The sequence below is a fragment of the Ranitomeya variabilis genome, chromosome 2 (assembly GCF_051348905.1).
Source record: "Ranitomeya variabilis isolate aRanVar5 chromosome 2, aRanVar5.hap1, whole genome shotgun sequence".
In the NCBI taxonomy this organism is placed as follows: Eukaryota; Metazoa; Chordata; class Amphibia; order Anura; family Dendrobatidae; genus Ranitomeya; species Ranitomeya variabilis.
Window position 1 is genome coordinate 489,262,132 of NC_135233.1, and position 113,309 is coordinate 489,375,440.

General features: G+C 44.8%; 1 protein-coding gene across 3 annotated transcripts; it reads left to right on the forward strand.

Moving 5' to 3' along the window:
- Nucleotides 1-3,716: 3,716 nt before the first annotated feature.
- On the forward strand, nucleotides 3,717-62,943 carry TOLLIP (toll interacting protein). 3 transcript variants are annotated; one of them, XM_077287903.1, is made up of 6 exons: nucleotides 3,717-3,870; nucleotides 47,397-47,546; nucleotides 49,182-49,364; nucleotides 51,100-51,252; nucleotides 52,653-52,740; nucleotides 57,279-62,943. In XM_077287903.1, the coding sequence occupies exons 1-6, from the start codon at nucleotides 3,838-3,840 to the stop codon at nucleotides 57,488-57,490; spliced, it is 819 nt and encodes a 272-aa protein (XP_077144018.1). In that variant the 5' UTR covers nucleotides 3,717-3,837; the 3' UTR covers nucleotides 57,491-62,943. The 3 variants fall into 3 exon arrangements, with proteins under 3 accessions (XP_077144018.1, XP_077144019.1, XP_077144020.1); XM_077287904.1 differs by lacking the exon at nucleotides 3,717-3,870 and adding an exon at nucleotides 13,180-13,232 and having other exon boundaries at nucleotides 57,279-57,985; XM_077287905.1 differs by lacking the exon at nucleotides 3,717-3,870 and adding an exon at nucleotides 39,623-39,760 and having other exon boundaries at nucleotides 57,279-57,985.
- Nucleotides 62,944-113,309: the final 50,366 nt, after the last annotated feature.

A 113,309-nucleotide genomic window follows, 5' to 3' on the forward strand; every position in this document is an offset into this window, starting at 1 on the left:
GAGCAGCTGACACAAGAAGATGGCGGAGCAGAATGGTATCGCCATTGGCTGCTCTGCACTGAAGAGGGTCCATGCTATGGAAGTACAGTTATATGAAAAAGTTTGGGAACCCCTATTAATCTTAAGCTTAATGTTTTATAAAAATTGGTTTTTTTTTTGCAACAGCTATTTCAGTTTCATGTATCTAATAACTGTTGGACACAGTAATGTTTCTGCCTTGAAATGAGGTTTATTGTACTAACAGAAAATGTGCAATCTGCATTCAAACAAAATTTAACAGGTGTATAAGTATGGGCACCTCACCAGAAAAGTGACATTAATATTTAGTAGATCCTCCTTTTGCAAAAACAACCTCTAGTCGCTTCCTGTAGCTTTTAATGAGTTCCTGGATCCTGGATGAAGGTATTTTTGACCATTCCTCTTTACTAAACAATTCCAGTTCAGTTAAGTTTGATGGTCGCCGAGCATGGACAGCCCTCTTCAAATGATCCCACAGATGTTCAATGATATTCAGGTCTGGGGACTGGGATGGCCATTCCAGAACAGTGTAATTGTTCCTCTGCATGAATGCCTGAGTAGATTTGGAGCGGTGTTTTGGATCATTGTCTTGCTGAAAGATCCATCCCCTGCGTAACTTTAACTTTGTCACTGATTCATGAACATTATTGTCAAGAATCTGCTGATACTGAGAGGAATGCATGCGTCCCTCAACTTTAACAAGATTCCCGGTTCCGGCATTGGCCACACAGCCCCAAAGCATGATGGAACCTCCACCAAATTTTACTGTGGGTAGCAAGTGTTTTTCTTGGAATGCTGTGTTTTTTTGCCGCCATGCATAACGCCTTTTTGTATGACCAAACAACTCAATCTTGGTTTCATCAGTCCACAGGACCTTCTTCCAAAAAGAAATTGGCTTCTCCAAATGTGCTTTTGCATACCTCAGCTGACTCTGTTTGTGGCGTGCTTGCAGAAATGGCTTCTTTCGCATCACTCTCCCATACAGCTTCTCCTTGTGCAAAGTGCGTTGTATAGTTGACCGATGCACAGTGACACCATCTGCAGCAAGTTGATGCTGCAGCTCTCTGGAGGTGGCCTGAGGATTGTCCTTGACTGATCTCACCATTCTTCTTCTCTGCCTTTCTGATGTTTTTCTTGGCCTGCCACTTCTGGCCTTAACAAGAACTGTACCTGTGTTCTTCCATTTCCTTACTATGTTCCTCACAGTGGAAATTGACAGGTTAAATCTCTGAGACAGCTTTTTGTATCCTTCCCCTGAACAACTATGTTGAATAATCTTTGTTTTCAGATCATTTGACAGTTGTTTTGAGGAGCCCCTGATGCCACTCTTCAGAGGAGATTCAAACAGGAGAACAACTTGCAAGTGGCCACTTTAAGTAGCTTTTCTTATGATTGCATACACCTGGCTATGAAGTTCAAAGCTCAATGAGGTTACAAAAACAAAAAAAGTGCTTTAGTAAGTCAGTAAAAAGTAGGTAGGAGTATTTAAAACAAGAAAATGATAAGGGTGCCCATACTTCTGCACCTGTCAAATTTTGTTTGAATGCAGATTGCACATTTTCTGTTAGTACAATAAACCTTATTTCAAGGCAGAAACATTACTGTGTCCAACAGTTATTAGATATATGAAACTGAAATAGCTGTTGGAAAAAAAACAATTTTTATAAAACATTAAGCTTAAGATTAATAGGGGTGCCCAAACTTTTTCATATAACTGTAAGTGCCTTATCACTTTACTGGATCATGAAAAGTGCAGATATTGTCATTTGCCCCCCAAGCCTGCCCAACCGCTGGTATAACGGTACATTAGTGTACTCCTACGTTACATCACAGACTCGGATATCACCAGAGTGCAGCGCGATTCCCGCGGGCACAGGAGATGGAGAAATGACTTTCTCCGTCTGCTCTGTACCTGTAATGTGAGAGCATTGGAGCACTGACCCTCGGATAACGATCACAGCAGAGCTGGAGGAGCCGAGTGTCATTAGTATATCGCATCCGATAGGCCTAAGCAGCTGGGAATGGCAGCTACTCATTAGTGAGGATGATGGTGGATGACTGTCGGCCAAACGATGCTTCAGCCGATCGCCATCTCAGCTGGCTCTCCCATACACAGGCCGAGCACTGCTATGTCTCTATGAGAAAGCTCCCATCTGACACGTCAACTGGCGGTTCATCTCGGGGAACGCAATGTGGTTGGCAGTCCGACATCACATATGCACGATGGACATCTATCCAGACCATCAGTCGGCCTGCACCCCCATACACATTTGTGTCTGCAGAACCTGTTGATATCAGGGGTTCCGCCCGACATAGGTCTAATTTGTATGGGGGCCTTACAGCTGGCTATACACATTCGATATTGATGGGTTTCGCCGCTGGTCTGGGGGTGCAGGCCATATTATGGTCGGGAGAGATGTCGGTCAGACATGTCCGATTTCAGGCTGAAGATCTCACTCTTCTCACTGAGATAAGCCGCCGACTCACAGGAGAACGGAGTGTGGGAGATCCGCCTGACATGGCTGAACAATCAGTTGGCCGACAGCCATCTAATGGCCATTTAATGTGTATGGGGGCTTTACACAAACAGATATCAGGCCAACTTCTCTCCAATCGCGCAGATGATGAAACTGGTCAGAGTTTTCCATTCACACCAGCAGATATTCTGGTCTTCATCAATTGTAAATGTCTTAAATGAAACCCTTCCTATTCCTTACAGTGGATTTATCTTGCAGAGGTCGGTTTACACCCTACAATCACTGCCAGATGTGTGAGGATGTTAGATCCATACTTGACAGATTGAATGGCCGTGTACACACATCAGTAGTGGTCTGATTGGACAGATATTGGTCCGGTATCTGCATTTATAAGGCCATCGATATGGGGCATCTGGTCGTACTTTCTGTGTATAATGAAAGATACCAACCCTTCATGGCCATGACACGGCCGGCAGCAGCGGTGCCCGACAGCCCACAGTGATCGCTTTCCCAGAGGAGTTTGTCATTTTGAATGGAATAATAGTTACTTTTCCATCAAATATGATAAAATCTGCCTGTTTCTCGGCTCGGTGCAGACGTGATCAGTACCATACGTGCAGTATGGCCACTTCATGGATGGATATTGTTGGCTGAATTTGCAGCTGTCCTTGAGATATTATCACTTTTAAATATAGCTTGTTGCCTAGGAGACCGACCACCTCTGCTCTCCACTTTGTAAGCACCACTCGGAAGGTAATGGAGCCATACTGGCCAGCTTCAAAACAAGTACTTACAGGCTCAATAGAAAACACCCTGCTAGCACCGTGTATGCTCTTTCTGCTGGATACCAGAGGTGGTCGGTCTCCAAGGCAACAAGCTGTAAACAAAAGTGTTAATATCTCCAAACCGGCTGAAAATTTTATCAAGCAGTCAATTGCAAAATTGTATTGTATTTACAAGCACTGTCCAATAATATCTATGTATGAAGAAGGTAACCATTAATGTAGGCACCACGCAAACACTGTCTCCATATTGCATGGCCACAAGCTGAGCAGGGATATGTATGTGAAGATAACTGTGCTCCAGCCTCACGATATCAGCATGTCACGATACGCAGGGCCCCACACGTACTCTCATGCCAGTCGCTGACAGAAGCCTCCCGGTGTCAGCAGTGGTGCCACTGTCCGTGCACATAAAGTTATTGCTGCGCCTCTACCGCTCCCGTTCTGCGCCTGCGCAGCATGGCTTGTCATGTGACCGTGTGGCAGACGGCGCAGGCATAACAGGAAGTGTCCGAGAGAGAAGCGGAGAGCCGAGTGGAGACAGCAGCCGCCCGAGAACCATGGCGACCAGTGTCAGCACGCAGCGGGGACCGGTGAGAGGACCTTATGACAGGGAAAGGCAGGCTGGAGGGATGTTACAGCCTGCGGAGGGCAGCAGCTGGGGGACTACAAGTCCCAGCATGCCTCCCATTACAGCCTGTGGTGCTTGTACTGTGGTTGTAGTTCTTTATTTCCTGGAGGAAAGGTGACTCATGGTGTAGTAAGGAGTTTCTGGTGACTGTGGTGACTACACGTCTGCGGCAGAGCCTCCATTCATTGCTGGCAGTGCTGCCCTGGGCGCAGTAGTCCCCATCATTGCCCCCCTGGGCGCAGTAGTCAGCATCATTGCCCCCCCTGGGCGCAGTAGTCAGCATCATTGCCCCCCCCTGGGCGCAGTAGTCAGCATCATTGCCCCCCCCTGGGCGCAGTAGTCCCCATCATTGCCCCCCCTGGGCGCAGTAGTCCCCATCATTGCCCCCCCTGGGCGCAGTAGTCCCCATCATTGCCCCCCCTGGGCGCAGTAGTCCCCATCATTGCCCCCCCTGGGCGCAGTAGTCCCCATCATTGCCCCCCCTGGGCGCAGTAGTCCCCATCATTGCCCCCCCTGGGCGCAGTAGTCCCCATCATTGCCCCCCCTGGGCGCAGTAGTCCCCATCATTGCCGCGTTAGTTCCCCAGATGAGTCCTCCCTCTTTCCATGTTATCACATCCCTCTCTGCGTGATGACATTTGCACGAGCGGCCTCATTGCTGCTCTTGCAATTCTGCGCATGTGAGACGCTAATTCACTGCGTCTCTGAAGATAGCTGTACGCTTTCCAGCTCCAGAGGTGCACTGTCCATGACTGGGAGTTCAGAAGATGGTTTCCAGACATACAGAGTGCGTGCCTCTGAAGTTGGGAAGCGTACACCTGGCTTCAGGGACACAGTGACTCTGCAGGAATGAGCGGTACACCTGCACAGAATTGCGTGAGTGGGGATTACTCCGCACGTGATAACTTTGAAAGAGGGCTGACTTGTGTAGAGAACTAATACCCAATCAACTAGTCAAAGCCTCATTAGCATAGGGAAGGCAAGGTCATAATTTTGTTGTTTTTTTTTTAAAGCCTTTGTTTAACTGAATGATGTTATACAGAGCTGGTTATGGAGACAGTGTAATCACAAATAGAAATAAAAAATATATCACTGCGCTACTTCATACATGTATAAAGACGATGACAGTGGAGGAGTAATTGGGAGGATACTAAATAGAGAAATGTACTGTGGTTGCGCCAAGGATACAGATCTGGTGAGGGTTACTCGGTTCAAAAAGGTGATGGTCCCAGAATTTAATGGGATGGGGTGGGATGGGGTATGTTCCCCCCTATATAGAGAAAGGGAGTGTTTTATTACCAACAAGTCTAGTAATGAGACTTCTATGTTCAATGAATTGTAATATGTGTCTGCAATTGTACTTACTGAAGTACCGTAAGGTAATGTGACCACTTGGAGATCGATATTGGTGGAAAGTTGGTAGTATAGTCCGTTCATACTGCGTGATTAGGCTGTTATTTAGAAGCAGATATGGTATCCTGCTAGGTTGCCCCTAGTTTAAGCACAATAGATATTCGTTGTAAAATTGTCTAATTGGGATATAGTGAGCTCAGTGATCAATAGTTTTAGCAGTGAGTGGATAATAGTGTTTAGTAACAGTACCCTTGTGTACCAAATCAGGGTTTAAGCGGTACTCACTGTGTTGATCCTTGATGTGAGTAATGTGCCTGTATCTGAAAGACTGACTGCTATGCTGCAGAATGCGACCGCAGTTTGTGTGCGGGAACCGCTGCACTGGGAGCCGGCAATAACCACAGGTGCCCCGGACGGAAGCACGCTGTGTTTGCGGCGGTAGTGGAGTGGACCGGGTTTCGGAGTGACGTCACCGACTAGGGAAAGGACAGGTGCGCAGAAAGAACAAGAAACCACCGCGTTTCGAGGGACAGCAGCCCTCTTCGTCAGGGTAGTTACTGTCTGTCTTGTCCTTATATAGGTGCAGGGTTGTCCTTCTCAATTGAGCATAGCTGCGGTCAGTCTAATAGGCTATGTGCACACGTTGCGGATTTTGCTGCGGATCCGCCGCTGTGGATTCGCAGCAGTTTTCCATGAGTTTACAGTACCATGTAAACCTATGGAAAATAAAATCCGCTGTGCACATGCTGCGGAATAAATCGCGTGGAAACGCTGCGTTGTTTATTCCGCAGTATCTCAATTCTTTGTGCGGATTCCGCAGCTCCTTAATAGGAATCCGCAGGTGAAATCCGCAGGTAAAACGCAGTGCTTTTTACCTGCGGATCGATCAAAACAGCTGCAGAAAAATCTGCAGACCTAAAAAATATGTGCACATACCCATATGGAGTGTTTGAAGTCCAATTAAGGATCAATGAAGGTGAATAATTGGATTGTTAAATGAGGTCCTTGTTTAAAATCGTATGGATGGATGGGGCAGTGTAAAAACAAGACTTTATTTCTTTGCAATTAAAAACATATAAAAACGTTTTACAACGTATTATAAAAAAGAGATCTGAATAAGAAGCTGTCATTAGATAGTATAAAAATGATACTAATACCATGTATATATTTACATTCGTAAAAATATAGGATGCTAAAGTGCATAGCCTGATTCATTTGGTTAATATCATGTGCATATATGCGGGGCTTTGGGAGGCTTTCTCTTGGGTCCCAGCACTATATTGCAGCATTAATAGAATATCAAGATCCAATCTTTTCCATTATATGATCTTGATATTCTATTAATGAGGTTGACATCCACCCATTCACCAAAGTCTTTTTCAGTGTCCATTATACCTAATGTTTTACAATTTAATATATAATTATACATTTTATTTCCTTGGCCCAAGTGCATAACCGTACATTTATCTACATTAAACGTCAGCTGCCATTGTAGCTTTCTTATGACGATCGACTTTCGGCTAACCTCCACAGAAGGGCTTGGAATACAGGGGTCGTTCAACAGGTCCCCAGCTGCCGTGGTATCTCATGGGTTCTCCGTTTTTTGGCTGCTGCAGCCAACAATCCAATGTGTATGGAAGTCTCCTGATTCTCCCCAGGCAGATGATGTTGGGGGTGGAGTGGGGATCAGAATTATTTAAATGCCCAGCTCTTTTGTTCTTCCAGGAGATAAGCCACAGAGATGTCTGATATCAGCTTACTCCTTTTCTCCATTAAAGCAGCCAAATTGAGCATGCATGTATATGGAGAATCTGTCTGCTGAGCAGACAGTGAGCCAACAACTGTCCTGACTATATGGACACCCTGAGACTCGTATTTGTGACCATATTATGAAGAGGAGGTGCTAGTAATCATCCGTTTATGCTTTTCAGCCAGCTGCTTGGCAAATTAACAACTTTCTTATCTTATGATTGCCTTAGCCTTCACATGACAAGTATGGCATTTCCTCTCTGATCATACATTAGCGGGTGTCCAGATTGTAGGACTCGGGATTTCTGCATAGGGAGGATCTAATACAAGAGGCATCTTCTAGTAATGTCTAATGCATGAATTCTCAAAATTGCTAAACCAAATGACCCCCTATGCAAATAAATCATAGAAAAGTGCATCCAAGGCTATGGTCATACACTTAGCAGCATCTCTTAACAAGTTTGGATTTGGGGCATTTTGTAACTCTAGTAGTTAGGACATTAGTCACACACTTAACATGTGCAAATAAAACCTTTTATTGTAAATTAAAAAAAACAAATGTATACTTTTCAAAATAGCCCATATGTTTTCTAAAAGTAGATACCTGGCACTTTGCTATAGTGCCACTCTGCACTTTTTACATAAAGCCACCTTCTTGCACTTTTATCACATTATGATATTTCATTACAAATTCCTGGAAGTTTTGGCTACAGGTTCGAGGCTGGAATATTACTAGATATTGAACATCTCCTAAAAATAATTTTGAGATGTGCAGAGTCCGCATGTACCACATATTCTTATAAAAACCAGAACTAGACACCCAAAACCTGGTTTTAAGCTGGAAAGTGAGAAAATGTAATTTCTGATGGAACTCTGTTGACCTTATCAGGGTCTTGTCATAAAGCTGATCTAGAGCTTTTAAAGGGCCTCTGTCGTCATAGAATGACTGTTCACACCAAGTACAGGCGCACGATGCTTCATGGCGGCCAATCATTTGTATGCACCTTCCTACCTGCTTGATTTCCATCTATCTCCTCCCTCCTGATTGGCCGCCATAATGCACCTAGCGCCAGTACTTGGTGTGAACAGTCATCCTGTGCTGACAGACCCTTTAATAGCGAGGCCTTAGGCTTTTACACAGCGGATTTGCCCATGTTTTTTGGTCCTGTCGGGCTTTTCTTATCCATTCACCCTCCACCTGCAAAACGAGATTCGGGCATGCCTCTGCCTCCAGTAGGTGTATACGCCCAAAAATGATATGCGTCAGAGCACACGTTAACTCTGTCAGCACCATAACCATTATAGTTTATTACTGTCTGTGTATACGCCTGAATGTCGTTTTGCAGGGGTCTGGATTCGAGCCCCAATGGGACCAACGAGCGAGGGCAAAAATGCTGTGTGAAAGGAGCTTTATTGCATACTTCCTTCACTACTTAAAGGGACTCTGTCAGCATAGAATCACTGTTCAAACGAAGTCTCGGTGCTTCACGTTGCTGTCAATCATTCATATACATCTACTAGTTTTCGCTCTATCTACACCCCCTCTTCTTCTGATTGACAGCTCTGGCTTCACGGGGCCAGAGAAGGGTTGAGATAGATGGAAACCAAGACAGTATATATAAATGACTGGCCCCGACGTGAAGCACTGAGCGACTGCACTTGGTTTGAACAGTCATTCTGTGTTGACTGAGTCCCTTTTAAAGCCTAAAAAAAGCCCTCCATGGGATAAGAGATCAATGACTGGTCCCAGTGGGATAGACCACTGGGACCCCTAAACTGAGGCTCCGCCAGCCTGCAGTCCCCCACAAATGGAGCAGAGGTGCACATGCTCGAACTCCATCCAGTTCATTGTCAGCAGCCTAGAATTTGCCTTGTATAGCTTTCTCCTTTCTGCAGTAGCCCCATGGACTGTAAATTATTATTATTATTATTTATTGTTATAGCGCCATTTATTCCATGGCGCTTTACAAGTGAGGAGGGGTATACATAATAAAAACAAATACAATAATCTTAAACAATACAAGTCATAACTGGTACAGGAGGAGTGAGGACCCTGCCCGCGAAGGCTCACAATCTACAAGGGATGGGTGAGAATACAGTAGGTGAGGATAGAGCTGATCGTGCAGCGGTTGGTTGATCGGTGGTTACTGCAGGTTGTAGGCTTGTCGGAAGAGGTGGGTCTTCAGATTCTTTTTGAAGATTCTGATGGTAGGCGAGAGTCTGATGTGTTGTGGTAGAAGGTTCCAGAGTAGGGGTGATACGCGAGAGAAATCTTGTATACGATTGTGGGAAGAGGAGATAAGAGGGGAGTAGAGAAGGAGATCTTGTGAGGATCGGAGGTTGCGTGTAGGTAAGTATCGGGAGACGAGGTCACAGATGTATGGAGGAGACAGGTTGTGGATGGCTTTGTATGTCATCGTTAGGGTTTTGTACTGGAGTCTCTGGGCAATGGGGAGCCAGTGAAGGGATTGACAGAGGGGAGAGGCCGGAGAATAGCGGGGGGACAGGTGGATTAGTCGGGCAGCAGAGTTTAGAATAGATTGGAGGGGTGCGAGAGTGTTCGAGGGGAGGCCACAGAGCAGGAGGTTGCAGTAGTCGAGGCGAGAGATGATGAGGGCATGGACTAGAGTTTTTGCAGATTCTTGGTTGAGGAATGAACGGATTCGTGAAATATTTTTGAGTTGAAGTCGGCAGGAAGTGGAAAGGGCTTGGATATGTGGTTTGAAGGAGAGATCAGCGTCAAGGATTACCCCGAGGCAGCGAGCTTGTGGGACTGGGGAGAGTGGGCAGCCATTTACTGTAATGGATAGGTTCGTTGGGGGGGTCGCGTGAGATGGGGGAAAGATGAGGAATTCTGTTTTGTCCATGTTAAGTTTGAGAAATCTAGCGGAGAAGAAGGATGAAATAGTGGACAGACATTGAGGGATTCTGGTTAGTAGGGAGGTGATATCTGGTCCAGAGATGTAGATCTGTGTGTCATCAGCATAGAGGTGATACTACCGTGTGATTCTATGAGCTGTCCCAGGCCAAAGGTGTAAATGGAGAAGAGCAGGGGCCCGAGGACTGAACCTTGTGGGACTCCGACAGATAGGGGGCGAGGTGAGGAGGTGGTGTGTGAGTGGGAGACGCTGAATGTCCGGTCTGTTGGGTATGAGGAGATCCAGGATAGGGCCAAGTCTGTGATGCCAAGGGATGAGAGCGTCTGTAATAATAGGGAATGGTCCACTGTGTCAAAGGCAGCCGACAGGTCGAAGAGGAGGATAACGGAGTAGTGTCGCTTGCTCTTGGCGATTAAGAGGTCATTGGTGACCTTAGTTAGGGCAGTTTCAGTGGAATGGTGTGACCGGAAGCCAGATTGTAAGCGGTCAAAGAGGGAGCAAGAAGAGAGATGGGAGGACAGTGGTGGAGCATCCGCACCAAAGCTTCTTAAAGATGGGGCTGCAATGCCCTGTTCTCAGGGTTGCAGAGTCTACATTTCCGGATCACTTGGCGAGGATGGGGAATGCCATGGTTTTAACCCTTTAAGTGATTCCTTGCCCAGACCTGGAAAATGCCCTTGATGGGGAGGTGCTTAATAGCACCTCATAAAAACAGTAGGCTTGGGTGCATGTATTTCTGGGTTTAGACCCTAAAGAAAAGAGCACCTGTACACTCAAAGAAAAACCGACATCAAATGAGAGTAGAATGGGCTTTATACGTACAAGCATGCTCATGTGTTTCTGTAAATTACGTGGAAATCAGTGCAGAAAGCCATACTCAACTCTCCTCTGGCTCTAGCCCTCGGCCCAGGGTTCATCCACGGGGCAGCTGAAATCAACGTGTGTGTTTTTTTTTTTTTGTTTTGTTTTGTTTTGTTCCCCCCCCCTCAGGCGTATTGGACGTGTGTGTAAAGGCCCCGTCTCACATAGCGAGATCGCTAGCGAGATCGCTGCTGAGTCACAAGTTTTGTGACGCAACAGCGACCTCAGTAGCGATCTCGCTATGTGTGACACGTACCAGCGATCAGGCCCCTGCTGCGAGATCGCTGGTCGTGTCGGAATGGCCTGGACCTTTTTTTGGTCGTTGAGGTCCCGCTGACATCGCTGAATCGGTGTGTGTGACAGCGATCCAGCGATGTCTTCACTGGTAACCAGGGTAAACATCGGGTTACTAAGCGCAGGGCCGCGCTTAGTAACCCGATGTTTACCCTGGTTACCAGCGTAAATGTAAAAAAAACAAACAGTACATACTCACCATCTGTTGCCCGTCAGGTCCCTTGGCGTCTGCTTCCTGCTCTGACTGAGTGCCGCCGTAAAGTGAGAGCACAGCGGTGACGTCACCGCTGCGCTCTGCTCTCACTGTACGGCGGCTCAGTCAGAGCAGGAAGCAGACGCCAAGGGACCTGACGGGCAACAGATGGTGAGTATGTACTGTTTGTTTTTTTTACATTTACGCTGGTAACCAGGGTAAACATCGGGTTACTAAGCGCGGCCCTGCGCTTAGTAACCCGATGTTTACCCTGGTTACCCGGGTGCTGCAGGGGGACTTCGGCATCGTTGAAGACAGTTTCAACGATGCCGAAGTCGTTCCCCTGATCGTTGGTCGCTGGAGAGAGCTGTCTGTGTGACAGCTCCCCAGCGACCACACAGCGACCACACAGCGACGCTGCAGCGATCAGCATCGTTGTCTGTATCGCTGCAGCGTCGCTGTGTGAGACGGGGCCTTAAAATTGCAGCGAGAAAAAAATCACACAGAATTCGGACCATGCGAGTGCTGTCTTGATTTTTACACACTGATGTCCTTTGAAAAGCCGGCAATTCATCTGCCGCATACAGTAAAATCACAGCGTGACAGGTTAGAATAGATATATACACATAGAATAGATATATAATGTCATACATACATATATGCCGGCAATTCGGCAGTCACGTAAAGTGAAATCACAGCAGGAGCTGACGCGATAGAGTAGATGGATTACGTACAGTATAACTATCTAGAATAGATAGTTGTACTGATGTCAGTCACATATACAATTAGTACAGTTTGTGCAGCTTACTGTACATGTATTTAATTAATAAGATTATTTTTGTGAAAAAAAAATGGCATGGGCTCCCGCATAATTTTCTTAACCAGCAGAGGGAAAACCGACGATTGGGGCAGATGTTTATAGCCTGGGAAGGGGGTAATACCCATGGAGCTTCCCAGACTATCAATATCAGCTCACAAATGTATACATAGCCTTTACTGGCTGTTAAAATGGGGGACCCCCAAAAAGTGACGAAGCGTCCCCCTATAATTAATAATGCAGACAGCTGCGGGCTGATATTAATAACACACACACACCCCTGCATATCTTGCGGCTTTTCGACAGCCGCAACACCTGCAGGGTGCCTGTTTGTCGGGCAATCGCCATAGCATATATGTTGCTGCTGTTGAACAGCCACGAGACATGCAGCCACAGTGACTCGAACATAGTATTCAAGCACACCGAAGATGCTTTATTGATGCATGAGCATGCTTGAATAACATTCTAGCTCATCACTAACCAGCATCCCTTCCTACGTCAGGCTTTTAAAAAGACTAGAAGACCCCTTTTCACATAGCTAAATGTGCTACTTGCTTTCAAAGGCTTGCTCAATAGGTCGCACCATTCAGGGGCAGCCATAGGTTTGTCAGAGGGCACTGATAAGTGTATTTCATATAAAATTAGAAATCAAAATGAGTTTCTATCCTTTCTCTTCTGTCATGAGTAAAGCCTGATTGTTGACCACTGCAGTGATTTTTGGGGATTAGACTAGTTTCACTATTAAGTTTTCAGTATTGATTTTTCTTATGCGCTTTAATCTGGTAGGTGCTTTGCCTAAAGCATCCATAGGTTACTGTTCAGATGCAGCTTCTGGTCTGGTCTTTGCTGACAGGCTCGGCTCCAGGGGTGACGTTTCAGTGATGGCACAGGTGACCACTTCAGTCAATCTCTTGGCTTATCGGTGATGTAATGTAGACAGGCACTGAGCCTAATGATTGACTGCAGCGGTCATGTCCTATATAGTTGTGGCCAAGCTGCATTGGTGACATCAACAGAGACCAGAGCAGTAGTAGAGAGTTGTCACTGGAGCAGGGGAGTTTGAGCATTGACTGAGTCCATTTTCAACTGTCGCAAACAAATAATCGTAAACTACTTTTATTTGCAGGAGAACAATATTAAGACTCTCTACACATGTCTTGGCTGAATCCATCGTTCTTGGTAGGTTCAGATGACGGTCTGATTTGTTTGGTGTCTTCGAGAGACTGACGTTCGGTAGAGATGTGGATCGCGCATGTGTGGTTTTGGACTGCCGATCACATTGTTCTCCCTGAGATAAGCCGCCGGCCGTGGTGACAGTTCGTGTCTTCATCATAAATACCATAAGAGTGCTCGGCCGAGCAAGCGCTCCTATGTATGGGAGAGTCTGTTAAGATGGCCGAACGATGCTTCGGAAAATCGCCAACGGCCATCTAATTTTTATGTCCAGCTTTAGATTTAGGGACCCGGTAGAATCTGAATGCGTAACTTGATTATTATTATTCTTTAAAACAATTTATAAATAAGGTAAACTCGATGCAGTAATATGATTTTTCAACAATAATTGTTCTGTTTTATAAATATTTTATTTTTTAATTAAAAAAAGAATAAAGTATGTAATGAGTAGAGTATAAGGGATGCAGAAATGCTTCTTAATGGGGTATCTGCCGTAGCTCAGAAATAAAATGTGAAAAGAAAAAAAAAAAATTAGCATGTGTCCTTGAAGAAGGCATTGTTGGCTCCATTTATTATAATATACCCAAGGATTAAGGGATTGTGATCTTGAAAGATAATTATGTTTAACAAACGAGGAGAGCTTTACGAGTGTCACTTTGAGAAACCTAGTAAAGAGGAGTTGACAGTCGCTGATGGCGGCATTTACTGTAAATGGCACAATCACAGGGTGCTGATGAGCCGGGAACCTGATGAAGGCTACCTTGGCTGCCATCTTAGGTCTCCGGTAAAGTCCAGCCTGTGACTGGGCTTCCTAGAAGAATATTATTTTCACTGTATACTGCAATTTTGAAGTGTTGCAGAATATAGAAAAGCAATCAGTTGATTGCAGGTTCATGTCCACTAGGGAAAATAAAAGACTAAAAAAAGTTAGAAAAATTTGGAATTGGCACCACCTTCCTTACATTGCCTATGCAGCATCAATAGTAAAAACATATAATGTTAAAAATAATAATAAAAAAAAAAAATCATTATATTCTCACCTTCCGGCGTCTGCGGCAGCCTTTCCCGCTCCTCATGATGCTCCGGTCCCAAGAATGCATTGCGGCAATGACCAGAGATGACGTAGTGGTCTCGCGACACCGCTACATCATCACGTGTTATTGCCGCAAGGCAGTACTGGGAACGGAGCGTTGCGAGGAGCATCTCTAAAGGCCTGGGCTGGATGCGGGGGCCGCCGGAAGGTGAGTATATAACTTTTTTTCCAGGACGTCCCTCCTGACAGCACCCAGGAGGACGTCCTCCTCCTCCTTGCTGGGACAGGAAACACACGAGAGTTCAAATATCCGGTACCTCCCACCGATCCTCAGTGTTTTTCCTGTCCCTGCACGGAGCGACACACGTAGAGAAGCAGCACATGCTTACCGAGCTCAGGGGGATCGAGCGGTTTTCCAATCCTTCCCCCTGTCAAGCAGCTCAGGGTCGAAACTCCCCGGAGGGGAGTCCCTCTACCCCAGAGGCCCGGAGTGGACGATACTCCGGGATTGAACCGCTCCTCCCGGTGGGGAGGCTCTCGGTTCAGGACGCAGCAGGATCCGGCCTCCGTTCTGCAGAGCACGCAGTCCCGGAGAGATTACAGACAGGCGAGGCTTCCGGGTGTAAGGTAGCCGAGTCACTTCCGGTATCGGCAGAGCCGGCGGAACGTCACTTCCGGTGGCGTTCGCTTCAGCGGGGAGGCAGACGCTCCATATGGGAGCACACTGTACAGAGCGGTCGCTACGTTCTTTGCATCCAGCATCTGCAGTGGCCACACCGTCTGCCAGGATCGGCTGCCAGGATCAACGATGGAAGATAGAATCGACGAGGAGAGGGTAAGACTGCCTGGAGCAGTACGACCTAAGCCCCGTAACCTCCTCATATTTCCCCGCCTATTACTCCCTATCTTACATTACCTAGGATAAGGGAAACTCCGCTGTTCCCACGGTTACAGTTAAAAGATCGGGAAAAGCTACTATGAAGAGCGCCAGATGTCCTTTATGTCATGCTAAGCTCCCAGAAGCCTATAACAAAACCCTCTGTGCCTCATGTACCTCCAAGGTCATGAAAGATGAGCAGACAACCCTGTTTTCCGAGATGAGATCCCTTATAAGGGAAGAGGTACAGGCCTCTATATCCAGCCTGTCGCAGTCTCGGCCCGCCAGTCCCATACCCGGTCGTAAGCGTCCCAGGCGGGAGGAAATACAGGGGGAACCTGATTATTCATCGGAGGAAGATTCCGAACTCAGGGATTCGCTCGCAGAGAAAGAAGGTGAAATAGTGGAGAATCAGGAATTAGCCAGGAAGTATCTATTTCAATCTGAAGAAACAGATGGACTCGTACATGCTGTTAGGAGTACTATGCAGATAGAAGATACATCTAAACCTCAGTCCAGACAGGACTTGATGTTCGGGGGTCTAGTGGCATGAAATTTGACTGTATTTCCTATAAGTGAGCATATCAAGGCCATGATCCTAGAGGAATGGAAGGAGGCCGAACGCCGTTTGGTACTATCCCGCGACTTTAAAAGTCGATTACCATTTGACTCTGAGGAAGCCAAGTTATGGGACGAGGTCCCTAAAATCGACGTCCCGGTTGCGAAGGTCACCAAGAAGACTGCTATACCCTTCGAGGACTCCTCTAGCCTTCGTGACCCAATGGACAGGAAGGCCGATATATTACTTAAGAGGGCTTGGGAATCTTCCGCAGCCCTGATCAAAACAAACATTGCAGCCACTTCTGTGGCAAGGTCAATGTACATATGGATGGGGCAGCTGGAAGAGCAGCTATCCAATAAGACACCTAGAGCAGATATACTAAATTCCCTTCCTTTAATGAAATCGGCAACGGCCTTCTTGTCAGATATGACAGCGGAATCAGTTAGATTTGCAGCTCGTAATAGTTCCTTATCTAATGCAGCTAGGCGAGCTGTGTGGTTGAGGTCATGGTCTGGCGACAACGCCTCTAAATCCAAACTCTGCTCTATTCCATTCTCGGGACAGAGAGTGTTTGGACCTACTTTAGACACTATCCTTGAATCAGCCAGTGATAAAAAGAAAGGATTTCCTGAGGACAAAAATAAGCGTCCTCAGTCCTTTCGGAGAGGCTTCTTCTTTCCCAAGAAACAGTTTGAGCCTAAAGGTCAGGGTCGGGCCAGTAGAGGATCCTTCAGAGGCTCCCGTGGACAGAGCTACAGGAACAGAGGTTCCTTCTTTAACCCTGCATACAAGAATAAATCATTATGACGCCACAGGCATCGGGGGGAGGCTTCGGAGGTTCGCAGAAAACTGGGCTCAGATCACTCAGAATCAGTGGGTTCTCAGCATTGTCTCCAGGGGATACAACATAGAACTCTACGCTCCTCCCCCAGAAAGGTATATTACACCAACTATCGTCACTGCAGATTCAGCCATTCTAAAAGACTTACAAAACATGCTCAGAACCGAAGTAATCATTCCGGTCCCTCACTCAGAGATAGGAACGGGTCACTACTCCTCCCTATTCACTATCTCACGGCCATCGGGCGACACTCGCACGATCATAAACTTAAAGCCGTTAAATGTCTGGGTGAGATACAAAAGGTTTCGCATGGAGTCTATCCGCTCAGCGATTCAGCTAATAAATCAGAACGCGGTCATGTGTACCATCGATCTAAAGAGGGCTTATTACCAGGTCCCAATACATCCCATGTCTCAAAACCTGCTAAGGTTCGCAGTAAAACTACCAACCCGGACCTGCCACTTCCAATTTCAGGGCCTTCCCTTCGGGCTGGCCTCTGCTCCTCGCATCTTTACAAAGCTTATATCAGAAATGGTGGCATTTCTGAGAAGACAAGGAGTCATAATAATCCCGTACCTGGACGATTTCCTTTTAGTAGCAGATTCAGTGGAGATCTTGGAAGTTCACAGAAATCAAACGATAGCAACGATGGAACACCTAGGCTGGGTAATAAACCGGCAGAAGTCCAGCCTTCTTCCAGACCAAAGAGTAACCTACCTAGGGGTGCTTTTGGACTCCAGTCGCAGAATATCCTGCTTACCGGAGGGCAAAAGAAGAATAATTCAAGATCGAGTCAAGTACCTACTGGAGCATCGAGCTTCTATAAGGATGGCTATGCAGGTCCTCGGCCTTATGACGGCTTGCATCCCATGTGTAAGGTGGGCTCAGGCACACTCAAGACGTCTGCAACGACAAATCCTGTCGGTATGGGATCGCCGGAAATCTTCACTAGAGGCTACATTGAGGCTGACGGGTCCAACTCGAAGATCCCTCCATTGGTGGACTCGCACAAAAAACCTAGAAGTGGGCGTTCTATGGATCTCCTCACCCTATGTAGTTATCACTACAGACGCCAGTGCATGGGGTTGGGGAGCTCATCTACAGGGCAGAATCTTGCAAGGCAAGTGGCCAGAAAGCATAAGGAACAGATCATCAAATTACAAAGAGCTGTACGCCGTATGGCAGGCGTTAAAACACAATCGCCCTTTCCTCCTAAACCGGCACGTAAGAATTTTCTCCGACAATGTAACGACAGTCTCATTCCTGAATCATCAAGGAGGACCAAGATATCAACCTCTGCAAGATTTAGCAGAAGAAATCTTCAGCTGGGCCGAAGACACTATACTCTCCCTAAGAGCTATCCACCTAGAAGGTTCTCAGAACATAGTAGCAGACTACTTAAGCAGACAAAAATTGTGTCCAACAGAGTGGGAACTGGACCAGAACATTTTTCGGCAACTATGCTTTCGTTGGGGAACTCCCAGCATCGACCTCTTCGCAAGCAGAAGGAACTCGAAGACTCCAAGATTCTTCTCCCTGAACCCATCGGATCTTCCAGAAGGGGTAGATGCTCTGAGTCAGAAATGGAACCATTCCCTCTCATACGCCTTCCCACCGTTGGCGTTAATTCCAGCTGTCCTTCGGAAGATCAAGGAGGATCAGACAACGGTCATCCTAGTAGTTCCGTATTGGCCAAAGAGGAGTTGGTTTCCAGTACTGGGAACACTAGCAATGGACAACCCAGTCATTCTGCCTGCCAGCGGAAGAGTCATCCACCAAGGTCCAGTCTATCATCCAGATCCAAGCAGACTCTGTCTTTCAGCCTGGATCCTGAGAGGATCATCCTGAAGTCCAAAGGCCTGTCAGACCAAGTCATATCTACTATACAAAGCAGCAGGAAACCGGTTACATCAGCCATATACCGGAAGATTTGGAAACGTTTTTGTTCAGAAAGTGGCAGGTCCGATGTTGTATCAGGCTCACCGAACATTCCTGTTATCTTGGACTTTCTGCAGAAAGGGTTCAACTCGGGGCTTCGACCTAGCACATTAAAAGTACAAGTGTCAGCGTTAAGTTCTTATCTAGACTACCCCTTAGCATCACACCCATGGATAATACGCTTTATTCGGGCCACCCAGAGAATGCGTCCCACCATCCGGCACTTGTCCCCAGCCTGGGACCTTAACCTTGTTCTTAGAGCACTATGTAAAGGTATTTACACTCCGGGTGATGATATGCCGATAGCTATTCGCACTCGGAAAATGGCCTTCTTGGTTGCGATCACCACGGCTAAAAAAATTGGAGAAATTCAGGCGCTATGTATCAGAGATCCCTACCTACAAATCAGGGAGGATAGCCTAATACTGAAATTAGACCCAGCTTTTGTACCAAAGGTAGCTTCCACAAAAAATAGGAACCAAGAAATAATTCTCCCTTCCTTTTGTAATAACCCCTCCAACGAGAAAGAAAGGGCTCTGCAATCTCTCGATGTTAGGCAAGGAGTGTTAGATTATTTACAGGCCACGAACTCCTGGCGTATAGATTCTAACCTTTTTATTTTATTTGGGGGAAAAAATAAGGGTAAGAAAGCCTCTATCGCCCGTTGGATTACTGCGGTAATCTCTCACGCCTATCAGTCCGAGGGTTTATCCCCTCCTCCAGGTTTAAAAGCCCATTCTACCCGGGGGGTGTCTGCCTCTTGGGCTGAGCGTGCGGGAGCTACCGTAGAGCAGATCTGTAAGGCCGCTTCTTGGGCCAGGACAGACACTTTCTGTAAACATTATAAGCTTGATGTTCTGTCTGGTCAGCACACGGCTTTTGGGAGGAAAGTCCTCCAAGCGGTAGTCCCACCCTAAGGAGATGATCTGGTACTTCTCCTGGGTGCTGTCAGGAGGGACGTCCTGGAAAATCGGTATTAGTCTTACCGGTAATTATGTTTCCAGGAGTCCATACTGACAGCACCGGTAGTTCCCTCCCATATCTATTATAAATTACATATATATATTCAGAGTTATGTTATATATATTCTGTGTATTGAGTTTCAAATATTAAAAATTTTATTTGCATCATTCCATGAGTTGGTCCTTGTTACAACACTGAGGATCGGTGGGAGGTACCGGATATTTGAACTCTCGTGTGTTTCCTGTCCCAGCAAGGAGGAGGAGGACGTCCTCCTGGGTGCTGTCAGTATGGACTCCTGGAAACATAATTACCGGTAAGACTAATACCGATTTTCTCTAGTCACCTTCCACGACGGCATATGGAGGTTGTCTCTTTGCCCTAATGGGGAACAGGAAACACAGAGGTTAAAAGGACCTCCCACTTGCCAGTGTCTTTCCTGTTCCCCATGGGACAGGGAGAGGTTTTCCATGTGCTGTAGTGTTCGGCGGCTACGGTACCTTCTCAGGCTCTGCCTGTATAGCCGGGCAGCAGACGGTCGCTCTCAGCCTCCCTCTTTTTGCTGCTCCCGTCGTCCTGCTTGCAGGTGCCTCGGGACCCCCTCCCGGCCTTCCCGCGCCCCCACGAGGGCAAAGCAGGCCTGGGTTCCCTGACCGGGCTCCTCCTGGAGCTGCCCGGCGTCCTCCTCCTCCATGCTGTCGGCTCGGCGTTCCGGAAGTGACGTCGGCGGCTCTCGCGCGTCACTTCCGGTTTCTCCATACACTAAGAAGCCGGTACTTCCGGGTTTCGCCGGCCGGCGTGTCGGACCTCACAGCTCCCTCACCTGGATCCTGGAGGGGGAGGGGGATTAATCGCTGGAGCAGGTACTAGGACGGCGTCCATAAAAGCCTGCTGAACCACCACTGAGGTAAGGCTATCTCCCCCAGTATGGATGGTTCTTCATGCCCCGTATCTGCGGAGCCCAGCGCCACCCCTGCCTCTGTGAGTGTTTGCAGGGATGGGATCCGGGAGGAGTGTAGCAGGGGTTAGAAGTCCTCACCCCTCTCTCCCTTTATATATTTCAGGGAGAAAAACCTGCCCCTAAAGGTGCCTATAGGAAGAAGTGCCCTATCTGTTCCACTAAATGTCCTCCTAACTGGGACAAGAAACTGTCAGTCATGTACTGACAGAATAATAAGAGCTGAGCAGCCATCACTGTTGGATGAGATTCGCTCACTAGTAAAACAGGAGGTACAATCTTCCCTGGCAGCTTTTACACCTCCACCTCCGCAGCCACAACCTCATTCCCCGGCTAAGAAGAGGAAGATTCAGGCTGTGGAATCCGACTCTGATTCGGACCTCTCTCATGCCTCATCTGTTGGCTGGGAGGATCCAGTATCGCCTAAAGCTGAGGTCAGGAAGTACCTTTTCTCCTCAGATTATATTGAGGATCTAGTCTCTGCTGTCCGTTATACCATGGGACTAGAAGAGGAACCTGTACCGCAGTCCATACAGGATCAGATGTTCGGTGGTCTTTCATCGGAGAGGAGAGTGGGCTTCCCAGTTCATGCTAATATTATCAGTATGATTAATCAAGAATGGGAACTACCTGAGAAGCGTCTCAGTACCCCTTCAGAAATGAAGCACAGATTTCTGCTTGAGGATGATCTTAAATTAGATATTCCCAAGGTCGATGTGCAGGTGGCTAGAGTCGCCAAGAGAACTGCACTCCCCTTTGAGGATTCTTCTCAATTGAAGGATCCCATGGATAGAAAGATCGAAAGTCTCCTCAGAAAATCATGGGAAACTTCTACATCTGTCCTTAAGGCTAACGTCGCCTCCACCTGTGTGGCTAGAGCCCTCTCCTGCTGGCTTGAGAAATTAGAAAATCACATATCTCAAGGTACCTCAAGAGGCGAGATATTGGATTCCCTTCCCATTCTGCATAAAGCTACAGGGTTTTTGGCGGACGCTTCTCTGGAATCTGTAAGAGTCGCCGCCAGATCCCTGGTACTTTCCAACTCTGCCAGAAGAGCTCTCTGGCTTAAGCTATGGAGTGGGGATATCACCTCTAAGCTCTGCGCCATACCCTTTAAAGGAGACTACGTCTTTGCTCCAGCCCTAGACGATATTCTCGATAAAGCCACCGACAAAAAGAAAGCGCTCCCTGAGCAAAAACAGCCTAGGAAACGTTTTTTTCGTGGCCCACAACCTCAGCCCTCTCAAGCAAGAGGCAAAGGAAAAACCGGCAGGTGGAGCTACGCAAAGGGTAGGGGAAAAAATATTTTTGTGCAGCAGCAGTCCCAACAGGACAAACAATGACTCCGACCCGGTGGGGGGAAGACTCTCGAAATACGTGGGTCAGTGGGAAGATATCACAAGCTCCCACTGGGTTCTCAATGTCATCAAGGAGGGCCTGTTAATAGAGTTAATTTCTCCCCCCCCCCCCCCCCCTCAGGGTCTAAAAGTCACTTCCCTTCCATCATCAAGGGACCGCAGCCTATTGTCCTTAGGTCTCAAAGATCTTATCAGATCAAATGTAATTTCCCCAGTCCCACAATCAGAGTGGGGAAAGGGACACTACTCCCGACTCTTCCTGGTCCCCAAACCTTCGGGAGACGTCCGGATTATTATAAACTTAAAGGGCCTGAATCAGCACGTGAAATATCGCAAGTTCAAGATGGAGTCTGTAAGATCTGCGATTCCTCTGATAGAACATCACTCGTTTATGGCTACCATCGACCTCAAGGATGCATATTTCCACATCCCTATTCACCCGAGACACAAAAAATATCTCAGGTTTGCGATACAGGGGAGTCATCGGGTGGAGCACTATCAGTTTGGAGTCCTTCCCTTCGGCATTTCATCAGCACCGAGGGTGTTCTCCAAGGTGATGGCAGAAGTAGTGTCATTCATCCGGAAACAGGGTGTTTGTATAGTGCCCTACCTGGACGATCTTCTGATAGTAGCTCCCACCCAGGTAACCCTGATATCCCATGTCTCTACCACCCTAGAGATTCTGAGATCCCTAGGTTGGATTCCGAACCTACAAAAATCTCATCTTCAACCTGCAAAAACCAGGAGATTTCTGGGAGTAATGCTGGACTCAGCAAGACAAATGTCCTTCCTCCCAGACGATCACAGATTTTCCTTAATAACAAAAATCAGGAAGTTCAAGGAGATGAGATCCCCTACTCTGCGAGAGGGAATGTCGCTGTTGGGCTCCATGACAGCCTGCATACAGTCGGTGGCTTGGGCTCAAGCTCACTCAAGGACTCTCCAAGCCCACATTCTGGACAATTGGGATGGTCGACCTGGCACTCTTACCAAGAGGATCCACACTCCGGGCAGGGTGAAAGCCTCTTTAACATGGTGGATGAATCCCAGGAACCTTCTGAAAGGAGTATGCTGGATTCAGTCCCCTCTAACCACCATCAAAACAGATGCCAGCAAGAGGGGCTGGGGAGCCATAGTAGACCATGTCCCCTATCAAGGCCAGTGGAGCCAGTCGATCACCGAGAAATCATCAAACTTCAGGGAGCTCAAAGCCGTGGAAGAGACCCTATTAGCGGCAAGTCATCAGATTTCGGGTCAACATGTACAGATATACTCGGACAACATGACCACGGTGGCCCATATCAGGCACCAGGGCAGTACAAGAACCCTCAGTCTAAAAAAGATCTCCGCTCGAATCTTTTCTTGGGCCGAAAAACACCTACTATCCCTGACGGCAATCCACCTGAAGGGTACTACAAATATTCAGGCGGACTACCTAAGCCGCCAGGAAATCCATCCTGGCGAGTGGAGCCTGGATCCTCAAACATTCAACATGTTGGTACACAGATGGGGTCATCCAGAAGTCGACCTCTTTGCCTCTCACCAGAACGCAAAAGTCGAAACCTTTTTTTCCTTGAACCCAAGAGGCAATCCCAGGGGGTTGGATGCTTTAACCCAAGATTGGCAGTTTCATCTAGCTTACGCTTTTCCGCCAATCCCAATCCTTGCCAAGGTTCTACGGAAGATACGCCTAGAAAGGACTCCAACTACCCTGATAGCTCCATTGTGGCCCAAAAAGGAGTTGGTTCAACTTAATTATCCAACTACAAGTGGAAGGACCAGTAATATTGCCGATAAAGCACGATCTTCTTTCTCAGGGTCCCATTCTCCACCCAGACCCTCAGAAGTGGAGCTTGGCGGCGTGGTTGCTGAAACCCAGGTTTTAAGAGCTAAAGGACTATCAATCCCTGTCATAGCTACTCTACAAAAATCGAGAAAACCGGTAACCAACGCCATCTACAATAAGATCTGGAAAAAGTTTTCTTCATTCTGTCTGCCTAACCTTCCAGACCCTCTCAAGCCTAATATACCCATCATATTGGACTTTTTACAAAAAGGCTTGGAAATAGGTCTCAGGCCCAGTACCCTCAAGGTCCAGGTCTCTGCACTTAGCTCGGTCTTTGATCAAGATTTAGCGAGTCATCGCTGGATTAAAAGGTTTATGACATCAGCTACTAGAATGAATCCTAGAAAACAGATCATAGTTCCCCCATGGGATCTCAATGTAGTTCTCCAAGGTCTGACAGGTCCACCCTTTGAACCACTATCTTCCTGTTCTCCACAAAACCTAGCCTATAAAGCTGTGTTTTTGGTAGCCATTACTTCAGCCAGAAGGATTGGTGAATTACAGGCCTTGTCTACACGAGAACCTTATCTTCTGGTAAGAGATGATTCAATTGTGCTTCGTCTTGATCCATCCTTTCTTCCGAAGGTTATCTCTGACTTTCATCGTTCTCAAGAGATTTTCCTACCAACCTTTTGCCACAATCCAGCAAACTTGGAAGAAAGAAGATTCAACACCTTGGATGTCCGGCGTATTCTTTTACAGTACTTGGACCACACCAGTACGTTCAGAATTGATCATAACCTATTTGTCCATCTCTCAGGACAAAACAAAGGGAAAAAAGTAGCCAAAAGTACCATCGCTACATGGATCAAGAAAGCTATAACGGAAGCCTACCTCGCTCAAAACAAATTGCCTCCAGTAGGGATCAAAGCCCATTCAACAAGATCTACATCGGTTTCCTGGGCAGAAAGAGCAGGCGCATCTCCGGAGCAGATTTGCAGGGCAGCAACGTGGTCTTCACTCCATACCTTCTCTAAGCATTACAGATTGGATGTATTGTCCAATAAGGACTTAGCCTTCGGCCGTAAAGTACTCCAGGCCGTTGTCCCTCCCTAGTGCCAAATTAGTTGGTATTCCTCCATATGCCGTCGTGGAAGGTGACTAGAGAAAATAGAATTATTCTTACCGTTAATTCGGTTTCTAGGAACCTTCCACGACGGCACTAATTTCCCACCCAATATATATTCCTGGATTAGTTCTGGGATTCTAAAGGTAAACCAGTGCTATGGTCTCAGTTGTAAGTCACTGGCAAGTGGGAGGTGGGAGGTCCTTTTAACCTCTGTGTTTCCTGTTCCCCATTAGGGCAAAGAGACAACCTCCATATGCCGTCGTGGAAGGTTCCTAGAAACCGAATTAACGGTAAGAATAATTCTATTTTTTTTATTTTAATTCTTTTTTGTAACAGGGATATGGTGCCCTCATTGCTGCGTGGGCTGTGCTGTATGCTGCGTGGGCTGTGAGACTCTTTCGCCCGGGGCCCTCATTAACTTGGAGCGGCCCTGGCTTCACTGACTGGTCGTGCCCGGCCGGCTGCAAACAATCAGCGACAGGCGCAGTCCACCCGTGAATTGGCTCGGGATTTGAACCACGCTTCGCTGTGTATTCAGTGTATTATTCTAAAATCTTCATAAATAAACTACATACATATTCTAGAATACCCGATGCGTTAGAATCGGGCTACCATCTAGTTATGCATATTTGCCTTTGCCATGCACATGAAAGTCTGATCTATAAAAACAGATTATTAATAACTAAGCCTTATGGTAAATGCCAAAAAGAGGAGAGGGCAGGTTAATATGAAACATCAGAATTTTTGTTGTTGTTTTCATCTCCTTAAAGCAATAGGAAAAAAATACATTTATTTTTTTTTTTTGTGTGTACCCCACAATGATATCAATAAATAGTTCAACTTGACTTACAAAAAACAAGCACTCATTTATACAGCTCCATCGATGGTAAAATAAAACAGTGACTGGTCTCTGAAAATGGTTTCTAAAAACAAATTTTTGTTTCTACAATTTTCAAAAAATTTTATCACTTACCAATTTTTTATTTTTTTTTTTTTTTTTCTTATAATTTATTCATTTTTTTAATCTCCACAATGGCACCAACCTGAAGAATCCTGATTCCAGGTCCTTTTTACCGCACACTGAACTCCAAAATGGTGTTATTCAAAACCACAACTCGTCCCACAAAAAAAAAAAAAATCCAAATCTCTTCTACAACTTTATTGATAGAAAATAAATATTCTGGCTCTAGGATGAAGTAGGGGAGGAAAAAAAAAATGATAGTGTGAAAAGCGCCTGTAGCAGGAAGTGCTGCTCGATTTAGTGATCTAATGTACGATTATTTCTGTTCTATCCTGAAAAGATAAGTTCTGAAATGCAAGAATTGCAGCTACTGCAGTAATGATCTGCGTACACCTTCTCGTCACATTAGCCAATTCAAGCGGATTGTGTCATAATTACAGTGTTTGTCACCCACAGATTCAGGGGAAATTATCTCATTTGGAGAACTGTAAAGCGCACAATTGGCAGTGGCATGCTGTTATACGTCGCCTCTGGGCACGTATAATCCTAATATCCAGCAGGCTGGTATTGGTCCCATTAGTTGGATGCACAGAATGAAGGAGCTGATCCCGTCACCTACACACAGAAGACGGCGCCATTCCATTTCATAATGTATGAGGATGGTGTGTTATCACTTGAGGAGCCCACAACCCCGCCAGGGGCTGTCAAATGTTCGGCAAACTACTATTCCTTCCCATTTCCCCCATACACATGCAAGCTCAACCCGGAAGAGCATGTATTTTCTATGGGACTTATAGGTCTCTAGGTGTCTTGCTGTGAAACACCGGATCGGGCACTGTGACATCCAGCATGCCTGATCCCTTTCCCCCGTACCGTTGGAGGCGTCCTTAATTCCAATTTCAGCGGAGAAGGTATATATTTGGGACTTCACTTACTGCAAGTTGCAATCCCGTGCCATTGAAGTGGTTAACATGCTGCAGATCACGCGGAGCTGTTTGCTGAGCTGTCGGCTGTAGTTTGTTTATTTTCCCTTGGCCAAATCTTGGGAAATAATAAAGAAACTTCCATTTAAGTGTCCTTTTTATCAAGTGTATTTATTGCCATAGTGAACGGCAGCAACAAGTCAGCGCAGGACAAAGCCGCACATCCAGTAAGTTGCTTTCTCACAGCAGGTTCAGTTCAGTCCATTGTAAAGACGTCACACAGCGTTTATCCTGGCCCTAAAAGTGCGGGCAATTTAGCGGCCGTGCCGGCATAAAATGATTGTGTCAAAATGTGCCCAAAACCGATTTCTATTTCCAGCAGCAAAAAAATGACGGCCATCTAAACACACAAGAGCAGAAAACGAGTTTTCATTAGTGTGCTGGAGATGGAGCAACAGCACTCTGAGACCTCTTGGCGGACTCCTGAATTATTACATTCCTATTACTCCAGGGAGAGTGGCACGTAGTAATGGAGACATTAAAAAGGGCTGTAATGATGTTCTGATATGCACAAATTGTGTCCTAGTGCAGGGCCTGGGCTCGGGTGCAGGACACGGAGGTCCTGGTGGTCTGCAATTCTTCATCCTCTGCTGTCGGCAAAACTAAATTGTCTAACTCAAAGATTGGCCGTTATGGTTGTTGTAACCAATGTAAACTTTTCTGTCCAAAAACCACCCTATAGCCGAGGGCATCTCACAATGCAGACCCCTCTGAGGTCCGGAGTATTGCCTGATGTGTATGTATATGTGTGCGTGTATATAATAAATAAATATATATATACATACGTACAGGATTACAGAGTTGTATAAAGCCCCCTTTTTGCCCATTCCGTAGGAAGCGTCCTTATTTTTGCAGCGAGTGTTGCCGGTCTAAGTTCACCATTGACTATTCTAAACAGATCATGTATTTTTCCACTCACGTTACCGTCATGGCCGTAAATCCCTACAGGCCCCATAGACATTAATGATATCTGTCTTCTGCTGGTTTTGATGGGAGTTATTTTTACTATTATTGGCATCAAAACATTTGAAAGTAGAATCCTATCTGGCCGCCCGTGGCTCTGTTCACACCTGCATTAATAGGGTCCTTTGGGCGTTTGCAGTATTTTGATGGCAGGAATAGCCCCCTGTGTAGCAGTTGTCAGGGCCCAATGGGATGCCATTAAAGTTTCAGGATCAAAATTGTTCTATGGAATCTGGGCAGACAAGCATGTGAGGGATGAGCGGCCATGATAAATGTTTATTCCAGTCACATATTTGGAGAAGTCATATTTCACTTTGCCATTTTTTACAGCTGCACTACATGATCAGTCCGCAAACATTACAAGAGTTTAAGAACGTGTTTTGAGGATCAGATCCCTTCACTTTTGCAAGACTACAAAATGTGTCTGTGTACAGATTGGTGGGTATCTGCTACAGACAATCCATTAACTAGTGAAATATTGATCTGCTAGGTTGGGTTCTGGCATAGGCTGGTGACCGAGCTGCCAGGTACTGTACCAGTGAGCGACCGCACGGTGCAGATCAACAGACTCTCACCAAATGGACCTTTTTTACTTTTTCAGTTGCTCTTTACCATAAAATCTGCTTTTGCAACTGAACCCTATTGAAGTGAATGGAGCTGAGTTGTAATACCATGTGCACAACCCTTGGTCAGGGCTGGCGTTGTTTCTGAGAGAGGGCAGCCATAGTTTTTCTAATCCAAGATGAACTCTTTAAAGAACTTTAATCTTGCATAGAACTTCCGGAGATTTGCCTCCTGTGATCCTTGCCTTACCCTACAATTCACTTATTACATTGTACATTCAGTTGTATAAACATCTCATATTTATATAGTTGAGTTGTCTTCAGATTTGCCCCTGCATAAGATTTTGTTTCTAAAGAATTAGGCCTCATTCAGATGTTACTCATTTTTCACGTATGCAAAAAGTGGGGTCCTCAGTCTTTTGAATTGAATTTTTTTTTTTTCCATCAGTGTTTGGTCCATGTGTCTGTTTTTACCATGTGTTTTATCAGACGTTTCCATACATTACATAAAAAGACAAATATGTATGTTTGTTTTTTCTCAATATCTGACACGAAATCAGAATAAAACTTTCCCGCTTTAAGTCAATTAGGATTACCATAATTTATTAATATTTGCCAGATGCCAGAATGAGAGAGAGAGAGAGGGAGAATGTTTTATGGTATTTTACCTGGATCAGTTACACCAGTTTTGTCAGGTGGAATGGGACGAAATTCTGACCAACTATTGTGAGAAGCTCCTGGAAGGATATCTCAAATGTTTGACCCAAGTGTCTTGCGCGCTCTCTTTCGCTCTGCTCTCCATGCCCATGAGAGTGGAGAGCAGTGAATATTCATTCCCTAAGGGCTGTCCCACACGTCCAGATAATTCCGGTACCGGAATAAATCGGTACTGGAGTTATCCGTGTCCGTGTGCCTGGGAACTCACGGAGGCCATACGTGCGGCACACGTGTGCCGCCCGTATGGCGAGTGGGTACCACACGGAGCATGTGGTACCCACTCTGCATGGTGCTGAAGCTGCGATTCATATCTTCCCTGCAGCAACGTTTGCTGTAGAGAAAATATGAAGAATAGTGTTTAAAATAAAGATCCATGTGTCCGCCGCCCTCCCACCCCCTGTGCGCCCCCCCCCGCTGGTCAGAAAATACTTACCCGCTCCCTCGCTGCTTCCTGGTCTGGCCGCGGCTTCTCCTGTATGCGGTCACGTGGGGCCGATCATTTACAGTCATGAATATGTGGCTCCACCTCCCATAGGGGCGGAGCCGACTATTCATGATTGTAAATGATCGGCCCCACGTCACCGCATACAGTAGGAGGCGCGGCCAGACCAGGAAGGAGCGAGGGAGCAGGTAAGTATTTTCTGACCAGCGGGGGGGGGCACAGGGGGTGGGGGGGCGGCGGACACATGGATCTTTATTTTTAACACTATTCTTCATATTTTCTCTATAGCAAACGCTGCTACAGGGAAGATATGAATACCGGCTTCAGCACCATGTGGGGGGGACAGCGCTTACTGTAGCGCTGTCTCCTGCACGCACACGGACCCCAGACGGAGAATGTCCGTGTGAGGTCCGTGTTTTACGCGGACCCATTGACTATTGGGTCCGTGTAAAATGTGCGCTCCCACGAACACTGACATGTCTCCGTGTTTGGCACACGGAGACACGGTCCGCAAAAAATCAATGACATCTGCACAGATGCATTGATTTTTATGGGTCTACGTGTGTCAGTGTCTCCGGTACGTGAGGAAACTGTCACCTCACGTACCGGAATCACTGACGTGTGAAACCGGCCTTAAGTAGTGGGCACACTTCAGAGCCCAGCCGCTGTGGCTAACAGCGTGTCCACTATTAAGAGAGAAATTAATGTTCACTGCTCTCCACTCCCATGGGCGTTGAGGGCAGTGGATATTAATTTCTCTTTAGCAGCAGGCATAAGGGTTAGCCGCGGCATCTGGCTCCTGCCTCCTGTGACCCGTTTCTCTGCTGCTCTCCCACCTCCCCATTCACATCAGGTACATCCGGACTATTAAGTCGCACCCTTAATTTTCCTCCAAATTTTGGGAGGAAAAAAGTGCGTCTTATAGTCCGAAAATCACGGTAAATTTCAGTAATTGTGTTCAATTCTTTTTTTTTTTTTTTTTTTTTTTCCCTGTGTCATTTCTCATTATTACACATAACTTAATTTTTTGACATCTATGGTTTGATTCCTTTGCTTGTGTGGATTGGATGGGTTTTTATCGACATCTGGTGAGAATTCATATCAATAGCACCTTTAGAAATATATTTACTTAGAAAATTGGTGAAGTGTTCAATACTTATTTCACCCACTGTAAATTTTTGGATCCTTCCTCCAATCAGAAAGACAAATGGAGAAGCTGGTTTCACTGTAGCTGGGACAAGTTTGCCATGCAGGGGTCTTGGAAAGCCGGTAGACCACAGCTGTGACGGTAATCATATTGGTCATCGCCCAGTTTTTCCAGAAACTGATATAACAAAGAAACAGCTGAAGATACGTTTTCTTAGCTGTGATAAATCTCTGCTACTTCCAAGTAAAATAATAAGAATCTGTCAGCTGCTATCCTCATCTGGCCTGAGCTCTGCAGATACTGCACTTTTCTGTGTCAAGTCCTTGAGGCTGTGTGCATACAGAAAATACATGGGCGTGCTGGACTTTGGAATCTCATGTAAATGTGTGCTGACATGGGAAATGTTTCCATGTATTCCGCTAGATGTAAGAGGCAGGGGTTCTTGCTCACAGCTATTACGTCTGTCTGACTGTCTGTGCCCTCTACACTGTTCCAAATTATTATGCAAATTATATTTTTCTCAGATTTTCCTAAATGGTCGGTGCAAATGACCGTCAGTCTAATAAGTTATCACCCTTTAGAGTATACAACAAATTTTATTGAAGAAACCTCCCAATGATAACAGTATAATCTCCAAAATGAATAAAAACTCAAAATGCACTGTTCCAAATTATTAGGCACAGTAGAATTTCTAAACATTTGATATGTTTTAAAGAACAGAAAATGCTCATTTGTGGAATTTGCAGCATTAGGAGGTCACATTCGCTGAGCAAAAAAGCTATTTAACTACAAAACATCCTAACAGGCCAAGTTACATGTTAACATTGGACCTCTTCTTTGATATCACCTTCACAATTCTTGCATCCATTGAACTTGTGAGTTTTTGGAGAGTTTCTGCTTGTATTTCTTTGCATGAAGTCAGAATTGCCTCCCAGAGCTGCTGTTTTGATGTGAACTGCCTCCCATCCTCATAGATCTTTTGCTTGATGATACTCCAAAGGTTCTCTATAGGGTTGAGGTCAGAGGAAGATGGTGGCCACACCATGAGTTTCTCCTTTTTTGCCCATAGCAGCCAATGACTCAGAGGTTTTCTTTGCAGCATGAGATGGTGCATTGTCAGCATGAAGATGATTTTGCTCCTGAAGGCACGTTTCTGCTTTCTCTATCGCCTCTCATTGGGGGACACAGGAACCATGGGTGTATGCTGCTGCCACTAGGAGGCTGACACTATGCAAATAAAAGTTAGCTCCTCCTCTGCAGTGTACACCCCACCGACAGGAAGTAGGATATTCAGTTTAGCTTAGTGTCAGTAGGAGGTGGACACGGGTCTTTCATTAGACCCTTATCTACCTCAATGTGCGTCGTTCCTTTTCAGATTTTCCGGAGGTATACAGGGTGAACCGTCACACCTGTAATCCCACAATACGGACTATGAGTACGGCGTGTACTGCCACCCCGTATCCTCATAGATCCCACAGCAGGACCAAGATCCTAGCACACAAGCGTGCTTAGAAGTTCGGTCCTAGCTCCGTCCCCCACCCACTCGCCCACCAGAGCCTATCGGTTGGAGGAGACGAGGACGTCCATCAGCTCCCTGGATTTCTGATATTTTCCCCGGATTGAGGTTAGTAAGGACGGCATGGGATGTTTAAGGTGAGTATCCCTTCATGCCCTCAAAGTGCCTCTGAGTCCTCCTCAGTTCCGGGGTGGTCGTTTAGGGGTCCCTTGGGATTTTTTTCCAGGCTGCCTTGGCCTGGTCAGCGTTTTCCCGTTACTTCCAATTGTGTATTGGCCGCCGGGGACACGTGGGGGGGCTGTCGCTCCGTTCGTGTGGCGGCCGCGCTGCTTCCTTCGCCGGCCGCGCTGTTCTCTGGCGCAGTGGCCTTGCAGGCGACCGCGCTGCCCCTTCCCCCCCTGGCTGCACTGTTTGGCCCGGCGCGGCGGCTGTGCAGGCAGCCGCACCGCTTCCCCCTTCGGCCGCACTGTTTTCTGTCCCAGCGCGGCGGCCTTACAGGTTGCTGCGACGCTTTCCTTTGTGGCCGCACTGTGCCTCTTGTCGCGGCGGCCGCACCGCTTTTTCCCGGCGTTCCGCGCTTCTCCCACCACTGCGGCCCTTTCCGGCGGCTACCGGCCTCAAATTTAGGCCCCGGCTTCTACCCGGGCCTACTTCCGGTGCCGCGCTCCGTCCACTTCCGCTTTCATCGGGCGGGCTTTCTCCCGCCCGACAATCTCTTTACTCCCCGCCCACCGGCGCCATCTTGGTGCTCCTGGGCCCATGACTTCTACGCCGCTGCTTGGCGTCACATCGCAGCAGGGCGCACGTTCCAGGAGCCCTTTTCAGCGGTCACCATCTGCGGTTCATCCAGACTGCAGCCGGGCCCTTTTTTTCCCCAGCACACGCTTTCTCCGGCGGGTCCCCTGCATCCTCCTTAGGTTGCCATCTCATCGCTGGTGCCCTGGACCTGTGCCATGATGCCGGTCGCAACTACAGCCGGGAGCAGTCTACAGGACTCTACCATTACTGTGAGTAGCTCTGCTATGCAGTCTATTACTCCCCTCTCCTGTTCCCCCTAACCTTCCCCATCCTCCTGCTTCCTCTTGTCAGCTGCAGCAACTCCCTGTCCAGGAGTCCCTACCCCGGGTGAGACTGAGACCCCTATCCCTGGGTGGGCTTTTCCTTCTGTTTCAGTCTGGGGCGGACCTCACCAGAATGTCACGTCCTTGGTGTCCGTGCCTGACCGCAGTTGCTAGTGGGTCACAGGATTCTCCGTCCAGCCTTGTTCAAATCAGGCCACATGAGATACAGAGCAAAATTCTAGGTTCCTTTTTTTCGGAGGGATACAGGGTGAACAGTCACCTGTAATCCCACATTATGGACTATGAGTTCGGCATGTACTGCACCCCGTATCCTCATAGATCCGACAGCAGGACCATGATCCTAGCACACAAGCGTGCTTAGAAGTTCGGTCCCAGCTACATTCCCCACCCACTCGCCCTCCAGAGCCTGTCGGTTGGAGGAGACGAGGACGTCCACCATCATCCCCATGGACGTCTGACACCTTTCTTTCCCGCTCCAGCTTGCCCTCCAGTCTGGACCGGTGAGATCCCTCTTCCTGATCCTCCTCTTGAGAGAGAGAGAGAGAGAGAGACTGGCTTCCTCGGTCATGTTTGCAGAGGAAGTTTCAGACTTAGTTTCACTTACAGGTACATAACCTTATTGTTGCGATCAACTAGACCCTAAGCATCATGGATACCTCTACGGAACCCGCAGAATAGGCGGTTTTCATTTAGACGGTCAAACCACCTTCCAAGGTCTTTGCCCCCACACACTGAATTTGTGGCGGTACTTGCCAGGGGTAATGCGAGCCATACCAGATGCTTTCAGACAGGGAAGCGTCTCGGCAGCCTATATTCCTTTTCCCCTGAGCTCATCGCTAACTGGATTGATTGCTTGACAGGAAGCGGGCTATTCTGGACTCGTCAGCTCCCAGACTGTCTACCAACTTGGCATGGGTTCCAAGGATACAATTATTGAATCGCTGGATAAATCAGCCTTTGAAACGGCTGCTTCTACTTTGTTCCTCGGCCATTGCCTCTACCTGGGTCTCAAGGACCATAGATAGATGGACCAAACAGCCTTGTAAGAGCACCCCGGCTGGAGCTCCTCCGGGGGAGCTAGCTGACCTGTCGGACCAGATTTCCTATGCAGGGAAATATTTGGTATCTGCCTTCCTAGATGCGCGGCTTGTGCATCTCACGCGTCCAGCATTATGGTGGCCATCCGACGGAATATTCGGCTCTACACACAGCAGGCGGACTTGTCTTCAAGAAGTCCCTTACCAGCCTCCCCTTCCAGGGGGCCTGTTTCTTTGGCTACATGCTGGAACAAATTATTAATGACGCCACGGGAGGCACGAGTTCCCTTTTGTCCTTTCGCTGTTTTGCGGCGTCGGAAGATTCCTCTAGCTAACAGACTGCGATCTCGTCTGGCTAGAAAAAAGGCTTCCTTTAAGCCTACTCCTTCCCGGCGTTCCCGCAACTCCGGTGGTTGGTCCACCAAGCCTAGACCTGGCAGATCTTCCTCGGCATAACTCGTGCTAACGGCCCAACGTTTCTCCCAGTTTGGGCGGGCATCTCCTGCCTTTTTCAGGGATGTTTGGACTGGCTTCGGTGGAGGACGCTTAGATCAGGGAGGTGGTATCCTCTGGATACAAGATAGGGTTCACTTCGCGACCCGGAATCGCTTCTTCGAATCCCGCCCTCTGAAAATCCTCCTCTGATCCCAGGTTTCTTTGCGTCCATTATCTTCCTTCTTTGTTCGGAGGTTATTATTTCCGTCCCACAGCAGGTACGCTTCACAGGTTTCTATTCAAACCTGCTTGTAGTGCCGAAGAAGAGCGGCGCAGTTCAACCCATTCTGTCTCTGAAGTTAGTGAACAGAGGGTTCCACCTGCGGCATTTCAGGATGAAGTTCCTCTGTTCAGTCCTGGTTTTCATGGACCCACAGGAATTCCTGTGCTCCATGGATATCCAAAATGCCTTGCTCCATGTCCTGATTTTCCTTGAGGATCAGGGGCCTAGTGCTCATTCCATACCTTGAAGTCATCCTCATCAAGCCTCTGCCCTCTCTCAGGCCCAGGAGAGTCTGACCATCGTCCTCGACTCCCTGTCCCGTTTCTGGTGGCTGGCCAACAGAACAAAGTCTTGTCTTGTTCCGAGTCAGCGTCTCGTCCTCTTAGGCATGTTGTTCGACTCCGCCGGGGGTTTTTCTTCTCGAAGTGGGCAATTCTCCATACGGAGTTCGCTCTCTGCAGGGCCCTCGGCTGTCTTCCTTCCGTTCAGCTATGACGGTCCTGTGATGCATGGTGACAGCTCCGTAAGCATTCTCTTTTGCGCTGTTTCACTTGAGTCCTCTTCAGCAGACCATCCTTCCTCAGTGGGACACGTCTGTGCTGTCTCTGGATCCTCCGATCCGACTTTCCATTCGATTCTAATAGCCTCTCAACTGGTGGCTGTCATCCCCTCTCATTCCCCAGGTTTGGTCCTCCCAAGGCAGGTGGTGACGACGGTCACCAGCCTTCCCGGCTGGGGTGCGTTTTCTCGCCATCCGTCATTGAAGGGGGCGTTGGTCGGAGCAAGAGTCCTCTCCGCTGATCTTCTGTCCCTGAGTCACTGGGAAAGGCTTCTCAGGGGTCTGCCAGTCAGAATTCAGACGTCCAATGCCTCGGCTGTGGCTTATGTCAATCGCCAGGGAGAGATTCAGTCTCTTGGCAATGACGGAGGTATCGAAGATCCTCCCCTGAGCAGAGGTGACGGTTTTCGGCACTATCCGCAGTGCATATCCCCGGCGTGGACAACTAGGCCGCAGTGTTTTCTCTGCCACGAGGGCTTTGCGGCAGGACAAGGGTCCCTGCTTCAGGAGGTCTTCCTTCAAATTTGCCTTTGATGAGGAACTCCGAACACGGAACTCCTGGCAACCCAACTACTTAGGAAGGTTCCACCGTTTGATTCCAAGTCCGCGATCCTCTTCTTGTGGATACCGATACTTTGACCATTCCTGGGTCGCAATTTGTACTTCCCTTTCTGTTCATCCCTTCCCTTTCTTCCCAGGCGGTTGAAGATCAATGCGTAGGGGGTGCCGGTCATTCTGACCGCACCAGATTGGCCCAGAAGGTTCTGGTTCGCTGAGATCGTTCATCTGCCGCAGAGTTCTTGGTGGCTCAAGTTAACAGCTTTTGCTGTTGAAACCTTCCATTTTAGCCTTTTCTCTAGGCGGGACTTGATGCTGGCCTTGCCCTTAGTTCTCTGAAGGGTCAGATAGCAACCCTTTCCATCCTTTTTCAGAAGTCCCTTTCAGAGGTCCTTAGCTACTGGCTATCACAGTACAAAGATTTATATCCGTCCCGTTCTCAGATCAGAACTTTTCTTCAAGTGGCGCATGCGGTTCTCCCGTACCGCACTCCCGTGGATCCCTGGGACCTCCATTTTGTCTGGAGGCTCAGTGGAGTTCCTTCCTTGAGCCTCCCCGTGAGCCTCACTGTCTGTTCTGTCCTGCAAGGTGGCGTTTCTGGTGGCCATCTCCACGCGTCTCGGAGTTGGTAGCTCTCTCCTGTCGCCCCATTTCTTGGTTCTTCACCAGGATAGGGTAGTTTTACGGCCTTCGTCGCCTTTTCTTCCTGGGGTGGTGTCCTCCTTTTACTTGAATAAGATCGTCCTTTCCGCCTTTGTCCTGCTCCGATCGATTCTCTGGGGCGTTCGCTGAACAGGCTAGACCTGGTCAGGGCGGTGAGGATCTATTTGTCTAGGCCCGCCTTCTTTAGGAAGACGGACTGTCCTTTTGTCATTCCAGACGGTACGCCAAGAAGCCTGCCGGCCTCCAAGGTTACGATTTGTTCTCTGGATCAGACCTGCCATTCTGGAGGCTCACCGGGTCAAGAACAGAGTGACTCCTCCTGGTATTAAGACTCACTCTGCCCCGGGCAGTGGGCGCCTCCTGGGTGGTACACCATGGGGCATCCGCCCTACAACTTCGTTAAGCGGCAACCTGGTGTTCCGTTCACTCTTTTGCCAAAGGTTATAAACTCCATACCTGCGCTTCGGCAGTTGCCAGCCTAGGCGGAAGGATCTTACAGGCGGCAGTGGTGATTTCCTCCGACCTGAATGGAGTTTTTCTGCTGTTCCCACCCCAGGGACTGCTTTGGGACGTCCCATGGTTCCTGTGTCCCCCAATGAGAGGCGATAGAGAAAACAGGATTTTTGGTTGCTTACCGTAAAATCTGTTTCTCGGAGCCTTCATTGGGGGACACAGCACCCTCCCAAGTTGAACAGCTGTTTATTGTGTTATACTGTTAACGTTTGCGTTCTTTGAACTCTCTGAGTGTTTGAAACTGTTAAACTGTAAAGCGCTGCTTAAATTTGTTGGCGCTATATAAATAAAGATTATTATTGCTATTATTATTATTATTATTCTTTCTCGTTTACACGTTGCTTCTCCTACTGCTTTCTCACTAACTGAATATCCTACTTCCTGTCGGTGGGGTGTACACTGCAGAGGAGGAGCTAACGTTTTTTATTTGCATAGTGTCAGCCTCCTAGTGGCAGCAGCATACACCCATGGTTCCTGTGTCCCCCAATGAAGGCTCCGAGAAACAGATTTTACGGTAAGCAACCAAAAATCCTGTTTTTTATACCATGGAAGAAAGTTGTCCGTCAGAAACTCTATATACTTTGCAGAGGTCATTTTCACACCTTCAGGAACCTTAAAGTGCCCTACCAGCTGTTTCCCCATGATTCCGGCCCAAAACATGACTCCTCCACCTCCTTGCTGACGTCGCAGCCTTGTTGGGATATGGTGGCCATCGACCAACCATCCACTACTCCATCCATCTGGACCATCCAGGGTTGCTCGACACTCATCAGTAAACAAGACTGTTTGTTTGAAAATTAGTCTTCATGTATGTCTGGGCCCACTGCAACTGTTTCTGCTAGTGAACACTGTTTAGGGGTGGCCGAATAGTAGGTTTATGCACCACAGCAAGCCTTTGAAGGATCTTGCACCTTGTGGTTCGAGGGACTCAAGAGGCACCAGCAGCTTCAAATAACTGTTTGCTACTTTGTAATGGTATTTTGGCAGCTGCTCTCTTAATCCAATGAATTTGTCTGGCAGAAACCTTCCTCTATGCCTTTATCTGCATGAACTCTCTGTGCTCTTTTTCAGTCACAAATCTCTTCACAGTATGATGATCACTCTTAAGTTTTCGTGAAATATCTAATGTTTTCATACCTTGACCAAGGCATTGCACTATTTAACGCTTTTCGACAGCAGAGAGATCCTTTTTATTTCCCATATTGCTTGAAACCTGTTGCCTGCTTAATAATGTGGAACATCATTTTTAAGTAGTTTTCCTTTAATTAGAATCACATGGAAAACTAATTCTCACATGTGTTTAAGATTGACTTCAGTGATCCATTGAGCCCTGAGACACTACCATCCACGAGTTTATTTGAAAAACAAAACAATTAAATCTTTGACTCTTAAATCCAATTTGCATAATAATTTGGAACACACTGTATAGAGACTGGCCGGATCCCTGCGATTGTGTCTAGCTGCCCTACTATACATTAACGTCACTGCATAATAGGTGTGGGACCACCCAGATATTAAACGTCTATGGGGGTCGTAAGCAATTGAAAGAGAACCTGTCATCAGTAAAGGTGTTGTAATGCTGATTAAATCCTCCTTTATCTTTGTAGAAATCCTTTTTGCTGTGTTAGAGAAATTAATAGGTGAAATTGTAGCTAATGAGCTGTAAGTGCAGCAGGTTGGTGCTGCACTTAGTTCTTCTGACTTCCTGTTTCCCAGCCCCCTGTCTCTGATTCACAGGTTACTCATGATCATGGCTCCTCTTTATTCTGGTTTTTATTTATTTTCTATATGCTATATGGTTCCAGAGATGTGAATCTTTTTTACTTAGTGCTAATTTTATAGTCTTCATCAATTCCTGGTTAGATGCTCCTTTTATTCTAGTTAATTTGCTACAAATTTTTTTGCTGTCATGTAGGTTGTCGGATAACTTACTTAGAATCCTCCGTGCCCATATTCCTGTATGACCAGGTTAGATTGCTATTCTGACTCCAGGAAGGTTGAGTGACTACCACCATGATGGGCAGTAATGTAAGCCTCCATACTGGGGGTTTCTGCTACTTGTAATGTAAGCCTGCCTACTGGGGGCTTCTACCACTTGTAATGTAAGCCTGCCTACTGGGGGTTCCTACCACTTGTAATGTAAGCCTGCCTACTGGGGGTTTCTACCACTTGTAATGTAAGCCTGCCTACTGGGGGTTTCTACCACTTGTAATGTAAGCCTGCCTACTGGGGCCTTCTACCACTTGTATTGTAAGCCTGCCTACAGGGGGTTTTGTACCACTTGCTAGCTTATGGAGTGATATCTGCCTACTCCACTTATTCTGTACACACAGCACCACCTAGTGACAGGTTTTATGTCAAAACCCCTCGGCGTTGCAATCTCACAGCTGAGACCAAGCATGTTACTTACGACTTATGTCCTCTGTAAACTTGAAAAACCGCTTGTCTGCATAGTTTTGTGATTAGCCCATGCTTAGGTTGCTGCAGGCATCGCTTCCACACCTATCAGACGTAGCCCCACATTCCTGCGCCGAGGCTGTGGCTGCGGGCCGGACACAGAGAGCTGCCTACAGAAAGCCGTGTGTTGGGATATCAGACAGAAGAGATCGCTCGTTCTCAGTAGTTCTCGGACTCTGCTGATGATGGAGGAGTAGGGAAGTATCGTTGATGGTAAGAATCAACCTTATGCTTCCTTCTTTTTATAAACTCGTGTCCACTTCACTTCCATATCCCTGAGCTTTAGCAAAGAATGGCCACTGGTTCTTGATTCTTTCTGGATCTTATAACTTGGAAATGCTGGAGGCCCATTCTACTTTTAGAGGGGTTTGGGCTCATGGCCTCCACAGACAGTTTATTTGCTTAGCACATACTTTCTTGTTTTATGTATTGATGTTGTGACTTTTAGAAGGTTCTCACCTACAATATTGATTGTGCCGCCTTAACTTTCCCCTTGTCGTCTGTCAGGATCACAGGGGATGGACACTGTGGGCAGTTTTTAGAGGTCTCGGACAGACCACCATACGTACAAATAATTGACCGCCCATCCGCCGCTTGGTTTGTAGGGTGGTACAAATGCAGAGGAATCTTGACCATTTCATGTCTGATAAGCTTGCAGCCGGCTGGATCTCCTAATCCATCTTTAATGTGTAAAAGCGTCGGACACTAGATGAGCGGCAGCAGACCTGATGATGATGGTGTGGTCTCTCCCACCAGCGGCAGACGTTGAAAATCCTCAGACATGTTGGACTTCAAAAGGTCTTCTCCTCGGTTCCTGCAGCATATAAGCTGCTACCTGTGATCCATCAGCAGAATATTATACCCACCTACTAAAAACACATGCGTGTTCAGCTTAGCTATGTGTGTATGGGGGGTTTGCTGAGGAATAGTCAGCTACCGTATAGGTAATATTTTAGAGCAACTTTATTCTTTTTATATTTTTTGTTTTCTGGGACCCCAACCATTCATGAAAATAGAGGTCCTGTGACCACCACTCGGCTCATGGTCATGTATGTGCTGCCGCTCCCCTACACAGGTAGAAGTGACGGAAGCGGTGGCCACGCAGGACTTCTTGGGACTCTTATCAGGATGGGTGGTGTCCCACTGATCATACATTTATTCCCCATATTGTAAGTAGATGAATGTTAGTGGAATTCCCCTGTAAGGCTACTGTCAGACTATGCTCAGCAGGCCAAATGTGGTCCGATGCCCCCTCCCCATCATGGTGTGAATACTGGGTGCAGTTTTGTATATGACAGCATTTATCCAGATCCAACTATGGTCTCCATTCTGCGATTAGGTGGTGGGGTACCACTTGACCACCTGATTATCACATTGGTTGGGGATATAGGTTTTCATGTTCAACCATGATTAAGAAAATAAGACCTCTTCCATCTAACATGTCCTCTTACCTCAGACTGGACTCTTTCCAGTGTATATTGACTTCATTTTCCACCCTATACCCTTGAGTCCTATACTTAAGTGCCCTGCCCAGGTAGGCGTCCTGCTGTGAGCCCCCCGTAATCTGAGTTTGGCAGTTTGGTGAGACCTATAATGCAGGGTACGGCACAGATGAGATGGTGGTGTGGTTTTTTCCTTCATTTACTATGTAATTAGGACTACCCTGCGCAAAGATAAGAGAAAGCTCACTGTCTGAGCTATACTAATAGGTGGGACGACCTTTGTACCTGCGGCAGATAACCCGGGCAATGCTCGCACCTAATACCTGTCTGTGACGCATAAGTCTTATGTAGTTGTCATAAAAAATGGCCGAACCCCTGATATCGACAGGAAAAGGGCACGGTCTTCCTGCAAACTGCGTGGACATAGTAAGATTAATGCTACTTCTATCACTTGTCGTCGTAGTCGGATGGAGCGCGCGCCGGAGCCGCTATTAGACATCCCACATGGAGGAGGAGACGCGGTACCAGGAATAATGGGTACAAATACCCGCTATGTGTTGGGATAGGACATTAGACTTTCTACTGTCCATCTGAGCCAGTCTCCGTAAGGAAAGCCGAGTACTCTACAACCTCCGGTCATTATTTTTGATATATAGCCTTTTTAATCAATAATCAAAGCTAATGCTTCCCATTTAATTAGCCGCAGTTAGATTTATGTTGCTGAAGCCACAGTTTTATCACTGATCCTATCAAAAGCAGCCTAGATGCACGGCGGTCTGTATCGGGGCAGGTCCTCTTTACGCTTCATCCATTGGGCTTTTGACTCTTATTTTATTTTCTGTTTGAGTAAAGAGGAACTAAACTTTCTTTTGAGTCTTTCATATTTTCCAGGCACTTACCGTAAGCTCCTCCCGACAGGGGAGGGTATGGGTGCTGAAATACTCAATGACCACTCGGTAGACCCCCCAGCAAAGTGCCCGGCACACGGCAGCGCTCAACACTCCTGTCTAGATGAACAAATCACTGGAGTAGGGGGCACCAAATATAAAGGTGCAGATTTGGGACATATTGCAGCTGCCCCCGCAAGAGGTGTACTCGTCATTTTATATCTTTTTTTTTTTTTTTTTTTTTTTTTTTTCTTTATGCAAATTATGAATTTGATCCCAGCGTTGGTTCATGCCCCTTCATGCAAATCTCCTCCTATGTTGATCCATTTAACCAACCGAGGTTGCACAAAAATTAGCAATTTTTCCAACAATTTTATGTTTTCATTTTTGACAAATACTGTTTTGTATCAATACTCAAATTAAAATGGTCTGTGAAAATGGGACAACACATCCAAGAGCTGCATGTGTTTTTTTTTTTTTGTGTGTTTTTTTGTTTTTTCTCTTCATTCATTAGACTTGTGGGTAATTTTGATTCGTGATTCGGATTAACATCAGACCAGTCTCTATTTTGGTGCTGCCCCTTGGTCCATAATGCAGACATGTGAACATCTCCATAGAATTCGTGCCTATGATGATCTATCTGAAATAGTGATTGACCTCCTACGTGAAAAACTCGTCTGAATGAGCACCTACAGGTGTAACGTTTACGGGACGAGAGTGACATCTGGTGGTCACGCTGGGTATTCATTCATTTCTGTTCGGATGTAGTCAGACTGGCAGGAGTTATTAACGCACATCTGAGAATCACATGTGGTGAAGCTTATTAAAATATTGGATTTGTGGAAAAAGTTTTCTGTTTTTGCCAACTTGTGTTGGAGTTTCGTACTAAAAATCTGTAACATGACGACAACATTTCAATACATCCTTTGTTCAGTTGGCACCAAAATAAATGAATAGTTGTGCCACAGACCTTATAATCTGAAGCATGCACACTGATGCCAATGATGGAAATGGTGGCATTGGCTAAATTAGTTTACATGCTGCTAAATTCATCCAGTAAGTTATCTGCTTAACTTACATCAAAGTTTTGGAGCAGATTTAATCTTGATTTTTTCACTCTAGTACATTACAAGGCAGTGGATAGAGTGAAATCTGCCATGAAAATCCACTCGCATGCCCATGCTGCAGAGCTGAAAATTCACAGCATGCACTTTATTGTACTTTTTTGTTTTGTTTTTTTTTTGTTTCCCACTACATGTGTTGGGGTTGGGGAAAGCATATATTTTTTTTAACTTCATACTGTATCTTTCTGTAGATTAATGTTGCAGATTCCTCTGAAAAATCCCAAACCCACAGGAGCAGGGGTATGTGCACATATTGGGTTTTGGTTCAGAAACATTTGCTGCAAATGCTCAGTGTTGGCAGGAAAAATGTTGCATAAAATATGCACTTTATGTAGTTTTAATAAAAAATAAATGTATAATTTTTATTTATTTTTGGGATGCATTTTTTACTTTTTTTATTTTTTTTTTAACTGTAAAATTTAAATGCTGCAAATTTTCAAAAACGCTATCATTCAAATCTGCAAGAGTTCAGAAATCTCATTCTCTCTGCTGGTACGGTAAGATGCAGCGTTTTTACCCTTGGGGGGAAAAAAAATGATAACTGTTGCTTGTGAACAAGCCCTAAAGCTTGCTGAAAAATCGCCCCTTTTCTAGAATACTTGTGCTTCACTGTGACTGACTGGCGTTTTGCTTGTTGTAGCGACCTCTCTGATGGCCTCGTGATGGTAGACGTGTATTGATTGGGTCTTTGTGACCATAACATTGGGTATCTGACATTCTTTCTTGTAGTGTAGCAAAGATTGCCAGATACACAACTATATTCCTTGTACATAACTTTGTTCATACATATTCCTAGTTTCTGTGTCCAGCGCCTGTTTTACATGGAAGTAAAGTTGGCGGTGACATTGGCGACACTGATGTGATCACAGATCCCAGCGGAATCCGTAAAATCCAGAAGATCCGCTATTGCTCATAGTTCTTTGAGCCCCCTCTAGTGGCAGCCTCTGGAATCTTTACATTTATCGCACCCTGCTCCTGTCACTGAGGATCTGGTGCTCAGTATCTCTGTAATGGTTTTGTCACATTACATCCTGGGTGTTGCTGTCGCTGGTCATCTTGTGCTGACTTGGGAGCACGCCCCATGATGGCACTGTAGTGAGTCGCTCAGGAGTGGTGTCATTTTGCCCCCAGCACTCCTGGTTCCGGTCTCGGGACAGCAGGTATGTATGACTGTTCGGAGCGCACCTCCTAGGGCTCGCTGTGACGCACCCGACGAGTGCAGGGTGGGGCTGACAACGTGCCATCACTTGCCTCAACGTCTTAATCAGTGTGCCAGACTGTAAAATAAAAGGTAACACTAAAATAAAGGGCTTGTAGAACGAACCGGTTTGAAGATGCTGCGACCAGCTAGGTGATCCTAAATTCAGAGCGAGAGCCAGTGGTGGTCTCCTGTCCGTGGCATCTAATAGGGCACGTGCGTTGCCCTGAAAACTGGAAGAAAGGGGTATCAAGAAGCCAAACTCTATAGGTCCCCTCTGGGGGTCTCCCATGTACGGGCCAGAATGTTCTGGCAGACTCGAGCCTTTCTTGTCTTGCAACAATGGTTATTCCTCTGTAAGGAGGTTGTATGTTCTCCCCGTATCTGCGTAGGTTTCCCCCACATTCCAAAGACATGCTGATGGGGAATTTAGATTGAGCCCCATCGGGGGCAGCAATGATAACACTGGTCAACGCAATTTTTCTGGCAAAAGTTTTTAAAACATATTTTAAGTCAATTTTGGCTGCTGATTATGACTATAAACTCCGTTTTTGGCTATCACATCAGGATCTCGAGATATTTTCAATTTTTTGATGAAAATTACTCCTAATGTTTTATGATAAAAACACGATTTTCGGTACTACATTTTGTATATTTTTAATCAAGGAATAACAAAGATTACAAAGTCTATGTACAGCAAATCAAATATACTTCCAGAATTAAACTACAAAATATAGAAACACCTGTATATGGCACACAGATGAATGACAAATGGCAGTTATTTGAACTTTCTTTTCTTGGCTGATCTGTGATGTACAGCTTCTGGGTTGTCTCTCATCAAGCTCCAGCAATAGTCAGCCATCATATGAGTCCCACCGTTCTTCCATTGTTTTAATGTCCTGATGAAAACGCTCCCCTTGTTCCTCGCTCACATCCCCAAGGTTCTCTGGAAAAAAGTCCAAATGGCTGTGTAAATAGTGAATCTTGAGGCCATGTGCACACGTTCAGGATTTTTCGCGTTTTTTTCACGTTTTTTCGCTATAAAAACGTGATATAAAAGCGAAAAAAATGCTAACCTATGCCTCCTATTTACAGTGTATTACGCATTTTTTGTGCAAATGTTGCGATTTTTTTTCCGCGAAAAAAAAAGCAACATGTTCATTAAAAATGCGGAATTGCAGGGATTCCGCACACCTAGGAGTCCATTGATCTGCTTACTTCCCGCACGGGGCTGTGCACACCATGCGGGAAGTAAGCAGATCATGTGCGGTTGGTACCCAGGGTGGAGGAGAGGAGACTCTCCTCCACGGACTGGGCACCATATAATTGGTAAAAAAAAAAGAATTAAAATAAAAAATAGTGATATACTCACCTTCGATGTCTTCCCGCCTCTCAGGTGCATTCTGCCGCTTCGGTTCCTGTAGCTGGTGTGCGGTGAAGGACCTGCGATGACGTCACGGTCCTGTGATTGGTCGAGACCGGTCATGTGACCGCTCACGTGACCGCGACGTCATGGAAGGTCCTGCGCGCACACACCATCTATAAGAAACGGACGCCGCTGAGGTCTGCAGGTGAGTATAAGCATTTTTTTTAATAATTTTTTTTATTTTTTAACATTCTATCTTTTACTATAGATGCTGCATAAGCAGCATCTATAGTAAAAAGTTGGTCACACTTGTCAAACAGTATGTTTGACAAGTGTGACCAACCTGTCAGTCAGTTTTCCAAGCGATGCTACAGATCGCTTGGAAAACTTTAGCATTCTGCAAGCTAATTACGCTTGCAGAATGCTAAAAAAAACCGCGAAAAAAACGCAAAAAAAAAAAATGCGGATTTCTTGCAGAAAATTTCCGGTTTTCTTCAGGAAATTTCTGCAAGAAATCCGGACGTGTGCACATACCCTGATAGTCATTCTACATCCAAGATATCTCAGACTCATTAGTAGCTCTTCCACAATCTCTTCATAGTTGTCTGCTTTCTTATTCCCTAGAAAATTCTGCACCACATTACAAAATGCATTCCAAGCTCTTTCTTCTGTCTCATTCATTGATGTGCTAAAATTTGGGTCTCTCATAAGTGTTCTTATTTGAGGTCCATCAAATATTCCAGACTTTTTCTTCTCTTCACTAAGACCAGGAAAAGTTGAACATATATAGTTAAAGCATTCTCCACTGTGATTGAGAGCTTTGACGAACTGCTTCATCAATCCAAGTTTTATGTGTAAGGGAGGAAAGACCATGTCCTTCCTATCCACTAGAGGATCATGGATTCTTATCACCAGATGCCAAACTCTGTCGCTGAGGCCATTCTGTTTTCACCCAATGCTTCGCTGTAGCTGTCCCAGTAGCACAGTAACCGTATAAACCGGCACTTTTCATACAGTACTTATATTTATCATGGAATTAATGAAAATGGGCTATATACCTGTAGCGCAAAAACGTGATGTGATAGAGAAATTATAAGATCAGATTTGAATTCCGCACCCTCAAATTAGTCTAAAACTGCTCTTAACCCCTTTCTGACATTAGACGTACTATCCCATCGAGGTTGGGTGGGCCCGTATGTCATAGCGATCGGCCGCGCTCATGGGGGGGGGGGGGGGGAGTGCGGCCGGGTGTCGGCTGACTATCGCAGCTGACATCCGGCACTATGTGCCAGGAGCGGTCACGGTCCGTCCCCGGCACATTAACCCCCGGCACACTGCGATCAAACATGATCGCAGTGTTTCGGCAGTATAGGGAAGCATCGCGCAGGGAGGGGGCTCCCTGCGTGCTTCCCGGAGACCCTCGGAGCAGCACGAAGTGATAGTAGTACAATATGTCACGAGAAAACAATGTCTAGAATCACCGGGATCCATTGAAGCGCTCCAGAGTTATAACCTCATAAAGGGACAGTGGTCAGAAATGTAAAAATTGGCCCGGTCATTAACGTGCAAACCGCCCTTTTTTTTTTTTTTTGTAGACCAGTGTAATGTGTGGAAACTGTAAAGCGCTGTGGAATATGTTAGCGCTATATAAAAATAAAGATTATAAAATTAAAGATTATTATTACTATGACCACCATGTAAGATGACATTTTCCCGGCAGCGGTTCCATACCTGACTGGTTCGTCCCATTCTGAGAAGGGCCATCTATTGTGAAAATAATGCCATGCGCTTAATTAACCTGCAGCTAGTAAGCTTTATCTGTGTCCTTGCAGGTGTTCATCGGGGAACTACCCCAAGACTTCCTGCGCATCACTCCCACCCAGCAACAGCAGCAGATCCAGTTAGACGCCCAGGCGGCACAGCAGCTGCAATACACTGGAGCGATGGGCACCATGGGCAGACTCAGCGTTACCGTGGTGCAGGTATTTTACCTTGTGTTGTGCGTAATTTTGGATACCACATATCAGTACTCTGAGAGGTGGTCACCGGTTGTGTCGGAGAAACCTGTGGGGTCTTCCCAACAATTTCCTGAACAATTTGCTGAATCCAGTTAAATGACACTATTCAGTTGGTACAAATAAACTTCAAATTATCTATCTATCTATCTATCGAGCTATCTTAGATCTATCGAGCTATCTTAGATCTATCGAGCTATCTTAGATCTATCGAGCTATCTTAGATCTATCGAGCTATCTTAGATCTATCGAGCTATCTTAGATCTATCGAGCTATCTTAGATCTATCGAGCTATCTTAGATCTATCGAGCTATCTTAGATCTATCGAGCTATCTTAGATCTATCGAGCTATCTTAGATCTATCGAGCTATCTTAGATCTATCGAGCTATCTTAGATCTATCGAGCTATCTTAGATCTATCGAGCTATCTTAGATCTATCGAGCTATCTTAGATCTATCGAGCTATCTTAGATCTATCGAGCTATCTTAGATCTATCGAGCTATCTTAGATCTATCGAGCTATCTTAGATCTATCGAGCTATCTTAGATCTATCGAGCTATCTTAGATCTATCGAGCTATCTTAGATCTATCGAGCTATCTTAGATCTATCGAGCTATCTTAGATCTATCGAGCTATCTTAGATCTATCGAGCTATCTTAGATCTATCGAGCTATCTTAGATCTATCGAGCTATCTTAGATCTATCGAGCTATCTTAGATCTATCGAGCTATCTTAGATCTATCGAGCTATCTTAGATCTATCGAGCTATCTTAGATCTATCGAGCTATCTTAGATCTATCGAGCTATCTTAGATCTATCGAGCTATCTTAGATCTATCGAGCTATCTTAGATCTATCGAGCTATCTTAGATCTATCGAGCTATCTTAGATCTATCGAGCTATCTTAGATCTATCGAGCTATCTTAGATCTATCGAGCTATCTTAGATCTATCGAGCTATCTTAGATCTATCGAGCTATCTTAGATCTATCGAGCTATCTTAGATCTATCGAGCTATCTTAGATCTATCGAGCTATCTTAGATCTATCGAGCTATCTTAGATCTATCGAGCTATCTTAGATCTATCGAGCTATCTTAGATCTATCGAGCTATCTTAGATCTATCGAGCTATCTTAGATCTATCGAGCTATCTTAGATCTATCGAGCTATCTTAGATCTATCGAGCTATCTTAGATCTATCGAGCTATCTTAGATCTATCGAGCTATCTTAGATCTATCGAGCTATCTTAGATCTATCGAGCTATCTTAGATCTATCGAGCTATCTTAGATCTATCGAGCTATCTTAGATCTATCGAGCTATCTTAGATCTATCGAGCTATCTTAGATCTATCGAGCTATCTTAGATCTATCGAGCTATCTTAGATCTATCGAGCTATCTTAGATCTATCGAGCTATCTTAGATCTATCGAGCTATCTTAGATCTATCGAGCTATCTTAGATCTATCGAGCTATCTTAGATCTATCGAGCTATCTTAGATCTATCGAGCTATCTTAGATCTATCGAGCTATCTTAGATCTATCGAGCTATCTTAGATCTATCGAGCTATCTTAGATCTATCTCTCTTCACATTTTCTTCCTAGGCCAAGCTAGCAAAGAATTATGGCATGACCCGGATGGACCCTTACTGCAGGATACGTTTGGGGTACGCTGTGTATGAGACCCCCACTGCACATAACGGAGCCAAGAACCCTCGATGGAACAAAGTGATCCAGTGCACCATCCCGCCAGGAGTGGACTCTTTCTACCTGGAAATATTTGATGAGGTTAGTAAGCCGTAAACGCCCTCTGTCCGTTGTACCAACATCATGGACAGAACAATTCTGTTACATGGCCTCATTCCCTAGCTTACACCCCTGTAATATAGCATGAGACTTCTGCATGGAGAGGGCCTATTGGGAGATTTTGCATTCACTTTATTCCCCTTCTAAGTGCTGATTGTGTGCCCAAAAAGTACAGTAAACTGTGCTTCTTAATAAACCCTGTGGTATTCTTCATTTATTTTATGCATAGAACATGTCTATGAGGTGGGAAATGCCAAAAACTGCCCATCTGCTGTACTGCAATGCCTCAGAGTATATGTGGATCACACTACTGGTGATGAGCGAACGTGCTGGGATATGGTGTTATCTGAGCATGCTCAGGTGCTAAGGGTCTTCAGCATGCTGGGAAAAAAAAAAAGGTTTGAGTCCCTGCGGCTGAATGTCTCGTGCTTAAACCACCACAACACGTGCAGGGATTGTCTAACAAACGGGCAACCTCTGCATGTGTTCCATCTAACAGCTGCAAAACATGCAGCCACAGGGACTCAAACATATTTTTCAAGCATGCAGAATACACTGTTAGCACCCAAGCATGCTCAGATAACACCTTATCTTAGCACGTTCGCCCATCACTACCCATCAATTGCCACTTTAGGGAATGGAGGACAGGTTTCCATCGGTTGGCGTGGTATTACATCATTCAAACATGGCCATGGTCATTGTGATCATATATGTAATGGGGGAATGAGCCTGAGACTTCACCTGCATATTGGGAATGGGTCTCCTCAACTTGGCCCCCATGTCATTAAGACCAGTGTGAAAAATGCCAGTATTGAGGGGACCGTGGTGGAGCCAGATGCTCTTAATTCATTAAGGGGCAGACACCCGTACTGAGTCAGGAGCGGTTGACAAGTGGCGTGCGCCTCACCACAGTTCTTACTCCAGTCGGGGACAGGAGTAACATTTCAGGTATGAGGTATGTTGCAGCCCGTCATGCATTAGATGCACATGGCATCACGCTCCAATTCTTATGTGGTAAAAATTAGTGTAAAAATGAGTGATGAGCGAATATACTCATTGCTCGAGATTTCTCGAGCACGCTCGGGTGACCTCCGAGTATTTTTTAGTGCTCGGAGATTTAGTTTTCTGCGCCGCAGCTGAATGATTTACATCTGTTAGCCAGCATAAGTACATGTGGGGGGTTGCCTGGTTGCTAGGGAATCCCCACATGTAATCAAGCTGCTAACAGATGTAAATCATTCAGCTGCGGTGATAAAAACTAAATCTCCGAGCACTAAAAAATACTTGGAGGACCCCCGAGCGTGCTCAGGAAATCTCGAGTAACAAGTATATTCGCTCATCACTAGTAAAAATGTTTGCCCAAAAATGTTATAACTTTTCAAAGCGATTTATGCCAGAATTCTGGTGTAATCGCTCTGATCGGGGCATGTTTAGATGTTCGCTAAATCTCTGACATTTGCGTACAGCATGGATCAGATGTGGTTGGATTGCCGCTGATTTCAACCCACAAATCTGCAGCAAGCTCCTATTTAACACCTTTATAATACGTGAGTGAAATTCGCTAAAAATCCTCAAGTAACACAAGTTTATGGTCACATGGACCAAGGTTAAGACGTTCAGATAAGATGGCGCACTCCCAATCTCCACCTGTATTCTGTCAGTGGTTATTTTCCCGTTTAATGGACTTTATACTGCACTCCTTCTTACCTCCTCACAGAGAGCCTTCTCCATGGATGACCGCATTGCTTGGACGCATATTACCATCCCAGAAACTCTGAAGGAGGGCAAGGTGGTGGATGAATGGTTTAGCTTGAGTGGAAGACAAGGAGATGACAAGGAAGGCATGATTAACCTGGTGATGTCCTACACGGTGAGAGCGCTGCTTACTCGGTAGGAAGGGTGGTGATGTTCAGGCCTGGGTCGTTTGGAGAGACTATTCTTGTAGGGCTGTAGACCTAGGACAGCTGAGGACCTTGTCCATACACCTACCACCTACAGGCCGGTACCTCATAATCTATTCAATGTTTCCTTGGGGCACAGACAGCCATTATGTCTGCATAGAGAGGAAGAAGCTGCATTTATGGTCATTGAGGGTTATTATAGCACAGATGATGGAAGAGGGGGTAAACCAGCAAGTATGGATTGGAGATTTTTTTTTTGGGGGGGGGGGGGTGTACCAAATATGTCTGCCCGGGCCACTGCTCCACTATTTTGCACCAATCTCATTTTATAGATGTGTTTTGCTCTTTAGGCTGAAAAGTCTACAAGCTAGCCTAAGAGATCTACAAATGATCCTGTTAAAATTGAACCCAAGACCTCAGTGTCTGGCACTGGCTTTGCAGTTTATTTTCCAGTTCTCACATTAAGTTCATTGCAGGTTTTGGTGAGATTAATGGGAACCCGTCCTGTCACCAAATGCTTTTAATTTTCATATATGGGGTTAATCTGCAGGATAAAAGCAAAGCTGTGCAGCCGCTGCACTGCGATCGCCGCTACTGGGAGGTAATGAGCTTTCTTCCCAATGCACGGCTTCAGTTACAGCTCCGAGTATAGTGATCAGCGGCTGTATCCACGTCCTGGCATTGACTGACAGCCGACTCGGTATTGATGGGCTACACAGCTGGCTGTCAGTCAGTGCTGAGACCTGCTCATAGCCACCACTGCTCATGTAGTGAGTGGTGACTGAAGCCGTGCCGCCACATCTGTGCCTGACAGCCAGAGGAAAACAAGCAGATGGGAAGGTGCATTTAAATGTTTGGCTCCTCCATGATGCACCGAGCGCCTGTACGTGGTTTGAACAGTCATTTTGTGCTGACAGTCCCTTTAAATCCACATTTTACTTGCATTGTATTGTATTGAAGTTTGTTACAGACTTTTTAGGAACTTGCTACACACTTTAAAATAATTATCTATTCCTGCATTTATATACAACCATGCTACAAAATGCTGGGGTGAGTCCAGTCTTAAAGAAAGTAAGTTTTCTGGGCTTCAGGTGCATGTGTGCGGTCTGTCTAGCTGGCGAGTCCTGACGGTGTGCATTATGTGCACTCTGAGGATCTCCTGCTTTTGCCTGATTGAGCAGTGGTCCTGTGTCCACCTGTATGTAATGTACGTAGCGCAGGTCACGTGCAGACTAGATTCTCATCTGCGTGGTCTCCACATAGCGGCCAGTGACAGCAGAAGTCTCACTGAAGCCTAGAAATCCCTGAATTGTGATGCCTGACCTTATTTCTATCTCTTGCTGACTTTCTATGTTGACTTCTTTTGTAGTCTCTGCCCGCAGCAATGATGCAGCCTCAGCCTGTGGTGTTGATGCCTACGGTTTTCCAGCAAGGTGTCGGCTACGTACCCATTGCAGGTGAGTATTGATCGTGTGTGTGTGTGTATATCTATATATACATCGCTGCAGGTATGGTCTCCATAAGCTGGGCCTAAATAGGGCTTGTCAAGCATAAGTAAAAGCTGATTTACATGGCACAGACTGTCTGTAAGGTTGTCTTTTCCATATTGGATTTTGTAGTGGAGGTGGTGGGTTCATATTGGTCCCAGCGCATGATGTCCGTGTAGGGTCCTCTCCCTCATACCATAGTAAACCCAACTCTGCAGTCTTATATACTTGTTCTGTTTTATTACTAGACGACCCAAAACCCGTGACGCCGTGGTGAGATTAGCTCCTGTTTGAGAAAGGTCATGTAATCAGAAAGTAAACGAGCCGCGCAGCGAGTGGCGGTATGACTGCCCTGGAGAGAGGCGTTCCTCTTTCACATTTTGATTAGCAATCTGTTTGAGAAAGGTCATGTAATCTGACCGCGGTGTCACGTTTTTGGATTGCCCAGCAATAAACAGAACACTTATTTGACACTTTTTCTCTTCAAATTGCAAAGTTCTTTTTACATATATCATGGCAGAAACATAACAATATAACAAAGCCTTGCTGTTTGTTTTGTGTGGAAACATTGTACACATCTACATTGTACTCTAAAAGTCTAGAGTACAAGGGCCGATCTCTGATCCCTGCGGCCCCTAGACCTTATGAGTGACTAAAAGACCCAAACAGAAAAGCCCAGTCAACAAAGAAGCTCATCTATCTATAATAACAATAACCAAAAAGAAGGAATGGACACCAGAGCATATAAACAATTATTAATTTTATTATAATTTCATAAAAACAGAGAAAAATAAATGCAAATAATAAAAAGGGCTGATCATCAAAAGGGCAGCGATACCATAGTCCAAGTAGAGTCAGTATATGGGATACGTGGGTATATAAATGGATGATTATAGGAAAAGAAAAACTGGGGGAGAAAATATGTATATACACCACACAGAAGGGGGGGCTGTCATAAGGGGGATCAATATACAAAAAATCTATATGGAAATAGAATATGGAATATATTATCAGGTTTTATTGGACCTTATTGATTGCCGACAATTTGCATTCATCTGTTTTCTATATGCATATCTTCTGTGGCTGGCAGTATCTATAATTTTTTTTATTTAGAACCCTAATCTTATATATTGAAATTACCATATTTTACTATTTGCACAAGCACTTTATGTTGCCCCACTGATTATATATATCTATCTCTATCCATATAAATTTTAACAAAATATACTGAACATTCCTTATGACAGGCCTCCATGTGTGTGTCTGTATATATACACATATATATTTTTGCTCCCCTCCAGTTTTTCTTCTATAATTATCCATTTTATATACGGTACCTATGTATCCCATGTATTGTGACTTTGCTTGGACATGGCAGGCACTATGGTGTCGCTGCCCTATTGATTCAGCCCTTTTTTAATTGCATTTATTTTTCTGTTTTTATTAAACTATAATACAATTATTAATACATTTTGATATGTTCTGGTGTCCATTAATTCTTTTTGGTTATTCTTAGGTGTGACTAGCAAGATACCCTTTTTTTTCTTCAATACCTGTTATTTAAGGATGGGGGGGATGAAAGGGATTGTTAGGAGAAATGATCTGAAAGCCAGTCTGACCAATTTGCTAGCAAATTACATTCTGCAACATGGCTTCTATTGCAAAAAATAGGAGTTTTGTCTGCTTCTAATTAAAAACTTAATTGCATTTCAGTAAATTGCCCCAGAGGTTTCCATGGTCCTCTCAGCCTTTTCTCTCTGAGGCCGCTTCTACTAAATGAGATGGTGGTCTTCCCTTTAGCTTTATTCGGATGCTCCCTTACCTGCCAGTTGGCTTGGCACCTTTATTGATGACACAACTTTGTTACTACATAGTTTTGCACTGATGATGATCTGCTTCTGCCTTCTGGGTGCACTGGCCCAGTCACCATGTCCTCCTTGTCAGGCATACTGGTCTTTCTGGTTTGCAGAGTAGCCCTGTCATTACATCGCCATCCATGTACTGAGCCTTGCTATATGACATGACCCAAACCTGAGTCCTCTCCAGAAGGAAAAGCTCCCGAAATCCTCTGCTGACAGCTATTTCTGGGTTCTTTGTCCTTGTCACTGTGCAGTAGGATGCTGGGTGAGAGGGATGTGACCGAACAATATGGCGTAAACGTTCTCCATTGGGGGAGCCCCGAAACACAGATGACTCTCTGCGTCAAAAGCGTCTTGCCCTGCCAACTCCTACCCTGCTCTGTACCAATAAGGGTCCGAGACCTCCGAATCTGATGTCTGCAGATGGCGGCCTTTTCCTTCTGCAGAAGACAATATTCAAAGACAAAGCCTTGTATAGGATGACTGTCATCCTGTCTCATCGTTTATTATATGTATTCTATTTCCTGTCGTGCATTAGCATGGTCTCCGGGTGCTCATTTCTGTCTCTATAGCACACACCGAGGACTTGATTCCTTGTCTCTGGGTTATATAGCTCGTCAATGATCCATTTCCATCATCCACACAGCGGCGTTTGCTTGTTTTTGCTGTGAAATCCATGGAATCGTGGCCCAGTAATTCTAATCCACAGAGAAAGAGTCATCAGCACACATACCATGTGGATCCAACTTTATAGCCAGTGTTTCTTTATAGTAATGAGCATTACTGGAAATCAGGTCATTTACTATTTAATAAAAATCTGAATTCTTGCAAATTTACATACTGGCTACTGAGCCCAATACTCTCACACCCACCTGTTCTTTGGAGCAACCAGTAGAAATAGGCTCTGATCTGGGCAATGGTGACTTGCAGGGAGTGGGAGGAGGTGAGCTGTGACCATGTATCATGAGTGGTGGATCCTGTCTATCTACAGTATAATGTAGATGATGTCTGTCATAGTGAAAACTTGAGATACATCTTCTGTACAGAACGGAGAGTATGAGTTTAGTATTCGGCCTTATTCTTGCTAATATCCGTCTAGAAATACGGTGCGACCACCAGGCAGCGGGACGTGCCCAGTAGGTGCTCCTCCCTGGAGCATTGCATACTAGATCTATGCAAGCCCTGCACCGTTTATAAGCCTGCCGTCCCTATGCACTGCGTACACAAGACATTAATTGAGGAATTGTTACTTGAAGAGCACAAATACAAGATTTGCTTTTCTGTCTGATGTTAAACGTAGTGAAGACATGAGGATCAGTTAGAGGAGGTGGATGGGGCCGGGCCGGGCTGACTTATATACATGGTGGCTATTAGAGCCTTTACTTCACAGGTTTTTCTTGTTGGGTGGGATGTCTTCTGCTTATTGTCTTATTGCCTTCACCAGTGTATTGACGTTGGCCGGTAGAAGCCTGTTCACATTGCATTGTTAGCGGGAAGTCTTCACATACAAGGGGGTCATTTTCTACTTCAATAGATTTAATTCTAGTGGCCGGTAATGAAAATCTCTGCATAAACCGGACCCAGATGATCGTTCTCAGAGATTATACTCCTGACATTTTGTCCACGTAGGGTTTAAGAAATCTCGGTTATGTCCGCACTGAATTTTGTGACTTGTCTTTGGTGCAGACTCTGGGCCAAATTCCACATAATGGGAAGCGCGTCGCAAGCAGAGTTGAATAGGAAACCTCTATAGTAAATGTGGCATATTTTTTTTTCTGCTCCTATCTGAGTGCAATCAGACAAGAAGAAAAAAAAAAAAACACTGCCTGCTGCGATTGCATGTCATATTCGGATTGTATTCACCCATATAATTCTATGGCTGCGTGTGAAATATCGCACTGCACTCGGATATCACCCAAGGCAGTGCGATTCCCACCGACGCTGGCAATAGGAGACTGAGAAATTACTTTCTCCGTCTCCTCCGCAGCTGTGCTGCGACTTTCTCATGGGAGAGGATCAGAGCACAGGGCACTGACCCTCGGATCACTCTCGTGGCCGAGCAGGAGCCGAGGGTCATTAGCGTATCGCATCCGATGCTATACGCTCCTGTGACTCCGGCCTTGTGCTGACTCTTCTCCCCCAAAGCTGCTCGGTTCCCCTGCTCTATGACATGCTGCCTGCAGGCTGGACAGCGTTTTCAGAGTTACAGGTACTCTATAAACTAGTACAAGGAATGTCTGAACATGCAAAATGTCCTCTGTCCCCTTTTACTTTCCCGTTTTTCAGACTGTTCTAGGTTTTTCTTCCTTGATATTTTTTATTTTTAAGTCTGAGAGCTAATTTACCCTGTAATAACTCTGCAGTGCCAGTGCCTAGTACAAAGCCACCTCCAGGACTGACCCCGTTTGAAGTTGGTGCTTTGTTCTTTTGGCTCAGCGTTTCAGCACTGTCACCGCTAATAAGGAATCCTATTTTTGTGCAACATTTTTCTATGAAAAGAAACTTCTATGCAGTAAAAGTTCCTGTTTTGTTCATTGACAGATCAGAATCTAAAGTTTGATCTGTTGATAAATCTTTGAGCAGTTTTTTTTTTTTTTTGAGCCTGAAGCATGGGCAGTAATAATCGAGACTTTTTTCTCTTCCTTCTAGGTATGCCATCGGTTTACAACCCGGGAATGCCAATGACTCTACCGCAGCCGGCTGTGAACCCACAGCACCAAACAAGAGAAGAAGACCTAAAAGCCCTCAAAGATATGTTTCCAGGCATGGACCAAGAAGTCATTAAATCCGTTCTCGAGGAACATCGAGGCAACAGAGAAGCAGCAGTCAACTCCCTACTCCAGATGGCCGAAGACTCTTAGTGACAATCTCGCTCTGCGGTTCCCCTTTCCCTGCCAGCGTCCTATATGACTTGCCAAGATGGAATCTCCGTTGATCCTTTTTTCTTTTTTCCTCCACTCATGAATTGTTGTTTTGCCTGTTCATTGTGCGCTCTATCAATCTTCACCACCACTACGAGATTTGTGAATTCCCTTCCATTATAGCTCGCCCTGCAGTACTTATTCATGGAAGTGCGTGTACTCCAGGCCGCTCTTCAGCTTACCCTACCGATATCGTTTTACAATGGGAATGAATGGGAATGCGTATAAGCTGTTGTTGGCCTGTGTAGAATGTGATCTGTTTTATGTTTTTAGTGAAAATTAATATTATATGGCTAAAGTCTGCCAGAAGGCGGTATGTACCGATTTATGGGCTCATGCGGGGCTATATGCCACGAGCTCATTGGCCTGGTATCCACCGTTCAAGAGAATATGAAACAAACTCTTAAATATATATATTAAAATGCTTAAAGTAAAGGTTTTTAGTCAGTTATTAGGTCTGATCTCATTCCAAATGGTAAGGTACAGATCCATCATGCAATCATTTCTCCTGCTACCAGGAGAGCCTCTCATTCTGCTGTATATGCAACAGATACAACTATGCAAAACCCAAATGTAAGATCGGCGTACAGCCGCGGCAGAGCACTCGTCCTCTCGTTAGTCTGCTTGAGCATGTATATTTGTTTTTCATCCATCTCTGCAGCGATCTTGCTCCTATGAAGCCAGAGCTGTCAGTCAAAGAGGAGATGGATGGGAAACAAGTAGGTGGGAAGGTGCGCTGAACTGTTTGGCCACACCACGGGTGCACAGAGTGCCTGTGCTTGGTTTGAACAGTCGTTTTGTGCTGACACTCTTAAAAGTAGCCTCCACACAATCCTCTGATATCTGCCATCAACATGAAAGCCTAATTGCTTTATTTTATGCAAAATTTTCTTTCCTTTTTGCAATAAATCTGAAGCTTGTGTAGCGACACTGGCCATAGATGCATTAATTCAGCTGATGTAGGGGTGTGGATTGCTGACAGTCGAATTTGTATGGATGTCAGCTACCCCTTCTAGACATTTATTTTCAGGTATGACCACCTTTTTTTTTTTTTTTTTTTTTTTTTTTTTATTCAACGCTCATGAGAAAACCTCTTAATGTGTTATGACCCCAGCTTCTTCCATTGTGTGTAATAAACCGCCTGGTCACTGTGCCCCATTAGATTTTATGGAAGGCATAAATGGGGGTTTCTATGATGCACAGAGAGCCATTCTGTGAAAACAGCTTTGATGGACCCCACACGCCTATGGATTTACATGGCTAGCCGTTCTTTTCCACTCTCAAGCTGAAGTGCATCGCCTAAGAGTTGATCGCTGGGTTGTCTTCTTGAGGAGCCCACTTTTGAAGTGCAGTAGTTATCGCTACTTTATTTCTTCCCTGTAAGGAGCCATCTTGTTTCTCAGGCCTGGATACATTACACCTTTCAAGTGGGTGTACCAACTATGTGAGTTATGTTTGTGGAATTCCTGCTGAAATTCTAATCTTATCCTGAACGTGTGAACAGGGGCATACACATGAGATATTTCACGTTCAGCTGACAACTCTCCTGACTTGGCCAAGCATTCATGTGGTTTCAATGTTCGGAGGAGAAAAGCCGCTGCCGGGAGCTATCTACCCTGAAGGCAAAGGCAATGGCTTTTGGTATTCCATTAGGTTGATCCTTCTTGTCCCCTTACTTCATCTGTCAGGGGAAGAGTCGGAAGCTCCCCATAAATATCATATGGCCTGATGGTCAGAAAGAAATTTGTGGGTTCAGCCATCTTTCATTGGATGTTTATTGGGACCTTAAGACAACTGCTTAGTTTTAACTTGCCTGAGTAGTCTCCTTAAAACTCCCAATTCAAAGTTACTTTTTGAAATATACATATACAAAAGCTGAGGTGTAATCATTTTGTTGTGTGCGATACGTCCCCTTAAGCTTAATGCGCCTATCTCTAATGCATCCGTCGGGCACTGGTTATATTCATTTAGATCTGTTGCAAGTTTTGTCAGATTTGACATGACATGGATATTAGAAAGGCTTTTTAAAGGGACTGTCGGCGCAAAATGACTGTTCAAACCAAATACCGCCGCTTGGTGCTTCATGGTGGGGCCAATCACTCACATATACCTTCCCGCCTGTTTGGTTTCCATCTATCCCCACCCTTCTCTGGCTCTATGAAGCCAGAGCTGTCAATCAAAGAACAGTGGAAAACAAGTGGGTGTGAAGCTCCGATCGAGCAGCTGCACTGTTTGATCAGTCATTCTGTGCTGACAGTCTCTTTTAATCCCAAAAATTAAAAAGCGGTAGTGGTGGTGACTATGCTTTACATTTGCTGTCATACCTCGGAAAAATTACAATCAAAACATTAAAATAAAATGAAAACCAATGTTTTTATGGAGGATTTGCCCATCCCTCTCCTATCTTTAGAGATGGCGGTGTGCCAGACTGTGAGGCATATGCATTGCTATAATAAAACTCAAGGTTCATATTTTCTTTGGTCTTACCATATTTATTGCACTTTTTCTTTATGGGATCCAAAGCTTTACTCCAGTGTTGCTGGTGCCTGGCAGGGAATATACTAATGGTAGCTTGGTTCTTTGGCCTCTGCTTATTTGCAGAAATGGTTCTGTCCAGGGAATGTGTATATAAAGAGTTCCCCTTTAAGACTGTATATTTTTTGATGCACATTAATTGCTTTAAAATGGGGGAACAGCGAATATATTATGATGTGAGTAATCTCTAGCAATCTTGTACATTAGGACAGTATTAGTTTTGATAAATGCTAATAATTAGTGATGAACGAACGTACCCTAATAAGGTTATCTGAGCATGCTCAGATAACCTTATTCGGGCACGCTTGTTCATCACTAGTAAGCCAGTGGACTGCTGGATCATTGCAAACTACCAGAACGGTCTCCATCCAGAAAACAAGTGATCTGCGCCCATCACCGAATCCCAGATAAAGACTTGTATGTCACTCTGAAAGGATGGTGGAAATCGAGTCCATCTTCATCAGGATTGAGGAGGTCTTCTGGACTAATGATGATGACGATGGACGTGGATCTGCAGCCCAAATATTTCACCTGTGTCCTCATTGTATGTTTGGCTGCACAATTTACTGCACATGTGGCAGGAGGGTCGTAAAGCTATAGGCAGGAGATGGTTATTGATTTGATGGGGCTGTTTAACTAGGATTAGGGTCCACGTGTAGTTTCAACCAGATTTTGCCTCCTCTGTCTAAAAATAATAGTCTTCTAAAAGGCATGGTTTTCTGTTGCTGTTTTGATTACGTTATTTTGACGCCTTTTTAGCATTGTTTTCTTATGCGTTTTTAATTATAATACGGCTGTAGCAAACTCTTTTGTTTGTATCCAGAGTGCAAAAAACTGCAAACAAAATCATCAAAACTGCTGTGGCTAGTGTTTAAAGGACTTGGGAAAACCGATGCTATCGGCATGTTTTCTGTTTGAGAAGTAGGGAAAGATTTTTTTTATGTGTATTTTGTGCAGAAAAAAAACAATTTATTAAAAAATAAAACCCTGCATGCACAGACCTTAGAGGAGTAGTGAGCTTCAGGTGTTGGCATATGATCGGTGATGTGTATGAAAAGAGCTGGAGGGCTGGCTCACTCCATTACCTAAGCCAACCCCCTTTTTTCAATTTGACTAAATGGTGAAGGCTGCAGCCAATCATCCTGCTGATTGGCTGCAGCACTCGTCTAGCATTGTTTGTCAGTAGACCGTCAGGGGAAAATGGCTGAGATGAGTGGCGCTGGACCGGGAGATATCTATATTTTTGAATCATAAATATAATATAAGCCGCCCTCTACAAAGCTGAATGCTTAGTGTCGTTTTAGGTTTTTTGTTTTTTTTAAGCTTTTATTGAATGCAATAGATGAGGTCTAGTTTTCTGATGTAATACTGTGGTGTTTTTTTTTTTTTTGTGTTAAATGTGAGCTCAGTCTATGATGCACCCCACCGTGGAGCTGTGAGGGGTCACTATATGGTTCTGTATTGCACAACAAACTGAAAGCCAAAGTTTAAGTTTTACTATGAACAACATACTTGCTGCTGAATAATTATGACTTTGTTTATTCATGACTTTTTTTCTCTTCATTTTACATCCCCTTTATGTCCAATGTGGGATAAAATTGAAAATATCCTCTAAATTAGGGGAGTTTAATTATGATTTCTATGATCATAAAATTGAGTCTCCCACTTATCGATCCTTTTATTCCATCTTGCTTGTTTTCTGTGAATCTTTCTTTTGACAGAAGGGATGTCCTGATATGCTCCACTTTCTCTACAAAGAAGTAGTAGGCATGTATCAAGGCAAGCAGGAGAAGAAATGACCATTATTGCCATATAGGGACCCCATATTATGTTCTGGTGATGGTCTTTTGCCCAGAAATAGTTTACCTTTTTGACAAGTTCTCACCTGACCACACCATAGGTCAGACCTTTAGGACCCTCCAAGGAAGGGGCAGTGGGTGCTCCTCTATGCCACCACCCATTCATTTGCTATTGGGAGTGCTGGAGAGATTATTTTTGGATCCAAAAATAATCTGGGTTAATGAGGATCTGACCATGGAACACCAGCAGATCTCAAAAAGGGGGCGTCCAAATGTGATCTCGCTCCTGTAGACAATGAATTGAGTGGCGGTCCGCATGTGGATAGATGTGCCAAGGTGGAAAAACCTTTTAAATGGTTATATTGAGATTGATAAAAAGGTTTTGCCTCCCCCCCCCCCCCCAAAATGGTGCCGCTATGGACGATGTCATGTGTGTAATATTGCCGCTCCTCATCCTGTTTACTTAACTAGATCTGAGCTGCAATCCCAAACACAACCCACTGACCAGAGTGGCGCTGTTGCTGGAGAAGTGAAGCAGACCCTGGTTTGTAGATATTCAGGGATCCATAAGGAGGGAGAGACGCGTTCTCTGTGCAAGTATCGCTCCCTATTGTTGCCTTATTACTTTATGGAAGAATATATTAGTAGGAATGTTGTCGAATTAAAGAAATTGCTCCATTTGCCGTCCATCTGGTTGGCGGAAGCGTCAGAGAATCACTCTCATCATTGTCCTATTATGTGCAATAAGGAACAGTCCTGGAACAATGACCTCCCCCAGTGGCTCAGTGGTTACAGGAATGACCTCTGCAGGTTTCCCTTGTGTCGATCTGTTCTCTGCGTCGCGGCCGGCTCCGGTATGTACAATGCTGTCTGCAGTCCACACTGTACTTTGAGGTGTATTTTGTGGTGCCTATATATAATGTGTGTGTGTGTGTGTAACATATATAATGTTGTAATACCTTACTTTACGTTATCACATGTAAATGGATTCACATTGTGCTTTTAATGTCTGTCATTTTAATTAGCTGTCCAAGGTAATAAATGGATGATTATACTCTACATTAACTGCATTCGTGTTGCTTACATTTTTGTATGGACTTCAAAACAATTAATTTTGTTCTTTTAAAAGCGTTTTCCCGAATACTCCGTCCCTGCTGCAACTCTGACATCATATCAACCGCACTGCGGCTAATCAGTTCGGCCGTTGACCTCACCGATTAGCTGCAGTGCTGTTGATGAGAGGTCAGAGTTGCAGCAGAGACACAGATCGCGGAGAGGGAGTAAAGCTGTTTTCTTAAAACAAACTGCACCTGGTGACGAGTGTTTTTCTGAAAATTGAAAATCCCTTTAAGGCTGGGGTCACACTTGCGAGTGTGATGGGAGAAACTTGCGCATCAATAACCGGCACTGTCGCCGTCACTCAGACTGGAGCGTGCGGCTGCATAGAAATACATGCAGCCGCACGCTCCGGTCCCGACTGCCGGCGGCGGTGCTGGGTATTGATGCGAGAGACTAGCATTGCACTCAAGTGTGACCCTGGCCTTATACTGATATCCATATGCACTAACGGGTAACATTGATAACAATGATGGCAGGGACCCCTGTTCTGGACCACTGTCCATTAACCAGTTCGAAAACTACCAACGTCTTTTAAACTTGGGCGAACCAGAAAAGTTTTTCAAGCAGAAGATGCTTTAGGAAACTTTGCAGTTTTTATATTTCTGAAATGTCATGTATAGCTTGAACATGTGAACAAGTCATTTTCACACATAATTGCATATAAAATATATTTTATATACCGTACATACACATTTTTCACACCGTTTCTGGGTGGAATCTGCCTCAAAATGCTGTGTGCACCTATTCTTAAAGCAGATCTGTCACCAGTTTTCTGCTCCCCCATCTCAAGGCAGCATAATGTAGGGACAGAGACTCCGATTCCAACTGTGTCACTTATTGGGCTGCTTGTATTGATAAAATCCCTGTTTTATCTGCTGCAGATCTAGCAGTGCTCAGAATGCCCACCCACACACCACTGATTGACTGACTGCTTTCTGCCTATGCACAGGGCACACAGAAAGCTGTCAATCGGTCGTGGTGGGGGTTATATAGAGCTCTTAAATACCGAGAACTAGTTCTCCCAGCCCAAGCATGGCAGTTGCATAGAAATACATGCTGCCATGCTCTGGACGGGAGAGCCGCAAGCCAGTCCTAGTGTTATGTTGTGATCTCCGTCCGACTTAGTGTGAGCAGTGATTGGACAGTGTCAGACAGTACCCCTGTGCAAGACGCACCCCCAGCTGGTAACACCCACTCACGACTTTATTCATACATTTCTAGGTGGAATAACAGAGGAATGGCACAAAGTGGAGTTCTAAGATGAGATGCTCCAGCAATCTTATTTTACGGGGAATACATGTACAGTATTTACTAAAACAGACATGTCACTGGGGTGAGAGATTCTCATTAAAGGCATGTGAGAACCAATGGGGATAAGGCGGTCTTCTTTCAGAAACCGCGCCCCTTTTGTCCACTACTAATGTTGTTGGTGACATCACAAGTGCAGCACAAGAAGCGGGCTTCATAATCCAGACAATCCTCAGTTCCTTGGTTTTCGTTGAGACACACCAGTCCATGGGATGCACTACACTCCTGTGTAGAGAACAACTCGCTGAGAGGGACGTAGGGGAACCTGACTAGGCGACACTCTGCCGCTTGTGGAGCAGAACATATGGAATAACCCAAATTAAGAATTGCTGTAACATTTTCAAAGTCTCCACCATCGGGGCCAGAAGTGGTGGAGTGAGTGTTAAACCAGTCGCTCCAATTACACTGGGCAGTGGAACAGCTGGTTGGATTCCCTGCAAGAAAAAAAAAAAGTTTGACATAAAATAGTCAAATAATCACATTCGTCAATAAATATAGGTTTAAAGGGGTTTTCCAGAATTTTACACAAAATATTACGAAAAAGTTGGGAATTAAGAAAAACTTTTCCAATGATGTCCTGTCCATCAGTCGCCTGAGTAACTGTCAATGGCCTCAGTGGTGACGTATGTAGTATGTATGTGGTCGAGTGACTGAAGGACAGGGAGACGTTCCAGCATGGACCTCCAGTACAGCGAAGGGTTGGAGGAATAAGTTTAATTTTCATAATTTACTTACTCCAGAATATTTCCTAGTCTAGGGGCATTTTAGTTCAAAAGGTGGAATGGGTCAACTCTACAATACATTGTACCACTGCTATGTAAAGTACAACTTTTGCAAGAACGAAGGGTGGAGAAGGATCTAGACCCCATTTGAGGGCATTTTTTTTTTAAATTCATTTCTGGATATAAATCATTTTTGTAATACAGCCTGTATGTATAACAGTACAGATCTGGCTGCAGAATAAGTAAACAGTAAATATGCCAGTGAGTCTGTTCCGAGTGGAAAAACCAGTAAGCGAGCCTCTCATTAGCCATCTGCTATGTATAACATGGGGTGCCTCGTTCTTGGCTTTTGAGCCCCCTGAGGAACCAGGATCAAAGTGCGACTACTACTTATGCACCCCTGGTGCTACTAATTTTACTCTGCCCTAATAATGGTTTCTGTTATAAGTGTTTTGGGAAAAATGCACACTGAACAAACTAAGGGAAGAGTCAGAGGGCTGTATAACTCGGGTGAGGATCGCAATGCTCGGACTGGCCATCGGCTCTCCTGACACAAGCGTGACAGCTTGTACTTCGATGCAGTTGTCACGCTCTGGTCGGCCAGTCCAAGCACTGCGTTGCGATCCTTCTACTAGTTATGCGATTGTCTAACTTTCCCTTATAATATTTAAAGCGGGAAAGGCCACTTATTCATATGAATCAATGTTAATACATGTATTACCTGTTGGCACAGCTGGCATGTCTGTGGTTGAATGTTCTTCATCTCGGTCAGTGTCACAACAAAGGAATTGCACCTCAAAGTCTATACAGGTGACCTTATTGTCCTCGTTGAGGCAGGTCAGCCCTGTGCTCTTATCACATGTTGTGTTGTACTGAAGTTCTCCAAAGGGGATATATGGAAATCGGACAGAGCGGCAGTGAATGTCTCTAGGTACTTGGCACACATTAAATCCTTGGGCTGTGATGTTTCCCAGTGTCTCCCAGTCTCCATCACTTGAGTCTTCGGTTGGATGGTCAACATTAAACCAATCTGTCCATTTACAAGAATATGGAGTGACTTCAATTGGCACTGAACAGGAAGGAAAACAAAAAGGTAAATTTATTTACATCCAAATTGGCAGAAAATAAATTTTGATAGTTTTCTGTATATTTTAATCTGGCCCTTCCCCACATGCCTTAAAGTCTCATGATGACCACCGTTGTTTATATTTCCTATTCGCGCATGCAGGGTAGCTATAGCATACAGTTGAATCCAGACGTTTCCATACACTATATAAAAAGACACGCATGTTTACTTGGGATTGCCAAAAGCCAGAATAATGAGAGAGGGAGAATGTTTTAAGGCATTTTTATTACTGCAAAGTCAAAAGTTTCCATACATTTCATTGGTATTTGGTACCATTGCTTTTACACTGAATGACTTGGTTCAAACATTGGGATCTCCTTCCACAAGCTTCTCACTATAGTTAGTCGGAATTTGGACCCATTCCTTCTGACAAATCTGGTGTAACTGATCCAGGTTTGTAGGTTGCCTTGCTCGCACCTGCCTGTTCAGCTTTGCCCACAAATTTTCAGTAGGATTGAGATCAGGGCTTTGTGATGGCCATCACCATTTTGGCAGTATGCTTCGGGTCATTGTCCATTTGGAAGGCACATTTCCACCCGAGCTTTAACTACCTGGCTGATGTGTTGAGATGTTGCTTCAGTATTGCCATATAATCTTCTTTTCTCATGATGCCATCTATTTTGTGAAGTGCATTATTCACATTTAAAACATTCTCTCATTATTCTGGCGAATATTAATAATTATGGCAATCCTGATTGACCTAAAACGGAAAAGGTTTATTCTGATTTCATGTCAGATATTGAGAAAAACATGCAGATGTGTCTTATTATATAGTGTATGGAAACTTCTAGTTTCAGCTGTATGTGCAGTCAGGGTAGCAATTAGCATATGTGCAGTCACTTGCAGACTAGACATGCACGGCCTCGCTCAATAATAGTGAATTGTGCGAGGCCAGACAGATTTAGTGAGAATTTGTCCGTAAGTATGCAAATCACAAATTTGCCGTCTCATGACTCTCTCTGCTCCGCTCCCAGCATCCGTCAATCCTGACAGTGTGCACTGGGAGGATTCACAAATCTGCCGTCACATAGTGATTGCAGACCTGTGCCCAAGCCTGGATAACCTCTTTAAGGGCACCATGCTGGAATGTGCAGCAGTAGGCTTGAGAAGCGGGAAATCTGTGCATGTGAAAAGTCATCATGGCACTTGGACCAGATTTGAGACAAAAGGGATGTGAACAACTCCAATCAGAGAAGATGTCACTTATAATGTGCCTAGGTGTAAATGAAAAATATGTAGCATTCAGTACTCAGTGGTTGATACCTTTTAATGGCTAACTGAAAAGATGGTAACAAATTGCAAGCTTTCGAGACTGCTCAGGTCTCTTCAGGCATAGACTAAAAGAAATTCTGAAGAATCACTTATTTATATACAGCACAGAAGAATGTCATAGACAAGACAGGTGACGTGAAGCCGAATTGCCATTATGTGAGTGATAAACATTTGTGTCCATAAATATTGGAGGAGTTCATAGATAAGGAATGTTTTATTGTCCTCTGATTGGGGTCTGGTCCTGTTATGATGCCCCCACATGGTCTGAGGAGCAAATTCCTTAGTTAATGTAAAAAGACATAAATCCATGCAACACATTCATTCCTGCACTGAGGCTGTCAAAGGTCATCATCAGTTTATATTCACATGTTCTGTCTCTTTGAGATTTGAAGTTACCTTTTAACACAAGTAATTTCATATCCATAATGTTATGATTGGGGAGACAAAAATGTATTGCCACAGGTAGATCCATTTTTTTTTCTCTTATTGTATGGTGATGAGAGTTCATTCTTATTCTCAGTTTCCACCCTGTCTTCCCTACATACAGACCCCCAGTTGGACATTTAGTACAAATAATTAAGTACACCTCATTAGAAGTGACGCAGCTGAAAGTACCTGGTATCTTGTAGTCCTGATGTGAATTGGGGATCTTTATCTTGTCCGTGGTCATTATAAATGGACAGGTTTTACATTTTTTCTGGTTGCAAGGAAAGGTTCCTGCAGCTGTTGGAGAGGACATGGAGCTTCTGACAATGATACTTATTAGATTTGGGGGCTGCCTAAAACACAGTAGTCGGGGGGGTCTGGAAAAATGGATTGTAGTCGGGCATTTTTTTATAGTAAAGGTTGTAATTTCCGTGCAGCTCCCCTTAGCACCTCCAGATTTGGTTTGTAAGTGACTACTAGAGGCACCCGGTTATTTTCTTCTTTAGCTTTGTAATGTAGCAGGTGATTCCTTGATATTATGGTGGCTCTTGTAATCTGGTTTTCAATTGTTCTTGGATGGTAGCCCTGATTAAAAAAAAAAAGTCTTTCTGAGGCGACCAAGGTGTTCATCCCCCTCCATGGGGTTGGAACATATACGACTGTATCTGATGGCTTGGCTGTAGACAATAGTTTTTTATGTGTTTTGGATGGAAACTGTTCCATGTAAGGTATGTTGGACGGTCGATTGGATTCTGATACAGGGATGTTTGTATCTTGTTCTGCACAGGGCCGGCGTCAGCACCCGGGCGAGTGCTGGGGCCCTGGCGAGACGGGGGGCCCACTCACGCGGTCATAGATACAGCAGCACGGTGGCGCAGTGGTTAGCACAGCAGCCTTGCAGCACTGGAGTCCTGGGTTCTAATCCCACCTTGGACAACATCTGCAAAGAGTTTGTATGTTCTCTCCGTGCTTGCGTGGGTTTCCTCCGGGTACTCTGGTTTCCTCCCACATTCCAAAGACATACTGATAGGGAATTTAGATTGTGAGCCCCATAGGGGACAGCGATGATAATATGTGCAAACTGTAAAGCGCTGCGGAATATGTTAGCGCTATATAAAAATAAAGATTATTATTATTATTATTATCTGGCAAACTTGCCCGCTGATTTTCTTGCCGCCGACCCTTCAAATCTGTGGGCACGGCGGTTTTACAGGTGCGGACAGCGGGAGCTGGCACAAGCATCTTCTCACTCAGTCAGTGCAGGCAGGCACATAGGGGTTAAAGGGACACTGTCACCTGAATTTGGAGGGAACAATCTTTAGCCATAGGGGCGGGGTTTTCGGGTGTTTGATTCACCCTTTCCTTACCCGCTGGCTGCATGCTGGCTGCAATATGGGATTGAAGTTTATTCTCTGTCCTCCGTAGTACACGCCTGTACCAATCCCCCTGTATATATACACTGCACAGTACCAATCCCCCTGTATATATACACTGCACAGCACCTCTCCCCCTGTATATATACACTGCACAGTACATCTCCCCCTTTATATATACACTGCACAGTACCTCTCCCCCTGTATATATACACTGCACAGCACCTCTCCCCCCTCTGTATATATACACTGCACAGTAACTCTCCCCCTGTATATATACAATGCACAGTACCTCTCCTCCTGTGTATATATACACTGTACAGCACCTCTCCCCCTGTATATATACACTGCACAGTACCTCTCCTCCTGTGTATATATACACTGTACAGCACCTCTCCCCCGTATATATACACTGCACAGTACCTCTCCCCCTGTATATATACACTGCACAGCACCTCTCCCCCTGTATATATACACTGCACAGCACCTCTCCCCCTGTATATATACACTGCACAGTACCTCTCCCCCTGTATATATACACTGCACAGCACCTCTCCCCCTGTATATATACACTGCACAGCACCTCTCCCCCTGTATATATACACTGCACAGTACCTCTCCCCCTGTATATATACACTGCACAGCACCTCTCCCCCTCTGTATATATACACTGCACAGTAACTCTCCCCCTGTATATATATACACTGCACAGTACCTCTCCTCCTGTGTATATATACACTGTACAGCACCTCTCCCCCTGTATATATACACTGCACAGTACCTCTCCTCCTGTGTATATATACACTGTACAGCACCTCTCCCCCGTATATATACACTGCACAGTACCTCTCCCCCTGTATATATACACTGCACAGCACCTCTCCCCCTGTATATATACACTGCACAGCACCTCTCCCCCTGTATATATACACTGCACAGTACCTCTCCCCCTGTATATATACACTGCACAGCACCTCTCCCCCTGTATATATACACTGCACAGCACCTCTCCCCCTGTATATATACACTGCACAGTACCTCTCCCCCTGTATATATACACTGCACAGCACCTCTCCCCCTCTGTATATATACACTGCACAGTAACTCTCCCCCTGTATATATATACACTGCACAGTACCTCTCCTCCTGTGTATATATACACTGTACAGCACCTCTCCCCCTGTATATATACACTGCACAGTACCACTCCTCCTGTCCTGTATATATACACTGTACAGCACCTCTCCCCCTGTATATATACACTGCACAGTACCTCTCCCCCGTATATATACACTGCACAGTACATCTCCCCCATATATATACACTGCACAGTACCTCTCCCCCCTGTATATATACACTGTACAGCACCTCTCCCCCTGTATATATAAACTGCACAGTACATCTCCCCCGTATATATACACTGCACAGCACCTCTCCCCTGTATATATATACACTGCACAGTACCTCTCCCCTGTATATATACACTGCACAGTACCTCTCCCCCTGTATATATACACTGCACAGCACCTCTCCCCCTGTATATATACACTGCACAGCACCTCTCCCCCTGTATATATACACTGCACAGCACCTCTCCCCCTGTATATATACACTGCACAGTACCTCTCCCCCTGTATATATACACTGCACAGCACCTCTCCCCCTGTATATATACACTGCACAGCACCTCTCCCCCTGTATATATACACTGCACAGTACCTCTCCCCCTGTATATATACACTGCACAGCACCTCTCCCCCTCTGTATATATACACTGCACAGTAACTCTCCCCCTGTATATATATACACTGCACAGTACCTCTCCTCCTGTGTATATATACACTGTACAGCACCTCTCCCCCGTATATATACACTGCACAGTACCTCTCCCCCGTATATATACACTGCACAGTACATCTCCCCCATATATATACACTGCACAGTACCTCTCCCCCCTGTATATATACACTGTACAGCACCTCTCCCCCTGTATATATAAACTGCACAGTACATCTCCCCCGTATATATACACTGCACAGCACCTCTCCCCTGTATATATATACACTGCACAGTACCTCTCCCCTGTATATATACACTGCACAGTACCTCTCCCCCTGTATATATACACTGCACAGCACCTCTCCCCCTGTATATATACACTGCACAGCACCTCTCCCCCTGTATATATACACTGCACAGCACCTCTCCCCCTGTATATATACACTGCACAGTACCTCTCCCCCTGTATATATACACTGCACAGCACCTCTCCCCCTGTATATATACACTGCACAGCACCTCTCCCCCTGTATATATACACTGCACAGTACCTCTCCCCCTGTATATATACACTGCACAGCACCTCTCCCCCTCTGTATATATACACTGCACAGTAACTCTCCCCCTGTATATATATACACTGCACAGTACCTCTCCTCCTGTGTATATATACACTGTACAGCACCTCTCCCCCGTATATATACACTGCACAGTACCTCTCCCCCTGTATATATACACTGCACAGCACCTCTCCCCCTGTATATATACACTGCACAGCACCTCTCCCCCTGTATATATACACTGCACAGTACCTCTCCCCCTGTATATATACACTGCACAGCACCTCTCCCCCTGTATATATACACTGCACAGCACCTCTCCCCCTGTATATATACACTGCACAGTACCTCTCCCCCTGTATATATACACTGCACAGCACCTCTCCCCCTCTGTATATATACACTGCACAGTAACTCTCCCCCTGTATATATATACACTGCACAGTACCTCTCCTCCTGTGTATATATACACTGTACAGCACCTCTCCCTCTGTATATATACACTGCACAGTACCACTCCTCCTGTCCTGTATATATACACTGTACAGCACCTCTCCCCCTGTATATATACACTGCACAGTACCTCTCCCCCGTATATATACACTGCACAGTACATCTCCCCCATATATATACACTGCACAGTACCTCTCCCCCCTGTATATATACACTGTACAGCACCTCTCCCCCTGTATATATAAACTGCACAGTACATCTCCCCCGTATATATACACTGCACAGCACCTCTCCCCTGTATATATACACTGCACAGTACCTCTCCCCTGTATATATACACTGCACAGTACCTCTCCCCCTGTATATATACACTGCACAGTACCTCTCCCCTGTATATATACACTGCACAGTACCTCTCCCCCTGTATATATACACTGCACAGCACCTCTCCCCCTGTATATATACACTGCACAGTACCTCTCCCCTGTATATATACACTGCACAGTACCTCTCCCCCTGTATATATACACTGCACAGCACCTCTCCCCCTGTATATATGCAAGCTGTTTTTGTCAAATTACAGACGTAAATGCATTGAGACGGGCCTGTGAACTATAGTGAGGTGTGTTTGGTTACCAGCGGGGTATCTATCAAATGCTGGCAACTTATTTAAAACTAAAATGGACACCCATTATAGCTCAGCTATATCCATTTCCATCATTAGCCTTGGGTTAAATATTTAAATTTAACATAGCAAGGATGACTATAGCTATTTATTTCTGGTGTAAAGTGACTGCAAACAATGAGCAATTCTTATATCTAACTGTGAGATTGGGGTGTCGCTTAATAGGGACTGCAAAGTGCACCCCTTTTTACATTGACTAGTACTTTTTCAGTAAAAAAGGTGGCACTACTCGAGGAAGTGGCCATAAAGGCTTGTTATCTGGAGGGGTTAGATAAGGTTCCTATTACTCCAAGCCATCCCTTTTGCTGGGTGAGGAAGAGTGGGAACAATTGACATTATTTTTGGGGGCAGCAAAATATCTTGTCCTGACTGTTCTCTTTTAGCCTTTACCCGGTATGACGACTACAGTTATTGTTAGGTCCTGGCTACTACTGATTTTGCTTTGCCCTAATAATGGTTTTTCGTATCTCATAAATACCTTGATGAAAATCGACAGTCCCAACTAATGGATTTACATTTTAAAGATATTGAGGCCACTTATTCATATGAATCAATGTTAATACATGTATTACCTGTTGGCACAGCTGGCATCTCTGTGGTAGAATATTCTACATCTTGGTCAGTGTCACAACAAAGGAATTGCACCTCAAAGTCTATACAGGTGACCTTATTGTCCTCGTTGAGGCAGGTCAGCCCTGTGCTCTTATCGCACGTTGTGTTGTACTGAAGTTCTCCAAAGGGGATATATGGAAATCGGACAGAGCGGCAGTGAATGTCTCTAGGTACTTGGCACACATTAAATCCTTGGGCTGTGATGTTTCCCAGTGTCTCCCAGTCTCCATCACTTGAGTCTTCGGTTGGATGGTCAACATTAAACCAATCTGTCCATTTACAAGAATATGGAGTGACTTCAATTGGCACTGAACAGGAAGGAAAACAAAAAGGTAAAATAACATCCAAATTGGCAGAAAATATATGTTGATAAACACTTTGGCAATTTTCTGCATGTTTAAATCTGGGCCTTCCACACATGCCTTAAAAGTGTCATGAAGATCACTTTTGGTTATGTTCCCTATTTGCGCAGGCAGGGTAGCTATAGCTTGAGCCAGAAATGAGTCACTCTATAGCTGTGGGTCTTCCTTTGTCAACTCCATCTATGCATTACTTATTTACGTATTGTAGGATAATTCTCCAAATTATGAATACTTTTGTAACAACTTTTCTTTATATATTATATTATTATATATATTTCAATAACTGTTATTCGACAAATAAGAAAGCAGACATGTTCCATAATTAGACAATAATTACATGCAAAAGGTGAAAACCAAAGATCCAATGACATAGTATTGACAAAATAATGGATGAATATGTAATTTTACCACAGTATTGCTGCATGTAGTAAATATCACAATCTCCTTTTGAAGCTCAGGTGAATGCGTGTCCTCTGCTGAAAAGTATTGTGGTGCAGAGAGTCACTGGCTCCCTGCACCGCATTAGCTATAGAGGGCCGCCGGTTCATCAGAGGCCTGTAGCTGCCCATCACAGACGGCACGTGACATCAGTACCATGCACCGCACACCCTCTTGTGGTGTGGAGGATGAAGAGAACATTGCTCACCAAGGGAGCATGGACAGGTAAAAAGAATAGTTTATTTTATTTTTTTTTAATGTTTTTAGAAGAGCTCCAGGATGGGGGACATTATTAAATAAACAGCCCAGGATGAGGGATGTTCTTACATTATAGGAAATAGATCAACTGACCGAACAATATATATATATATATATATATATATATATATATATATAAATAGTTTGTAGCCAAAAAAAGTCAAATATACAATAGATCAATGGCCAAACTTATCTGTGCTAAAAAAACAAGGAAATGTGAAATGTGAGTAGCATACTGGCTTATGAACTTTATGAACAAACACATGAGATTTTTAGCACAAGATTTGCAAACGTTGTGAGCCCATTCACCAAAACGTCAAGGTAATCTCAGATCGAATGGGTAACTACACTGACTGTCTGGTGTGAACACTTACCTATGGTATCTGAGCTGAATGCCTAATGTGAACACTTGCTTATGGCTAATGACAGGGTAAAGCCTACTTATATAGGAGGCTCAGAACCAATTGTGTTGAGATGTAATTAAAACATGGAGAAGGGCGGGACGTTCAAGTCAGAAAATAATATATAGTAAATAGATCAACTGACCGAACATTATAGGGTTCAGGATGGGGACATTATTAAATAAAGGGCCCAGGATGGAGGACATTGTTAAATAAATGGCCTAGGATGGAGGACATTATTACATAAAGGGCGCAGGATGGAGGACATTATTATATAAAGAGCCCAGGATGGAGGACATTATTACATAAAGGGCCCAGGATGGAGGACATTATTATATAAAGGGCCCAGGATGGAGGACATTGTTAAATAAATGGCTTAGGATGGAGGACATTATTACATAAAGGGCCCAGGAATGGAGGGCATTGTTAAATAAATTGCCTAGGATGGAGGACATTATTACATAAAGGGCCCAGGGTGGAGGACATTATTACATAAAGGGCCCAGGATGGAGGACATTATTATATAAAGGGCCCAGGATGGAGGACATTATTATATAAAGGGCCAAGGATGCAGAAGATTATTAACTAAAGGGCCCTGGATGGAGGACATTGTTACATAAAGGGCCCAGGATGGAGGACATTATTATATAAAGGGCCCAGGATGGAGGACATTATTATATAAAGGGCCAAGGATGCAGAAGATTATTAACTAAAGGGCCCTGGATGGAGGACATTGTTACAAGATAAGAGACATTATCAAAGGATAGGGATAAGGATAAAGCTAATTACTACACGAAAGAGGCCAGAATGGGGGACATTATTACAAGATTGGAGACGTTATTAATTAAAAAGGGCTCAGAGAACATTATTACATGATGGGGCCACAATGGGAGACATTATTGCAGGAACCTGTACATCTGATCAACATGTTGGTGGAGGCCTCCAAATTTTGCCTCGAGGCCCATATGACGCTATAGTAACACCACTGGCAGTGGATATGTTGATGGATTGACCGAAGGATTAGCTCCATTGATATGGTAGAATCTTTGTGAAGCTATTCCTCATTTTTTTTTTAGTTGTGAACATGCTCATTCTTCTCATGGCTGATTTATTTATTTTTTGTTCAGCCACAAATAAAAAATCTGTGTTGCGTTTTATCTATGGCCCAGGTTTCACGGTAGCCTTTTTTTCTGCCTCTAAACATGGCCTTATAAATAGTGCATGGTGGATAAGATACAAAGGCAGAAGGGGTCGTCTTGGCTTGCTACACAGGCAGCAGAGAGACGACCTCCTTAATAGATTGTGGGGTTACAACTGCTCCATTTTGGAGAACTGTGTCCCCATGTTGTTTTTACTGCACAATTAATACCATAAACATAAAAAAAGTGGCTGACTTTTTTTTCCTTATTTCACCATTTTGCAGTATATTGCCCATTTTCACTTACTCTGCATTGTACAAAGATTGATGTAATTCGAAATTACAACCTATCCTGCAAAATTGAAGCCCTCGTATGTCTGTCAGTGCAAAAAGTAGAAAAAGTTATGGCTGTTTGAAAACTGACCGAGAGAAGGGATTAACAGGATTAACTTGTTAGCCATTTCTTAGCCATATAAACAACTCTTACAGTGTTTGAATATGCATCCATTGTTTTCTTGATCCTGTATCTCACCCTTGTTGGTTTTATGAGAGGGCACGCCTGTGCTTGAAATGGACAGCTGGCCTCAGGCCTTCATGATACACACCTTTCCTAAGAACAAGGACCATTCACTGGAGGTTGATGACCTCAGTTGATGTGACCAGGTTTGTAAATGACCCTGGACTCTCTTAGGCTACGTTCACATTTGCGGTGTGCGCCGCAGCGTCGCCGCCGCAACGCACAGCGCAAATGTGAACACATGCACAACGCTGCTTTTTGCGCCGCATGCGTCCTTTTTTCCATTGATTTTGGACGCAGCAAAAATGCAACTTGCTGCGTCCTCTGCGCCCCGACGCGGGCGCCGCAGGGACGCATGCGGCGCAAAAAGCAAGTGCACCGCATGTCCATGCGCCCCCATGTTAAATATAGGGGCACATGATGCATGCGGCGCCGCTGCGGCGCCCGACGCTGCGGCGCTAGCCGCAAATGTGAACGTAGCCTTATCCATTTTAGACTTAAGAGCGCCATCTTCAGGTGAGTGTTGTCCTCAGCAGCAGTGTATTTGTTCCCGGAAAACTCCCAAGGACAGTGACCTGATAGGATGGTCCTAATATGTGGGATCACAGGGAGCACACATTGCTAGTTATGCACTTACCATTCTCCACTACCCTCTCCTACCACACTTTTCTGGCACCCATGTCCCTCAGTTAGATTTTCCCACTGTATGTAATTGTAAGTATCCTCTTAATAATAAATTCCCCTTTTAAGTATCCAGTAGCTCTTGTTAGTTGTTAATTATTACTAACTGACAGAGAAATGTATTACTCCATCAGCTTCCCTTTTCCTCAGAAACATGATTGTAGTAAGCTGGTGAATTGCTATGACATCCAATGCCTCTGTAAAAAGAGAAAGGGTAACGCCCTCACCCAGACCAGAGGCATCCTGAAGAACTGGACTCAAGTGGGCTGAAGATAAAAAAAATTGTATTAAAAAAAAAAAGTAAAATACATTAACCCCTTAAGCCCCGAGGGTGGTTTGCACGTTAATGACCGGGCCAATTTTTACAATTCTGACCACTGTCCCTTTATGAGGTTATAACTCTGGAACGCTTCAACGGATCTTGGTGATTCTCACATTTTTTTCTCGTGACATATTGTACTTCATGATAGTGGTAAAATTTATTCGATATAACTTGCGTTTATTTGTGAAAAAAATGGAAATTTGGCGACAATTTTGAAAATTTCGCAATTTTCCAACTTTGAATTTTTATGCCCTTAAATCAGAGATATGTCACGCAAAATACTTAATAAGTAACATTTCCCACATGTCTACTTTACATCAGCACAATTTTGGAACAAAATGTTTTTTTTGTTAGGGAGTTATAGGGGTTAAAAGTTGACCAGCAATTTCTCATTTTTACAACACCATTTTCTCTAGTAACCCCCCACGACAGCACACCTGGAGGATGTTACCCCTTTCCTAATAGGGACAGGAAATGACAAGAGGTTAAATAACCCCTCCCTCATCCTCCCCTTAGTGTTCTTTCCTGTCCCTACTAGGGATGAAGAGGTCATCCCAGGTGCACTGTGCCGGCAGCGGTCACCGGGGGGTATACAGATAATCTGGCCGGGCAGCTGGGATCAGACTTACGTCCATTCCCTGTCGCTGCTCCCGTCTCCTCTGACTCGGGACTCTTCACCGCCGCCATTCCGCACCTGCGGGTAAGGTCTGGGGCGTTCTTCGGCTGGAGGCCTCTCGGAGCTCTCCAGCCCTTCTCCTCCTCCGTACCACGCGCGCGTGTAGGTACTTCCGGTCTGCGGCCGGATATGACGTCAGACGCCGGCCGGCTTCTTTGAATCAGGAAGTTCCTCGTGCGTTCCAGCCAGGAACGCTAGGCAGATAGCAGGGAAGACGTCGGCGTCCTCCCCCCACGTACTTCCGGACACCGGAGGAGGAGGTCCTCATGCAGGAGGACAGGTGCTACGTCCGGTCGCCTATATATTCAGGCCCTGGACAGGAAGACATCGCAGGTAGGACCACTGTGTGGTGAAGACTATGGAGATGTCTGCTTCCTCGCGCTCTGCACCTGCAGAACACAGCACCATCCCGGCCCCAGTGAGTAATCTGGCCCCGGGTGTCCATTCCCTGATGTGGGTTGTAGTCTTATGATTCCTTCTCCCCTTCCTTTTTAGGGGGACAAGGAACCCACATCAGGAAGCAAAACAAAAATGACCCGCAAATGCGCAGTCTGTATGAAGAAGCTGTCCTCTTCATATAAAAAATCATTGTGCAAAGAATGCACAGACAAAATTGTCAGCGAGGAACGGCCATCCCTGATAGAAGAGATTAAAACCTTAATCCAGCAGGAGATTAAAACATCTCTAGCCACTCTTTCCCAACCTACACCATCTCCTAGTGCCCCTCCTGAGGCTAAGAAAAGAAAACTTAATCCACAGGAGGAAGAGCAGGAGGACTCTCAGGGAGAGACATCGGACGAACCCCCAGAGGAGGGTGAATTATCCCTGGACTCTGAAACTGTCCAGCAAGAAAGATACTACTTCTCTTCATCTGATATGGAAGAACTCCTTACGGCTGTAAGGAAAACTATGGAGGTTGAGGAAGAAAAGACGGCCCACTCGGTGCAAGAAGAGATGTTTGGAGGACTTCGTTCTAGGAAGCGTCAGGTGTTTCCTATTCACCAAAACATCCGAGATTTAGTTCTGGACGAGTGGGAATCCCCAGAAAAGAAGCTGACTACTCCAGCAGAAATTAAAGACAGATTTCCTGTAGATGCCGAAACAGCGTCATGCTGGTCAGAAGTCCCAAAAGTGGACGTCCAGATTGCCAGAGTAGCCAAAAAGACCACGCTACCATTCGAGGATGCCTCCCAACTGAGAGACCCTCTGGAACGCAAGATGGACGGACTACTAAGGAAGTCGTGGGAGACGTCAGCATCTTTACTGAGCATCAATTCAGTATCCACTTGCGTTGCTAGATCGATGCATCGCTGGCTGGGACAGCTAGAGGAGCACTTGTCCTCAGGTACTCCGAGAGAAGATATTCTGGCCTCCTTGCCTATCTTCCAGAAAGCAACAGGCTTTTTAGCAGATGCTTCTGCAGAATCCGTGAGAGTGACGGCGAGATCATCCGCACTGTCAAACTCAGTAAGGCGTGCACTCTGGCTAAGATCCTGGTCTGGGGATATGACTTCCAAGATGAGGCTGTGTTCCATTCCTTTTAAAGGAAAGTATATGTTTGGACCAGCCTTGGATGATCTTTTGGAAAAGGCTTCAGACAAGAAAAAGACCTTACCAGAACCTAGAAACCCTAGGAAAAAACCCTTCCGCGCTCAGCAGGAGCATACCCCTCAATACAGAGGAAAGGGTAAAACAGGTCGCTGGAGCTATCCGAAAGGAGGGAAAGACAGGAATCTTTTTCTTTCACAACCCCAAAACCAGAGAAAGCAATGACGCCGTCATAGTGGGGGGTCGGATTTCGAACTTCCTCCCAGTCTGGCAAAAGATCGGGGTGGATCAGTGGACCTTAAAATTGGTCAAAGAGGGGATGAAAATAGAGTTTACATCATACCCCCAAAAAAGAATGAAAACTACAATGTTATCAACACCAAAGCTACAGTCCACCCTGATAACTGGGATAGAAGATCTCTTAATCAACAATGTGATCTCCCCAGTCCCAAAAGACGAAAGAAACAAGGGCCATTATTCCAGCCTATTTCTGATAAGGAAACCAAACGGAACCCATCGGATGATAATCAATCTGAAACCGCTGAATCAATATGTAACCTACAGAAGATTCAGAATGGAGTCCATCAGATCAACAGTACCCTTAATAGGGCAAGACTTCGTCATGGCAACCATCGATTTACAGGACGCATATTACCACGTCCCAGTCCATCCAACCTATCGGAAATTCCTAAGGTTTGCAGTCACCAGGGGAGAAGTTGTAGACCACTTCCAGTTCAATGTCCTCCCATTCGGACTATCAGCAGCTCCAAGGATCTTTACAAAGGTCATGTCCGAGGTGATGGCGTACATCAGAAGTCGGCAGATATGCATAATCCCATACCTCGACGACCTCTTGGTAGTGGGCCCCACGGTTCCAATTCTACAGGAACACCTTCAGACAACAGTCCAGATCCTGTCATCCCTGGGTTGGGTGATAAACCCCAAAAAATCGGATATGGTTCCGTCCACAACAAAGATCTTTTTAGGGGTCTTATTAGACTCCCACAGACAAACCTCTTTCTTACCCGAACAAAAACGGTCCCTGCTTACATCAAAGATAAGAACATTACGGGACAAGAAGTGTGTATCTCTAAGATGGGCCATGTCGGTTCTAGGTACCATGACATCTTGCATCCAGATGGTGGCATGGGCTCAAGCCCACACCAGGATACTTCAGACATTTATTCTGTCAAGCTGGGACGGATCCCCAGGTTCTCTAGACAAAAAGATCCGGATACCACCGCATGTAAAGTCCTCATTAACATGGTGGCTACAAAAAGAGAACCTAATAAGAGGAGTTCCCTGGTTGCAGGTCCCAGCAGTGACCATAACAGTAGATGCCAGTGGAAAAGGTTGGGGAGCCACGGTAGACCAGCACATATTCCAGGGATCCTGGTCAGCCGAAATAGCACAAAAATCCTCAAATTTCAAAGAGCTAAAGGCAGTGGAAGAAGTCCTCAAAACAGCGGTAATTCTTGTACAAAATTCCCACATAAAAATATACTCAGACAACATGACAACAGTTGCCCACCTTCGCCACCAGGGAAGTACAAGACACGAAGATCTAAAGACAATATCAGCAAGAATATTTTCGTGGGCCGAAGAACATGTTCTCTCCATATCCGCCCTACATATAAAAGGGGAGATAAACGTACAAGCCGACTTCTTGAGCAGAACAGAGGTCCATCCAGGAGAATGGAGCCTAAACCCAGAAGTCTTTCAGATACTAGTCAAAAGATGGGGTCAGCCAGAAGTGGACTTGTTCGCAAACAGCCAGAACACAAAGGTAGACCAGTTCTTCTTGCTAGATCCGATGAATCCGGGGTTAGCTGTGGACGCATTGGTCCAGCCATGGACATTTACGCTAGCATACGCTTTCCCGCCATTGCCAGTCCTACCAAAAGTCCTGCAGAAAATAAGGGCAGAAAAACTCAAGGTGATCCTAGTGGCTCCACTTTGGCCCAAAAGAGGTTGGTTCGGGGCCCTCATCAGTCTAAAGATAGATGGGCCAATAGCACTTCCACCGGTCAAAGACCTTCTCTACCAGGGGCCAATACTGCATCCAGATCCCGAGAGGCTACACCTAAATGCCTGGCTTCTGAATTCTCAATTTTGAGAACTAGAGGACTATCAAAGAGGGTAATTAAAACATTACAAAAAAGCCGCAAAACGGTTACTAATTCTATTTACCATAAGATCTGGAAGACGTTCATCACATGGTGTGCTCCTGAACAACCTAACCCAGATAAGCCAAACCTAGCCAAGATCCTGGATTTTCTACAAGATGGGCTAGAGAAGGGTCTCAGACCCAGCACCCTCAAGGTACAAGTAGCAGCCTTGAGCTCTTATTTTGACCAGTCTTTAGCTGAACATAGATGGGTAAGAAGATTCATGATGGCGGCATCCCGCATATCTCCAAGACCCATAAATATAGTTCCATCCTGGGACCTGAATATAGTCCTGAAAGGACTTACACTGCCACCGTTTGAACCCTTATCTTCCATAACCATGGATAAACTCGCTTGGAAGACCACCTTCCTAGTAGCCATAACAACAGCCAGAAGAGTGGGTGAACTACAAGCCCTATCAATCAATGAGCCCTACATGAAGATTCTTCAGGACAGGCTTATCCTGCGATTAGACCCATCCTTTCTCCCAAAGGTAGTCTCCGATTTCCACAAATCGCAGGAGATAATTCTTCCATCTTTCTATCAAGAACCAAAGAATGAGGAAGAGGAACATTTCCATACCTTGGATGTTCGAAGAATGGTACTCTATTATCTTCATGCATCAGAGAAGTTTAGGAAAGATCAAAATCTGTTTATTCATCTTCTCGGCCAGAATAAAGGGAAGAAGACTTCCAGATCCACAATTGCAAATTGGATCAAACGAGCAATCCTGGAGGCTTATCAAATTCAAGGCCTTCCACCACCAGGAAAGCTCACAGCCCATTCTACTAGAGCAACAGCTGTCTCCTGGGCCGAGAAAGTCAGTGCTTCCATCGAGCAAATTTGCAGAGCGGCTACGTGGTCCTCGGTCCATACGTTCTCCAAACATTACAGGCTTGACCTGATGTCAAAAGAAGACTTAGCCTTCGGAGAAAAAGTCCTTAGTGCTGTAGTCCCTCCCTAATAATTACTCTTGGGTACTGCTCCAGGTGTGCTGTCGTGGGGGGTTACTAGAGAAAATAGAATTATTCTTACCGTTAATTCGGTTTCTAGTAACCCACCACGACAGCAGGAGTAATCCCTCCCTTTGCTTAATATACGTTCTGAAAAGAATAAATATAATTTGAAGCATTCATTCTCCTGTGGTCCTTTATAATAACACTGAGGGGAGGATGAGGGAGGGGTTATTTAACCTCTTGTCATTTCCTGTCCCTATTAGGAAAGGGGTAACATCCTCCAGGTGTGCTGTCGTGGTGGGTTACTAGAAACCGAATTAACGGTAAGAATAATTCTATTTTTTTTTAGGGACCACATCTCATTTGAAGTCATTTTGAGGGGTCTATATGATAGAAAATACCCAAGTGTGACACCATTCTAAAAACTGCACCCCTCAAGGTGCTCAAAACCACATTCAAGAAGTTTATTAACCCTTCAGGTGTTTCACAGGAATTTTTGGAATGTTTAAATAAAAATGAACATTTAACTTTTTTTCACACAAAATTTATTTCAGCTCCAATTTGTTTTATTTTACCAATGAGTACGCTGATACCCCATATGTGGGTGTAAACCACTGTTTGGGCGCATGGCAGAGCTCGGAAGGAAAGGAGCGCCATTTTACTTTTCAATGCAAAATTGACTGGAATTGAGATGGGACGCCATATTGCGTTTGGAGAGCCCCTGATGTGCGTAAACATTGAAACCCCCCACAAGTGACACCATTTTGGAAAGTAGACCCCCTAAGGAACTTATCTAGATGTGTGGTTAGCACTTTGACCCACCAAGTGCTTCACAGAAGTTTATAATGCAGAGCCGTAAAAATAAAAAATCATATTTTTTCACAAAAATGATCTTTTCGCCCCCAATTTTTTATTTTCCCAAGGGTAAGAGAAGAAATTGGACCCCAAGAATTGTTGTGCAATTTGTCCTGAGTACGCTGATACCCGATATGTGGGGGTAAACAACTGATTGGGCGCATGGCAGAGCTCGGAAGGGATGGAGCGCCGTTTGACTTTTCAATGCAAAATGGACTGGAATTGAGATGGGACACCATGTCGCGTTTGGAGAGCCCCTGATGTGCCTAAACATTAAAACCCACCATTATGGCGTTATTGTATTGTCCTCTTTATTAAGTATTGAGTCTTCAATTATGGATTTTATTAGATTCATGTATCTTGTAGATGTGCTTGGGCATGTGGGGCCGTGGCATACAGTTTTTCTGTATGCCACTTTGCTCCATATGCTTATGTTTATGTTCATGTTTTCACCAGTCCTTATACATGCCTGTGTGCACATTAACCAATATTCATTCCTTCCCCTTGATTCTAGGCGTCCTATTCGCCATACTGGCTATTGGACCAGTATTCGCAGTGTCATGCCCTCTGCCTCCCCTTTCCTCTTCTCTTTCTTCTGCTGCCCTCCAGCTTATTCTCTATGCACCTTTGGTCTCGTCTTTAGGCGCCTGCGCAATGCGACTCAATCGTGAGTCGGCTTTGCGCAGACGCCACTCATCTCCATGGAGACTGTCTACTTCCGGTCCCATCCTCACTTCACTTAATCAGCGCGCGTCTCCGCAGCCCTGTCACCTGTTTCCGGGCGTCCCAGCTGATTGTGCACCGGTCGATATCGGTTAGTATATATATATGTGAACTAACCACCACCACTTGCATTTCCCCTGACGAAGCCGCGGCGGCGGCGATACGCGTGGGGCTTTCTCTAACCCACTCCATCCCTCCATCTTTATACCGGTCACTTAGGCTTGGATCTTCCTGCATGGGATCATATGGCCGGATTAGGTACGGGCTCTAGCACAGCTACTCACTGACTCACATGAGTATCTGTATATATACGTTGAGGCCATGGCTTGTCAGACTTTATATTAGGGTCTTATTATAAGGCTCCTTTTCTATGCAGTAAACTATCTGCAGATTACTATACTCTTATGGGCCGCACGTTTTGAGCTGTGTTAACCTTTGAGAATATTTTCCCAACTGTGCTTACATGTCACATGGCCATTTGTATCTATTTCCCATTGCTACTATTGGTTTGGAGTGTTTTTGTACATGGTACTGTATTTTAATTGTTTTTATTATTTGCTTTGTTGTGGTGCTCAATAAATGATTTTGTATTTTTCTATCATATTTGGTTGTGCGGGCCTTTCCATGGTCCATTCTTTTTCTTTGCTTTTGTTCTATATACTTTATTGGACTTGGCTCTGCACACCTTTGATTCATACACTTTATACAGCTAGAGTGCACCCTATATATAATATTTTATTTAAACATTAAAACCCCCCACAAGTGACACCCTTTTGGAAAGTAGACCCCCTAAGGAACTTATCTAGATGTGTTTTGAGAGCTTTGAACCCCCAAGTGTTTCACTACAGTTTATAGCGCAGAGCCGTGAAAATAAAAATTCTTTTTTTTTTTCACAAAAATGATTTGTTAGCCCCCAGTTTTGTATTTTCCCAAGGGTAACAGGATAAATTGGACCCCAAAAGTTGTTGTCCAATTTGTTCTGAGTACGCTGATACCCCATATGTTGGGGTAAACCCCTGTTTGGGCGCACGGGAGAGCTCGGAAGGGAAGGAGCACTGTTTTACTTTTTCAACGCAGAATTGGCTGGATTTGAGATCGGATGCCATGTCGCGTTTGGAGAGCCCCTGATGTGCCTGAACAGTGGAAACTCCTCAATTCTACCTGAAACCCTAATCCAAACACACCCCTAACCCTAATCCCAATGGTAACCCTAACCACACCCCTAACCCTGACACACCCCTAACCCTAATCCCAACCGTAAATGTAATCCAAACCCTAACCCTAACTTTAGCCCTAACCCTAACTTTAGCCCCAACCCTAACCCTAACTTTAGCTCCAACCCTAGCCCCAACCCTAACCCTAGCCCTAACCCTAGCTCTAACCCTAACCCTAGCCCTAATCCTAATGGGAAAATGGAAATAAATACATTTTTTTAATTTTACTATTTTTCCATAACTAAGGGGGTGATGAAGGGGGGTTTGATTTACTCTTATAGTGTTTTTTTATATCGGATTTTTATGATTGGCAGCTGTCACACACTAAGACGCTTTTTATAGCAAAAAAGTTTGTGTCTCCACATTTTGAGACCTATAATTTTTTCCATATTTTGGTCCACAGAGTCATGTGAGGTCTTGTTTTTTGCGGGACGAGTTGACGTTTTTATTGGTAACATTTTCGGGCACATGACATTTTTTGATCGCTTTTTATTCTGATTTTTGTGAGGCAGAATGACCAAAAACCAGCTATTCATGAATTTCTTTTGGGGGAGGCGTTTATACCGTTCCACGTTTGGTAAAATTGATAAAGCAGTTTTATTCATCGGGTCAGTACGATTACAGCGATATCTCATATAATTTTTTTATGTTTTGGCGCTTTTATACGATAAAAGCTATTTTATAGAAAAAATTATTATTTTGGCATCGCTTTATTCTGAGGACTATAACTTTTTTATTTTTTTGCTTATGATGCTGTATGATGGCTTGTTTTTTGCGGGACAAGATGACGTTTTCAGCGGTACCATGGTTATTTATATCCATCTTTTTGATCGCGTGTTATTCCACTTTTTGTTGAGCGGTATGATAATAAAGCGGTTTTTGGCTCGTTTTTTTTTTCTTACGGTGTTCACTGAAGGGATTAACTAGTGGGACAGTTTTATAGGTTGGGTCGTTACGGACGCAGCGATACTAAATATGTGTACTTTTATTGTTTTTTTATTTAGATAAAGAAATGTATTTATGGGAATAATATATTTTTTTTTTCTTTATTTAGGAATTTGTATTTTTATTTTTTTACACATGTGGAATTTTTTTTTTTTTACTTTGTCCCGGGGGGGACATCACAGATCGCTGATCTGACAGTTTGCACAGCACTCTGTCAGATCAGCGATCTGACTGACAGCGCTGCAGGCTTACCAGCGCCTGCACTGGACCCGGAAGTAATCCCTGCAGGACCCGGATGCAGCCCCGCGCCCATCTTGGATCCGGGGCCTGCAGGGATAGGAGATAAGAGACGCTCGGAGCAACGCAATCACATTGCGTTGCTCCGGGGCTCTCAGGGAAGCATGCAGGGAGCCCCCTCCCTGCGCAATGCTTCCCTATACCGCCGGAACACTGCGATCATGTTTGATCGCAGTGTGACGGGGGTTAATGTGCCGGGGGCGGTCCGTGACCGCTCCTGGCACATAGTGCCAGATGTCAGCTGCGATAGTCGGCTGACACCCGGCCGCGATCGGCTGCGCTCCCCCCGTGAGCGCGGCCGATCGCATATAACATACTATCCCGTCACTGGGAATTAAGTCCCAGGTCACCTCGACGGGATAGTACGTCATATGCGATTAAGGGGTTAAAAAAGGGAAGTTCCTGAAGTGCCATGATGGGTGGGTGTGAAGACAAAGGACTAAGTAAGGAAGGATAGAGAAAATGTGTGTGAAGATGTTGCATGTATTGAGAAAAACGTTCATGAAGCTATGCACCAGCTATCTGTTGTACATAATTCCCACAAAGTTATTATTCATTAATAAGTTAAGTAATAACTTAAGAGGTGGTCTCCCTCATTTGTCTTTACAACATCTGGTCCTGGCCAGTAATGCTTTCAAAGTTAAGGTTTACAAACCCTTCCAGGACTTCCATTGTCATTTAGTGTGCCGAAGAGTGAAACCTTGCCTATGGCTACCCCCCAGTGCTACATAACATTAACATGGTGTGTATTATGGCATCCAAAGAGTTACATTTTGGTCTCTTATGACCAGACTATATTCTCCCAGTATTTCACAGGCTTGTCTAAATGTTGTTGAGCAAATTTTAAATGTGCTTGAACATACTTTCTGTTCAGCAATGTCATCTTGCATGGTGAGTGTGCATACAGACCATGGAGGTTAAATGCATTACTTGTTGTTTTCTTTGAAAAAATTGTATCGCTGATTTCAGGTCTTTCTGTAGCACTCCACAGATGGTCATTGTCTTTTGTGCAACTCTTCTCATACCGTATATACTCGAGTATAAGCCGACCCGAGTATAAGCCGACCCCCCTAATTTTGCCACTAAAAACTGGGAAAACTTATTGACTCGAGTATAAGCCTAGGGGGGAAAATGCAGCAGCTACCGGTAAATGTCAAAAGTAATAATAGATACCAATAAAAGTAAAATTAATTGAGACATCAGTAGGTTAAGTGTCTTTGAATATCCATATTGAATCAGGAGCCCCATATAATGCTCCATACTGTTCATTATGGCCCCATAAGATGTTCCATATTAAAATATGCCCCATATAATCCTGCATAAAGGTTAATAAAGGCCCCATAAGATGCTCCATAGACACATTTGCCCAATATAATGCTGCACAAATGCTGATTATGGCCCCATAAGATGCTCTATAAAGATATTTGCCCCTTATAGTAGTGCTGCACAAACGTTATGGTCCTATAAGATGCTCCATACAGACACTTGCCCCATATGCCGTAGTGCCCTACAAACGTTAATTATGGCCCCATACAGACGCTTGCCCCATATAGTGCTGCACAAACATTATGCCCCTATATAGTGCTGCAGAAACATTATGGCCCCATATAGTGCTGCAGAAACGTTATGGCCCCATATAGTGCTGCAGAAACGTTATGGCCCCATATAGTGCTGCAGAAACGTTATGGCCCCATATAGTGCTGCAGGAATGTTATGGCCCCATATAGTGCTGCAGGAATGTTATGGCCCCATATAGTGCTGCAGGAACGTTATGGCCCCCATATAGTGCTGCAGGAATGTTATGGCCCCATATAGTGCTGCAGGAATGTTATGGCCCCATATAGTGCTGCAGGAATGTTATGGCCCCATATACACTGTGTTCCAAATTATTATGCAAATTGGATTTAAGTGTCATAAAGTTTAATTGTTTTGTTTTTCAAATAAACTCGTGGATGGTATTGTGTCTCAGGGCTCAATGTATCACTGAAATCAATCTTAAACACATGTGATAATTGGTTTTCCAGGTGATTCTAATTAAAGGAAAACTACTTAAAAATGATGTTCCACATTATTAGGCAGGCCACAGTTTTCAAGTAACATGGGAAAGAAAAAGGATCTCTCTGCTGCCGAAAAGCATCAAATAGTGCAATGCCTTGGTGAAGGGATGAAAACATGAAATTTCCCAAAAACTTAAGCGTGATCATCGTACTGTTAAAAGATTTGTGGCTATGCTGATAAAGGCATAATGCGGAAGGCAAGTTCATCGGATTAAGAGAGCAGCTGCTAAAAAGCCATTACAAAGCAGCAAACAGATATTTGAAGCTGCTGGTGCCTCTGGAGTCCCTCGAACCTCAAGGTGTAGGCTCCTTCAAAGGCTTGCTGTGGTGTATAAACCTACTATTCGGCCACCCTTAAACAGTGTTCACAAGCAGAAATGGTTGCATTGGGCCCACACATACATGAAGACTAATTTCCAAACAGTCTTGTTTACTGATAGGCGTTGAGCAACCCTAGATGGTCCAAATGGATGGAGTAGTGGATGGTTGGTGTATGGCCACCATGTCCCAACAAGGCTGCAACAACAGCGAGGAGGTGGAGGAGTCATGTTTTGGGCTGGAATCATGGAGAAACAGCTGGTAGGGCCCTTTAAGGTTCCTGAAGGTGTGAAAATGACCTCTGCAAAGTATACTATATAGAGTTTCTGACTGACAACTTTCCTCCAAGATATAAAAAGCAGAAACGTGCCTTCAGGAGCAAAATCATCTTCATGCTGACAATGCCCCATCTCATTCTGCAAAGAATACCTCATTGGCTGCTATGGGCATAAAAGGATATAAACTCATGGTGTGGCCACCATCTTCCCCTGACCACAACCCTATAGAGAACCTTTGGAGTATCATCAAGCAAAAGATCTATGAGGGTGGGAGGCAGTTCACATCAAAACAGCAGCTCCGGGAGGCTATTCCAACTTCATGCAAAGAAATACAAGCAGAAACTCTCCAAAAACTCACAAGTTCAATGGATGCAAGAATCGTGAAAGTGATATCAAAGAAGGGTTCCTATGTTAACATATAACTTGGCCTGTTAGGATGTTTTGGAGTTAAATAGCTTTTTTGTTCAGTGAATGTGACCTCCTAATGCTGCAAATTCCACAAATGAGCATTTTCAGTTCTTTAAAACATATCAAATGTTTAGAAATTCTACTGTGCCTAATAATTTGGAACAGTGCATTTTAAGTTTTTATTCATTTTGGAGATTATACTGTTATCATTGGGAGGTTTCTTCAATAAAATTCAATGTATACTCTAACGGGTGATGACTTTTCTTAGACTGACTGTCATTTGCACCGATCATTTAGGAAAATCCGAGAAAAATGTCAGTTGCATAATAATTTGGAGCATAGTGTAGTGCTGCAGGAACGTTATGGCCCCATAGATGCTCCATACAGACACTTGCCCCATTTGCTGCGATAAAAAAAATAAATCACATACTCACCTCTCCGTCGCTCAGGCCCCCGGCACTTTCAATAGTCACCTGCACCTCGTTCCGGCGCCGATCTGTCTCCAGCACTGACGTTCAGCAGAGGGCGCGCACTGACCACGTCACTGCGCCCTCTGACCTCAGCGTCACTGCTGGAGACAGATCGGCGCCCGGAACGAGGAGCAGGTGACTATCGCGCAGCGCTGCGCTCCCCTCCCCGTATACTCACCTGGTCCTGCCGCTGTGTAGATCCTGCTTCCCCGACGCCGCAGCGCTTCATCCTGTACTCAGCGGTCCCTATGGGAGGTGGAGCCGTATATTCATTTACTGTAATGAGCGGGACCATGTGACCGCTGAGTACAGGAAGAAGCTGCTGCTGCCGGCGCCGGGGAAGCAGGGACCGCGCCTGGACTAGGTGAGTATTTTTAGACAGCCCCCGCTCCCCCTCCCCTGCCGACCCCCGGTATGACTCGAGTATAAGCCGAGAGGGGCAATTTCAGCCCAAAAAAAATGGCTGAAAATCTCGGCTTATACTCGAGTATATACAGTAATTCTTTTTACTCTTCTGAATTCTTGCAGGCAGCACTCGGTCATGGCCAGTTTATCGTGAAATTATGTTTTTTTCCGCTTCTGGATTATGGTCCCAACAGTGCTCACTGGCACCTTCAGTAGTAAGAAATTCTTCGGTCAATGCCATCAGTGTGTTTTGAAACAATAAGGTTGTGAAAGTCTTGAGACAGCTCACTGGTTTTACCCACAATGAAATGTTTCTTGTGCGGCACCTTGGTAATGAGACACCTTTTTCTAGACCATCAATTGAACCAGCTGATATTATTTTTCACCAAGTGGCAGGATTGCTGTCTAATTAGCTTGCTAGATCATGTGCAGTGCATGGTCTAACAAGCTTGGGTCAGTGCAGTAGTGATAGTTTCTGAAGTCTTGCTATGGGCATGTAAGTCTCTGAAATATGTGATTCAAACCGAACCTCTGGCGGAAGATTACCTATAATGAGGCAGATGGAGGAACTGTGAACACTGTCTGGCCTATGATCAAGCAGTCTCTATTTTTTTAGGCATGCATAAAAGTGCTGTCTGCCAGTTTTGTGCACCTCTGGGGGGGGGGGGGGGGAAAGGACACCTCTGAAAAGAGGCTAAACGGAGCCCTGAGTAACTCTGCTGCCTCATTATAGTGAATGGATCCCACAGGGTAGTCATCTGAATTACGTAATAAAGAGATTTAGATGGAAACCCTGATATACCGTAAGTGCTCATCGTAGAGTGCCGGATAACTGTAATACCAAATGTTATGTAAAATGTTCCCAAGAAAAGCTTCAATCCACAAAAAAGCAAGTCCACACTCAGGTCTGTCATCTATTAACGGAAATAAAGGGGGCTTCCACGTTACTGCAGGTAGAAAGTGTTTGGAAAAGCACCATGTCACTTCATCCCCCATAAGAAATTCAGCAAATTCGGTATTCCGAAATCTAAATGTCCCCCCTTCCTGTTGAGCCCCACAGTGTGCCTAAACCACATATAGCGCCCACATGTTTGGAATCTCTGTAGTGATGAGACCCCGCTTAATTTACGGATGCATGCCTTCAGAAGCATGAGCTGGGGATAACGTACTGGAGACTGCAACGTACTGGTCACTACAACATACTGGTCACTAAAATGACAGTTTGCAACATCCAATGCTGCTTGTTTCTGGAAAACACCCATGGAGTCAAAACTGTCACTACACCTGTAGATAAATTCCCAAAGGAGTATAATTTCCAAAATGGAGTATTCTGATCTTCTAGAACCTGGGGGCCCTGTATAATGAGTCTGCAAACTATTGTAGAAAAATCTGCGCAGCAGGAGGGATATAGCGCTCTGTCCCTCTCTTCCTATGCAGTACTGTACAGCCACATATGGGATGTTTCCACATTAAGCAGAAATTGTGTGACAAATTTTGTTGCCACTTTTACCCATTTCCCCTTGTGAAAATGTAAAATCCAGGGCTAAAAAAATATTTCTGTGGTAAAAATGTAATTATTTTTTCTTCACTGCCCAGTGGTATAAAATTCTGTGACACACCTGTGGTGTTGATATCATCACTAGAGATGAGCCACCTCCCTAGTGTTCGGGTTCGGTTCGGTTTGTCGAACAGGGAGATGTTCGCCGAACAGTTCGTCGAACACCATCAAACCCCATTGAAACCAATGGCAGGCAAACACAAACACATACAAACACATGGAAAACACATAGAAAACAACTTAAAAGGTGTCCAAAAGCTGACAAACTGATCAGAAGACACAACAAACACATGGAAAAGTCACAACTACACATAGTCATGCGAAAAGAAAAGAGGTGGAGGAGTAAAAGGAGGAGGAGACACAGATATAGGCATGTCATGCCCTTCTAAAATCAAGAAAGGCTGGAGTAAAAATCTAAACTCACTCTACCAACACCCAGACGTCTTGACAAAAAAAAAGAAAAAAGAAATATCTTTAGGTAGAATGGCGGCAGGTCCATTCAGAACACTGTCCTTAGAAGACGTAGTGGTACCCCCGTTGGGAGTTGTGCCAAGAAATGAACCCAATACATTCAGACTAAACCACCATTTGTCATATCCAAGGGGCAGGTCAGTACACGACAACATCGTCGTGGAACCAAGTACAGTACTATGTACTGTACCTCCTTTGACGAAGCAATCAGGTGGGTCAAGAAGTTGGGAAGGGGCACCCTAATGGCCAAAACAGACATTGAGGGGGCGTTCCGGTTACTACCTGTGCCTCCGATTAGTGTCCGCCCATTGGGCTGCTTCTGTGAAGGAGCATACTACATAGATCGCTGTTTGCCCATGGGGGGCTCCATATCCTGCTCACTATTTGAGGCGTTTAGTTGCTTCCTCGAATGTGTCGTCATGGACGTTTGTAAGGCGGCACATATTATCCATTACCTCAACGACTTCTTATGCCTGGGCCCAAAAGATTCGCCACAGTTTGAAAACACGCCATTGTCCACCTGTGAGAAGGAGAGAGCTGGAGGGAGAGTGGACACCCCAGAGCCGAGGGGTTAGATTGAGAAGGAAAGAAGGCGGTGTAGCTTGCTTCATGGGTGGGTTACTCTGCTGAGTAGCACAAAATGCTATTAGGCCCAAAAGGATTTCCTGGGCTAGATCAGTTAAAAATTAGTAATTAGATCAACAGGCGATGTAGCTTGCTTCATGGGTGTGGTACGCTGCTGAGTAGCACTAAATTCTACTAGGCTCAAAAGGATTTCCTGGGCTAGATGCCGTTACAAAATAGTAGTTAGGTAAACAGGTGTTGTAGCTTGCTTCATGGGTGGGGTACGCTGCTGAGTTGCACCAAATTCTACTAGGCCCAAAAGGATTTCCTGGGCTAGATGCCGTTACAAAATAGTAGTTAGGTAAACAGACGGTGGGTGGCTGGGCTACTCTGCTGACTAGCAGACACTGAAGCTTTGGAGCAGACCTCTGAATCCCAGGCCATAGTATGAGTGAACAACTCTGCAGATGACCCCACCCACCTGGAATTGACGATGGCAACGTCATGTAAAACTCTGCAAGGAGACTAAATCAAAGAGTCTCCATTTTTTCCAAAAATTCGGCCACAGACACCACTTAAGTGGCATCAATTTCGCCAGAGTTTTTTAAAACGGTTGGTGAGGTGATTTTCAAAAATCATCAAGCTTTTATTCTCCCCAAGATGACACAGGGGTAGAAAAGTCCTTGCGGATCCAGGATTTGTTCATCTTGATGAACGTTAGTCTGTCTACATTGTCACCGGACAGCCGCGTGCGCTTATCTGTCAGCACACCACCAGCAGCGCTGAACACACGTTCAGAGAGAATGCTGGCTCCAAGGCGTGAGTTGCGAGCTCAGGCCATTTTTCAAGATTGGAAGCCCAAAATGAGCAAGGGTCCAGTTCCACAGTCATGGCATCGATGTTAACTTGGAGATACTCTTGTACCATCCTCTCTAGGCGTTGGCTGTGCGTCAGACTTCTTGTCTCCTGTGGCCTTGCAAAGGATGGTCTAAAAAAATCTTGAAACGATGGGAAAAAATTGCTGTTACCACCAGATACGATGTTACTGTTACGATTTGAGTGATGACTCGATAGTCCCATGGTTGGCAAGTTAGAACTCCGAGATTCACTACGTGCACCACTGGTGTTTTGTGGAAAAGCAGATGTTAGATTCTGTAACAGTCTCTGCTGATAGTCCTGCATGTGTGAATCCCTTTCTATGGCAGGAATTATTTCTCCAAATTTGCTTTTGTACCGGGGATCTAAGAGTGTGGCAACCTAGCAGTCGGCATTACTTCGGATTCTGACAATCCGAGGGTCATGTTGCAGGTAGTGCAGCAAGAAGGCACTCATGTGTCTTGTGCATCCAGGAGGACCAAGTCCTTGTTGTCTTGGTGGTGGTGAGGTGAGAATCATGCTTCCATCGTCTGCCCGCTCCCCCCAACCTCGCACAACAGAAATTTGATCAAGGTCTCCCTCATCTGATGAGTCTTCCATGCCCAGCGTCAGTTCATCCTCCACTTCTTCCTCGCCTCCTGCCCCTTCCTCAACAGTTTGGCTGCTACCATGCGCCCTCGGTAATCCCTCTCCCCCAGCCTCCAATGCCAGCCGCCTTGGTGCTGCCAACCTTCTTGACCTTGGAGATATGATCCCTTCCGCATACGACTCCTCCTGTTCCTCCTCCTCCTCCTCTTGTTCCACCACCTGACTCCGAACGCTGTGTAAGGTGTGGTCCAGCATGTAAATCACCGGAATGGTTATGCTGATAATGGCATCGTCAGCACTAAACATCTTCGTTGCTATTTCAAAACTGTGCAGAAGGGTGCATAGGTCCCTGATCTGAGACCACTCCTGCAGCGTGATTTGCCCCACCTCTTGACCTCATTGGCCCAGGCTATACGTCATAACGTATTGCAACAGGGCTCGTCGGACAGTGCAGACACTGCTCCTAGGCCAAAACTATTAACTGAATTAGATGCAGTGAAAATAGAGATACACAGGCGGTGTAGTTAGTTTCACAGGCGGGCTACTCTGCTGACGTGCAGACAATGCTACTAGGCCCAAAACTATCAACTGGATTAGATGCAGTGAAAATAGAGATACACAGGCGGTATAGTTTGTTTCACAGGCGGGCTACTCTGCTGACGTGCAGACACTGCTACTAAGCCCAAAACCCCAAAACGATTTACTGGGTTAGATGCAGTAAAAATTGAGATACACAGGCGGTGTAGCTAGCTTCACAGGCGGGCTACTCTGCTGACGTACAGACACTGCTACTAAGCCCAAAACCCCAAACCGATTTACTGGGTTAGATGCCGTAAAAATTGAGATACACAGGCGGTGTAGCTAGCTTCACAGGCGGGCTACTCAGATGACTATCAGACAATGCTACTAGCCCAAAAGGATTGGCTGAGCTAGATTACACCAAATGCTGTGACTAACACTTGCACAGCACTGGCTCAGACCTGCCTGGCAAACAGTGCTATGAACTGCTGCAACCTACCCTGAAAAGGGCTGATATTACAACTAGTCCCAACTCCCGACTCCCCAAACCTATCTCTCAGAAAATTCGCTGGCAAAAAAAGACTCTTTGACTGTAGAGCGCCCACAGCAGCAGCGGCGCCGTCTAACACGAAGCTGCAGCAGTGAGGAAATGGTGACGACGGGGCAAATGGCTGGTTCTCATTGGGCAAGGAGTGACGTGACATACACAGCCAATGACACATGCCCTTGCTTGTGTGCATCACATGCACATTGCTCTGTGTGTGTGCACTGCTGATAGGCTGAGAGACTGCACCGCCCCTCTGTAAATGCGGGAAAGAAAAAAAAAAGGAGATCGGCGTTATTTCAGCACAGATCTATCCCCCGCCCACTATACACTGAAACAGTCCATTAACAATGATAAACAGTTTTAGTGTGCAAATCAAGCTAGGCTTTTGGTGAACGAACAGTTATCGAACAGAAACTCGAACAGCCGAATTTTAAGCAAATTGTTCGGGTTCGTCGAACGACTCGAACACTGCCCAAAACAGCTCGAATTTGAAATTGGTGAACAGTTCGACTCGAACACCGCTCATCTCTAATCATCACTGCACTAAATTATGGTGCTCCTTTCCTTCTGAGCTTTTTTTAGTTCACGATTATATGTAGGTTATCGGCGCACTCAGGAGAAATTGCACAAGAAACTGAGAGGTGCATTTTTCCTATTGGCCCTTATAAAAAAAATTAAAAATGTGTGCCTAAATCAAGATTTATTATTCTTTCTTTGCCATCTATGGTATACATTTCTGTGAGGCACACGTGGTGTCAATATAATCACTGCACTACTAGATAAATTCATGGAGAGGAGTAGTTTATAAAATGATGTCACTTATGAAGGGTTTCTGCTGTTCCGGCACCTCAGGGGCTCCGCCAATACGGCATGGCACCACCCATGGCAACCATTCAAGCAATATCTGAATTCCAATATGGCGCTTCTTCCCTTCTGAGCTTTGTATTGGGCCGCAAAAGTAGTTTTCTACCACGTTTGGGGTTTCCGTGTACTCAGGAGAAGATGCCCAACAAATTGTACGTGGAGTCTAGTCTCCAAAGTGGCATTACTTCTGGGAGGTTTACGCTGTGTAGGCAAATCAGGGGCTCTCATAACCCGACATGGCGTGCGCTAACAATTCTAGGCAATTATGCATTGAAAAAGTCCAACGTTTTCCTTCCAAGCCCTGCCTTGCGCCCAAACAATAGTTTTCCCTGACATATAGGGTATCGGCATGCTCATGAAAAATTACACAACACATTTTGGAGTCCATTTTCTCCCATTACGCTTGTAAAAATTAAAAAAATTGGGAGTTAAGTAACATTTTTGTGAAAAAAGTGAAATGTTCATTTTTTCCTTCCGCATTTCTTCAGTTCCTGCTAAGCCCCTGAAGGGTTAATACATTCCTTGAAATTGATTTTAAGCACTTTGAGGGGTGCACTTTTTAGAATGGTGTCACATTTGGGTATTTTCTGTCATATAGGCCCATCAAAGTCACTTTAAATGTAATGTGGTCCCTAAAAAAAAAATTGTTTTCAAAATTTTGGTGGAAAAATTAGAAATCGCTGGTCAACTTTTAACCTTTCTAACATCCTGCCTCCAAAAATTATGTTTCAAAAATTGTGCTGGTGTAAAGTAGACATGTGGGAAATGTTTATTAACTATTTTATCTGACATAACTCTCTGGTTTAAGGGTATAGAAATATAAAATTTCGAATGTTTTCACAAAAACCCAAGTCATATTGACCACATTTTTACCAATATTATGAAGTTCAATATGTCACGAAAAAAAATCTCAGAATCACGGGGATCTGTTGAAGCGTTCCAGAGTTATTACCACATAATTGACACTGCTCAGAATTGTAAAATTTGGCCTGGCCATGAAGGTGAAAATGAGCTTGGGGTGTGAAGGGGTTAAAAACACCAGCTCACCATTCAAAAAACTCACACTGTGTCACACATTGGAAAAATTAAAAAAAAAAAAAAAAAAAGTCTCTGAAAATGATAACAAAAACTTTTTTTTTTTTGCAAAGTTCAGAATTCACTGAGGGTGCGATGACATGACATCACTATTTCAAGCCTGCTGTGCTGAGCAGTGAAGAGCTGTAGAGTTCTCGCTGCTGAAATGGGGAATTGATGGTATTGATTCCAAGGAGAAGTTTGATTCCATCTTTTGTATTTGATAAGGGAAAGCCTCCTTAATTGTAAACATATCTATATATATAATCGTCTAAGGGGCACTTCCGTTTGTCTGATTGTCTGTCACGGAAATCCCAAGACGCTGATTGGTCGTAGCCAGCGGCTGTGCTATATACTATGTGGCAGTGCTATATACTACATGGCTGCTATATACTACGTGGCTGCTATATACCACATGGCTGTGCTATATACCACGTGGCTGCTATATACTATGTGGCTGCTACATACTACGTGGCTGTGCTATATACTACGTGGCTGTGCTATATACTACGTGGCTGTGCTATATACTACGTGGCTGTGCTATATACTATGTGGCTGTGCTATATACTACGTGGCTGTGCTATATACTACTAGTACACTACTATACTACTAGTATATATACTACGTGGCTGTGCTATATACTATGTAGCTGCTATATACTACGTGGCTGCTATATACTACGTGGCTGCTATATACTATGTGGCTGCTATATACTATGTGGCTGTGTTATATACTACGTGGCTGTGCTATATACTACGTGGCTGTGCTATATACTACGTGGCTGTGCTATATACTACGTGGCTGTGCTATATACTATGTGGCTGTGCTATATACTACGTGGCTGTGCTATATACTACTAGTACACTACTATACTACTAGTATATATACTACGTGGCTGTGCTATATACTATGTAGCTGCTATATACTACGTGGCTGCTATATACTACGTGGCTGCTATATACTATGTGGCTGCTATATACTATGTGGCTGTGTTATATACTACGTGGCTGTGCTATATACTACGTGGCTGTGCTATATACTACGTGGCTGTGCTATGTACTATGTGGCTGTACTATATCCTGCACCCCGAACCCCCGAATCCAGTGGCCCGACCCTCCGACATCCTGTGATCAATCAGAGACAGACGCAGTCCAAATAGAAAAAATCAGAAAGTACCCCTATATATTTTTGATGATTAAGATAAAACTAAAGTTTATTAATGTTCCTTTAAAACCATGAAACAACTACAAACATTAATTTCACAAAGACCACATACAACCATGCAAACTATTTGCACCCTGCAACTGATAGACCTATGTCAACCTACCTATCAGTGGAGGTTGGCACCCTACACACAGATACGAGAATGGCGCCCCCACTCACCGTCGGCTGACCCTTTTTCTCCTATGGTATACCCTGATTATGGTGTCTCATATACGCCAGCATTTAGACGGAAATAAGCAATATATATAGGTTAGCCTAACATGTGTATGTATATATAATCACATACGCATGTATATTGATTTTTTATTATTATTGTGGCAGGGTGAGTTGCACGTACACAGACAATAGTGCAGAAAATAAAAAGTGCTCGTGAAAAAACAAAAACCTCTCTCACTATACCCTGCTGCTGTAAATGCCTGCCTGACTGTGGAGGTTGGCACCCTACTTTACAGCGGATATGGCGCCCCCACTCATCGGCGGCCAGCACTAGAAGTCCCTACTGATAATTAGTTTCAGAGCTACAGGGATTTAGCCAATGCTTAAATTAGCACATAGGACCAGATAGAAAACAGCAAGAAACAGCTCCCATCCTTAGCTGAAAAAACCACATGTATATATGCATATTGTAACAGGAAGTGAGAGAGTGATACTCATCAGGAGATGTTAATTCATCCGCCTCTACGCGTTTCACCTAAGCGGCTCATCAGGAGGCCTTGATATGTAGATGCTGCATGGAGTCAGGATAAGTCCACTTATAAATACATGCACTGGTAATCATGTGGGCGGTATCCAGGGAAAAACATTAGAGCCAGAACTCGAGCCGCCATTTTGTTGTAGTCCTGATAGGTGGCTAGACATGCCCTCTCGTATGTGTTACAGCGGTGATGCCATCGGCATGTTATTGGACTAAATAACACCACAATTAGCGTGTCATATTGCCGTCCCATTCCCCCTTATAACAGGAACTGCAAACAGCGTGTATATCAGCCGGACCGCACTGCACTGCGCATGTCACAGATGCACCGCAGCACACCGCGCATGTCCCGGATGCACCACACCAAGGCGCTCCGCATTTTAATGAGGGGTAATCGCCTACACCCTGTCACAGTGTCGTCACGCTCCCCGCTGTGTCGGGGGCCGCCTCCGGCGGCTAGATCGCATCCCACTGCGCATGACAGGTGCACTTGGTGTCATAATGAAAAAAATGGAAAAAAGATTTTACACTTGCATGCCTATATATCATCATAGGTGCTGGTACATCCCTCATTATTTCGGGAGCTGCCGACAACTTACGTAAAAGATTTACACCTGCACACATAGTGCGTACTTATATTGCAGGGGAATTGTAGTATTGGAATTACAGGTACACATACCACTCATGGCTACATTGATCAAGCAAGCATCAATGAAGTCGTACAGCCACACGGCTATACAAGAAATCCTCCTACCGGCAGTCCAGCCGCGAATTGATGCAGGATTTAAACCACGCTTCGCTGATTGGTCGCGCCCAGCCGGCCGCGACCAATCAGCGATATTGGTACAGGATTTAAACACCGCTTCAGTGATTGGTAGCTCACGGCCGTCCGCGACCAATCAGCAATATTGAGGCGGTATTTAAACACCGCTTCGGTCATTGGTCGAGCCTGGCCGGCCACGACCAATTAGCGACAGGCGCAGTTCGGCCACAAATTGGTGCCAGATTTGAACCACGCTTCGCTGATCGGCCAGCCGGGCACGACCAATCAGCGATATTGGCGTGGAATTTAACCTCCACTCACAGCGCGACGTACATACATACATACATATTCTAGAATACCCGATGCGTTAGAATCGGGCCACCATCTAGTTTTTAATAAATATCAAGGCTGGCCCATGACTTTATCCAGGTTTTTAATTTTGGCCCTCTGTGTATTTGAGTTTGACATCCCTGCTATAAAGTAAAATCAATGGGGTAGTTCAAACAGTATATCATCCCACAAAAAAAACAAGCCCTCACACGTCTGTTGGTGGAAAAATAAAATAGTTGTGGCTATTTGCAAACAGAGAGAAAAAAAGTAAAAGGCAAAAAAGAAAATTGACTGCGTCCTTAAGGGGTTAAACTATGTTTTCTACGAGTTGCTGAGCATAGAACAGAAAAAACATACATGGATGCAATGATGCAGCCTGGATTTGATTCATGCTATGCTGACTGTGGTTTAGACAGCATGAATCGACTGACGAGTTGCCTTTTTAATTTTGGTGCTTGGTGCTTCATGGCGGAGCCAATCATTTAAGTGCATCTTCCCACCTTTTTTACTCCCTATCTCCACCCCCATCTTTTTTGATTGACAGCTCTGGCTTTATAGAGCCAGAAAAGGGCGGAGAAAGAGGGAAAACAAGCAGGTGGGAAGGTGTACAGTATATACAAGCGCCTGAACTTGGGTTAAACAGTCATTCTGTGCCGATAGTCTGATGATTCATTCCCTTTAGCCCTATCATATACGTACATTCATAGATTGCGGAAAGAAGAGGAATAGAGCTCACGCAGGGCTGAAACAAAACAATTTTTGGATGCACAACACTCTCCAGGGTGACTTTTTATTCTTGGTCCCTGTCCTTTGTCCAGGGCATCTTTTTTTAATTGATTTACTATATTTTAATTTCACATAATTGCTAACAAAAGTTAATTTTCAAATTCCCACTAAACAGTGCACAAAACTAAACTTGGCACAGAGTATGCAATAAAATGGGGTAAGCATAGTAATTCATGCTAAAGTATGCGTCATAAAACGTAAGCATAATGATAGCTGGACTTACCCGTAGACGATAGAGGATACCCGTAGATCTGGCTGACGCTGCAGACGGTGAGGGTCAGGAGGAGAATAAGGCGCATGATGGTTTGTCTTATGGGCTCAGGTGAGAGTGAAGGAGGACAGATTAGAAGCCTCTTTATAGACAAGGATTATCCTCTTGGATGAGGTTTCCAAGAATGCGGACCTGATAGCAACCCCTCCCATTAGGAGATAATTACAAGGGATCCCATTTTAATGTAAATTGCTGGAGGGAAATTGGTGGTCAGATATGCATCTTATGTGAGCATCACTGCGCTTCAAATGCAAGTGTTTGCAGGGCTTCTACAAGTTTTTGGTCTATACTTATACAATCTTAGACTATCAACAATTGAATTGTCAATAGTTTGGGAAATTTGATGTTAGATTTAAAGAGGTTGTCGACTACTTTTCCTTAGATTGTTGTTGGGTTTCAACCCCCAATCACAGAGCTTTATATGTAATTTATTTTCTCACTCGCCCAGAAGATGTTCTGTGATTTCTAATTCATCATAAATTATGACATCCCCCACTCAGAAAACCGTTTTTCAATGCAATTTATGGGTTGTCATCTCAAAGATTTTGTGAATAAATAATCAGAAGGAGAGCTCCATAGTGTAACCATGTAGAATGAAGGGTGAAAAAAGAACATCAAAAGGATATACTCAATGTAGTGGTGGTAGGAACATACACAATATTGCGATAACCATTGAAATTAATCCACAGTCGCAGCCGCCCACCTGTAAAGCTCATCACGTTCCAATGAATGTAAAGATATACAAGTGCTTCTCACAATTAGAATATCATCAAAAAGTTAATTTATTTCAGGTCTTCAATACAAAAAGTGAAACTCAGCTATTATATAGTCATTACAAACAGAATGATCTATTTCAAGTGTTTATTTTGGTTAATGTTGATGATTATGGCTTACAGCCAATGAAAACCCAAAAGGCATTTTGTAATGATGCTATATAATATGAGTTTCACTTTTTGTATTGAAGAACTGAAATAAATTAACTTTTTGATGATATTCCAATTGTGTGAGAAGCACCTGTAAATGCAACAAAAATCAGGGATAAGACAAAAAGCTGCAAAATAGGATAATAACAAGCCAAATCCAATAAAACATGGGAATTTAATGGGAGATAGAAAAACAAAACAATATACAATACATTTCAACACCGACATGGTTTGTTCTTCAAGTATGCCACACAATTACGAGGACTAGACTGTTTGAAATGCAAAGGAAATTCTGTAATTAAACATGAAACAAATGACAAAATATAAAAATATTAAAATATCAGCTATAAATAAAGCAAACAAAGAAATTCAATATATAAAAACATGCAGAATTATAAAACACCTAAAGCGGGCTAAGAAAAATAAACACAATATAATCAATCGCAAAGACCCATTAGAACATAACACATGGCTAAACATAAACACAACAGGATATCTCCCAAAGTGGCTAAAAACAAGTAAATAAAGGAAATGTTAGCGAGTATTTTAAATGCAATCATTTAGACCTTTTCCGGTACACGGGTGCATAATTTAAAGTTTCAAAAATAGTCCATATTACTTAAATTACGGTAACGACAGACACAAATTGTATGAGAGGGCACCACAATAAATAAGTAGGGATACACCCTAGGTCTACAAAAACACATAAAAGTTATACAAAGAAGAAAAAGCTGTAGACCACAAACAGGGGACCACCAAAAATAAATACTGTCATGTTTGTGTGACTTTTAATTGTTTTTATTGTGTGTTTGCCTTTTGTGTTCAATAAAAATATTCAGTATTTATTTTTGGTGGTCCCCTGTTTGTGGTCTACAGCTTTTTCTTCTTTGTATAAATTATGGTAACGGTTACGAATATCATCTGGAATTTATTCTAAAATGATTTGTTACAATCTTGCAGGGTCTTTATTTCTAATCAAAAATGTCTTGAAACATTATGATTCTGAACGCTGTTCCCAATATTGGATCTATGTTTGTTCATGCATATTCTAAAAGTTTCAATTATCCTGCCCACATATTCTGAATGGCAACTACATTCAAGCCAATAGGTGGCAACAGACGTTGAACAATACATTTTTAAATGCATTGTATGGTTTTATTTCACATCAAATTACCATGTTTTATTGGATTTAACTTTTTATCCTACTTGGCAGCGCTTCGTCATATCCTGTTTTTTGTTGCACCTAGAGTGGGTGAAATAAGTATTGAACACGGCACCAATTTTCTAAGTAAATATATTTCTAAAGGTGCTATTGACATGAAATGCTCACCAGATGTCGGTAACAACTCATCCAATCCACACAGGCAGAGAAATCAATCTATAGATGTCTATAAATTACGTTTTGTGTAATATTGATAAATTATTTTTTCTAAATAAAGCGCCTACAGTAAAACATGGTGGTTGCAGTGTCCTTATGTGGAGTTGTATTAGTACTACTGGTGTCGGGGAGCTACATTTCATTGATAAGATCATTTATCGACTAATATTCTGCTCTATATTGAAAGACAAGCTGCTCCCTCACTTTGTGCCCTCGGTAGACTTGCACTTCGTGACTCTGTAGTTAAATCCCCTGTGGGGCTTGAATGAAGTTTTTCCTGTTTTTCTCATAAAGGAATAACCCGTTAACCCTTCCCTGCAAAAGGACATCACTCTATGTCAAGATTGCAAGTAGTTTGCCACATTAAGACGTGCACTTATGTCTCAGGTATGGCATGGGCACAGGAGATGTCATATGTAGCTGAGCTTGTGCTGCATTTTCTGGGACTTGAGTTGGCTCTGATTCCAGCACTTTAACACCTAAGATGCCACTGTCGATTAATGTAAGTGCATTTATTATGAAAATAATAAAACCTAAATAAAACTAAAATTTGGTATTGGCATAATCATAATGTCCTACAGAATAAAAGTATCACCTTATTTGAGCAACAAGATTAATAACTTTAAAAAAAAAAGTGGTATAATTGTCTTATTTATACCCTCCCCATGGAATGTTATTAAATATTTCTTACTAGTATGTGCTAAAAATGACACCACTGATACATACAAGTCATTGTTGAAACATGAAGTACTCATTCCACTATGTTGCTGAAAAAATAAAACACTTATGGCTCCTGGAACGCAAAAGGAAAAAAGGAAAAACCAAATGGTTTGTCATAAAAAGTTCAACCTGTCTTCAGTGGGATGGGGTTAGAACTTAGAGACAAAATACATATTTTTTTTCCAGTGCCATAAAAATAATAATTATAGTAATAATATTTTCATAGTGTTTCTGTTCTTAATATTCTTTTGCCACCAGATGGTGCAGCTACACTTCTCTTAATACTCATCTCGTAGTGTGAACATTTTACTTTTGGATTGAGGCTAGAATTACATGTGTCGCACAACAGTAATTCTCAAGAAAGTCGTTCGACCAAAAAAAGTAAAGTTGCATGTTACATGCGCCTTGCATTGAAGTATAAAGCAAGTGGGTTGAGTACCACCAGCGACCAGCAGCAGAAAATCCAACAAATTTGGAAACGTGGCTCTGTGTTGCAGTATTTCGCAGGCTGCAACGCAACAGTATAGGAAGTCACTACAACCAATGTTGCTATGTGTCTCTGCGATTTCAGTGTTGCGTGAAACATGTCACCGTACACTTAGTCTTATTTTAGGTATATTACAGACACCTTGACTTTGTTTTACGGACAGGGCAAAAATTGCCCTATTTTTATAGACTGTCCTGGAATTTCTGGATGTTTGGCAACCCTTTGCCCAGACTCTGCCCCAAGGTTCTAATCATTATACACAAATAGTCCATATCATCAATAAGAGCTATAAACATAGTCCTGAAATAACCTGAAAGTCACTGCCTTAAACATCAGGGCCACCTTTCTTCCTGGAATGCCCCTGATGGATTACCTTCATTGTTATGCCGGAACCTGGACCCATATTGTAAGCAGGTGGAAGTGTTACCCATGTTCCCTTTTGAAGACACGTGTATTGTTACCATGTATTTAGATGTGTTTAGTGATGTGCGCTATTAGCAGTAGAGTTGTGTTCTTCCCAGACATATACATATACATATAGTTGATAAGGACAGGTAAAGCATACCTTTGTTCTGATTAGTCAGCAGAGGTGCATGAATTGGGTGTCCCTAAAGTGAGCTGAGACCGAGGCAATAGATAGCATGATCCAGAGTGGAGACAAGGAAAAGTATTAGAGAGAGTGATTTGATTCTCCAGAGACGAGGTCTGGGGCCTAGCGAGACAGTACGGAGTTATCCGACAGTCAAATGACGGTGCACTACTGAGAAGGAAAGTGGGACGAAGAGTTGAGGAATAGGACCAGGGCCGGACTGGCCATCGGGCAGTTCTGGCAAATGCCAGAAGGGCCGGTGGCAGTAGTGAGCCGCTCGAGTGTGCCGCTGTCGGCACACTCTCCCCTCTGTCGGCGCACTCCCGGCCCCGCATTCAACTATACTGGCGTCATAGACGCCGGTACAGTTGAATGCAATGATGGAGGAGAGAGCGTCTGCTGACGCTTCCTCTCCCATCATTCCCCGCTCTGCCTGCCGCTGACACTGCGGGTGCGCGATGACGTCATATCATCGCGCACCTGCTGTGTGACCGGGCAGGCAGACTGCGACTGCTGAGACCGGAGCCAGAGCAGCGCGGGGCAGGAGGAAAGGTGAGTAGAGTGTTTTTTTTGTTTGTTTTTTTTTATCAATGAGTGATGACTGGATTGTGGAGCTATTGGGGGGGGGCGGCTGTGCTGCATTCCATTCTATGGGCCTCTGCTGCATTATATTCTATGGGGCTGTGCTGCATTCCATTCTATGGGCCTGTGCTGCATTATATTCTATGGGGCTGGCTGCATTCCATTCTATGGGCCTGTGCTGCATTATATTCTATGGGGCTGTGCTGCATTCCATTCTATGGGCCTCTGCTGCATTATATTCTATGGGCCTGTGCTGCATTGTATTCTATGGGCCTGTGCTGCATTCCATTCTGTGGGCCTCTGCTGCATTATATTCTATGGGGCTGGCTGCATTCCATTCTATGGGCCTGTGCTGCATTATATTCTATGGGGCTGGCTGCATTCCATTCTATGGGCCTGTGCTGCATTATATTATATGGGGCTGGCTGCATTCCATTCTATGGGCCTCTGCTGCATTATATTCTATGGGGCTGGCTGCATTCCATTCTATGGGCCTCTGCTGCATTATATTCTATGGGCCTGTGCTGCATTCCATTCTATGGGCCTGTGCTGCATTCCATTCTATGGGCCTGTGCTGCATTCCATTCTATGGGCCTCTGCTGCATTATATTCTATGGGCCTGTGCTGCATTCCATTCTATGGGCCTCTGCTGCATTATATTCTATGGGGCTGTGCTGCATTCCATTCTATGGGCCTCTGCTGCATTATATTCTATGGGCCTGTGCTGCATTGTATTCTATGGGCCTGTGCTGCATTCCATTCTATGGGCCTGTGCTGCATTCCATTCTATGGGCCTCTGCTGCATTATATTCTATGGGGCTGTGCTGCATTCCATTCTATGGGCCTGTGCTGCATTATATTCTATGGGGCTGGCTGCATTCCATTCTATGGGCCTCTGCTGCATTATATTCTATGGGGCTGGCTGCATTCCATTCTATGGGTCTCTGCTGCATTATATTCTATGGGGCTGTGCTGCATTCCATTCTATGGGCCTGTGCTGCATTATATTCTATGGGGCTGTGCTGCATTCCATTCTATGGGCCTGTGCTGCATTATATTCTATGGGCCTGTGCTGCATTATATTCTATGGGCCTGTGCTGCATTATATTCTATGGGGCTGTGCTGCATTATATTCTATGGGCCTGTGCTGCATTCCATTCTATGGGCCTGTGCTGCATTCCATTCTATGGGCCTGTGCTGCATTATATTCTATGGGCCTGTGCTGCATTATATTCTATGGGGCTGGCGCTGCATTCCATTCTATGGGCCTCTGCTGCATTATATTCTATGGGGCTGGCTGCATTCCATTCTATGGGCCTCTGCTGCATTATATTCTATGGGGCTGTGCTGCATTCCATTCTATGGGCCTGTGCTGCATTATATTCTATGGGGCTGGCTGCATTCCATTCTATGGGCCTCTGCTGCATTATATTCTATGGGGCTGTGCTGCATTCCATTCTATGGGCCTGTGCTGCATTATATTCTATGGGCCTGTGCTGCATTATATTCTATGGGGCTGTGCTGCATTATATTCTATGGGCCTGTGCTGCATTATATTCTATGGGGCTGTGCTGCATTATATTCTATGGGGCTGTGCTGCATTATATTCTATGGGCCTGTGCTGCATTATATTCTATGGGGCTGTGCTGCATTATATTCTATGGGGCTGTGCTGCATTATATTCTATGGGGCTGTGCTGCATTATATTCTATGGGCCTGTGCTGCATTATATTCTATGGGGCTGTGCTGCATTATATTCTATGGGGCTGTGCTGCATTATATTCTATGGGGCTGGCTGCATTCCATTCTATGGGGGCTGTGCTGCATTACATTCTATGGGGGCTGGCTGTATTACATTCTATGGGGGCTGGCTGTATTACATTCTATGGGGGCTGTGCTGCATTACATTCTATGGGGGCTGTGCAGCATTACATTCTATGGGGCTGTGCTGTATTACAGTCTATGGGGGCTGTGCTGTCTTACATTCTATGGGGGCTGTGCTGTATTACATTCTATTGGGACTGAGCTGTAATGCTGGATACAGCTGTGATTATATGTTATATAGTCGTGTTACACTCCCCTCACTTCTTGTAGCCTACAAGTGTACAAAGATATTATACAGTCACCATGTGACAAGTGGGCCTGTGTGACTTCAAATGCCAGGGCTGAATTTTAGTCCCAGTCCGGCCCTGACTGTCACTTTCTGGTTAGCAGCGATGCAGTTGGAGACCAGGAAAGCGTCCAAAGTGCTGTGCTGGGTGGTGGTGAAGCTACAGAGAGAGGTTAATGGACAGAGAAAGAGAAGCGAGCTCAGTAAGGAGCAGAATGTGTCTAAAAATGATGTATCATGTATGTTCTAAGAGCAACATCCCTGAAGTTTTGCACCCACTATCCACTGTACATCCTTCTCGCTAAGTTATTGTTCCGTAAAACATGGTTTATTTTTGACTGGTGGGCTCCCTCAATTGAACTCTACAACATCTCTTCTGGCCAGCTGAAGTCACCAGCATCGCCCAGACCGCCCCTAAAGCTAAAGTTCACACACCCAACCAGGACCCCCATTTTCATGTAGCTTGCAGGGGCGCAGAAGATGAGTACCTTGCCCTTGGCTACCTCCCCGCACTACGTTACAATATGAGAATGCTCTGATCTTCTGGCTGGTCTGACATTGCTTACCATACTGTGGTAGCTGCATTTCTATGGAAAACCTAGGATCAACTTACAAAGAATGGAGTATTTAGACTTGCATTAATTATGCATTAACGAGCAGAATTGACGGTGAGTGCATTGCAAAACTTTCTTTGTCTTTCATTACTTCCTGGGGGGCATAATAGATTATCTTTCTTTCAATGTTTTATTATCACAGAAAAATCCTGCTTTGCTGCATAGCATTGAAATGATGGTCAAAGGGTCTTTCTTACAAAGGCCTCCCAGGAACAACCCTTCCCTCTGGGCTTATGCACTACATTAACCCAATATGGAACCTAGAGACTGCTGAGGGCCATACTGTACCTCCGTGTGCCTACTATTCTACAGACAAGCACTCAAAGGTTAATTCCCTCTGAATTCTTATCATACCCTACTGCAGGGCTAATGCTCACAGTGAAGGTCCCCTGCGCAGGAAGCCTGGCTTGGCCCCCATCCGTATAAACTCAAGCACAGTCAGGGTTTGTGCACATGACCATAAAAATCACAGAAGTATTACTCATTGTTTAGATGGATAGCATTTGTCCCTATTTTATTCAATGAGGCTGTGCACATGTCCGATTTTTCCTTGGATCGAGAGGTCCAGGAAAAAAATTGCAGCATGCACGATTTTTCTTTGGCCACTCAAGAGTATGGATCCGTTTGAAAAATCAGACTGCACTCGGATGACATCTGTGTGCAGTCTGAATTTTACGGACAGACTGAATAGAAAACTTTTCTTTTTTTTCTTTTTGTTCTCCACAGCAAAGAAAACCGTATCCCACTGTAATCACACTCTGATCAAACTGATTAACATAATCGGACCAATTTTCTCGGATGAAAGAAAAATGGTCTTTCCTACCATATGAAATGTGCACATGTTATTACATAATACACCCACATTTACACATTACACATGCATATACATAGTATAAACATGCACACAAGAATATACAGTGCCTTGTGAAAGTATTTGGCCCCCTGGAACTTTTCAACCTTTTCCCACATATTATACTTCAAACATAAAACTGTTGCTTAGATGTGAACTGCCTCCCGCCATCATGGACACTCCTTTTGATGATGCTCCAGAGGTTCTCAAAGGGGTTGAGGTCAGGGGAAGATGGTGGTCACACCATAAGTTTGTCCTCTTTTATGCCCATAGCACCCAGAGATGCAGATGTGTTTTTTGCAGCATGAGACGGTGCATTATCATGCATGAAAATGATCTTGCTGCGGAAAGCACGGTTCTTCCTCTTGAACCATGGCAGGAAGTGTTGTTTTAGAAACTCCACATAGATTATGGAGTTCATCTTTACCCCTTCAGGGATCATAAAGGGGCCGACAATCTCTCTCCCCATGATTCCAGCCCAAAACATTACTCCACCTCCTCCTTGTTGGCGCCTTAGCCGTGTTTTCATGGGGTGTCCATCAACCAGCCATCCTCCACTCCATCCATCTGGACCATCGAGCGTTGCACGGCACTCATCGGTGAACAAAACAGTTTGGAAGTCAGTCTTCATGTATCGTTTGGCCCACTGGAGCCGTTTCTGCTTGTGTGCAGTGGACAGAGGTGGTCGACAGGATGGCTTACGCACAGCTGCAAACCTCTGAAGGACCCTGCATCTTGTTCTGGGGACGCTGGAGGCACCAGCAGCTTCAAAAACTTGTCTGCTGCTATGACAAGGCATTTTTGCAGCTGCTCTTTTAACCTTACGCAATTGTCTGTTGGAAAGAGTCCTCAATTTTTCCTTATCAGCACGCACACGTGTGTGCTGGGAATCAGCTACATACTTCTTGATTGTGCGATGATCACGATGAAGTGTCTTGGCAATGTTGATTGTAGTCATGCCTTGACCTAAATACTCCACAATTTGTTGCTTCTCAGCAGCCGACACATCCTTTTTCTTTCCCATTTTGGCAAAAAATGTAGGCTGCTTAATAATGTGGAACAGCCTTCTTAAGTAGTCTTGCCTTTATTTGGACACACCTGCCAAACTAATATGCACAGGTATCTGCAATTGCTTTCAGTGATATAAAGAGCCCTGACATACATCACCATCAATGAGTTTAAATGACAAACCAAAAAATTCTAACCTTATCACTCCTAAACTCTTTGTGCATAATAATTTGGAACACAGTGTATATCCCCATTCTGGTATAATGTCCTCCCATGCTAGGTCCCTTCCAGTAATATATAACCCCATCCTGCTATAATGGCCTCTCATCCTGGGTCCCTTCCAGCAATATATATCCCCATCCTGGTATAATGCCCTCCCATCCTGGGTTAGTTCCACTAATATATATATCCCCCACCCTGGGTCCCTTCCAGTAATATATATCCCCATCCTGGTATAATGCCCTCCCATCCTGGGTCAGTTCCACTAATGTATATATCCCCCACCCTGGGTCCCTTCCAGTAATATATATCCCCATCCGGGTATAATGCCCTCCCATCCTGGGTTCCTTCCTGTAATATAATCCCCATCCTGGTAAAATGCCCTCCCATCCTGGGTTCCTTCCAGTAATATATATCCCCATCCTGGTATAATACCTTCCCATCCAGGGTCCCTTCCAGTAATATATCCCCATCCTCATCCATCCCACCTCATCCCAAACCTCACCACAATCTTCATCCCAACCCTAACCCATCTATTCAACCTATCACTAACAACTGGTGTTTTCCCCTCAAGCTTTAAACATGCCTCAATCACACCTATCCTCAAAAAGCCCTCTCTTGACCCATCCTCTGTATCTAGCTATCGCCCTATATCACTTCTCCCCTATGCCTCAAAACTACTGGAACAACACATCTACCTTGAACTGTCCTCCCATCTCTCTTCTTGCTTCCTCTTTGACCGCTTACAATCTGGCTTCCGGTCACACCATTCCACTGAAACTGCCCTAACTAAGGTCACCAATGACCTCTTAACCGCCAAGAGCAAGCGACACTACTCCGTTCTCCTCCTCCTCGACCTGTCGGCTGCCTTTGACACAGTGGACCATTCCCTATTATTACAGACCCTCTCATCCCTTGGCATCACAGACTTGGCCCTATCCTGGATCTCCTCATACCCAACAGACCGGACATTCAGCGTCTCCCACTCACACACCACCTCCTCACCTCGCCCCCTATCTGTCGGAGTCCCACAAGGTTCAGTCCTTGGGTCCCTGCTCTTCTCCATTTACACCTTTGGCCTGGGACAGCTCATAGAATCTCATGGCTTTCAGTATCACCTCTATGCTGATGACACACAGATCTACATCTCTGGACCAGATATCACCTCCCTACTAACCAGAATCCCTCAATGTCTGTCCACTATTTCATCCTTCTTCTCCGCTAGATTTCTCAAACTTAACATGGACAAAACAGAATTCATCATCTTTCCCCCATCTCACGCGACCCCCCCAACGAACCTATCCATTACAGTAAATGGCTGCCCACTCTCCCCAGTCCCACAAGCTTGCTGCCTCGGGGTAATCCTTGACGCTGATCTCTCCTTCAAACCACATATCCAAGCCCTTTCCACTTCCTGCCGACTTCAACTCAAAAATATTTCACGAATCCGTTCATTCCTCAACCAAGAATCTGCAAAAACCCTAGTCCATGCCCTCATCATCTCTCGCCTCGACTACTGCAACCTCCTGCTCTGTGGCCTCCCCTCGAACATTCTCGCACCCCTCCAATCTATTCTAAACTCTGCTGCCCGACTAATCCACCTGTCCCCCCACTATTCTCCGGCCTCTCCCCTCTGTCAATCCCTTCACTGGCTCCCCATTGCCCAGAGACTCCAGTACAAAACCCTAACGATGACATACAAAGCCATCCACAACCTGTCTCCTCCATACATCTGTGACCTCGTCTCCTGGTACTTACCTACACGCAACCTCCGATCCTCACAAGATCTCCTTCTCTACTCCCCTCTTATCGCCTCTTCCCACAATCGTATACAAGATTTCTCTCGCGTATCACCCCTACTCTGGAACCTTCTACCACAACACATCAGACTCTCGCCTACCATCAGAATCTTCAAAAAGAATCTGAAGACCCACCTCTTCCGACAA

Bases quoted from the DNA above. Each gene is read 5' to 3' on its own strand.
- TOLLIP (XM_077287903.1), top strand. From the start codon at position 3,838: ATGGCGACCAGTGTCAGCACGCAGCGGGGACCG. The intron at 49,365-51,099 runs GTTAGTAAGCCG...ACCTCCTCACAG, and splicing joins ACCTGGAAATATTTGATGAG to AGAGCCTTCTCCATGGATGA. The intron at 51,253-52,652 runs GTGAGAGCGCTG...CTTCTTTTGTAG, and splicing joins ACCTGGTGATGTCCTACACG to TCTCTGCCCGCAGCAATGAT.